The sequence below is a fragment of the Pinus tabuliformis genome, chromosome J (assembly GCF_031772625.1).
Source record: "Pinus tabuliformis cultivar Carrire ecotype Pingquan chromosome J, CPIR1, whole genome shotgun sequence".
Classification (NCBI taxonomy): domain Eukaryota; kingdom Viridiplantae; phylum Streptophyta; class Pinopsida; order Pinales; family Pinaceae; genus Pinus; species Pinus tabuliformis.
Genome location: NC_142295.1, coordinates 423,984,137 through 424,128,315, shown reverse-complemented (window position 1 = coordinate 424,128,315; position 144,179 = coordinate 423,984,137). Strand labels below are relative to the sequence as shown.

General features: G+C 39.2%; 1 protein-coding gene across 1 annotated transcript; it reads left to right on the top strand.

The window, feature by feature from the left end:
- Positions 1 to 30,514: 30,514 nt before the first annotated feature.
- Positions 30,515 to 139,105, top strand: LOC149227627 (putative LRR receptor-like serine/threonine-protein kinase At1g56130). Its single transcript, XM_089380556.1, has 9 exons — positions 30,515 to 30,800; positions 133,852 to 134,231; positions 134,929 to 135,127; positions 135,341 to 135,499; positions 135,621 to 135,739; positions 136,146 to 136,356; positions 136,447 to 136,684; positions 138,104 to 138,254; positions 138,348 to 139,105. The coding sequence occupies exons 1-9, from the start codon at positions 30,515 to 30,517 to the stop codon at positions 138,816 to 138,818; spliced, it is 2,214 nt and encodes a 737-aa protein (XP_089236682.1). The 3' UTR covers positions 138,819 to 139,105.
- The last annotated feature ends 5,074 nt before the right edge of the window (positions 139,106 to 144,179 follow it).

Below are 144,179 nucleotides of genomic sequence, written 5' to 3'. Positions count from 1 at the left end.
GTGGGTGGCCACACTGTCTACTAAAACTGAGACCCATTGCCCCTACACTTTGCCTCTAATCCTCATGGTCAAAAATTTGGGAACCCTGCACAAAGAAGTTAGGACTCCCCCAGCTGGTGCAAAAGGTGCTCCCCCATGTGGTGGTGGTAGTGGTGGTGGTCCCCTTTCTGTTGGATCCTCGTTGTCTCCCCCACCAAGCTCCAACTCCACCTCATCCTCCAGATCGATGTCCGAGAAGACCTAGATGTAATGGGCCTTGTCTGCTGTGCACTGATGGCCTGGTGCCCATGGCTCTCGACATGTAAAACACAACTTCCTCCTCTTGAGGTCTCTCCTAGTCTCATCATCCAACTGTCCCCGCCCTTGGGCTGCTCACTGTGCTGGTAGCACTCTAGTGTCACTTCCCTTCTGTGTAAGTGATTTCACATCAACATACAAGTCCTGGGCCATCTGCCTAGTGCATGGTACAACTGTGGGGTCGACTGGTCGTGGCGAACTAGGTGCATCTTCCTCGTCCAATAGGTGAATCTCGAGCAATCTCTGAACATCTTTGGGGATCCATGGAGAATTGTCTACTGTTGTGGATGCCCATGTCTCTCTACACACATCCTACATGTGCCAATGTAGCACTTTGGAGGGTTAGGACCCCGTATAGGGAGACCAAACCCTAAATGGAGACCATCTGCAATCTTGCATAAGATCCAATGCATTCCCTATCCTTCCAGTACAACAAGTCGTTTAAGGAAATTGAGTTAAAGAGCTTAAAACCATGGACAACAAGTGGGCACTTCATAATGGCATGCCCTTCCATAGTGGGCTTTGGCATGTGCTAATGTCTCCAAGCTCCAAATGGGGTTAACCAAGTACCCTATTAGGTGGTTTCTACCTTTAAAGGGGATAGTATGTCCAAGGTACATCCTTCAAAGGGTGGTGGCATGTGATAAAGAGATGAATGGAGTAGGGAATGAAAGGGGCAGCCCTGGGCCACATGTTGGGGTACAAGGGTAGCTAGTAAAAGGGAAGCCCACACTTGGGTATATAATGTATAGGAGGGAGCAATCGTGGTGCATGAGGTGCCCCAACCTTGATTTTTCCACCCTTCTTTATATGCCTTTTGCCTTTTATGATTTTTCTTTGATTAACTACTCGGGGCTCAAGGGATAAGAGCATGATGTGTAAGGTATAGCAGTGGATATCCCCTTTAAGGTAGGGCGGTTCATTGCCCACCAGGGGTTGGGACAATCATGGGTTCCTGAATGATAAAGGAGGCTCATCTAGGGCCTATAGGAACCAGGGTGATGGCCATGATAATGGGGTAGAGCTCATGTATTGGCTTTTGCCCACGTGCTAAATGTGTTTGTCCCAACCATCTTTTGCATTTTGTGGTACATTTTCCTGTTGGATGTGGCCAATTATGCTTTTACTTTTCTTTTCAGCTGCATCAACCTTTGGGGCATCATTCCAGGCCCGACCCAAGGTGTGGGCAAGGGGAGGGGGAAGGCTAACCCTATGTGGAGCCAGTGGAGGAATGTGGACCGTGGTGGGAGAAATGATGAATGGGGTTATAATGAGTGGACGGGGAGTGTATATGTGGATGAGGGAGCAAGACCATGCAACCAAAATTAGGGTTTCCCACGTAGTACCATCCCTAAAGCCTAAAGTTCAGTAAAAGAGATCCCACAGGACTAAAATCCAAGGTTAACATCAAAAGGAGGTCCAGGAGACAAGAGCACAAACCTGGCACACTCTTTTTGCCAAATTCCCCCCATAAAGCCATGCCGAGAAGTATCCATGATAAGCAAACTACAATACTCAATTACCAAATGACAAGGCATACCTTTAGGTTTGGGAGGCCCACCTTCAAACATACAATCATGACAGATGGGCAAGGGACAGGTGGCAAAGAAATGGCACAGGTAGTGGAGAAATGGCACAACAAGCTAGTTGGTGGTTGCAAGGGGTTGTTGGCTGCCAATTGAGGACCATCTTGGAGAAAAATTTTCTCCTATGGATATCACCCACAAAATGGTGGGTAACAGGCCCTATTAAAGGCTCTTGCTGCCACCTTAGGGTCTACTCTTTCCTGTGGCCACTTCAGACCATAAACCTTTGTGGTTACCTCATGTACTCAACCCTTAACTCTTGTGCATGGCCTTGAGGAAGCTCGACCCTCGCTCAAGTTACACCACATGCCTCACGACCTCTCTGTTCAGTAGTAACGAGGGTCTCAAACCTCCTTAATGCACAAAAATCAGCTCGACCCTTATACAGAGATATTCCGCAATTCATTTGCCCACTACCATATGAAAAATTAACTCACCAACCCTCCATAACTCGACCTGCATTAGAACACAAGGAAGAGTATACTTTCCACCATAGCTTTGCTCCTTAAGGATCTGTGGTCTTCTTAGGATATTGTCTTCACATAAGATGTGTTGCAATCGATGTTAAATGAGCTCAACTTCCTTCCTACTTAAAGTGTTCTTAGCGAAGTGACTTTACCACCAAAGGTCATGTCCTTAGCCCAAGCCGACCTGAGCCTACATGCTCAAACACCATCAACATAAGAAATGAGATTATTTTCATTGACATAATCCCTCTCCATTGTAGCCTTAGGTACACTTTAGCCCATCAAAGGTGCACCACATGCAACCAATAGAATAAACAATGATTTTCCCTTGGGTCTTTAGCCCACAACTCTGGGTCCAAAGCCCACCACTTGGATACACAACCCAAAAAACCACGTTTTTGTAGGTCAAATCCTCTCAAAACCAATACCCCACGGGTTGTGGGAGTACCTCCCAAGCCACACTTCTCAACACTCCCTCTTAGCGATGGAGGTACTTCCACTACTCAGAAGTAACTCATCAATAACACTAGCCAAATATTTGGTATCCACCACTACAGCATACCCTGTAGAATGAGCCACACTATCCTCAGTAGTGTCCTTACCACCAAAATCCTCTCGCTTCTTCCTCTCGCGATAGGATTTCAGCCCATTCCACGATTCCTTCTTTCTAGTAGTAGAAGTCTCCTTACTCCCCACTAATCATGCACTCTTCTTGGGTTGTTGATTCTCCCTTTGAACCTACAAACTCATGCTCGAACTTGACTCCCTCTGAGTCTTAGGAACCTGGTTCGTCATTGTTGTTAGTCCTTCAACAACAATCCAACCAACTCCCTCTTGAGTTGTTCATCGTGCACATTCTGATTCAGTTGTCCCTTTAAAGTAACTTTGATACCATGTTGATTTTTCCTACTACTTCAGAATTAGGTCTATGTCAAAAAGACGATCACAAACACACTGAAATACCACAACTCCAAGCACTTTGCATAGAAATGTACAACATTGAATCAACAAAGTACAAAAATATTTGCAAACCCAAAACTTGTTTATATTACAACTTTAATACAACAAGCATAGGGTTCCTGTACCAGGGATCATGGCCCTTACAATTAGCCTTGATATAAGGAAAACTAGGGCTTGAAGTCAGCAACATTTGACTATCAATTTGCCCAAGAACAATGACAAACTTAACTTGTTGAAGAAGCCCTTGACCACAACCCTTTTAGTCCACTTGTCTTGAACACCTAGCAGATCCTTTGCCACCTATCTCATAAAGAATATTGTTGCTCCAATACCTCTACCTTCAACTGCTCACAAGGTATTATGTTGCACTAAAAGCCTTGCACAATTAACTTCAACACATCTGCCTCCTCTCAATGGCTATGCTGCTCCAAGGTCACTGAACATTGGCTTAACAAGTTTTCCTTTTCACAGTGGTTTTCCACTCCAAATGCACTATACATAGGCTTCAAATACACCAGCAATCCCATAGTGGGTAGCTCCTCCTATACCACTATATATAGCCTCCAAAACACTGTTGTCCTCTCCTTCATTCAAGGACAGACCTACACAAAATGACCTCTACAATCATCTGCTTAGAAGACAATACCACATACCTCTACTCAGTCCTGAAATGTCTTAGCCCTGTGCAACTATATATCTGAGGTTTCTTGGCCCTGTTAAAGGATTCTACGGCCGCTTGAGAGTCTTCTCTTTCATGTGGCCACCTTAGACCATAAACCTTTGTGGTCACCTCACCTACTCATCCCTTAACTCCTGTGCATGGCCTTGAGGAATCTCTGCCCTCACTTCTGCTACACCACAAGCCTCAAGACCCCTTTGTTCAACAGTAACAAGGGTCTCATCCCTCCTTAATGGACAAAAATCAGCTCGACCTTTACACAAATATATTCCATAATTCATATGCCGAGAATTATAACAAAATTCAACTCGTTAGCCCTCCATAGCTTGGCCTGCACTAGAACACAAGAAAGAGTGTACTAATCCTTCTTCTCTCTACTCCAGCACTGATCTTGAGGATCTGCAGTCTTCTTAGGATATTGTCTTCACATAAGACGAGTTGCAATGGATGTCAAATGAGCTCAACTTCATCCCTACTTATAGTGTTCTTAGTGCAGTGACTTTACCACCAAGGTTCACGTCCTTAGCCCAAGCCGACCTAAGCCTACATGCTTAAATACCATCAACATAAGAAATAAAAAGAAATTCATTGACATAAGCTCTCTCGTTGTAGCCTTAGATGCCCTTTAGCCCATCAAAGGTGTACCACATGCAACCAATAGAATAAACAATGATTTTCCCTTGGGTATTTAGCCCACAACTTTTGGGTCCAAAGCCTACCACTTGGTTACACGGCCCACAAAACCACATTTTTGTGGGTCAACTCCTCATAAACCCATTACCCCAGGGGTCGTCCAAGCTACATTCTCAAAAGGGGTACCCTGCAAGAAAATCACTAGACCAAGTGACAACAATAAGGTAGTAGCCCACTGTCATCACAACTACTACCCCTTGCTCTTTATAGATTTTCACCAATGGGAAGAGTCCTGGTATAAGGTCACCTACAAGAGATAATCTAGGTTTATAGGTTTGAGGTGATAGAATAGCCCACTTAGGGATGGCTCAGATTAAGAACGAGGTTCAAACTATGAGATAAGGCAATTCACATCCCAAGCAAAGGATAAATTGAGGTAACACAAGGCCTACGGTTTGATTGATATGTTGTGAGATGGGATGACCAAGGTCAAAATGCCAAGAAAAGGTTTCCAATAATGAGTATTAGAAAGGTAAAGGCACATGATACCTTCAACAAGCCTTCAAGTTCAAGCTTTAGCCAAGCTAGGGTTTTATCCTAGGACAAATAACTAGGCAAGAGAAATGATGGATGAAGATGGAAGGAATGGCCACCAAGGGGAATGATTTTGAGGCAACCACTACAACCCACCTTTGATGTTTAGACCTTCCAAGAACCAAAATTCCTCTTCCTAGTCAATTCGCACTAAGCCCTAGTTGGGCTACTTGGCCTTAAGAGGGCCGAATTAGAGAAAGAGAGAGAGAATTCAAATTTATGGGTAAACGATGACTTGATCACCAACTAAACAAGGCCAGTGCCTAGTCCTTTGGTGGATGGAATCTAAGTATTCTTTTATATAAACTGTAACTTGCAAAGGGGTAAGGATGTTTGATGCCCTAGCACAAACCCTAACTATTGCCTTTTTGAGGGATCAAGGTCACTTGGAAGTGTTATAATCGAGATACACCAAGGGGATTGCCATTCACATATCATACATGAGTAATGCATAAAATAATGAGGTTTAGCTTCTATGCAATTGATTTTCAACAAATTAGGGTGTTACCCACCAAAATGGGTGGCCCTATGGGAGAAAATTTTTCTCCTTCTTCGCATCTAGTCGGCCAGCCATACAGCCCCTGATAGCCACCACTAGCTGACAATGTACCATTTTATCTCTGCCACCTGCATCAGTCGTATACTTTCTCATCCATTATGCATGAGCACATGGATGAAGGTGGGATTCCATTCAATAGGTACTTTATTCATTTTGCAATCGGGTGCTTATGCTTGTTTGTATTTGGGCATTTGATATGGATTATGGGGTGACCTAGAGGAAAGAGGGGTTTTGACCATGATCTTGTTCCCTCACCTTAAATGGAAGGTTAATCTTTGATCCTAGTCTAGTGGGACCTCCCCTAATGGCCTAATGGGTATAGGAGGGGAACTACTGGGGAAGCCTTGATTGAGATAGCGTTGTTCCATTATAATGTCTCCATTTTCAGTTTATTCTATAGTACAACCAAGATGGATTTTCAGGGTACGTGATGGCCACGTCACAGGAACAAGATTGCATCATCAAAGGTCCCGAAGGGGTTTGAAGGTGTCCGATGAAGTTTTCTTGGCATATTCCATCATCAAGGTCAGTTCCACACAACTTGATTTGGGTTTCGTTGCATTTTGATAATTCTCGTAAAATAGGGTTATTATTGAGTCTAGCTTAATTAATTATGTTTAAGGTGGTATTCCGAGAGGAATATTTGATGGAAAACCTTAGTGTAATAGCTCATTGGAACCGGAATGAGAAGATCTACAAGATGGGATGATGAGATGTGACTTCGGGCAACTAGAGAAATTATGGTGGGTGATTTACCATTTTTTTGGATTAAAAGTGACTTTAATTAGTCATTTAATTAAATAAAATAAGGGGAAAATGATTTATTGAAGGAAAAAAGCCAGAAGTGACTTAAGTAAAATAAATTAAAATTAAAAAGTCATTTCGATGAAGTCAAAGGGGAGCTTCTAAAATAATACTAAAATAATCAAAATAAAATACTTCTAGAAGATTGAAGATCTATATATCGAGCCTTTAAATGGAAGATGGTGAGATCATTTGGGACATCTTGGAGTTGTGATATTTTCTTGTTGGAGAGGTTTTGGGAACATGGTTCTCAACTTAAAAGAGTCCCATGACGAAAACCCTTGGGTTTCCCTATGCGAGTTGAACGAAAACCCAACCCACTATTGAGGCGATTTCATCCAGAAATCTCACAGAGCTTCAACAATGTTATTGGAGATCAGATCTGCCAGATTGGAGTGAGGATCATCCGATCGTCAAATTGAGCTATATTTGCAGCCCAGTTTAGGAGGTCAGATCCAATGTTGCAACAAATTATCTTGAGACCAGATCCAGTTTGCAGCAGTTTAGAGGGTTCTATCTCAGCTACACATCAGTTATTTTTATGGGCATGTAATTTTAGTATTTATACTAATATAATAAAGCTGAGATTTGCTTTATTATACTAATATCTGGCAACTCGAAAATTTGGACTGTGCAAATGTTCGAAAGTTGATGATTTGTCCCTTGACGTGTTGAATCAGCTCTCTATGTTCAGCTTCCACAAGCATAATAGGTGATGAAATGCGGCCCCAGCTTCATGATGCTTCTCTCACTGTGACGTTGCTATTTCGCGACCTTCAGAGGAAGATTTCATCACCTTCCCTCTCCACAGTTGCGGTCATGTTGCATGCAAAATGGTGACTTCTTTCGATTATAATTTCTCGGAGCCCCTGAATTCCTCCCCAGATGACAATTAAGAATCGGATCTCCAAAAAAAATATTTCGGTGGTCTCCTACAATTATAGGTTCGACCCTTGCCTTGAATGGAATTCGGCACAGTCTCACAATGATGATTCTTGGTCTCTGAAGAGAAATGCGGCCTGCAGATTTTATGCCGAGTACAAGGAAACAATTGGCTTTCCAATTCTTGTGCGCGGCCCTCCTAATTTGCACTCGGTTCCTGCAATAAAAGACAAGCTTCAAACCAGGAAATGAAATTCGGCTTGAGGAAAATTCTCATCCTCAGGCAAGCCAAAATTCGAAGCCTGGAGAACAATTTAATTCATTCCTTTCGTAGATTCGACCGCTTCTTTGAAAATCCACGACACTGAAATTTGGGCTTTAATAAATAATTTGGCCTCTATATAAATCAATGCAATTCGACTTTCAAAATATTGGTCTCCACCATTTTAATAATAAACATTGGCCCAAAATAATTTATTTGATATGTGCCCACTTTAACAATCTGATGGACATGCTCTTTAAATATGATGGCCAATTTGTCTAATCTTTATTATGTCTACAACAAATTGTCAGTGATTTTGTAGCACATTCACTGCAAGTGTGACAAATTCGAAATCAACATTGAGCTTGATAAACCACTCGCCATAAAATTGTTCTTCAATAATGATCTGTTTTTTTCGACAAATGAATTTGATCTTACTAGCTTCCCCACACTTGGTCAAGATCATGTTCTTATACCACTGTAATATCCTAAATAATTTTTTTACATATAATTGTTCCAAAAAAATTGTTGTTAATTTAAATAGATAATGTGCATCATTATGAACAAGAAAATCAACAACAAAATTGGAAATAGATTTTGCAACTTCAAAATAAGTGAAACAATATGCAAAGAATCTCAACCTTATTTTATTAATATGTAATATGTTGATACACGAAAATGGAATAGGTTGAGGTGATGGCCTCAAAGATCTGCAACAATGTCACGATTGACCTCCAAAATAGACTGAAAATCAACTTAGCGGCAACCTGTAAATTTTGGATGAATTCACCAAGGGGTGAGTTGGGTGTGTGAAAATTTCATTACTGAAATTCTATTTAAGCAACTGGAAATAATTATTCTAACTATAAATTAATTTAGCAGTTTATTCCTATGACAACAACGAATTAATCACACTGCAATCTTCACAAATAAATAATACTGCGGAATAAAAACTGGAAATTGAGAAAATACCGGCACACACACATAAAAATACAACACCATTGTTTTTGGACAATAGTCCTCGAAAAAACCGAATGTGGGAAAATCGGTGCAACAACTGAGGGTTTTTATTATTAAGCAACAGTGAAAAAAAATTCAAATATAATAAATGTCGCCAAACTGGTGAATCTATCAAAGAGAAATACTAGCAAATATTTACTGAGGGATTTTACCCTCTCTCTGAACAATCCCAACATTGTCTAACCTCTCAAAAGCTACATGTCCAAGTGGTCTACACAGGCCCTACGTCACCCTAGTGATGCCTGCCACACGCACTGCTTGAATCAACTGCCAATCTAGCCGTCCTGCCTGCTACTGACTGGGAAAATGCTTCTTCGACCCTCTAGAAAATCTTCTTGACCTCTGGAATTGAAAACATCTTCCCCCTCAGCCAAATCGAACTGCTCACTTGAGGCTGTGCGTTGCCTTCCCGCAACCTCCTGGAGAAAATTTTCAGCCTCCTCTTTCTAACTCTCCGAAACTGGAAAACTTCCTTCGGACTAACTGTCTATGTCCCTCTCTGTCTATGCTTCCCTTCTCTGGCTCAAACTCTTCCGACAAAATGTTGTTGCTCTCTGGAAAATCAAACTACGCAAGGAAATCAATCTCAAGTATGTTCTTCCATCTACCCATCGACTTCTTCTTATAACCTCCAGTTGGGACTCCAATGACCAAGTTTAAAACTTAATCAATGGCTGACATCATTTCCTAATCGATTCGTGTGATTTTCTAGGGAAATATCACCTTCCTCAATTAATTGTTGTTAATTACTCATTTTCCCTAAGTTAGACATAGGAAAAATTTAATCACTGATTAATTAACTTATTTAAGGCATTTATAGGTGGATTTTCCTGAGACCTTTTCTGGGTTATGGAGTTCTAGTGTTTCTTAGCCTCTCTGACAACTGTCGAGACTAGAACACCATTCGATGCTACAAAATGGACTGAAAATCAATAAGCTGCAACTTGTGAATTTCGGATGAATTTAACAAGGGGAGAGTTGGGTGCTCGCCCACTCTCACTGAATCACCTGAGGGTTTTCGTCCTAGGGCTACTAACGTAGAGAACTTGGTCCTCAAACTCTCGATAAAGACAAATGCTCAAGTCCAAGATGTCTCCAAATGATCTCCTCCTCGTCTTTTATAGATCTAATGAATAGATCTCCAAGCCTCTAGAAGCATCTTATTTTATAATTTTATTATTATTCTAGAAGATCCTCCATTGACTTTATCTTAAGTGACTTTTAGTTTCATTTTATTTCACTTAGGTTACTTTTGGCATTTTTCCTTCAATTAATTATTTTTCCTTAATTAAATGATTAATTAAAGCCATTTTTAATCAGGGAAAATGGTAAATATCCCACCATATTATCTCAAACCACTGGAAGACATTTCTCAGCATCCCATACTGTAGATCTTCTCATTATGATTCCAACAAGCTATTACATCGAGGCATTCCATCAAATAGTTCTCCCGGAATGCCACCTCACGCAAAATTAATTAAGTCAGGCTCAATAATAACCCCGTTTTTCGAAAGTTGTCAGAATGCAACGGAACGAAAGGCAAACTATGTAGATGATAGAATATTCCAAGTGATTTCCATCGGATCCCATAAAAACTCCTCAAAACTCCCCCGAAACCCTTGATGACATAAACCTACTCCCATGACCTAGCCATCGCATGCCCTGGAAATCCACCTTGGTTGTGTTGTAGAGGAAAATAAAAATGGGGACATAATTTATGGGAGATCTTGATCCCATTTGCAAGAAGATGCAATCCAAGCTATTTCCCATTTGGTGGAAGGAGTAGGTTGTCTCACCTACTGCCTGTGAACTAGTCGAAGGGTTGGTTGAGAAGAACATGAAACTATTCAGAAGGCAACTGACCAAGGAGGAGTTAAAGAGGATGTGAGTTAGAGATGACAAAGAAGCAAAGGTCTGAACTTGCAACAAAAATAAATTAAGGAGAAGAGGTCTTTGCTTCATTTGCAAGGAACCTTGGGAGCCCAAACACTCATGCTTGGGGGATATGACAGAAGAAATTTCTTCTAATCATTTTGATGAGGATTCTTCTTCTGTAGTTGAGTCCATCGATTTCCATGAGGATACCTTTGAAGAGCATGAGCAATCATATGGAGATGATGATAGCATCTCACCTGTGCATCCATGTTTAATGGTTGAAGGGGATGAACAACATATTGACCCCATATGTGAAGAAGACGAAGGAGAAGAAATTCAAGGAGACTTGCAAGACTAGCTACTAGTGATCTAGCATGAAGAGCACATAGAGGATCGTGAGTCAGATGAGGAGGATGATATGTACAGTGTGCATGATGAGCCATCTTTAGAGAGCCATTTGAAGGCTCCAGTTGGAGATGTGGTGGAGGTGGTTGAGCATCCATATTTGGGTCCACCCATTGATGAAGTGCAAATAGATGCAGAGGCAACCAACAAGGCTACAGTACTTTCGTGAAGTAGCCTCCAGGAGAAGATTGAGCATTTTAGGACTGATCTTATGGCATTGAAGCAAAAGATCCAGACAATATGAGGCACCATCTTGCAGCAAAACAATAAAATTGAGGAGCTTAGAATGGTGTTTGTTGAGTCAGCAACCAAGTTGTCTAGCGTTGAGGGATGACTGAGGTTCCGAGCGAGGTAGCAAGAGAAGTATACTTTGAAGATACAAATCAACCATCCCCAGGAGTACATAGATAGGGCCCACGACACTATTATCCCACCTCTGTCCATTGGAGAGAAAGGGGCAAAATATTCTAGATGGATTTTATTGGTTAATCGGGCGAAGCATCATGAGTTGATCATAGAGCAACATTGGCATAGTGGACTTGTTCCATGTGCAGGGGTTCATACATTTGATCCCTCCCACGAGATGGATTGGCGGGAGATTATGAGTTGGTATTATATTGATGTGACAATTCTTGGGAGGATATTCTTATCCAAGGGCATAGCACGGGAGGAGCCCTTAGGCTTGGGTGATGATGATTGGCCATGGTGGCATTGGGATCCAGGAAGATCTATCGATGGCAGGATGAGTCAAAGACTAGTTTGGGATACAGGTATTGAGGGATCCATTAATGTTTGGTTAGCATGGAGGCATGGTGTAACCCAGTGGTTCGTATGGGATCCTGGGATCAGTGTATAGATACTTCTACAGTGGACTTGAGGGAAAGAAATATTGGGGCAAGAGGATTTGTAATGTCCCCATTTTCAATTTCCTTTATAGTACAACCATGATGGATTTCCAGGGTACGTGATGACCAAGTCATAGGAGCAAGATTGCATCATCAAAGGTCCTGGAGGGGTTTGAAGGAGTTTCATGGGGTCCAACGGCATTCGCTTGACATATTCCATCATCAGGGTCAATTCTGCACAACTTGCTTTGGGTTATGTTGCATTATGATAATTCATGTAAAACGAGGTTATTATTGAACCTAAATTAATTAATTATGCTTAAGGTGTCATTCCAAGAGGAATATTTGATGGAACACCTTAGTGTAATAGCTCACTAGAACCGAAACGAAAATATATATAGGATGGGATGATGAGATGTGACTTCCAGCAACTAGAGAAAGTATGGTGGGCAATTTACCATTTTTCCGGATTAAAAGTGACTTTAATTAGTCACTTAAGTATATAAAGAAGGGGATAATGATTAATTGAAGGAAAAAGGTCAAAAGTGACTCAAAAGAAAAATCACTTATACGAAAACAAAGGGGAACTTCTAAAATAATACTAAAATAATCAAAACAAAATACTTCTAGAAGATGGAGATCTATCTATCAAGCCTTGAAAAGGAGGAGAATGAGATCATTTGGGACATCTTGGAGTTGTGAAATTTTCTTGTTGGACAAGTTTTGGGAACATGGTTCTCAACTTTAATGAGCCCCAAGACGAAAACCCTTGGGTTTTCCTATAGTGTGTTGGATGAAAACCCAACCCATTGTTGAGGAGATTTCATCTAGAAATCTCATGAAGCTTCAATGGTGTTATTGGAGATCAATTTTGTGAGATTGGAGTGAGGATCATATAGATCCTCAAGTTGAGCTATATTTGAAACCTAGTTTAGGAGGTCAAATCCAGTGTTGTCGCAGATTATCTTGACACCAACTCTAGTTTACAATAGTTTGGTGGGTTCTATCTGAGCTACACATCAATTATTTTTATGGGCATATAATTTCAGTATTTATACTAATATAATAAAGTTGATATTTGTTGCATTTATCTCATATTGTGATTGTCATAATTTTATTTTCAATTTTCCAGAGTAGCAACATTATTCATTTCTAGGTTTTTATGTTATCAATTTCTTTAGCATAAATTGATGAATTTTCATGCTAATTTTGAATAAAAATTCATGGCATATTTTTTAGAAGAAAATTTTCATAAATTTAACGAAAATATCCAAAAGGGATATTACATCCATCTATCCCTATTCCATACATACCACTTTCCATCTTACATTACAAGCGCATATTCCACCTCCATTCTTTCGGGTTCAACTGATCATTGGTTCTCTGGGATTTGGCACACATACGTCCACATACCTAGGTAGGGCTTGGAACTTTTCCCTAGGAGGATGATGCAACTAAAAGAAAAATAAAGAGTGTATCATGGTCACAAAACAAAATAAGAGGAATATTAAAATTCAGGAGTTGGTCGAGACATATGCTTTAGCACGTCGGCATGTTAAAATTGGCAACTAGGGCCAAACTCCATGTGGGTCAGCTTATTTATGGTAGCTGATATTTTTATTGGATCCCTCTCATCGAGAGGTGTAGGATTGATCTAAAGATCATCCGATTCCGATAAGTATTTATGGAGATATGAATTTATTTTGATTATGGAATTATTATCAAGCTGACCAGCAACTTGAGTAGGCTCAGAAGCCAAATAGACGTGTCTATTCATCATCTACGTTTTTAGTATAAATATGTGAGGACTTGAAGTCATTTTGGACATACATTCTTGATGTGATCTCCTCCTCTCCACGTCTTGGGTTTTTGGAAAAGGAGAGACACAAAAAGAATACGCTGGCCTAGCTGCTGATGATGCCCTAATCCAATGCAGTCATGAAGACATCTATACACAGTCAAAGTGATGCTCTAACTCATTGCTAAGGAGTGGCTTAATACGTTGTTCATGGAGACACACTTATATGTTGTTCATGGTTACGCTGTTCATGGAGTCACACTTGTATGTTGTTCATGGTTACGCTGTACAGTCAACGTGATGCCCTAATTATACACAAGGCAAAGATCCTTACACGCAATCAGACTCCATACTCCATACGGACGCAGCGTAATCTATGTATCGAGTCAATACATGAAGCCGAAATCAATGCACAGTCATGGTGATAAAGCGCAGAGGGTAGCTGCATTAAAGGTGAAGTAAAGTCGCAGTCAATATGCAGCCGCAGTGATAACAAGCACGCAGAGCCACAGGCAATAATACAACGCAGCAAGATATATATATTCGCAGGCAATGGCAATATATATATACACAGGCAGTGGAAATATATATATATGCTGGTAATGAAGATATATATATATATACGCTAAAATGCCCAGCAATATATGTATGCACAGGAGGGAGATCCATGCAGTTATGCACAGTTATGGAAACCCTATACACTAAGCAGGCAATGAAGACATCCACGCAGCCATATACGCAGATATATATACGCACAGTTATGGAAGCCTAATACGCTGGTCATTAAGACACTTATACGCAGAGCACAGGACAACGAAGCCGCAGTCATAATAATGGAGCCGCAAGTCAAGGTAATGGAACTGCAGTCAAGTTTGTTTCATAAAGAAAATGGATAGATCTAGGGTTTGGCTACGTCCTCGGATAGGTTAAGGAACCGCTGAACTAAATCGGCATAAACAACCAGCTATGACTCGATGATGAGATAAGGGTTCAATGAAGAGATCCGTAGCATATGGCAGTCTCAACATGTTTCAAAGAACAATGACAAGTATCATATATATGTATATGAGCATGATCAGTAATGGGACTGCATAATGATGTAAAGGGCAGCATGATCATAATGATGTAAAGGGCAGCATGATCAATGAGACTGCATGTTGATGGATGAGACAGCACGATGATGTATGATGCAGCATAATGGGCATGAGCAGCATGATGATGAATAGGGTTGCATAATGATGGAAGATGCAGAATAATGGGCAGCATGATGATGAAAGCAGATGAGATGGTGCTACACGGTAAGGTGTAGTAAATGGACGAAATGGATAGGTGAAGCCATCACCTTGGAGAATCAGTTGAAGCAGAATGTCTTCAACTGATCTCATGTATCATTGTTATAGGAGATGATCTATGCTCAGATCTAGATAAGTCAAAGTGTTGACTTCTGTTGTAAATGTATTTTCTCTCTCTCTGCTGAACTTTGAAGAACGTAAAAGAAGAATTGATCAAGGGTTTCCCCACATTGGGGTTTGTCCCTGGCTAGCGCCACATCTTGTGTCCTCTTGTCTTGGCTTGTCTTCTGCGATTTATATTTATGTTCTATTTGCAGTTTACTTTAATGTTGATGTGATTGCTAATCTGGAAAAGATATTGGAAAATTAAAATAAATTGCTCTAGCATAGAACATACCTAAAATTAACATGCTATCGGAGCTAAGGTGAAGACAATGCCCAAGCAAGAGTGAAAGAGCAATCACCAAAGACAGTTGGGACAAGGACAAAAGGATCAATGGGTTCCTCATCCTTTTTCAAATTCACCGAGGGTGAATTGGAAGCAGAGAATATTATCAAAATGGCGCAGCAGAAGTTTCTGATGGCCTTCGTAAAGATCACTTCATTGGGAAGTACGGATCTAAGGATGGAAGGAAAGGCAGATGCCTTGGTTGCAATAAGTTCGGCCATCATGCAAAGGAGTGTCTGAATGGCAAAGACACATCTCTTGATGAAGATAACAATCATTCCAGGGGCATCTTCAATGATCAAAGGAATGACTGACAATGCAGGTCATCAAGGAAATGGTCGACTCTTCAAAGAAATCAAGGAACCCCAGGATCTCTTTTATGTACCTGATCGCAAGAAGAACCTGGTGTCCATCTCAGAAATGGAAGTCAAAGGTTTCAGGGTGGCAATCATCGATGGAAAGGTACGTGTTTGAAAATAGATTTTTCAAAGATGTTTTAGAGTTCAGGGTTGTATCAAGTCCACTGGGGACCATGTCCATTGACTCAGCGCCGGAGGTCTGTGAGTCAGATAGTGATCGGGATGCCTGAATTCAAAAAGAGCATGAAGGTACATATCTGAGATGTACCGAAGGAAAATATTACAGGGGACCATTCCCCTCATGTTGCAGGTCCACAGGTTTGGAACAACCCGTGGAGTTTGAGATTCATGAACGGGAATCTCACGTATACAGGTGGAAGAAAGCCCTCTATGGCTTGAAGCAAAACACCCCGGGCGTAGTATGAGAGGATTGATAGCTGTTTGATGAAGCTGAGATTCACTAGGAGTGAAACCAATCCAAACCATTACCCGAAGGTTGTGGATGATAGACCTCTCATACCGGCACCTTATGCGGACAAACTATTTCTGACAGGTGCAGACCCTCTCATTTGCAGAAGTAAGAGGGAGTTGGATTCCGAACATATGTTTTGCAGTTAGCATGGTGAGCTCATATTTGGTTGAGCCTCACTGGATTGGTGCCAAGAATCTTCTGAGATATCTTCGGGGCACAATCTCTCATGGATTGAGATACACTACCGGAAATATGAAAACTGCATGATTATTCGAATGCTGACTAGGTAGGCAGTGTGGAGGATCACTAGAGCACTTTTCAATGCTGGTTCTCTTTGGATTCTGCTTCGATATCATGGATGAGCAGGAAGCAGAAGTCGGTTGTTATAAGTACCGCCGAGACCGAATACATAATTATGAGTATGACCTCGTATGAAGTTGCCTGGTTGTGGAAACTCCTCAGTGAGTACACATGATGAATACCACTGTGATTCTCTATGACGACCAGAGGTGGGATTTGATTATTGAGGAATCCCGTATTCGATGATTACTCCAGCAGATAGACATCAGATACTACCTTATCTGGGATATAGTAAGTCGATGAGCAAGGAGGCTCCATCGCACTGAGATGATGTATAGGTCGCTACACTTTGTCAGATCCCCGGGGAAAGATCAAATTTGTGATTTTCCTAAATGACTTGGAGTCGTCGAGAGACTCTTGTAAAAAGGGTCCTGCATGTTGCATACATTGAGCTCTGGAAGCTCTAGGGGCTTGCAATTCTTACTGGAGCAACATACAACCACAGGGTGACTCACCCTCCCCTGGTGGTGTGCACTGGGCCAAGATGATTTGCTCTCTTGTGGGATAGGATGATTCGCTCTCCTATGGACAGGATGATTCGCTCTCCTATGGACAAGATGATTCGCTCTCTTCTGGGACAGGATGATTCGCTCTCCTGTGGACAAGATGATTCGCTCTCTTGTGGGACAGGATGATTCGCTCTCTTGTGTAGCAGGATGATTAGTTCTCCTGTGAGGTCTGGATGATGTGTTCTCCATGACGATTGTGTAGCAGGATGATTAGTTCTCCTGTGAGAATAGGATTGATTAGTTCTCTTGTTGAGGCATCCTACCCATGCAATCCGGAACTCATGGGAAGTACCTCTCATCTGATCAATGAGCAGGGAAATGAGGATAGGAACCATAGTAGTACCGATAGACACATCGTTGTATCTACCGTACTCCCTATGCTAGGATGACCTTCATTGATCTGGGATCAATGATACTGGTCTGGGACCAGTTGTAGGAGTTGTACCCACTATGACGCTGACTTCGGGTCAGTTGAGACTGGTCTGGGACCAGTGGTACATACTTTGAGACCGACTTCGGGTCAGTGGAGGACTGGTCTGGGACCAATAGTAGGAGTGGTACCTACTATGACGCTGACTTCAGGTCGGTTGAGACTGGTCTAAGACTAGTGGTACATACTTTGAGACTGACTTCGGGTCATTGGAGGACTGGTCTGGGACCAGTAGTAGGAGTGGTACCTACTATGACGCTGACTTCGGGTCGGTTGAGACTGGTCTGGGACCAGTGGTATGCACTCTGAGACTGACTTCGGGTCAGTGGAGAATGGTATGAGACATTCTCAATCAATTCTTCTTCTTCATGGTTCAGCAGAGCTAAGTAGAGCAGCGCTGAGCAGAGCTAGCAGAGCTAAAGGATGAGCAGAGCTAAAGGCTGAGCAGAGCTAAAGGCTGAACAGAGCTAAAGGCTGAGCAGAGCTGAGCAGAGAAAAGCAAAGCTAGCAGAGCTAAGTAGAGCAAAGTTGAGCCAGCAAAGCTGAGCAGAGCAGAGCAAAGCCAGCAGAGCTGAGCAAAGCTGAGCAGAGCAGAGCAGAGCCAGCAAAGCAGAGCAGAGCCAGCAGAGCTGAGCAAAGCTGAGCAGATCAGAGCAGAGCCAGCAGAGCTGAGCAGAGCCAAGCAGAGCAGTGCAGGGCACTGATGGCAGAGACAGTACAGTCAGACATATGGATCAGCGGATGGAGTTCTCCCTAGTTGAGAGGGAGTGTTAAAATTGGAAACTAGGGCCAAACTCCATGTGGGTCAGCTTATTTATGGCAGCTGATATTTTTATTGGATCCCTCTCGTCGAGAGGTGTAGGATTGATCTAAAGATCATCCGATTCCGATAAGTATTTATGGAGATATGAATTTATTTTGATTATGGAATTATTATCAAGCCGACCAACAACTTGAGTAGGCTCAGAAGCCCAATAGACGTGTCTATTCATCATCTACGTTTTTAGTATAAATATGTGAGGACTTGAAGTCATTTTGGACATACATTCTTGATGTGATCTCCTCCTCTCCACGTCTTGGGTTTTTGGAGAAGGAGAGACACAAAAAGAATACGCTGGCCTAGCTGCAGATGATGCCCTAATCTAACGCAGTCATGAAGACATCTATACACAGTAAAAGTGATGCTCTAACTCGTTGCTCAGGAGAGGCCTAATACGTTGTTCATGGAGACACACTTATATGTTGTTCATGGTTACACTGTTCATGGAGTCACACTTGTATGCTGTTCATGGTTACGTTGTACAGTCAATGTGATGCCCTAATTATACACAGGGCAAAGATCCTTACACGCAGTCAGACTCCATACGGACGCAGCGTAATCTATGTATCGGGTCAATACATGAAGCCGCAATCAATGCACAGTCATGGTGATAAAGCCGCAGAGGGTAGCTGCATTAAAGGTGAAGTAAAGCCGCAGTCAATATGCAGCCGCAGTGATAACAAGCACGCAGAGCCGCAGGCAATAATACAATGCAGCAAGATATATATATTCGCAGGCAATGGCAATATATATATATGCAGGCAGTGAAAATATATATATATATATATGTTGGTAATGAAGATATATATATATATGCTGAAATGCCCAGCAATATATGTATGCACAGGAGGGAGATCCACACAGTGATGCACAGTTATGGAAACCCTATACGCTGAGCAAGCAATGAAGACATCCACGCAGCCATATACACAGATATATATACGCACAGTTATGGAAGCCTAATACGCTAGTCATTAAGACACTTATACGCAGAGCACAGGACAATGAAGCCGCAGTCATAATAATGGAGTCGCGGTAAGGATAATGAAGCTGCAAGTCAAGGTAATGGAACTACATTCAAGTTTGTTTCATAAAGAAAATGAATCCGCCTTTTATGTGGGATAGATCTAGGGTTTGGCTGCGTCCTCGGATAGGTTAAAGAACCGCTGAACTAAATCGACATAAACAACCAGTTATGACTCGATGATGAGATAAGGGTTCAATGAAGAGATCCGTAGCATATGGCAGTCTCAACATGTTTCAAAGAACAGTGACAAGTATCATATATATGTATATGAGCATGATCAGTAATGGGACTGCATAATGATGTAAAGGGCAGCATGATCATAATGATGTATAAGGCAGCATGATCAATGAGACTACATGCTAATGGATGAGACAGCACAATGATGTATGATGCAGCATAATGGGCATGAGCAGCATGATGATGAATAGGGCTGCATAATGATGGAAGATGCAGAATAATGGGCAGCATGATGATGAAAGCAGATGAGATGGTGCTACACGGTAAGGTGTAGTAAATGGATGAAATGGATAGGTGAAGCCATCACCTTGGAGAATCAGTTGAAGCAGAATGTCTTCCAACTGATCTCATGTATCATAGTTCTAGGAGATGATCTATGCTTAGATCTAGATAAGTCAAAGTGTTGACTTTTGTTGTAAATGTATTGTCTCTCTCTGCTGAACTTTGAAGAACATAAAAGAATAACTGATCAAGGGTTTCCCCACATTGGGGTTTGTCCCTGGCTATCGCCACATCTTGTGTCCTCTTGTCTTGGCTTGTCTTCTGCGATTTATATTTATGTTCTATCTGCAGTTTACTTTAATGCTGATGTGATTGCTAATCTGGAAAAGATATTGGAAAATTAAAATAAATTGCTCTAGCATAGAACATACCTAAAATTAACACGGCAAAAGCCTAGCATGAGCTCTACCTCACTCATTATGGCCATCACCCATAAATTGCTCTAGCATAGAACATACCTAAAATTAACACGGCAAAAGCCTAGCATGAGCTCTACCTCACTCATTATGGCCATCACCCAGTTCCTAAGCACATGCTGCTCCATTACATAATAAAAGGAACCTTTGCATGTCCCAACCCCGATGAGCAATGAAATGACTCATCCGTAAAGGGTAATACAAATGTTATACTTCATTCAATGCAAGCTATAACCCTTTGTGCTACAAATAGTAATACAAGGAAAAATCAAGCAAAACTAAAAGACACACAAAAGGGGTGGAAAAAAAAAGGTCGAGTTGGTAACTCATGCATCCACAATTGCTCCCTCCTCACATCTATACACTCTAGATGTGGATCCCCATCATGTTGGTCCCTTTGACCATGGCACTTGGCCATGAAGTCTTCTCCCTTCCATGCCATCATTATTCACTAAGACCTATCAATTGAAGGGTAATGAGGAAATGTTACTTCCCCTTGGGAGTTGGAAACACCTAATAGGGTTGTCCTTTAGCCACTCCTACCCAGGGAGGAAACACTTTTGCAATTTTCAAGGCCCCAACTTTGGAAGGGAAGCCTTATTTGAAGTATTAAATAGCCCTTTACATTCAAGTTGGGTTTCACTTAGATGCAAAAATTATTATTGTCCTTGATGTTTGGTTTCTTTTAGTAGACTTCATGTTGGGATTGTCAAGTGGTTCAACATCCCATGACATGGGCATCTTACCCATAGGTATCCAAGCCCCACAGAAGTATATTGGCACCAATAAGTGAAGTGTTAAGAGACTTGGGTCTTCGAGCAGTAGTAGCACACCATACCTACCCTTGGGCACCCCCTGCACCTAAGGCGTTTTGCCACTTTGCATTACATTTGATGATTCTTCACGATGATACATCTAGACTAGCATGCCGCAAGGCTGGCCTTAGCACCTTCTAAAGAGTGGCAGCTAATTTAGGGCCAAAATGAGGATGGTGTCGCTTTCAGAGACATGGGAGGGCTAGTCTCACTTGGAAATCCCTCAACCTATGAGTAGAGATGGACATTTTGAGCAATTGGAGACCCAAGAGACCACCTTCTGGTAGCCCAAGTGGATTTTGGGGACCACGGGGGGATATTGATGGAAAATTGAGGGCCAACCCTAAAATTATGATTTTTAGAGGCTTCTACACCACACTTGGCACTCAAAAGCCTCAACACTTACCACTTGGAACACATTGCATGGATGACATCAGTCTTATGAGGCCTCATGGCTCACACGTGTGGGATTTCATTTGATTTTATGTCTAAGCTAGTTGGATTGGTTTGTAACCCAAGGTTCTATTGTGATTTTACTTGTATTTTAGGGGCTTTTAGGTAGCTAGAGACTTTCCCTCCTCATATAAATCACAATAATAAGGATCTCGTAAAAACTCCTCAAAACTCCCCCGGAACCCCTGATGACATAAACCTTCTCCCATGACCTGGCCACCCCGCGCCCTGGAAATCCACCCTAGTTATTTTGTAGAGGAAAACAAAAATGGGGACATGATAAATCCTCTCTCCTTAAGATTGTTTGACCTCAAGCAATCTGTATCTTTCCATTACAGAGGCATCTGTAAACTGATACCAAGATCCCAAATGAACCATTGTACCACGCCATGCCTCCAAGCTAACCAAACATGAATGGTTCCCTCAATACCCAGATCCCAAACAAACTGCTAACTCAATCTGCCATCCGTTGATCAACCTGGATCCCAAAACCACCATAACCAATCATCCTCATCCATCCCCCATGGCTCGAGTTGTGCTCTGTCTTTGACAGTAGATGTTGCTCCACCAGTAGAATACCAACTCATCACCTCTCTCCAATCTAACCCTAGCATAGGCCGAGGTCAACCCCACTCTGCTAACGCTGGGTTAGTGTTACTGGAATACTAATGAACTGTCGGTACACATCCCACTGCCCACTGAAACGTGCAGTAACCCTCTCATCTAAGGGCTCCCACTGTACTATGCCCTTGACTAAGAATGATACTCCATCAATAGGATACCAACTCATGATCTCCTGCCAATCTAAGGCATGGACATTGGTTTAAGGAACATGTTTGCTATGCAGATATTGGTCAATGCTCAACTCATGCTGCTCTATCTGGTCAATCAAAAATATCCACTAAGAAAACCCTGCCTCTCTCCCTACAATGGGTACAAGTGGCCAAATTGTACTGCATGCCCTGTCTATGTACTCTTGGAGAGAGATGTTGCCTAAACATGTTGCATCTTTGCTGGCTGTCACTGCATCTATTTGCACCTCATCAAGGGGTAGACCCAATGATGGATGCACCACCATCACCCTCGTCTGACAGGGAACTCCATGCTCCTCCAGTCTACCAACCTCCTACAAAACTATCATGTCAGACTCTAGCACCTCATGACGACAAGTGTTTGCAAATACTACCATCTTATTGGTTGTCTGTACATCTGTTTGCTCCTCATCAATGGTTGTCCCCAAGGATGATTGCTCATTCTCCCCAATCATGGGCCCAATATGAGTCACTAGTTGACTCTCCAAAGATGACCCATCATGCACACTGTGCTCCCCTATGTGTTGCTCATGCTGAATGGGAACAATATGTTGCTCATCAATCTCCTCTACCAAACATGGTTGCAACTCTAAGTTGTTGTCGACAACTACCCATGACTGCTCACACTCCTCAGAGGTATCCTCATAAAAACCTATGGACTCAACCATAGAAGAAGAATCCTCATCTTGAAGGTCAAAAGGAATCTCCTCCTGATCTACCCCTGTCATCTCCTCGGTGTCACTCAAGTATGAGTGGTCAAGTTCCCAAGGTTCCTTGCAAATGAAGCAAATACCCTTCCTCCTCAGCGCATTCTTGCAGCATGGTTGGTCATCATCAATCCTCCGTAACTCCTCTTGGGTCAATCGCCTCCTGAACAAACCAATGTTATGCTTAACCAACCACTTGGTTAGTTTATAAGTAGCAGGTGAGACCAATTGTTCTCTCCTCCAAATGGCCAACAATCTATACTGCAACTCCCTGAAAATGGCCTCATGATTTTCCATACATGAAGATAAAATGGATTGCATGTTTCTTTGGACTGCGTCAGGATGATGTCTTTTAATGTTGAAAAAGCATTGGAATATCTACAAGATCAAATCGTCACACTCCAACTCAAACATGAGGTCATAAGATCTAACTAAAGCCATGACTTCTAGAATCTCAAGCTTCTTCCCGAAGGTAGGACCCTCACTTTTATCCAAATCCTGAAAGGTCTGAAGACTCTCATCATTATGTCATCACTGTAAGGAGGTATAGGTGCGATCAACATCATGATACTACCGAGACAAGAGGCAATTGGAAGATTGACTCCTATACAAAGGTGCTCCAAATACTTGGTTTGTACTAAGGCAAGCATGGTCGTCTTTAGAGCCCAAATCAAGCTCTTCCCATGTAATTGATAAACCTTAGAGAGGAGTGAAACAAGTTCTTCCAATTTGATAAGGGCTTTTACTAAAAACCCCATAAATCTCAAATTTGTCCCAAGTGAATAGATTTTATATCCTATCTCATGTTCTCCCTGTGGCGGCTCTTGCTGTAGCATAGAAAGCATCCCCTTGGAAAAAAATTTGTTCATTGCTACTGCTAGTTTATTAAGGGAGTTCATAAGGTTTCATCCATAATGATAAGTACAATTGTGATGTTTGTTTGTTGAATTTCTCAGTGAGGTATTTTGACAAACAGTTTCATAACAAACTGTTGCAAGTATAAATTTGATTTATTTGGCTCAGTGAAGTATATCAAGGGACATTACTCATCTGATCTTTTATATGGTCATAAAATTATATACAAATCTGCTCAACACTGATATGAAGTAAGTAACATAGAAAGAAATTGAATAGGCTCGTCGATTAGTTTGCCAGCATATATAAATATACAGTGGAACCCGGAATGCACCTCCAAAAGACAGACTTCAATGAGCAAGATTTTTGTATGCCTGAAGTAACTTATCACTTTCACCCTTCAACGTCCCCTTGTATAGAAGTCGTCTCAAAACTAGCAACCCAATCCTTCGTCCTTGCTGAACAAGGACTAAACAATTTCGGTTTCCGTTCCAGGTAAACTCCAACAGACGTAACAAGACAGAGGTATATCGCTTTGCACCAGATCTAATCGTAATCGTCACAAGATAAGAGTTGGACCTCCGACAAGATGCGATGCATTTTCAACCCAATCACACCTCCCAATTGCAGTGTATACACTACCCTGCCAATCCACGCTCGTGATTTGATAACTTTACCCGATGTGATTCTATCCAATGCAGTTGCTACAATGATTACCATTGATGTAGGAATTCCCCTTTTGGCCCACGGTCAAACCACATACACTGTGCTTCTCTATTGAAATTGATTTGCTCAGCCTCTGTCAATGAATTTTGCGAGCATACGGCTCCGAAACTGCAAAAATAACTCCCATGCACCAATTTATCTCTGCCACGAACGAGCCTTTGCTATATTTAGCATTATTCGTTTTTTCTTGGCGGCGACCCTCTGAGCAATTTTCTCGACTCCTCGATCTGGCAACTCGAAAATTTGGACTGTGCAAATGTTAAAGCTGATGATTTGTTCCTTGACGTGTTCACTGAGCTCTCTATGTTCAGCTTCCACAAGCATATTAGGTGATGAAATGTGGCCCCAGCTTCACGATGCTTCTCTCACTGTGACGTTGCTATTTCGCGACCTTCAGAGGAAGATTTCGTCACCTTCCCTCTCCACAGTTGCGGTCATGTTGCATGCAAAATGGCGACTTCTTTCGATTGTAATTTCTCGGAGCCCATGAATTCCTCCCCAGATGACAATTAAGAATCGGATCTCCAAACAAATTATTTCGGTGGTCTCCTACAATTATAGGTTCAACCCTTGCCTTGAATGGAATTCGGCACGGTCTCACAATGATGATTCTCGGTCTCTGAAGAGAAATGCGGCCTGCAGATTTTATGCCAGAGTACAAGGAAACAATTGACTTTCCAATTCTTGTGGGCGGCCCTCCTAATTTGCACTCGGTTCCTGCAATAAAAGACAAGCTTCAAACCGGGCAATGAAATTCGGCTCGGAGTAAATTCGAACCCTGGAGAACAATTCAATTCATTCCTTTTGTAGATTCGACCGCTTCTTTGAAAATCCACGGCATTGAAATTTGGGCTTTACTAAATAATTTGGCCTCTATATAAATCAATGCAATTCGATTTTCAAAATATTGGTTGCTTGAAATATTTTAACTCTCCACCTTTTTAATAATAAACATTGGCCCAAAATAATTTATTTGATATATGCCCACTTTAACAATCTGATGGACACGCTCTTTAAATATGATGGCCAATTTGTCTAATCTTTATTATGTCTACAACGATTTGTCATTGATTTTGTAGCACATTCAGTGTAAGTGTGACAAATTCACAATCACGATTTGTTAGTGATTTTGTAGCACATTTAGTGCAACTGTGACAAATTTGCAATCAACATTGAGCTTGATAAACCTTCGCCATAAAAGTGTTCTTCAACAATGATCTCGCTCTTTCGACAAATGAATTTGATCTTGCTAGCTTCCCTACACTTAGTCAAGATCATGCTCTGATCCAACTTCGACAACTAGCAAAACTAGCTAGATGTACAACCTCTGCATGAGCCTCTGCGCAGTGCTTATGAAGGATCTAACTTGCTAAACCCCGAAACTGTTGGAAAAGATGATGTCATGGATGAATTTGCCTTTGGAAGGAATTCACTTGGCCTCCTGGAGAATTTGCGGACTAATTACAACTGAATCACCCTTCCCTTCAGCAAAATCGATAATTGCAACTGAATCACCCTTCCCTTTAGAAAAATCGATAATTGCAACTGAATCACCCTTCCCTTCAGCAAAATCGATAATTGCAACTGAATCAACCTTCCCTTCAGCAGAATCGATCTCCCTCTGAAGCTATCTACACTGGGTTTGCACAACCTCTCTGGGAAATATGACCCTTCTATTGTTGACTCTCAAAAACTGGAAAACTTCCTCCATAATCACTATCTCTACACCTATATGCCTTTGCTTCCCTACTCTAGCTCAAACTCTTCCGGTAGAATGCTACTACTATCTAGAAAAATTGGACTACTTAAGGAAATCGATCTCAAGTGTGTTCCTCCATCTATCCATCGACTTCTTATAATCTCACTGTGGGACTCCAACAGCTAATATTACAACTTAATCGATGGTTGAGATTATTTTCTAGTCGACCCGTGTGAGTTTCTAAAGAAATCTCACCTTCCTCAATTAATTGTTGTTAATTAATCATTTTCCCTAAGTTAGACTTAGGAAAAAATTAATTACTGATTAATTAACTTGATTAAGGCATTTCTAGGTGGATTTTCCTGAAACCTTTTTTGGGTTATGGAGTCCTAGTGTTTCTTAGCCTTTATGACAACTTTCGAGGCTAGAACACTATATGATGCTACAAAAACTAACACATCCTCTTAGCAAGGAAGTTGTTCTAGTGTTGAACTGCTCCAACACCGTGTCTCTGCATCATCCTCCATACACTGTTGATGTCTGGCCACTGTGACTGTCTTCCATTGCCCAATAACCACTGCGCAAATCTGATGTTGCATCTATGTTGCAACTGACACTATTATGTTGCTTCCAACTCTGCATCTGCATTGCAAATCCCTCTCAACTACTACTACAGCTATTGCAACTGATAAGCATCTAAAATATTGTATCAACTGTGTCTTTGTGCTGCATTTGTCACCTGAGTATCTGACTGCTATTAGCCACTGCACTATCCACTAAGGAATCTACATTGTTGCTGACTCCGCTACTCTGTGCTCCTGAGCACCTCACTGCAACTAGTCTGCAACTATCACTCTGGAATCTGACTGCATCAACTGACATTGATCCATCCTACTACTGAATATTATGGGCCCTTGTAGCAAGGTAACGATCCATGAGGAAGTCACCTCAATGCACCCTTCCCAAATCTACGCAACTCTAGGACTATAACTCCATATCGACCCACTAGACAACTCGAGGTATAGCTGCAAACATGGCAAAGTCTTCCTCCAGCCTAGAGGAAAATTTGTCAATCTTTGTGAATGCTGCCTCCTGGTCCTGCTTCTCCTGCTTGTCCTTCTTCCTTTGAGGACACTGAGTACTATAGTGGCCAAACTCGCCACACCTGAAGCACTTGACCTTAGATAGTTCCTTCTTTTTCTTCTTCTCCCCCTGTCCTTAATTGTGACCTTTTGATGCAAGGGCCACATTCTCCTCCTCCTTCTCACCCTTTGAACCCTTACTGCTACTTTCATTGATGGAGGTCTTCACAAGAGGTCTCCTCATCTCCTCCTGCTGCAAGTCTGACCATACCCTGTCCCACCTTGGTAATGTGTCTCATCCGAAAATGCCTTGGAAAAGGACTTCCCAGTCCTCTGAGACACTGTATAGGGACAAACACACAAACTTTGTAGGTTGAGGCACTTCCCCAACGACTGCAATAAATTCTGGTGAGGAAGGGATTTATTCCTTCACCCTTCTGCATCTTGATGTTTCTCAAATTCTCCTTTAGGAACATCTTCCCTTACTTAGAAGGATTCTGAAACTACCCCGCGATAGCATCTCACATCTCCTTAGCAATGTTCTTGCCATATATATGTGAGACTATATGGTCCCAGATTCCATCCAGGATCATCTGTTTCTCCTTGGCCATTTCTTTATTTTATTCCTTCAGATGATCTGCATCAGTTGGTATTTCCATAAAATTATCTACATAGGTCTTTAGGCCAAATTCATCCAGCATGAAGGACATCCTGGCCCTCTAGATGACATAGTTGGAGTCTCCCTCCAACCTATCCTGATCTCTAAGCCCAGTTGTGGCCATTTTTGAAACTGGAATGAAAATCTCCCTCTTTCACCTGCTCGACCGTTGAATCTATTATTTTCTCTCCCATATGAAGTGAGAAATTTGCTTGTAGCTACTGTCGGCTGCATCTGGAAATTTGGATTTCTAAACTAGAAGTCCTCTAAGAGAAATTCCCTCTATGTGTGCACTTTCTCTTCCACCCAACACTGATTCTGCTCTAGCAACTGCTGGAAAAATCCTCTCTGCCCGGACCAGGAATTTTCTCTACAAAAATCTTTTGTCATCTCTACATGTGTCTACACTCACGACTTTTTTGTCTGTAATTGCGCACCTCATGACTGTACAGAGAATTCTCGACCAACTTGTGCGGTTGTTCTGGGTGATCTTGTGCGAATCTTGCGACTTGACTGAGCGAACCTGCGCGGCCCTCTGAAAAATATTTTTTTGCAGCTCCCTTTAAGCCTTGAATTTTCCCTTCACTTATAAGCTCTTTGTACGTCAATTTTACTCTGATACCATGTGAATATTTCACTATTGAAGTTTTATTGCAGCAACTGAAAATTAATTCTTCTAACTGATAAATTAATTATGCAATTTATTGCTACAACAACAACGAATTAATAACATTGAAATCTTCACAAATAAAAATACTGCTAAAGAAAAACTAGAAATTGAGAAAATATTGGCACAAAAAAAATATATAACACCATTATTTTTGGACAAATGTCCCCATAAAAACCCAACTTGGGAAAACTGGTGCAACAACTGACGATTTTTATTATTAAGCAACAATGAGAAATTTTGAGTACAATCTATGGATGCCCAACTGACAATCTAATCAGCAAAATAATTTTGCCAAAATATCTGTGAGGCAAATACCTCAACACCACGCTTGATCCAGCTCCGACAACTAGCAAATCTAGCTAGTCATACAGCCTCTACACAATGCTTGCACAGGCTCCAACTCGCTAAGAACCAAACATGCTGGAAAAGATGACATCCTGACTGACTCTACCTCTGGAAGGAATTCGCTTGGCCTCCTAGAGAATTTCTGGACCAATTGCAACTAAATCACCCTTCCCTTCAGCAAAATCGATCTCCCTCTGAAGTTATCTGCCCTGGGTTTGCGTAACCTCTCTGGGAGATACGACCCTTCTGCTACTGACTCTTCGGAATTGGAAAAATTCCTCCAAACTCACTGTCTCTGCACCTCTCTGTCTCTGCTTTCCTACTCTGACTCAACCTCTTTTCGTAGAATGTTGTTGCTCTGTGGAAAAATTAGATTGCCCAAGGAAATCGATCTCAAGTGTGTTCCTCCATCTACCCATCAACTTCTTCTTATAATCTCATTGTAGGACTCCAACGACCAAAATTAAAACTCAATCAATGGATAAGATTATTTTCTAGTCGATTCATGTGAGTTTCTATAGAAATCTCACCTTCCTCAATTAATTGATGTTAATTAATCATTTCCACTAAGTTAGAGTTAGGAAAAATTTAATTATTGATTAATTAACTTAATTAAGGCATTTCTAGGTGGATTTTCCTGAAAGATTTTCTGGGTTATGGAGTCCTAGTGTTTCTTAGCCTTTCTGACAACTATTGAGACTATAACACTATCCAATGCGACAAAAACTAACATTTATTAGAGTACAAATGAGAACAGGAAAATGATGCTAAAAGAGAAGTTGAATAGTATTAAAATGAATAATCTGAGATCGTGACATCTTATCTCACGAGAGTCCAGTAGGCTCGTGATGAGCTTGCAACTATTTGGGAAATTGTGCTATATTCAGAGCTGGTCATAGTTGGTCTAAAGGGGTGTTCGAAGCAATGGCCCACTTTTGTGGATGGGATACTTGCTCATCAATAGCTTCCTGATTAGAGCCGCTTATGGGATGACTTCACTAAAAGGAGATCTAGGAAAATTCCTTGATCGGAGGATAGTGAAAGGGCAGTGAAGAGAAATATGAAGTTGTTCTTGTTGCATAAGCAAAAAGGGGCATAGAAGAGGCCAAATAGAACTATGGTGGAGGAGCATCTTCACAAAACAAGAAGGAAAAGGACATGAGCAAAGTTAAATGCTTTGCTTGTCATAAGTTCAAGCATTTTTCTAGTCAGTATCCTAACAAAAAGAAGGGTAAGGGAAAGACTGCTACAACAGATACTGTGTAGATGGAGGAGACGCTAGAGAAGTTCGACAAAAAAAATTCCCTTGTATCTTTCCTTTCTGGAACCATCACGAGAGGTGTCTAGTTTGTGGATAGTGGAGCATCTCATCATATGACGGGATCTCAAGATTTCTTCACTAGCATGATCAAGGGGGCCAAAGATGCAAATGTTTATCTTGGTGACAAGGCCAAGTATGAAATCGAGAGCATTGGGAGTATCGAGTTCCATATGGACAGGCGGTATCATGCAGATGATCCAGGTACTATATGTACTAGGGTTGGGAAGAATCTCCTTTCAGTTTCAGCTATAGAAGACAAAGGACTGAAGGTCAACTTTACAAGAGGTGAACTGGTTGTTCGACCGAAGGGGACCGATTTTAGCAAGAAGCGAGTGATCGGTAAGAGGGAGAGGGATCTCTATCTATTGCAAGGGCAGCCGGTGAATGCTCTCATACATAAGAGTGATAGCTAGAGTGAGATTTGGCACAAGAGGATGGGGCACCTACACTACAGAGCTCTTTTGATTGTGTAGAGGATGGTTACCGACTTTCCAAAGATCCGAGTGGAGCAAGATGGAGTTTGTAGAGGGTGTTCGCTTGACAAGCAGGCAAAGGTTGTGTATCCTCATAGTGAGACCAGGTCAAAGGGTGTGTTGGACTTGGTGCATTTTTCTATTTGTGGTCCTATGTATGTGGTGTTGATCATAAGATCCTTACATTTTGCAATGTTCATAGATGATTATTCCAGGAAGATTTGGATCTACTCCCTAAAGACCAAGGATGAGGTCTTTAATCAGTTTTAGGAGTTCAAAGCTCTTGTGGAGAAACACAAAGGAAGAAAGGTTAAGGTGCTAAGATCAAATAATGGGGGCAAGTATACCTCTAACAAGTTCCTGGATTTTTGCAGGGAGAGAAGAATCAAGAAGGATCTCACTATACCTTACAACCCTCAACAGAATGGGATTGCCGAAAGGAAAAATAGGACCATCATGGAGGCAGCGGGGCAATGATCTGCGATCAGGAGTTTCCTATGTCTTGTGGGTGGGGGATTTTAATATAGTTGTGTATGGGAAAAACAAGAGTCCTCATAGGGTGTTGGAGGACCTGACTCCTAAGGAGCTAATTACAAGAGTGAAACCATATGTGAGTCATTTACGCATATTCAGTAGTCTATTTTATGTCCATGTGCCTACAAAGAAGAGGACTAAGTTGGAGCCCTTATCTGAGAGGGGCGTGTTTGTTGGCTATAGTGAGATTTCAAAGGTCCATCAAGTCTACATTCTAGGATAGAGGAAGGTGATCTTGAGTCGGGATGTCATATTTGATGAGGATATGACAGTTAGGATATATCAGGGAACGGAGTCAGTAATGGTAGAGGAGAGGGAGCAAGAATCTCCTGAGGCTAAGCATGGACCAACAACACTAGCAAGGACACAACCAGCAGATTCAAAGGATGAGCTAGATATTCCTTCAAGCTGTTGGGTGTGCGTTATATTCTTTCCACGACTAGCCCCATGCGTTGTATGTTGCGTCTGGCACAATGGAGGGGTGACAAGGGGGGTAGTAGCCCCCCCGTGGGGGGTTTGTAGGGAGGCAAGCCTGGCGGACCCAAGGATGGGGGGCAAATCCAAAGACCATGGGAAGACCTACCCATGGTTTTGTGCATGGGTTTTGCACATGGTTTTGGGCATGATGGTTTTCTACCCATTGTATTTTGTAGATCTGGTCAAGGGAAATACAGTTAAGTTCTAATCCAGGGTTAGTGGATTAGGGTTTATGAATGCTTCAACATGTATATATATGTGTTGTAACATTGAAAGGAATATAATGAAAATTCAATCTAGTAGACTTGGTTTTGGGATCTAGGGGAAAATCTCTGTGTATATTTGTTTTATGTTCTAGCCATTCTAGATTTTTATGTTTTAAGAATTTGTTTGCAAGCACATGAGCTCGACTAGGAGAAGGTCAAGATGGGTTGAGGAGCATGTGAAGGCCCCTAGTATCACTTTCAGGTAGAGCAGATCATCGACCAGATATTCCAGTTATTTAGCATTGTCATGCAACGTAGCGAGTTTGAGCCTTCCACTTTTGAGGAGGCTATAGGCGAACAGGTATTGATAGATTCCATGATAGAGGAGTGTAGCTCCATCATGAGCAATGATGTTTGGGATATAGTGTCGATACTAGAGGGGAAGTCTGTGATCACTTCTCGAAGGATCTATAAGATCAAACATGCAACCGATGGCAATATCGAGAAGTACAAAGCGAGGTTCATGGCGAGAGGGTTCTCTCAAGAGGGAGTGGACTATGAGGAGACATCTGCATCCATCTCTAGATATGCATCTATTTAAGTAGTTATGTCCATTTGCTTTAGAGATGGCATGGAGGATACATTAAATGGATGTTAAGACTACTTCCCTCAACGAAATAATTGAGGAGGGGGTGTATATTGAGTAGCCTTAGGGTTTTGAGGTATATGGTAGAGATTCCCATGTATGGAAATTAAAGAAGTTCCTTTATGGGTTGAAGTAGGCTTTGCATGCATGGTATGTTAGGATTGATGGATATCTTCTTGGTTTGGGCTTCACCGAGAGTGAGGCAGATCCTAACTTGTACTTTGTACTTGTCGAGGGTGAACCGCTCATCTTGGTATTATATGTGGATGATCTCTTCTTGACAGGATCAAAGAAGCTCTTAGGGATGTGTAAGGAGGGTCTTGTGAAATTTAACGAACTGCAGTAACTGGAAATTATTCTCCTAACTTATGCAGTTTATTTGTCTTTTGTTATTTATTAGCGGCAAATATCAAATAATTCACACTGCAATTCATCACAAATAAAAATACATTATGAAAAATAAAATACTATAACTGAGAAAATAATGGGCGCACACAATAATTTTGACATTATTATTTTTGGACATTTGTCCCTGGAAAAACCCTGAAGGGGAAACCAGTGCATCAAAGGAGGATTTTATTATTATCTTTAGCAAAATAGAGAATTACAATTGCTTTTCTTTCTCGCAAAGCTTCGACAATTTTATCTCATTGGAAAATAACTGGGAAAACCCTTTTCCCTCTAGCAAATCGATTTGGCCTCCTCTTGGCCACTCACACTCCTCTCTGGCACTTGCACTGTCTGCTAGGAATGCACACTGCAACCTCTAGGAAATTTGCACAGCCTTCAGAACTTCTCCCTGCAAGTCACTTTGCCTCCCTTTGCCTCCTGAAGCTACTCGCACCTCCTTTCGACAACTCTCCCAATGACTAGAAGTGATATACTGCTCCTCCAACTCACACTATGGAATTGGCTACTCGCACCTCCTTTCGACAACTCTCCCAATGACTAGAAGTGATATATTGCTCCTCCAACTCACACTATGGAATTGGCTACTCACACTACCTAAATCTACCTCCTCTATAGGAAATCTCAACCTCGTTTCCTGACTCTAGAACAGTGGAAGCCTCCTAAGAATTTCTTTGGAAATTCTCACTCCAAAATACCTCACCACTGGTGTCTCCTTAGCTTCAACTATGCCCTTGTTGAATCACTGCAATTGAGTAGTCGAACTGCTCAACACTCTTCGATGTATTCTCCAAACCCCATCGTCTCTGCTCTTATAATCTTTTGTTGGGCAACCAATGACCATGATCACATCTCAATCAATGGCTAAGATCATTTTCACTCCATCAAATAAAATTTTCGGAAGTCTCCAGAGAAAAATCGATCTCCCTCAATTAATTTGATTTAATTAACCATTTTTCCTACGTTAGACTTAGGAAATGTTTAATTATTGGTTAGTTAATCTAATTGATGTGTTTATAAGGCTTTTCTTGTGAAACCTTTTCTGGGTTTTGGAGATCTCATGTTCCTTAGCCTCTCAAACACCATAGAGACTAGAACACTTGTCCACTACTGCCAAAAAATAACACTCCCTCTTAGCAAGGAAGGTGTTCTCTATTACTCCCATCTTATCCCTGAAGAAGGGAAACTTTGCCTCACCTAAGGCCTTTGCAAGAATATATGCAACCTGCTGATTTGTGGGAACATGTTGTAGCTGAATTGATTTTCACTACTGGTGTCTAACATCTATGATACAATTGGTTTCCATAAATTAGCAAACCTCCAATAAATGTATTCCTTCACTTCTGCTAGTTGTTCTGACCTCCTGGAAGTTACTTGACGCCTCCCAATCAATTTGGCCTCCCTCTAAGACCCTAAATCGACCTCTGTAGTTGTGCATTGGTAATTTATTGCGTCCTCTCTAGCGAACTCGCACTACTGGAAATAATTATTACCTCCCCTGGAAAATCAAGCCACACACCGGGAACTGCTTCTCCTCTTTGAATCGATCTGACTAGCAAGGTATCTTGTTGCCCCGAAAACTACATTTGCCACAATCAACTCGCACTAATGGAGAGACTGCATCCTCCCTGGAGTAACCTGCATTCCTAATCTATAGATAAAATGATATCCCTTTACCACTGAGAAACTGGAAATCTTGATAAATAAAATCCTCTGGCAATCACTGTCCACAAAGCTATCATTGCTATTCTATGATTCCACATTGTTAATTCTCCTGCGCTGGAGTCTCTCTGGCTGGAACTGCACCTTACTCTTTACAACTGGCCAATTAACATTGCCTCCCTCCCGCCTCTGTATTGTTGCTATCACTGCAAACCTATGTTTTGATCTCACTGATACTATGATACTTGGGCTCTCGTAGCAAAGGTAATGGTCCAACTTAGGAATCACATATTCAACAACTGGATCTGATCTACTGATCTAGCCCTCCTTCGATGTAATCTAGATTTCCTTGTTGCTCCTTCCTCAGACCCTGCCCATTCTAGCACATTGGAGTGTCATGTTCCTCCTCTTGAGGATACTGTCGCTATAAGTATGAATTCATCCTGCAACATGGAAGACAAATCCTTGATCTTTGTTGAAGTTGTTGTTTGCTTCCCTTGCATCAAAGGGTCACAGTCAGGGATAGGGGGAGAAGAAGAAAAAGAAGGACCTATCTAAGGTCAAGTGCTTCAGGTGTGGTGAGTTTGGCCACTATACTACTCAGTGTCCTCAAAGTAAGAAGGACAAGCAGGAGAAGCAGGATCAGGTGGCAACATCCACAGACAGAGACAAATTATCCTCTAGGTTGGAGGTAGACTTTGCCATGTTTGCAACTATACCTCCATTTGTCAGGTGGGGCGATATGGAGTTATAGTCCTAGAGTTGTGTAGATTGCAGGGTCCATTTAGGTGTCTTCCTCATGGATCATTACCTTGTTATAGGGGCCCATCGTATTCAATAGAAGGATGGATCAATGTCAGTTGATGCAGTGAAATTCTACAGTGACAGTTGCAGACTAGTTGCAGTTAGGTGTTGAGGAGCGCATAGCAGTGTTCACAGCAACAGAGTGAGCAATAATGCAGATTCCTTAGTGGACAGTGCAGTGTCTAGTATCAATCAGATACTCAAGAGATAGATGTAGCACAAAGACACAATTGATTCAGTATTTTCGGATGCTTCTCAGTTGCAATAACAACAACAACAGTTGAGAGGGAGTTGTACTGCAAATGCAGAGTTGGAAGTCGCATAGCAGTGTCAACTGAAGCACATATGCAACATTAGAGTTGCGCAGTGGTTGCTGGGCAGTGGCAAGCAGTCATTGTGGCAAGACATCAACAATGTATCGAGGATGATACAAAGACAGGGTGTTGGAGCAATTCAACACTAGAACACCTTCCTTTCTAAGAGGGAGTGTTAGTTTTTGTAGCATCATATAGTGTTCTTGTCTCAAATTTGGTCAGAGAGGCTAAGAAACACAATATCTTCAAAACCCAAAAATTTTTCGAGAGAAAACACCCAAAGACAACTCAATTAAGTGAATTGATTGATAATTAAAAATTGCCTAACCCTGACTTAGAAAAATCGATTAATTAAAGGGAATTAATTGAGAAAAGTGAGAATGATCTAGAAACTCACACAGATTGAGTTTGAGGCGGTCTAAGCCATTGATGGCGATCTAATCATGATCGTTGGTTCACCAACGAGAGATTATAAGAGTAGGATGATGGGATGGAGATAGACACATCGAGTGAGTGGGTGACCTATGCAGATCAAATTTCCTAGAGAGCAGAGATTAAGTTGGGGAGAGAATTCGAGCCAAAGATTAGTAGCAGAGATTGAGGAGCAATAGCAGAGTGATCCGATGGATATTTATAGTGACAAAAGAGTCATCTGAGAGAGGTAAAGTTATTCCATAGGAGGCTGCACAGGGGTTTGCACATAGCCTCAAAGACGCAGTTCAATTAAGCAAAAGAGGAGGTCAATTTACGTGTTGGAAGTCGAGATAATTTTTTAGAGGGTCGGAGAATCACTTCCAGAGGTAGCAACAGGTAGGATGTTTGATTCGGAGGCAGATCTGGGGAGTGCGTGTGACGGACTGCGAAACATCATCACAGGGGTATTCCAGGAGCCAGCTTTTGAAGCCAGGTTGAGGCCGAATTTCTTGTGGAGAGAGAGAGAAAAATTCTTTCAAATATTTTGCTAGTGATTTCTCAAGAGAGGATTTCCAGATTGGCATCCAATTTTTGTACTCACAATTTTGCTGTTGAATAATAATAATAATACCCTCATTTGTTGCATTGGTTTTCCCACATCGAGCTTTTCTCGGGACATTTGTCTAGAAATAACAGTGTCAATTTTATTGTGTGTGCGCATTATTTTTGCAGTTTCCAGTTTATTTTCCACAACATTTTTATTGTGAATAAATTGTAGTGTGATTTATTTGTTATTTTGTCATAACAAAATAAATTAAATAATTAATCAGTTTGAAGAATAAATTCTAGTTACTTTATTTCAAGGAATTTTCACAAACCATTATCTTCTTCTTGGCCATCTATTTCTTGAAGGTAGAAAGTTGTTGTGGATTTTCCAGTTCGGTCATGACATTTGTCATGAACTCCTTCAAGTCAAGCTCATCCAATGGGGATGACATTCTGGCTTGTTAATTTTCCATTGTTCTATGCTTAATACAATCACTTAGCCCAATTCTTTCTTTAATTAGCAATCACTTTCAAATAAATTTAATCTTCCAATAACAAATAAAAATTGTAGATAGAATAGTAAATCCAATGTACAATAGAAGACAACCAAGAGAAAATAAAAAGAGACACAAGATTTGGTCAAAGACCAGGGAAAAACCCCACAAGGGGGAAAACCCTTTCAAATTCTTCTTTTATTAGATTGTCATCAAATGTTCAACAAAGAGATTACAATGTTCCAATTCAAAAATAAAGAGTCAAAGTCAATTCTTTGACTTATCCAACAATTCACTAACCAATATCCAAGAGATGAGCCCAAAAGTCAAATATGTTCAAAGTCAACACTAGTTAATAGCAACAAATGGTGCCCTAAACATTCAACTTTCAGTAGTCAAATCTGTTCCAAAAATTTCGGTCCTGGCAGTAGAAAACTTAGTCTTTCTCGCTGGTCAATGTCAAATCAAAATAGTCGCAAAAGTGCCTCCAAAACTGGTCAAAATCAAAGTCAACTCTACGGTTAAGTAACAACTTCAGATCTGCGGTCAACCAAGGTCAATGTGCTTAGAAAAGTTTGTCCTCCTTGCAAAATAATTCGGCCTTCAAAATGGATGCAAAATCCCAAGTCAAACCAATCCCAAACTCCCAAAAGTGAATGTTGGTCAAAGGCTGATCAAATTGGAATTCAACCCAATCAGAAAGACTCTCTCTCCTTTTCGCATGTGTGGAAAAGACCTGCAATTTTCAGAAGTAGATGAACCTCCAAGAGAAGAAGAAGATGTGTGATAAGATGCTCCAAAGTGATTTGACTTGAGGTGTATTTATATGCTTCTTAGGTGGTCGAATTAGCTTGCCTAGGCTGACTTGTACTTGTGTGTGCATCTGGTTTTTCCATTAAAAAACTATATTTTTCCTTAACTAAAATAAATTCCTCCAAAAGAAAAGAGGCTCCTCTCTAGATGAGGAAGATAGTCCAAAGGAGGGAATTTGTCGCTAAGCTGCCAAATTAACACTCCCTCTCTGCTAGGGAGAAAATTTTGACTGAGTCATGAATCTCATCTCAAAAGTCTCGTCATCGTGATCAATGAAAATACTCATATCTCTACTTATTTGCTCATCTGTGAACATTCTTGAATGTAAAGAAGAAGAATCATCGTCATTAGGGAGCTCCAACTACCACCCTATATTTAAGGACAATACAGGAGATCCAATTACCACAAGGTTAAGGATCACACTCTATCCTATTAGCCTGTGACAATAGGAGAGATCAACTTAAAGATCACACTTTGTCCTATTGTCTAATAACAATAGGTGAGATCGACTTAAGGATCACACTCTATCCTGTTGTCTATTGATCTTCCCAACAAGACCTTCAAGAGTCAAGTGGGATAACACCTGCATCCCATCATTTGAGTGAGATACGTATTACCATAAATGGTAAGGATCACACACAATCTCAAGTCACCTCAACCAATTTGCTAGATGGGGAGTAAGAATCCCAACAAGCCTAGATTGTGGGTAGGATGCCAACTGGGATATGCTCTTCCAAGTCCCAGACTTGTTGGTAGGGGGAGATACCCACACCCGATAATGACAATAGGTGAGATCGAATTACCATAGTGTTACCGGGAAAAGTGTCTATTTAGAACTGCTCTATCCCACTAAGGTGTGACAGCTGCCTTAGAAACAAACAGAGAAAACTACTTTTGTATCTCCCTTATGAACTATAAATAAAGAGGAATAGGAAGAACCAACCTGTGTCTTGCGCTAGTCCTTTGATCCGATCTCTCTCCTCTTTGACAGCTTCCAGCTACCTGCTCCCTTACTTGCCCAGCTTCACCAAGCACCTGTAAGATCACAGAAGAAGAAAACTATACAAAGACATGGATTTATATTCATAAATAACTTAGGATCAGATTTAAGTTAACCATACAAATGTAACAAGCATCAATCATACAAAAGCATGGAGGAGAAACTCAAATAGTTTTTATTGATATACAAGAAGATCCAGGAGGAGTTACAACCGATGATTCCTGACCCAGCATCAACCTCCCAGCAAAGAAGCCCCTCTTCACCTCCAACAAAGCATAAATCACCCAATTCTCTGATATGTGTCTCAAAACCAACAGCAATTCCTTACAATGTGCAAAATTCCAGCCTCCGGATCTCTGGGATGAGGGATCCATATATAGATGTATGCAAGGAGGATGAGTCAACTTATGATTTGATTAGTGGCTTCTCTCTGTCAGTTCTTGCTTCCACTTGGAGACTGAAGGCCTCTTACTCATCCTTGGTCGAATTCAGTGAGGCAAGTGTCATAGGAGAAGATTCTGGAAGCTTCCATTGTCTCTCCACCTCGCGGAATGACACTGCCATTTGTCATTTCCCGCTCAACGCACCCTGATAGTGCATTTAGGTGCGTTACAACGCACCTAGCCAGTGGATTTAGGTGCTATGCAACGCACTTGGCTAGTGGAGCAGCTGAAATGATCCTGTTTTGACTTATTCTGAGCAGTTTCTGGTGGAGAACTTCTGGGAGAAGCTGTAATTTGTTGACCTTGTTCCTTTAGGGGTTAGAACAACACTTTTAGGGACTTAGGAGCGCTTGGTTTATGGACATTTCATGCTTGGAGCTGCAAGGCACAAAAATGTCTATAACACATAGGGGAAAGGATCACACCTTATCCTATTTTTCAGAGTTTCCTCAGCCCCATGAGCTCTCTGGTGCAATTCCTCTCCCTATGAGCTCAAACAAGGGGGAAGAGCATAGCTCAATGTTCTCGATTAGCTGGGACCCTTACCTGGGAGGGTCACCTCCATCTATCCAATTTTCTCTCTGAAAACCGAGAACTTCCCTATCAGCAAAGCCTTGGTGAGTATGTATGCTATCTACTCGTTAGTCGAAATATGATGGAGTCTCATGACTCCTCTCTACACCATGTCTCGTATATAGTGATACTTGATCTCAATATTCTTGGACTTGTCATGGAACATGGGACTCTCTGCTGATCGGATCCCAGTCTTGTTGTCGCAATATATCATTATCGTATCCAGGACCTTCTCAAACAACTCTTCAAATAGCTTCCTCAACCATACTACCTCACAGGTAGCCATGCTAGTAGCAATATACTCTGCCTCAATCGTGCTCAAAGCTACAAACTTCTGCTTCCTGCTCATCCAAGATTTCATGGCAAAAGCTAAACTAAAACAACACCCTGATGTGCTCTTCCTGTCAATAATGTTTCCAACCCAATCAGCATCAGTGTACCCATGAAGTTTCACATCTCCGACAGTATATCTCAGACCAAGATTAATCATCCCATGCAAATATCTCAGCACATGCTTGGCAGCAACCCAATGTGCATGAAGAGGCTCAGTCATGAATTGACTCAAAGTGTTAACTATAAAACATATGTCCAGATGGGTTTTCACTAGGAACATCAATGCGCTAATCAACTATTGATACTCAGAGGGATTTTCCAAGTCAGGTCCAACAACATCTCCACATAACTTCTTGAAGTTTATCTTCATCGGTGTGGCCAAGGACTTGCATTCTACCATTCCAAATCTCTCCAATAGTTTCACAACATATTTTCAGGGATAAGAAAGGAAAATCTCAGGGGGATTTTGCCACACTTCTAAACCCAAGAAGTAGTGCATCAATCCAAGGTCCTTCATCTCAAATTCAGATGACACATATCCAATACAATGGAAAATCTAGATCAAGGCAAGTAGACCCCATGCTCTACCGAAAATTGATAGGGTCACTTATGTGAATAGTGAACACATGGCCATATATATGTTTTACAGTTAATTCTTTGAGCCAGTTCATGGTCGAGCCTACCAGGGTGCTTGGGGTCGCTGCCAAACACGTATTGAGGTATCTCAGGGGAACAATAGAGTATGGATTGTGGTATAGATAGGTCAATGGGGTGAGACTTGAGGGCTTCAATGATGCATATTGGGCAAGGAGTTCCACAAATAGGAAAAGCACATCAGGCTGCACATTTAGTGTTGGATCATCAGTTCTTTCCTAGTTTAGCTGGAAGTAGAGATCAATTGAATTGAGCTCAACACAGGGCGAGTATATGGCTACCATCCTGGAAACATGCAGAGCTATCTGGTTGAGAAAGCTACTCATGGGCTTGTTTGGACAAGAGCTAGAGCCCATCATGATCCATTATGACAATTAGAGTTGCATCAAGCTCTCTGAGAATCCATTATTTCACGATTTCTCAATGAACATCGGGATATGCTATCATCACATTAAGGATATTGTTTAGAAATGTACAGTTAGGCTCCAGTACATACCAACAGAGGAGCAGAAAACATATATTCTAATCAAGGTTTTCCGAAGGGGAAGATTTGTTTACCTTAGACATGGGTTGGGTGTAGTGAAGAACACCTTCCTCTCTAAGAGGGGGTGTTGATTGGAGTAGAGTAGTAAGGCTAGCAGAGGGACCCACAATATAGCCACTTAGAAGATTATTAATTTAATTAACTATTTCCTAATGTCGGACTTAGAAAAAATTAAAAAGGCCAAAGTCAACATGTAATTAGATCTCAACCCTTCATCATGAGTTAATATCATCCATTGAAGATGGTGGTGGGCCTATGTCAACTTATAAGGGGAAATAGGGTGCATAAGTGGTTAGTTTGATCCATTAGGAACAAGATCAACGACCAAGAGGGAGAGAGACAGAGGGACGAACAACCTTTATCTCAACCAACATTAGCGTGGTCATACAACATGCTGGAGTGCATAGATTAAGGTCATGTTGCACAACCATACAACATGTACAAGTTTGCAAAGATGCCTTACTGCATGTCTGTACGACAACATAAGTGTGCAGATCGTACAGGACGAGTCATTTGCAGAGGGATTCAATTTTGCTTTGGAATTGTTTAGAGGATTTTTGCTATAAAAAGGAAGTGTTACCTTGTTGTAACAATTTCTGAAGATTATTTTTGTTGAAGCGAATAGAGAAACACAAAAGTTTTTAGGTTTTCCCTAGAGTTGTGGTTTCCTGGGTATATGGGGTGTTTTATGGTTGCATGTGTTTGTATTTAGTGTTATTTACTTCCATTTTACATGCTATGGTTAGAAAACTCAATTGTATTTGTGATTTAAGATTCAAAATAGAAGTTTAGTTTTTTTATAGTTGCATGCCTAGAAAAACATAAATATGGCTTTTAAGGAAATCTAACATAGAGTATTGGAACCTTGGCATAGAACATCTACACATTCTAGGTTTTGTTGGTATTATATCCATTCTTATAGACCTCATATCAATCACCTTGAGTCATTGTCATTGAATATACTTTGGGTGAGTTTAGGGAAGCCTCCCTTGTGGTCAAATACCACTAAAGAGTAGGATAAATATTTTTGAGGTGAAAGTGGCAACCCTTTGTCTTGTTTCCATAAGGTATGGTTCTACCTAGAGGGGCTTTGCACTAGGCTTGCTAGATTTTAGCGTAACAGGACTCAAAAGATCCTAATAAAACTACAAATATGGATAACCGTATTGATTTAGTGGAAGATATGGATGGCCACTAAAATGCACTAGGATCAAATAGTACATTAGCTATGTTTTTTTCACTATTGGGAGTAGTTAAGGAAAACTTTAATATAAAGGGCATCTATTTAAATTACAAATAAAATAGATTACATTTATGGTATGTAATTACTCAATTTTAAAGCAACATTTATAGATGTAAGAAAAGTGATTTTAGACATTAGGAGGGATTCTTTTGATAATTTGAATAACAAATAGAAGTAGAATCTACTTTAAGAGCTATCTGCCAATGACTTTGCTTTCAATGTTATTTACAATTTCATCCAATATGGTAATATTTTGATCATAAAGCACTCAACACGAAAAGGAGGGGCTTTTCGTGAATTTATATGTGGTTCACTCATTCAAATCTCTATAAAAGTTTTAACCTAGATAATAGGTGTACTTGGATCACTATGACTCTTGTAGATTCTGCTTTAGGTATTTTCTCTATCAATGTGCCAAACACTTTGCTTGAAGGGGCCTAGATGTGGCAATGGATGAATGATAACTTCCAATTGGTTATTTGAAATTTAGGAGATTTTAATATACTAGAGTGATAATGTGATAACGATGGAGGCTCCCTTCATGTTCTTGTTGCTACCAATATTGATTGGTTTACCTGGCATAATAAGCCAAAGGGAGAATCAAAGTTCCTTGATATTTGGACATATTTTATGCTAATATCATTGACTTCTTATTATCTAGAAAATATGCCCATACCATGGATGTTCTTACTTCGTTGATGGGACCAAATCATCTACCTATATTTACCTCCATGTTGATAGGGAAGGGACAAGAAAAATATAAAAATAGATTTCAAGCTTAATGCCTCCCTTCTAGTGCCCCTTGCATGGATGAAAATCATGCATTAAGTTTGGAATTCCATCCCTATTCTTGTGTGTTAAATGAGTTGGATTCTATGGTGGATGAGTGCAATCTAAAGGACTTCCAAATTTTTGAGAGGATGGAGTAAGTTGATGGGAAGGAAGAGGAAAATTTGATAGGAATTTGTTGTCTTAATTTACATAAAAAAGAGATCTTCTTGATTAGGATAGAGTTATTCTTCATGCATATCTATCACAAAATATTGTAGAAATTCTGAAAATTCTCTACAAATCTACCTCTGAGATCTCTGTAGAAAATCTGACTGTAGATTAATCCGATAATGCAATATACCAAAGAAAAATACTATAATCTACTTCTACTATCAATTTTGCGGAAGCTTAAAGATTGAGCAAGATCAAGCTGAACACATATAACCAGAAGAAGAAGAATCAATGCTCAATACACATGAAAATACTTAGGGGAAAGCCTCGGTTAAAAACCCCATTATCTGTATTATCATACAAGGTGGAAATACATTAATATTACACAAAGCCTTAGCTCTCACAGCTAGCCAACTCTCAGTACAATCCTCCTAGATGCTCACAGGCAATCAAGGCTTCTCACAAACCTTCTCCTCTGCCCTCCAAGCCTCCTATTTCCTTGCGTAGTTTCTCCTGGGTGATCCTGCTATTACCAAGTGTAACACTGATCACTCACACTGATCTCACACCATGTAAAACTGCACAATCCTCAAGGAACCTTGTTCCTTCTACATGGATGAGTTTCCTTTATAGGAAAACTCATGCAACTGATAGTAACTTGTCCTTGACATTTAACTCAACTAGGTATTTCTCAGAACAGACATGCATGAGTTAATGATGAGAGAATCTTCAGTTATCTGGAGTACACTAGTTGGATGCATGCATGCATTAACTGACTGAACTCACAATTAGTTCCTCAAACAGTTTGAAACTAATTTAACTGGACTTAACTTAGTAAATTGAGCTAACTAATTTCAACTCAAATATAACTCAATCTTATCTCCTTAATTAAGGGATAATCTCCTTAATTTAAGGGATAACTGTTGCATGACTTCATAAAGACTTCTAGCTTGAATTTCTCCAACTAATTAACTCAAGATGAATTAATTAATTATTTTTCAAGCAGTTGGTGAGACTAAATTCGAATTTTAATTCAAGGACAAATGAAAATTGGAATATTCTGGATTATATTTTTATCATTTCTTGTTGCTATTTTCAACACTCCCTCTCAACAAGAAAGGAATTCAACTCGATCCCCATCCTCAACCTTTGGAATGTTCTGCATGCAACACTTCTCTCAATTGTTGTTGCTCCAACAACTACAGAAACAAAAAACATCCAACCTGAATCAGTATGATGCATCTGTCATCAAAGTCTCTGACTGCTATTGCCTCTGTTGACTGAAAAATCTGCCCTTTTGTTGACTCTGCCTTTCTGCACTGTTGTCAATCCTTCTCTGCGCTCTTCAGTATTTGACTGCTCTAGCCTCTGTCACTTTGATCTCTGACTGCATCAATCCCACTGATTCCTCCCTCTATTATGTACTTTGGGCTCTCGTAGCAAGGTACGATCCATGAGATAAAACCTCTCAATGGACCCTACCCAATTTCAGCCTTCTTGAGACTATCACTTCACATCGCCCCACCTCACACCTGGAGGTATGGATGCACGTGATCCCTCTGCCCACTTGGCTAGAAATTTCCCCCTATTGGAGGTCTCTACATGAGTGGATTCGTCCACTCGGTCTCCTCTCAGCATATCCAATTGTGGCTCCTCCACAATTGTCTAAGACTTCTTCTGGGACTGCATGTTGAGAGGTAATTTACTCTCCCTCTCAACCACCAAGTCTCCAACATTTGCATTGCTCCTCAAGGGTTTGCATGCATCTTGAACCTCAAGAACATACAGGTTCTTAACTCATGAACCGATCTGTTTCACCTGTCTCGTGGTGATGTGTCTAAGGAAAACCTTTCCCTTACTGAAGACAACATCATAGCCTTTGTCCTCCAACATCGCGATCGATACCAAATTCTTCTTCAGTCCAGGCACATACTTCACATCTGTCAAGGTGATAAGAGCTCCATGCTCCCTCTGAAAAGCAACTGTGCCCACTCCTGAAACACTATACCTTTCATCGTCACCCATCTCTATCGCATCTTGAGGTCTTTCTCCTCCAAGGTACTGAATAAACTTATATTGTCGGAATGAGGCTCCACTGTCAAGAAACCAACCACAACCCATCATCGATGACACCATGCATGCGATGAGGGTGAAGTCCATCTCAAACTGAGAGGCTAATGCCTCACCTTCAGATCCTTCCGAGGATCCCTTCTTGGACTTCTTCGATGGGCAATTAGTCACATAATGACCCATCTCGTGACAATTAAAGAATCTCACTTTAGACTTGTCAACCTTCTTCCCTCCATGAGAATAATTCGATTTGGAATGAGAATCCTTCTCCTTCCCTTTCCTTGCCTTGCTTTCTAAGGCCAGATTTTCTTCATCATCCTTGGATGAAGAACCATCTCGTGTGCTCCTCCTGATCTCCTCCTGCATGAGATCCAACCATAGTCGTTTCCAATCTGGAAATTTCTCCCTTCCATTCACAGAGTCCTGGTAGCTATTCTAGCTCTTTGGAAGGCCAACGAGAGCGAGGCTCACCATATCATCATCAGCAGTAGTTATTCCCACACTGCTAAGCTCATCTCTGCAAGTGGTGAGATTGTTCAGATATGTGGAAGTAGTATTGCAGTTCTCCATCTTGATTCTTCGAAGATTGTCCTTGAGCGCCAATTTCCTCTAGTCGCTACTGTTTTGGTAGAGGTCCTTCAATGTCTTCCACATTGAATATGGAGTATCCTTCCCATGGAGACTCGAGGAAATATGGTCTCGAACTCCCTCAAGGATGATCTGTCTCGCCCTCGCCACACACTTCTTCCATTTAGCCAACTCTTATGCATTAGTTGAACTTGGCTTTGGGATTTCTTGATCAATGAAATCTTTCAAGCCGTTGTCTTCTAATACAGTCTCCATGCGATCTTTCCATGCTATGTAATTCGAGCTGCCATCCAAGGCATACTCGAGTCTCAAGCCATAGAACATCATTGACCAACCTTGAAGTATGAGATGAATTCGATTTTGCACCTGCAACCCTGAACTTCAAACTTTGAATTTCTCTTCTCATTATACAATTCATAGCTCTGATAACCTTTGCTCTGATACCATGTAGAAATTCTGCAAATTCTCTACAAATCTACCTCTGAGATCTCTGTAGAAAATATGACTATAGATTAACTCAATAATGCAATATACCAAAGGAAAATAATATAATCTAATTCTACTATCAATTTTGCAGAAGCTTAAAGATTGAACAAGATCAAGCTGAACACATATAACCAGAAGAAGAAGAATCAATGCTCAATACACATGAAAATTCTCAGGGGAAAGCCTCAGCTAAAAACCCCACTATCTGTATTATCATACAAGGTGGAAATACATCAAGATTACACAAAGCCTTAGCTCTCACAGCTAGCCAACTCTCAGTACAATCCTCCTGGATGCTCACAGGAAATCAAGGCTTCTCACAAACCTTCTCCTCTGCCCTCCAAGCCTCCTATTTCCTTGTGCAGTTTCTCGTGGGTGATCCTGCTATTACCAAGTGTAACACTGATCTCACACCCTGTAAAACTGTGCAATCCTCAAGGAACCTTGTTCCTTCTACATGGATGAGTTTCCTTTATAGGAAAACTCATGCAACTGATAGTAACCTGTCCTTGACATTTAACTCAACTGGGTCTTTCTCAGAACAGACATGCATGAGTTAATGATGAGAGAATCTTCAATTATCTAGAGTACACTAGTTGGATGCATGCATGCATTAACTAACTGAACTTACAATTGGTTCCTTAAACAGTTTGGAACTAATTTAACTGGACTTAACTCAGTAAACTGAGCTAACTAATTACAACTCAAATATAACTCAATCTTATCTCCTTAATTAAGGGATAATCTCCTTAATTTAAGGGATAACTGTTGCATGACTTCACAAAGACTTCTAGCTTGAATTTCTCCAACTAATTAACTCAAGATGAATTAATTAATTATTTTTCAAGCAGTTGGTGAGACTAAATTCGAATTTTAATTCAAGGACAAATTAAAATTGGAATATTCTGGATTCTATTTTTATCATTTCTTGTTGCTATTTTCAACACTCCCTCTCAACAAGAAAGGAATTCAACTTGATCCCGATCCTAAACCTTTGGAATTTTCTGCATGCAACACTTCTCTCAAGTGTTGTTGCTCCAACAACTCTAGAAACAAAAAACATCCAACCTGAATCAGTATGATGCATCTTTCATCAAAGTCTCTGACTGCTATTGCCTTTGTTGACTGAAAACTCTGCTCTTTTGTTGACTCTGCCTTTCTACACTGTTGTCAATCCTTCTCTGCGCTCTTCAATATCTTACTGCTCTAGCCTCTGTCACTTTGATCTTTGAATGCATCAATCCCACTGTAGCAAGGTACGATCCATGAGATAAAACCTCTCAATGGACCCTACCCAATTTCAGCCTTCTTGAGACTATCACTTCACATTGCCCCACCTCACACTTGGAGGTATGGATGCACGTGATCCCTCTGCCCACTTGGCTCGAAATTCCCCCCTACTGGAGGTATTTGCATGAGTGGATTCCTCCACTCGGTCTCCTCTCAGCATATCTAATTGTGGCTCCTCCACAATTGTCTGAGACTTCTTCTAGGACTGCATGTTGAGAGGTAATTTACTCTCCCTCTCAACCACCAAGTCTCTAACATTTGCCTTGCTCCTCAAGGCTTTGCATGCATCTTGAACCTCAAGAGCATACAGGTTCTTAACTCATGAACCGATTTGTTTCACCTGTCTCGTGGTGATGTGTCTAAGGAAAACCTTTCCCTTACTGAAGACAACATCGTAGCCTTTGTCCTCCAACATCGCGATCGATACCAAATTCTTCTTCAGTCCAGGCACATACTTCACATCTGTCAAGGTGATAAGAGCTCCATGCTCCCTCTGAAAAGCAATCGTGCCCACTCCTGAAACATTATACCTTTCATCATCACCCATCTCTATGCGCATCTTGAGGTCTTTCTCCTCCAAGGTATTGAATAAACTTTTATTGTCGGTCATGTGGAATGAGGCTCCACTGTCAAGAAACCAACCACAACCCATCATTGATGACACCATGCATGCGATGAGGGTGAAGTCCATCTCAAACTGAGAGGCTAATGCCTCACCTTCAGATCCTTCCGAGGATCCCTTCTTGGACTTCTTCGATGGGCAATTAGTCACATAATGACCCATCTCGTGACAATTAAAGCATCTCACTTTAGACTTGTCAACCTTCTTTCCTCCATGAGAAGAATTCAATTTGGAATGAGAATCCTTCTCCTTCCCTTTCCTTGCCTTGCTTTCTAAGGCCAGATTTTCTTCATCATCCTTGGATGAAGAACCATCTCATGTGCTCCTCCTGATCTCCTCCTGCATGAGATCCGACCATAGTCTTTCCCAATCTGGAAATTTCTCCCTTCCATTCACAGAGTCCTGGTAGCTATTCTAGCTCTTTGGAAGGCCAACGAGAGCGAGGCTCACCATATCATCATCAACAATAGTTATTCCCACACTGCTAAGCTCATCTCTGCAAGTGGTGAGCTTGTTCAGATATGTGGAAATAGTATCGCAGTTCTCCATCTTGATTCTTTGAAGCTTGTCCTTGAGTGCCAATTTCCTCTAGTCGCTATTGTTCTAGTAGAGGTCCTTCAATGTCTTCCACATTGAATATGGAGTATCCTTCCCATGGAGATTCGAGACAATATGGTCTCGAACTCCCTCAAGGATGATCTGTCTCGCCCTCGCCACACACTTCTTCCATTTAGCCAACTCTTGTGCATTAGTTGAACCTGGCTTTGGGATTTCTTGATCAATGAAATCGTTCAAGCCATTGTCTTCTAATACAGTCTCCATGCGATCTTTCCATGTTATGTAATTCGAGTTGCCATCCAAGGCATACTCAAGTCTCAAGCCATAGAACGTCATTGACCAACCTTGAAGTATGAGATGAATTCGATTTTGCACCTGCAACCATGAACTTCAAACTTCGAAATTCTCTTCTCAGTATACTGTTCACAACTCTGATAACCTTTTCTCTGATACCATGTAGAAATTCTGCAAATTATCCTACAAATCTACCTCTGAGATCTCTGTAGAAAATATGACTGTAGATTAACCCGATAATGCAATATACCAAAGGAAAATACTTTAATCTACTTCTACTATCAATTTTGCAGAAGCTTAAAGATTGAACAAGATCAAGCTAAATACATATAACCAGAAGAAGAAGAATCAATGCTCAATACACATGAAAATACTCAGGGGAAAGCCTCAGCTAAAAACCCCACTATCTGTATTATCATACAAGGTGGAAATACATCAAGATTACACAAAGCCTTAGCTCTCACAACTAGCCAACTCTCAGTACAATCCTCCTGGATGCTCACAGGTAATCAAGGCTTCTCACAAACCTTCTCCTCTGCCCTCCAAGCCTCCTATTTCCTTGTGCAGTTTCTCTTGGGTGATCCTGCTATTACCAAGTGTAATACTGATCACTCACACTGATCTCACACCATGTAAAATTGTGCAATCCTCAAGGAACCTTGTTCCTTCTGCATGGATGAGTTTCCTTTATAGGAAAATTCATGCAACTGATAGTAACTTGTCCTTGACATTTAGCTCAACTAGGTCTTTCTCAGAACAGACATGCATGAGTTAATGATGAGAGAATCTTCAGTTATCTGGAGTACACTAGTTGGATGCATGCATGCATTAACTGACTGAACTCACAATTAGTTCCTCAAACAGTTTGGAACTAATTTAACTGGAATGAACTCAGTAAACTGAGCTAACTAATTTCAACTCAAATATAACTCAATCTTATCTCCTTAATTAAGGGATAATCTCCTTAATTTAAGGGATAACTGTTGCATGACTTCACAAAGACTTCTAGCTTGAATTTCTCCAACTAATTAACTCAAGATGAATTAATTAATTATTTTTCAAATAGCTGGTGAGACTAAATTTGAATTTTAATTCAAGGATAAATTAAAATTGGAATATTCTGGATTCTATTTTTATCATTTCTTGTTGCTATTTTCAACAAATATATGAAGAATATGGGAATAAAAAGTTAGACTAGTAGGATTAAAGAATATAACTATTTAGGTAGATATTGGAGATGATTCCTTCAAGTTTTTCAATTATATCAAATGAAAGCATTCTTAAAAGCACAAATCCTCACTATACCTAAATAAATATGATAGGTTATCAGAACACTATGATGAGGCAAAAAAAAATTTCTAGGATAATTTTCAAAATATCTTTACCTCCCCCAAATTTTAAAGGATCATGTCTAAGGAAAAGAAAAGTGTATCTTGCTTGTTCTTTCCACTCAATCATTTTTGGAAAGAAAGTATGATAGTACTGATATGTTAAAGAGGTGAAGGCCATAATTAGGGCCCTTAGATATGATAGAATCTAGGGCAAGATCAACTTCCAACTAACTTCTACAAAATGATGTAAGATGTCACTGTAGATTAACTTTTAATAATGTGGAGAAAAACCCTTCGAGTAGGGCCTTTTGGAGGGCACAAAAATGTAGACATTATCAGACTAATCCCCAAAGCATTAGTGTTTGGAGACCAATAACCCTTCTTATTGAACACATGGCAATGACCAATGAATGAATGGGCACAATAACACATATAAAACTACATGGGCTAAAAGGGTATCACCTAGGGGTCGAGGGATCATACACATAACAATAGAGTAGCTAGGGGGCATGGTCAACCATATCTAGTTCTCTTCAAGGTGGGGTCATGATTAATCTCCTCAAGGAAATGTTTCAATAGAAACATAAGGCCCATATTCTTCTTCAGATGTTGATGGATGTGTTTACTTTTGGAGCATGTGTTCTAAGGAACAATAAACATTGTTTTATTGTAGTGATATAGATGGATTGCTAAGGTGGCTCATTCATTGAGTTCCAAATTTGAAGGAATTGTAGATACTAGGAATAAGTAGCAGGAGTAATGGTTGTTGTTACCTAGTAGCAATGCACTCTTATCAAGTGAGTTGAAGTTGAACCATGTGATTAGTTTGGATGCCAATTCAAAGACCCAAATAGTGGTGTAAAGCTAAGAAAACCATATTTACAACTCCTCAACTACTTTGATGATGGCTTCATTAGATACGAAGCCAGATACCCATATTTATAGTTCCTCAACTACTTTGATGATGACTTCACTAGATACGAATCTAGAAGAATAGGTCAAATCATTTGAAGCAAGAGTAAATGCTATTATGATTGGTAGAAAATTATTGATTGTTAATGAGTAGGTTTTCTCTTCAAAACAATCTTCTTCTCAATATTGACAATTGAAAAGGTTGGCATCCCTACAACCCAAGCCAACTTTGATTCTATGGGTGAAGAGAATTTTAATTTTTTTGGTTAGAAATGAATAATATACAAAAGGAAGGTAGAAATTAGAGCGTTGTGAGGATATCTTATATTTTCTCCATCACATGTTAGATGAGGTGACATTCAATAAATTGTGTATGTTGAATTAGGAGGTGGAATGGGTCTCATTGAATTCCTACTAGAGCATGGGTTATAAATATGTATTTTCACTCAATCAATAGTATGGTAAACCCTTCAGTATGGTACATGGAATGTGTTTGTTCTTTGGCATATGTGCAATCATGGAGATTTGATTTCAATCCAAAGGATAGAGAGCAAGCACATTATCCTTTGTGGCTAAAATTTCCTACACTTCCTATTGAATTGAGGCCCTTTGTGGATCTTTTCACCAATCAATTTGGCAATGTTTTGATTCTAGATAAAAAATGTAAACCATTTCATGTCAATACAAGGGTTTCTGAAGAGGTGAATTTGAAAAAGTTGCCCCCATTTATTTCAGTAATGTCAATAGTTAGACTCCGACAATAAAAGGTTCTCTATTTGAACTTGTATGATGCTTGTTTTGATTTCCAGGCACAAGATCATCTCATCTAACACTATCATCATCAAAAGTTCCCTCTGGGAGATCCCCAATATTTTGGTGATATAAGTGCTTTAGTTTCAACAACCTTGATTGAAAAGGAAGGTTCATCAATGGTTTCTAGACAAGTGGTCAAGGAGGGTGCCCCTCAATTCCTTGCTAGAGAATTGGTTCCTCACAATGCGTCTACTTCTAGTGATGGGTGGCTGGGATTATGGTTCAAGAGGATCCCTAGGATGTTGGAGGTTAGTCTAGTAGCTAGTCTCAGGCAGCTCTAGGTGTCATATGGTCAACCCTCAAGTCTAGATCATGTAGAAAGCTTTAGTGGGTGGTAGTTATCCAGTTTAGGGCATGGAGGTTGATGATGGGTTGCAAGTGAAATCCAAATAGTGCAAGGAGGATTTGTATCTCACCTTTTGGGAAAGATTTGGTCATGTGTTGAGTCCAACTCTCTGAGTGAAGTCCTTCAAAGAGGCTATGACCATTTCGCTTGATAGGGGTATGTTATCATCGGGGACTATAGCTTTGAGAAATAGAATTAGTAGATTGTGTAATCCTTTTTTTTGTAAATGAATCTCTTGATTTTTCCTTGGAAAGTGAGAGGGATGATGATCCCAGGATGAAAGGAAGTTGTTTTAAGTTCTTTGAAAGGTTAAACCAGATATTTTTTTTTGTAGGAGGTCAAGTTAGTTGGATTTGAACTTTGTAAGCACCTGAGTTATGTCTGGAATGGCTCCTTTCAAGCTATGAATCATGATCAAGTAGAAGGCAGGGCGGTGCTATCCATCTCCTCATATTTGTAGAGTTTGATTACAACTTTATGGTGTGACCTAGCTAATAGGTGTGTGTGGATTACTTTTTTATTTCAAGAGATATTGTTAGGATTTTGTTTAGTTTATGCACCACACATAATTTTGAATTGCATTCATCTCCAAGAGTGGATGGAGTCCTTCTTGCTAGACGTAAAGTGGATTATTTTTAGGGAAGTTAACATGGTTGAATGGGAGGGACTAAGGCAAGGGCTTGCAAGTTTGTTTGGATGTTCATGATATACAAAAGTAGGCATGGTTTAAATGCAAAATGACTCTTTAATGTTTTAATCCCAATTGTGGAAAGAAAGGTTGGACTATGGAGGATGGTTCACCAAGTCTAATTTTAGACAAGATTGGATCAAATTTATGGTCCATGGGATGAAATTTCCTTTGCTAGGAGTAAGCTCACAATGGATATGTTGATTTCTTCTATGCAATCATATCACTAACTGATTCTGACCTCCATTTCAATAGGACATGTGATGGATACCAAAATTTTGTCCTTGATCAAGCTAAATGTTTCTCATTTGAAATATTCAAACTTCTATGCTCTTACGCATAATATATAGAACCTTGTGCCCCATTTTTGGGGTATATAGGTCAATTGGTTCCATTTGTTACAGTATGAAGTTTATAAGATGGTGAGGTGTTAGTTTTTGTAGCATCGGATATGTTCTAGTCATGAAATTTGGTGGAGAGGTTAGAATACATGAGATATCCAAGACCTAAAAATTGTTTTTGGAAATTCCACCTAGAAGTGACTTAATTAGATCATTAACCAATTTTTTAATGTTTCCTAAGTCTAAACTTAGGAAAACGGGTTAATTAATCAGTGTTAATTAAGTCAAGGTGAGAATCATCTAGAAACTCATACAGATCAATTCCAAGATGATCCTAGCCATTGATGAAGTTTTAATTTTGGTCGTTCGTGCTCCAATAGTGGATTATAAGAGGAAGTCGATGGGAACTTGGAGAACACACTTGAGAGCACAAAAGGCACTTGGAGAATTCGATTTTCCATAGTAGCAACAGTCAGTTGTTGAATAGTTCAAGCTTCAGTGAGGCAACAAAGATAGTGAGGGGTAGGGACAGTGATCTAGAGGAAGTTCTTAAGATCTAGAGAGGCAGCAACAAGAGGGCTGAGTTATTCCTAGTGAGGCAACGCAAAGGAATATACAGTTGCTTCAGAAAAGCAGTTCGATTTTCTAGAAAGAAATTCGTTCTCAGTTCTAGAGACCGGGTAGAGGGTCTAGAGTGTCGATGAGGCGATTTTCTTAGCATAGATAAGCATAACGACTTCATCAGAGACAGTTTTGAGGCTTGATGTCATAGGGTTTGTGCAGAGCAACGCATAGTCTGATGCAAAGGGTCTAGGAGGCTGAGTTTCTTGAAGGAAGTTGTGTCGGGATTGCTTGTGGAAGAAGGGTAATTCCCTTAAAATAATTTTGCCCATATTTACTTGTTGTTTCGATTGCCAGTTGGGAATCCATAGATTGTACTCAGATTTTCATTGTTGCATAATAATAAAACCCTCACTGCTGCACTGCTTCTCCCAAGTTGGGTTTTTCAGGGTACAATTCTCCAAAAATAATAGTCATTTTTATGTGTGTGTGCTAGTATTTTCTCAGTTTCCAATGCTGTTGTTTCCGCAGTATTTTATTTGTGAAGGTTGCATTGTGATTTATTTGATATTTGTCGTAGCAGATAAATTGTTAAAATAATTAACAATTAGAAAAATAAATTCCAGTTGCTACAATAGGATTCCAATTTTAGGAATTTTCAGATGGGGTTGCATGCTCACATGTCAGAGAGATATTTTAGAGGCCAAATGGAAGCTAGAGGAGATTCACACCCTTTTGGAGGAGGATTTGCATAACATTACTTTTAGGGGGATGCAACACAAATAGAGTTGGAGTTAATTTTAGTTAACAATGGTTTTTTCTATGCTTAGCACAATTACTTCAATGTTCCTTTAGCAGCCTAGTGACAATTTCCAATTTAATTTTCCAATAGCAATCACATTAACCGTACATCACATTGAAAGTAATTTTAGATAGAACTTGAACAATAAACGCAGAAGACAAGACAAGACAAGAGGACACCATATTTGGTGGATGCCAAGGAAAAACCCAAAGATGGGGAAAACCCTTTGATCAATTCCTCTTATTATTATATCAAATGTTAAGCAGAGAGAGAGAGAGAGAGATAGAGAGAGAGAGAGTACAATAAAGTCAAAATTGACTTACCAAATGAAGATTAAAGTAGCCTTGTCAAATCTGAAACTTTTTGCAGCAGTTCAACAACCCTAACTAGAAAGTCAACACTAGTCAAAGCAGCAACAAAATGTCCTCAAAGTAGCTTGGTCATACCCAATCAAAATCGGCCTAATAATGTGGTCAAAGTCAACCCAAAATAGACCTGAAAACAATGGTCAAACCTGGTCGAACTGTGTGGTCAACTCTGCGCTCATGCCTGCGGTCAACCCTGTGATATGTCTGTAGTCAAAGTCAACAAAATGCCCCGATTCCTGTGCTAATAGATGCAGCCTGCCAGAAAAGAAATTCAGGCACAAAAACCATAGACAAAGGAGGTCAAACCACCCCTCGTCAACAATGGTCAAACTTGCAATAGTCTCCAAAATTTCGTCCCTATAATTTGTCCTGCAATTTGACCTTCTGCTGCCAAACGTGTGAGGAAAAGAGATGCCCAATAAGTTGTACGAACCAATAAGATGATGAGAGAGAAGAATGTGTGAGTGAGTGAGGTGATAAATGCGGATGGAGGTCTCTTATATTTATACAAACCATTGAGGGTCAAGAGACATGTCCATTGGGCTTCATGAGCCTACATGATGATGCAGTCGACCTTGACAATTTACACAAAAAGAGGAATTCAATGCAATCATAATCTCCATCAAATGAACTATCCAAAGTGGAATTTGACACTTAATTTCCACTTTCAACACTCCCTCTCAACTAGAGAGAATTCCACATGTCAATCCATCCCTCATCATGTCGTCATGTACCATATATACATCTCGTCTTTGCTAAAAACTGTTATAGATAATGAAGAAGATGTAGGTTTTAACCCCGTACAGAAATTACCTGCATACGAATTATAAAACACAGAAAATAAATAATACGAGAGCAGAACACATAAAACACATATACACAGATTTTCCCCTGGATCCAAAAACTGGGACTACCAGCTTGATTTTTCATTATGTTCCTTTCAATGTTATAATACATATTTATACATGCCGAAGCATCCAATACCATGGACCGAAAAACCATCGCGTCCAATACCATGGACTGAAAACCATCGCGTCCAAAAAACATGTGCGAAAATTATGCACAAAACCATAGGTGGGTCCGCCCAACCTAACATAGGGTCCAAAACCAAAATTTTCCGGGGCGCTGCCTCGGACCCCATAAAGTGGGGTTATGGGTGCCCCTCAAACCCCCTGTTAACTACGTGGAAAGAATATAATACAACCCAACATTCTACCACTTGTTGTTTTCTTTCCATAGGGGGCCATAAGAGAGCTTAGTCATTTTTCCAGCCCTGAAATGCCCATTGTCTCTCTACACCAAGAGAACTTCTCAGAGCTTACAAATTTTGTCAATGCATCTGCAGTATTCTTCAAAATTTCCACCTTTACCAACAACACCTTTTTGTCTTCTATCATATCCCTCACAAAGTGATACTGAACATCAATGTTCTTTGTCTTTGAATGATATGCGGAGTTCTTTGCCAAGAAAATTGCACTTTGGCTGTCACAGTCTATCCTTATAGCTTCTTGTACTAACCCCATACTTGAACACAATCTCTGCAACCAAACTGCTTCCTTGCTTGCATGAGTGGATGCCATGTATTCTGCCTCTGTAGTTGACAGTGCCACTACAGATTGTTTCTTACTCATCCAACTGACTGCACCTCCAAATAGGTTAAACACATACCCACTTATAGATCTTCTTTGATCCAGATCTCCAGCCCAGTCTGCATCAACAAAGCCATGAATATCCAACAGTCTGTCCAATCCTGGTCTTCCTTGGTAGCACAAACCATAATCACTAGTGCCACACAAATACTTGAAAACCCGCTTCACTGTTGTCTAATGCTCCTTCCCTGGTTTTGACATAAACCTGCTCAATACTCCCACTGCATGTGCAATGTCTGGTCTAGTACAGACCATTGCATACATCAGGCTACCGACTGCACTTGCATATGGAACACGGGACATGTCCTCTTCCTCTTCTTGTGTCTTGGGACACTGTTCAGCAGATAACCTCACACCTACAGGAATAGGAACCTTCACCAGTTTACTATCTTGCTGTTGTGGCCACCAACAACCCCCCTCCTTATTTAGTATTAGCAATAACACTATATAAGTGGGGACCCTTAGTAAAAAAATTTAAAAATAATAATCAATTAGTACTTATATTTCACTCCTTAAGAAATATCGCATCACGCCAAGAATGATAGCGCATTTTCTTATGAGTCAAAATGATAAAATGCGAGATTGCGACGCAAACTCCATCTCATCGCATGCATTAATAAACACTCACGTTGGAAAACCTTAAAATCACCGATATGCAATATAGCATATCGCATGTCTCGAAATCGCATAAAATGCACATAACAATTAAACGATTAAAACAATCCACGATCTTGCGATATTTGCGACGTTGCGATCAAACAACCTTGCGATAGAACAACACGATGAAATTGCGGTAATGCGATACAGAGAAATGCGATGCTGCGATGCAAATCGCAGAAACATTCCATTGCAGATTTTCCTGGCTCAATATTCACGAAAAAGTTTTTCCATGAACCAAGAACTGGTTACGCACTTTAATGATAATTAATGAATCACACGCCAGTTGTTAATAAAGTATGGTTTTGTGTTTTTCAAAGAGCCAGTTCACGTCAGATGGCATGTTTTTGCATATCTGTGGCATTTAAAACTTTCTTGTCATTATTTATTATCATTACTCTCTCCTCACTTGTGAACTGCAGGAACGAAGAACAAAAGTTACACAAAGAAATGTGCAGGAAGCTATGGGGAAAATGGGTAGAGCTCCAATGATTCAAAGACAGAGAAAAGGTGCCCTTATAAACAGATACCGCATGCAACAGAGCCGCGGATTCACAAAATGCCGTTGAGCCATCCATTACAGATCTTACGTATATAGCCATGGTGAAATGGGTACTGAGCGATGCTAATATCAGAGAAACAGTTTAAGGCTTAGGGTCAAAAGCTCACGAGATCATTATTTTTACAAATTTTTGAGCTTTATACCCGATAAAGAGGAAGAGGCGCAAAAGGAGAAAGACGCATTAGAGAAGCCCGGATCAAAGAACGGAGGCAGTTTCCGATGCGCGATTAGCACCTAGCGCTAATCGCGCATCGCTGAGAAAATTGCTCGAGAAGGAAAGCCTGTTATGAAACCAGCTCAAGAAAAGATAGAAAAGATAGATCAACGCCTTAGAATTCAGCCTCTTCGAGGGGGCAACCTCCTTTACATTACATAAATGAACAATTCTTGGATGATTCAAATGACAAAACCTCCTTTCTATATATAGGAGTCTAAGGAGTCACAATATAATCCAGCCGACCTAACAATAATAATATAAAGCCACAAAAATAACAATAGAGGGATTCTATGGGGCACAAAAATAACAATAAGGGGGTAATAGGGGCACAACAATATAAATAAGGGGTATAACTACAATAGTAATGGGGTAATCACTAGTATTATAGGGACCCAACATGCCCCTCTCCTTCAAAAAAGTGTTGTCCTCAACGCTTGAGTAATTCTGGATACTTCTGCATAAAATTCTCATCCTCCCATGTGGAATCTTCAGCGGATAAGTTCTTCCACTTGATAAGATACTCTGAAATTGATCGATTTCGTAGCTGTCGAGTTCTTGTTTCTGTGACTGCTTCCGGTTCCAATATAATTTTTCCTTCCTCGTCAAGTTCTGGCAATATTGTTTGAATTGGGAGCTTGTCTCCTATAACCTTCTTTAAACATGAAACATGGAAAACTGGGTGCAATCGAGAAGCTGCAGGAAGCTCCAATTTGTATGCCATAGTACCAATCTTTTGCAACACCTTGTACGGACCATAATACTTTGGTGATAATTTATTATCCTTCTTAGCTTGCTTTAGGGACATTTGCTTATATGGTTGTAGCCGTAGGAATACCCAATCACCTACATCAAAACTTCTTTCACTGCGATGTTGATCTGCCTGTTGTTTCATTCTATTTTGTGCCAACACGAGGTTATCCTTTAAGAGTTGGAGGACTTGTTGTTGATGTTCGATGTGATGTTCCACTGCCTGAACCTTAGAATTTTCTCTTAAATATGATGTGATGGATGGTGGTTGATACCCATAAAGTGCCATAAATGGGGTCATTTTTGTTGCTGTATGGAAGGAAGTGTTATACCACCATTCAGCCAGAGGCAACCATTTGACCCATTGTGTCTGTTTATCAGATACAAAGCAACGAAGATATCCTTCCAAACATTTGTTTACTATCTCAGTTTGCCCATCAGATTGAGGATGATAAGATGAGCTATGAGCTAACTGAGTACCAAGACAAGAAAATAATTTTGTCCAAAAATTTCCAGTGAAAATGGGATCTCTGTCACTTACAATAATCTTTGGGTTTCCATGTAGCTTTTGAACTGTTTCCATAAATGCAGTAGAAACTGTACTGGCTTTAAATGGATGTGATAATGCACAAAAGTGTGCATACTTGGTAAGTCTGTCAACTACCACCATGATGACACTCTTTCCCTCAGACTTGGGTAAACCTGTGATAAAATCCATTGAAACCTCCTCCCAACGTTGGCTTGGAATGGATAAAGGTTGTAATAGACCCGGTGTCTTAATTGTTTCAACTTTATTTTGTTGGCAAACCAAACATTCCGCCACAAACTTTTGAATATCTGATTTAAGGCCATCCCAAAAAAATTCCTTCTTAACCCTGTGGTAAGTTTTTAAAAATCCTGAGTGCCCTCCTAAGGGAGAAGTGTGCAATTCCATAAGAATCTTTTGTTTTAGCTGGGAATTCTTACAGAGGTATAAGCGATCTTTGTACCATAACGAATCATTTTGCCAGCTAAATGTATCAGAAGTACTGGAATCTTGTTGTAACTTTCGAATAAGTGCCCACACTTCTTCGTCATTCTTCCATTCCTCCCTTGCTTCGTTTATCCAATCTGGTTGGATAATAGAAATGGCACACAACAATGCTTCCACATCCTCATCCTTTCTTGAGAGTGCATCTGCCACCACATTTTGCTTCCCTTTTTTGTAGATGATTTCAAAGTCATAACCCAACATCTTTGTGACCCACTTTTGTTGCTCTTCAGAGGATAATCTTTGTTCTAAAAAGTATTTAAGGCTATCATGATCCGTTTTTACCTTGAAGTGTCTTCCCATTAGGTAGGGTCGCCATTTCTTAAGTGCATGGAGTATTGCCAACATTTCCTTCTCATAAATAGCTTTGCTTAAAAACTTTCCCTTGATTGGACGACTTTCAAAAGCAATGGGTCTTTCATCTTGCATTAGAACAGCACCAATTCCATTTCCTGAAGCATCACATTCCACAATAAAGGTTTTTGTGAAGTCCGGTGTAGCTAAGACCGGTGCTTGGCACATTGCCTCTTTAAGATGTTCAAAGGCCTTTGTTGCTTCCAGAGTCCATGAAAATGAATCTTTCTTCAATAATGTTGTTAGAGGTGCTGCTATTCTCCCATAATTCTTAACAAACTTGCGATAATACCCTGTCAACCCAAGAAATCCTCGCAGATGCTTTATGGATGTGGGGATTTTCCATTCCTTAATGGCTTTAATTTTGCTAGGGTCTACCTTAACTCCTTCATGAGATACAATATGACCCAAATATTCCACCTCCTGGACTCCAAAGAAACATTTGGATCTTTTTGCATATAATTGTTTCTCCTCCAATAGTTGTAGCACCCTGTCAACATGTTCAACATGATCCTTCCAAGACTTGCTGTAGATTAGTATATCATCAAAAAATACTAACACAAATTTTCTAAGGAATGGTTTGAAAATTGAATTCATCAAACCTTGAAATGTTGAAGGTGCATTGGTAAGGCCAAAAGGCATGACCAAAAATTCATAATGACCCTCATGAGTTCTAAATGCCGTTTTCGGAATGTCTTCAATCTTCATTCTGATTTGATGATATCCCGAACGAAGATCCAACTTGGTGAAGTAAATTGATCCATGCAATTCATCCAGTAATTCATCAATGACAGGAATGGGGAACTTATCTTTAATAGTGAGCTTGTTGAGCTCCCTATAATCCGGACACATGCGCCATGATCCATCCTTCTTGTGCACCAATACTACTGGAGCTGAGAAAGAACTTTGACTCGGTTGAATTATACCAGCCTCTAGCATTTCTGCAACCATACGTTCAATTTCACTTTTTTGGACATAGGGATATCTGTACGGCCTGATGTTTGGAGGAACACTTCCTGGAATCAGATGAATAGCATGATCATGATCACGCATAGGTGGGAGACCTTTGGGAGTCTCAAATACCTTGGAATGATTGTCCAGGACTTTTTGGAGATCTGGAGAAATAGATGATTCCAATGTGGAAACATCTAGCGAACATAATTGTGCAATTACACCTCTTTGCTCCTTTTTTAGAAGCTTTGTCATGCCATTAGAGCTGATTATCTTTCCTGGTTTCCCTGCAATACCCCTTAATTCAACTTCCTTTCCTTCCGTAGAAAATTTGATGAAAAGTTCTTGAAAATTAAAAGCTATTGTACCCAAGGATTGTAGCCATTGGACTCCTAGTACAACATCAGCACCTCCCATTGGAATGGAAAGCATTGGGCTAGTCAATACATATTCTCCCATGGATAGCTTGATATTATGGCACTTTCCAGAGCAATTTATTGTTCCTCCATTTGCAATCATCACTTGACACTCTGGTGCTGGATATAGGAAGCAATTCAATTCTTTTGCTACCCTACAATGAATAAAATTGTGGGTGCTTCCTGAATCAATCAACACTATTACCTTTTTCTTCTTGATTTGTCCTTCTATCTTGATGGTTTGAGGAGTGGTAATTCCCGCCAATGCATTACAAGATATGGTCGGATTTATTTGTTCTTCATCTAGGCTTTGTTCCTGGAATATATCCTCTTCTTTTGACCTTTCTTGCTCCTTTTCTTCTTCCTCTTCACAATCTATGTAGAATAATTTCTTCTCAGCACACTTATGACCTTTTGTGTATTTGCTATCACAATTGTAACAAAGCCCTTTTGCTCTTTTTTCTTCCAATTGTTGTGGTGTCAACCTTGTAGGTTGTGGAAGACTAGGGGCAACAACACTTCCGTCTTTATAGTTGTGAGTGGTATGCTTCCTAGTTGCCATAATTTTGCTTTCCATTTTTCTTGCTAACCTGAATGCCTTCTCTAATGAATCAGGTTCCCAAAGGCGAACATCATGTTGGATATTATCCTTTAAAGACCCTATGAACACATCAATCCTATGCTCCTCTGGAATATCTTTTACCCTTATGTTCAATTTTTGGAACTCCTCAATGTGCTCCATTATTGAACCCTTTTGTTTGAGACTTATCAATTGGCTAAAAAAAGTGTTGCTTTTTGTATCCTCATAATGTGCTATCAATTCTTCCGTAAAAATTGCCCAAGTGATAAATTGTTTACGAGAACAAAGCCATTGATACCATACAAACTGATTTGGTTCCAAATATACAGTTGCCATACGTACCTTTTGTGTGTTTTGCACATTATTGAGATCGAAGAATTGCTCCATCTGTAATATCCATGTGGCGGGATCCTTGCCATCAAACTTCCTCATATCGATTTTTGGAATATGGTGATTCTTCGATCCAACATTAGCGTCTATGGAATCATGATTAACATTTCTTTTGTTCTCATCATGAGTTTCCTTTACTACCTTTTCACCATTAGTAAGTATTTCTTGTAGAAAATTTGTCAAATCTGTCTTCAAATCTGCCATGCCTGTCTTCAAATTTGTGTTCAAATCTATCTTCATATTGTCCATCTTAGCTTCCATGCCATTCATCTTAGCTTCCACGTCATTTATCTTAGCTTCCACGCCATTTATCTTAGCATCTGTTAACTTTTGTGAGCGTGACATTTGTTGCACTTGTTCTTGTAATTTTGATATATCATGTAGCATTTCTTCCTCTTCTTCATGAGTCATGCTAGAGCTTTCAGGTTCCTTACTAGGTGTTTGCATTTTCTTTCCTCGGGGCATCAGTTACCGATAATAATGCTCTACTATGCCCTTTGAATTCCTTCAAAATAAATTTTCAAACCAAGCTTAAGCAAAAATTTAAAAAAATCTACACACCTTTTTTCACTTTGTAGGAGCTCGATATTGCCTCTGATGTATCTCTGTACTTTCCAATCATCTAGTTCTGAATTTGTGACCTGTAGTAGCTCTCTGTGTCCTCTTTCCAATGCCACCAGTCTGATCCAAATTGGATTCTCCAAGAAAGAGTTATGAACAATCTCCCAAGATGACCTGATTATAGACCTTACCAGAAGAGCGAAGTTGTATGAAGTGCCACGTGTCAATTTTCGATATTTGATTCTGAAAGAGATATACAAGAAAATACAGTCCGTCTTCTTTCTGTACCGTCTTACGAAATTTCAATCTGATTTTCAGAGAGAAAGTTATGACGATTTTCCCCAGGTCACCTGTTTTGAATGTAATTCAGGAGTCTGCAAAAAGACCAACTTCCTCAGATCATATCTCCGAAAATATCGCGTGAAAAGCTCTGAAATTCGGACCCAAGGTTCAACGCGATTTCTTCTCAAATGGGTTTTTTTTTGCGACTTCTGAAATGTCACAGAAAAAAAGTTATAGCGAAAATGCCACGATGACCTGTTTGGAGCAGCGAAACCCTAGAATCCAAAGCTCTGATACCAAATGTTATGAAACCAGCTCAAGAAAAGATAGAAAAGATAGATCAACGCCTTAGAATTCAGCCTCTTCGAGGGGGCAACCTCCTTTACATTACATAAATGAACAATTCTTGGATGATTCAAATGACAAAACCTCCTTTCTATATATAGGAGTCTAAGGAGTCACAATATAATCCAGCCGACCTAACAATAATAATATAAAGCCACAAAAATAACAATAGAGGGATTCTATGGGGCACAGAAATAACAATATGGGGGTAATAGGGGCACAAAAATATAAATAAGGGGTATAACTACAATAGTAATGGGGTAATCACTAGTATTATAGGGACCCAACAAAGCCTCTAACTGCTCAGTCACCTGTAAGCCCGGAAATTGCAAGAAAGCAATGATAAAAACAAACTGGAAACAGAAAGCTAAAGAAAAGGCAGAAGCAATCCAAAGGGTTAACCAAGTTGAAATGGGATTATTACTGGGCATACGCGGTAAAGACACATAGTCAGTGGATGACTCTCGAGTATATCATCAATTTTGCTGAGAAGATGGTGCCAGCTCTTTCCAATTCTGTTTGCTTAGCTCAACCAAAAGCGGAAGACAGTCAGCCGACTCTACTCAAGCAAATACTGAATGCTTGCAACGTTAGGGAGAAAATGCAGAAATAGTTAGATACTAGATTTAATTTTTTTGATTTATTTTTGCTTAGAAAAAGGGCGGTCATTTAAACCGCATCCTGAATCTTTGTAATTAAGTTATTTAGTTAGTAGTATTTAAACCCTTCTCATGCATTTAGAGAAGGGTCCAGAAATTTATCAAAAACTTGTCCTCAGAACATGCATTTTTGCACCCTCAGAGGAGGTTTTGATGAATGAATGGAACAGGATTTGTTGATGTTTGCATTTGATATCTGCTACTGATGTTGCACTTCTGTACTCTTAGTGGATGTTAGAGCAAAGAGAGATAAACCATTGTCGCTTGAACCTCATGAGTAGGACTAGTTATAAATGGTACTTTTATATCTTAACCATTTCTTCTTATGTATTAAAGTGATATACAATTTTTAGTTATTTATGTATTAATGCGTGAATGCCTGAGTTATCATTTGGCACTTTTGTACGGTGATAGCTATTTATTTATGCTTAATGTATGAATAGCTCATTATGCGATATGTTTTTCACAACTGTTTCATCTAACTTTTTATGCGAAGTGGTTCATCCTTATTGATTTATTTTCTCATAATAGCTGAATGATCTTTATTACGAGTTGTTATTTGAAATCTTTTTAGATCGCATAATAGAAGAATTACATCCCGGGTTAGGATAGACTTAGTTGTTGCTGCTTATTAGATTACAATAGCATAGCATTAGATTAAAGTTAGAATTAGAATATCTTAACTAGGCACTGTTAGATCAGGAACATTAAATTCTACACACACACACCCATAGATTGGAAAACTGGTCCCATATCCCCAGTCGGACCCACTATACCAAATGGATAAGGAGCTGCCAACCAAGGTCCGAACCGGGCGGGTATCCCCCTTGTTGTAGACCCGATTTTCGGGGCTTCAACATATTTGGCGCTAGAAGGAGGGCCTGAACTATGAATGGCAAGTAAATATAAATCTGAATACCATTCTGAGAGTAAATCGCCCTCACCATCTCCCCTGACTTCTCCATTACACTTAAATCCAGAGTTATAAGTCGTTGGAGTATCAACCGCTGCTACAAACCCTGAAATTTTAGAACAATCTACCATTGAACCTCCTGAAGTCGAATCTCTGATTCACAAACTTCAGCGATTTTCTATTTCTCCTCAAGGATCTGATAAATCTCAAGGCAGCGTGACTTCGCAATATAACCCTGCTCATCCCCTGACTAGATTAAAGAGTGAAAAGTTTGGTGTTCAACCAACCGAATTACCTCTTCCCACAAGGAAAAGAGCAAGGAAATCACCTAAGGAGTCCGATAGTGAGACTCTTTCATCATCATCATCCATCTCAACTTCTTCACCGCGAAGACAACCATCCACTCCGCCACTTCAGATCATTGTCCATCCATCCACTGGAACCCCCACAACTCCTCCTCAATCATCTGCAATCGTAGTATCCTCATCTTCCCAACTGCAGGGATCATCTTCTGCACTTTCCTCTGTTAGTAGTTCAGCAATGACCCAATCTCCATGGAATAACCCTGGGGCAGTCCTGATGCCTGCACCCTTGAGTCAAATATCGGCCCATCCTGAGAAGTGGTTGCCTAAGTTTAATCCCGAGGCATGCATGCTAGCAGAAGAGCATATAAACAACTTTATGCTATCCATTAATCTCAATGGGGTTACTAATGAAGATGTTGTTGTTCGAATTTTTCCTTATAATCTGCAAGGAACAACCGGATCATGGTATTTCTCATTACCATCCGGATCTATCACTAGTTGGGACATCTTCCAAGAGAAATTCCTGACCAAGTTTGGCGATGGCAGGTCTACGACAACGCTAATCAATGACCTATCCAACCTTAGGGCCGAATCTAGAGAACCTATCAAAGATTTCAATTTATGTTTCAATAAAATCCTAAACAAAATTCCTACTGCTTCCCAGCCCAGCGAAGAAGTACGAAGTGAATGGTATATCACTGCTCTACCATCAAACATAGCAATCTTCATGGACAGGGCTAATAAAACAACCTTAGCCGAAAACATGAAAGAAGCAATAGCAGTAGAGAAATGTATAATAGCCCTGGAAAAGAAATCCACGATAGAGGAACGGAAATCCAAGAAAGTCACCTTCAAGGAAGACTCCAAGAAGAAACAAACAAAAGATCCATTCGATTTGGAAGGATTGCAGAAAGTTCTAAAGACCATGTCCAATGAAATGGTTGACATCAAAAAGCAAGTAGCAGAAACTTCTTCAAAAAAGCCCTACAGAGCTTTTAAAAGAGGCCCTTCAATGGATTCAAAACCACCCAATGCTATTTCAAATGCTGAATCCGAAGAAGAGGAAGAGGAAATTGCCACTGAAGGGAAAACCGATGAAGAAGAAGTTGTAGAATTACAAGGAATGTGGGATTTCATCCCCCCACAAGAAGAAGATCAAGAAGTATTCCCAGCTAGCACACGAAGTAAAAATCAGCTTGATCCTCCCCAAACTATCCCTAAGCCAAAGAGCGCAAGCTCTGCAATAAAGGATAAAGTCGCATCAAAGAAAACGACATCTAAAGCGACTCAAACCAGCCCAGTCCAAACAGATGCATCAACTCCATCTAAAACACTGATTGTGTCGGATGAAATGGAGTACAATATTATAGAAGACATGAAAAAGACTAGGGCCAACATCACTCTTTACGAATTGAGCAAGTTAAAGCATCAACAGAAGATAATGTTGAAAGAATTACATGCTGTGCCAGTTGCACCTTTGCCTGCCGCTGTACTTTCTCAAGCTTCTCATAACATGGGAAGACCTCCAACTAATGCGATCAATAAGATTGATCCAAATGACATCGCTCTAATTGGAGGAAGATCGAGATCTCATACTCCCCCGTTTCTCCTTACTTATGAAATTTTCAATAAAAATGTGCACAATTTCTTGGTGGATTCTGGTGCCTCATCAAATATTTTACCAAAGTCCATATGTGCCAAGTTAAACGTTCAACCATAGAAATCCACTGTGCGCATAGTTCGGCTAGATCGATCTCAAGTCGAAGTGATTGGCGAACTAAATCAAGTAACCATAAGGCTGTCATCCAACCCAAAGGTATGTCAAGTTATTGACATTTTAGTTGCTGATATCCCAGAATTTTATGGCTTAATTCTTAGCAGGGATTGGTCAGAAAAACTTCATGGATACTTCGCAACTGACTGGTCACACATGTGGCTGCCCTACAATGGTAAACCAAATCAAATAAAAGTTGAACGAGAACTACATCAGAAATACATAGTAACGGAGCTAGAGGGGGAAAATGAACTAGTAGCATATAACAGTAGCATTATTGGCAATTACTCGGTAGATTCTTTCCTTGGCAATTTCAATGCTCATACATCACCCTATTTAGAAAACTATGTTTTGTCCCAAGTCGAAATTTTTTCTCGAACTGATAGTTCAAAATGTATCAATTTTTTAGATAGTCCTGTAAATAAATCTTTGTTTTGGAAATTATTTTTTGATGGTTCTAAATCTAACGAAGGAGCAGGAGCAGGATGCGTGCTAATTAGTCCAGAAGGAGATAAAATTATGCTAACATGCAGACTCGAATTTGATTGCACTAACAATACAACAGAATATGAGGCTTTGGTCCAAGGGTTGTACAAAACAATCGGGTTAGACGTCAAGTACCTTCAAGTTTTCAGAGACTCTGAGATTGTGGTCGGACAGGTACGTAATACTATACATTGCTTATCAGGTCATTTAAAACATTGTCAATCCTTAGTTCAAGATCTGACTGAGCATTTTATAGCATTTAACATCTCTTCAATTCCCAGACTCCAAAATGCAAGTGCAGACCTTTTGGCTAACGTAGCTTCTAAGCTTATTCCTTCAGAAGATTTTAGTCCAGATAGATTCTCAATAGAATTAATATTTAGACCATCTATTCCTGATAACATCACAAATTGGAGAGTATTCAACGACGATCCTGATATCGTAAATTTCCTCACATCTGAAGGATCCTACTCCAATCAAATAATTGACGAAGACCAACATGATAACCAATTGCAACAAGATAGCACTAATAATGTTATACCTAAGTCGGTATTCAAGTTAGAAGACTTATACGATTTGAAAGATCGGTTTAAAAGGTCTACCAATTCAAAACTCCAAAGTTCAACTCTGAACTACGAATTAGTAAACCTAGGAACCGATGCCAAACCACAAAACATTAATCTAGGTCTCGGCCTAGCCCCTGAAGAAAAATTAGCATATATTCGTCTTTTGAGACAATATAAAAATGTTTTTGCCTGGAATTATGGTGAACTCAAAACATACGACACTTCCATCATCCAACATACTATTCCCATGATCGATAATGAAAAAACTGTCCAACAAAAGCTGAGAAAGATCCATCCCAATTTAGAAAATCAGAAAAAACTGAACTCAATCTGTTATTGAGAGCTAGAATAATCTTTCCCGTCAGACATTCTAAATGGGTCTCCAATATGGTACCTGTTAGAAAGAAAAACAGAGATATTAGGATTTGCATTGACTTTCGAAACCTTAACAAGGCCTGCCAAAAAGATAATTTTCCTTTACCACCTATGGAACAGATATTGTAGGTAGTGGCGGGCTCAGAATTAATGTCTTTCTTGGATGGATTTTCAGGATACAATCAAGTGTTGGTACATCCTGATGATCAATTAAAAACCACATTCAGAACTAAATGGGGCACATACGCATATCGAAAGATTCCATTTGGTTTGATTAATGCTGGTGCCACATTCCAGAGAGCTATGGACATCGCATTCAAAGGTTTAGTCAATAAATCTGTAGTAATTTATTTGGATGATATAACCGTGTATTCCAAGAAACGAAGCGACCATCTTAGAGATTTAAAAGAAATATTCCAATGGTGTTTAAGGTATGGAATTTCACTTAATCCGAAGAAATCTTTTTTCGCATTAAGTGAAGGGAAACTTCTAGGATTCATAGTGTCAAAATCTGGAATTCACATCGATTCCGACAGAATCAAAGAAATTTCTGAAATATCCTTACCTCACAACATAAAAGCCATGCGATCTTTCCTTGGTCAGATCAACTTTGTAAAGAGATTCGTTCCAGATTTTTCACGAATCGTGTCTCCTTTGAAAGCCATGATTAAAAAGAACTCAAATTTTAAATGGGGCCAAGATGAACACGAAGCAGTCAACCTGATCAAACAAGCTATTATTAATGCTCCATCTTTAGCAACTCCGAATTTTTCAGAGCCTTTTATTTTATATACATTTGCCTCAGATAGGTCATATGCTGCGATACTCACTCAAGAAAATCAAGAAAAAGCAGAAGCCCCAATTGCTTTTTTTAGTTCAAATTTACAGGGCACTGAATTAAATTATTCAGATGTGGAGAAACAGGATTAGGCTGTTTTCAAAGCGGTCAAATACTTCAGACCTTTTTTGCTCAAAACCCATACTAAAATTATAGTACCATTTCCAGCGGTAAGGAATCTTTTAGTACAGAAGGATGTGGGTGAGAAAAGGTCCAATTGGGTTACTGCCTTACAGGAATATGACATTGAGATTAAACCAGCAAACATTGTAAGAGGCCAAGGCTTTTGCAAAATGCTGGCTGGAGTGTCGCAAGTTTATGAAATTCCATCTGCAGAGGTACAAATGTGCGAGGTAAGCCTAAACGATGCAGAGTCATTATCGCTGATATCATTTATTATCTTAAGAACGGGTATGCTCCTTCACACCTCGATCATACTAAGAAAAGAGCTCTAAGGTTGAAATCCAAACAATATCAGCTCATGAATGATATTCTTTTTAGAATAAATTATGATTCTGTTCTTCTTAGGTGTCTTGAGAAATCTGAAGCTGAAAAAGTTTTGCAGGAACTCCACGATGGGCCAGCAGGCAGACACTATGCTGGAGATGCTACTGCACATAAAATCTTGCGCGTAGGGTATTACTGGCCCACGTTGTTTAAAGACTCGCACAGTTACGTGAGGAAATGTCAAGTCTGCCAAACTACTGCTGGGAGACAAAAGAAGCCATCCTTGCGACTACAACCGGTTAACATTGAGCAACCTTTTAGTCAGTGGGGATTGGACATAATAGGTGAGATCGTTCATCACTCTTCTAAGCAGCATAGATATATCCTTACAACAACAGATTATTTTACTAAGTGGGTAGAAGCAGTTCCACTCAAGACGGCTAATGCTGAAAATATCATTGAGTTCATAGATCAATTTATAATCACCAGGTTTGGATTGCCTTCCGCTTTAATGTTTGATAATGCATCATACTTTTCTGGAAATGCAATGACTGAATTTGCACTTAAAAGAGGATTCAAACTTAAATATTCGGCCAATTATTACCCACAAGACAATGGGTTAGCTGAGTCCACAAATAAAAACCTAATCAGGATTATCAAAAGAACAGTTGACCAAAATCATAAAAATTGGCATAAGGCTTTGATATATGCATTATGGGCAGACCGAATAACGCAAAAAGCTTCTACGACACTTCTCCCTTTAATTTAGTTTATGGGAAAGAAGTGGTTCTTCCGACTCATTTGGCAATTCCCTCTTTGTCTCTAGTTCAATACATTGATGAAGTACCCACTTCCTCCTTATAGCTAAGACAAATGGAAATAATAAAATTAGAAGAACAACGAGAACAGGCTAAGAAAACTCATGCTCATCATCAAGCACTATTAAAATCCTCTTTTGATTCAAACATAATGACCAGAAAAGATTTTCAGATGGGAGACTTAGTTTTAAAATGGGACAAGGCTCATGAAGAGAAAGGCAAACATACAAAATTTCAAAAAATGTGGCTTGGCCCTTTTCAAATTGTAGAAGTCATAGGTCCATCAACGTTTGTGTTACAGGATTTAGTAGGTAAGAGAGACTCTTTGCCTGTTAACGGACAAATTCTCAAGAAATATTTTTCATAGAAGATTATTCTTCTATTTTTGTAGAGTAGTTGTTTTTCTTTTCATAATAAAACCAGTTGTGAGTGGTTACATTAGGCATTTATGAACAAGACACCAATTCTCTTTTAGATTTTGATTTTTCGCTCTTATAAATAGCAAATATTTTGGAAAATTGATCTTTATTATTGATAGATACAGTTAAAGACTCTAGCCTAGATATGATACTAGTTTCAACTTCATAAAGTTTGATGAAAACAACCTTTAGTGAAGAAATTGTTTTATGTCAGTACAATGAAAGGTATCAATAACAAAATAAAGATTATCTATAGAATAGTTGTTTCCAAAAAACTCTACTATTGTCGTCCAGAGCTATCTTAAGGAAACAATGACTTCCTCCCTGCTAAGGAGATCACAACTTTCAGAGGAACAACCCAAGGATACACTTCATCTTGAAGAATAAGAGGTCTCATCACGAGCCAGCTTATCATAATCACAGATATTATAAACTTGCTGACTTTGCCAAATACTGTACACCACAGCAGGGCAATGACTCAAGATTGTTGCAATCAAAAGACAAGGGGTCTCATCACGAGCCAGCTTGTTCAACAAAGTTATAAATCAAGTGAATGACTGTGTCATAAATTGGCTACCAAACCAAGACATTGTTCTTTAAGAGTAAAAAGAAAATCAAAGCAATAAGTGTGGATGTGGATTATTCTTTGAACAGTTGTAGGTTGCTTTAAGTAGGATACATGATCATTGCTGGGTAACAGGTAACCCTGTCGAGGCTATAAACGCCTGCTGGCAGTAGAGGCTCTACCTACGACAAATGAGCATATTTAAAACTGGTTTACAGAGAAGACTTTGTTTTATCTTTACAAGACCAAATAATGACTGATGTAAATACAAGGGCTAGCTTAAGGAAGAAAATAATCAAAGTTGAAAATAGTTGAAATAAAATGTCATTGACAGGTTAGAGCATAATGTACTTTATCTTTCCATAATAAAGTTTAACTTTCTGAAAAATTTTCTGTTTTGGAAGTTTAGAAAATTCAATAGAAAAAAAACAGAGATAACTGGTTCTTCCAAGTGAATCGCCAATTGTTGTGGCCACCAACAACCCCCCTCCTTATTTAGTATTAGCAATAACACTATATAAGTGGGGACCCTTAGTCAAAAAATTAAAAAAAAAGTCAATTAGTGCTTATATGTCACTCCTTAAGAAATATCGCATCACGCCAAGAATGATAGGGCATTTTCTTATGAGTCAAAATGATAAAATGTGAGATTGCGACACGAACTCCATCGCATCGCATGCATTAATAAACACTCACATTGGAAAACCTTAAAATCGCCGATATGCGATATCGCATATCGCATGTCGCAAAATCGCATAAAATGCACATAACAATTAAACGATTAAGCGATCCGCGATCTTGCGATATTGCGATCTGCGATCTTTGCGATGTTGCGATCAAACAACCTTGCGATAGAACAGCATGATGAAATTGCGGTAATGTGATACAGCGAAATGCAATACTGTGATGCAAATCGCAGAAACATTCCATCGTAGATTTTCCTGGCTCAATATTCAAGAAAAAGTTTTTCCATGAACCAAGAATTGGTTACGCACTTTAATGATAATTAATGAATCACACACCAGTTGTTAATAAAGTATGGTTTTGTGTTTTTCAAAGAGCCAGTTCACGTCAGATGGCATGTTTTTGCATATCCATGGCATTTAAAACTTTCCTGTCATTATTTATTATCATTACTCTCTCCTCACTTGTGAACTGCAGGAACGAAGAACAAAAGTTACACAAAGCAATGTGCAGGAAGCTATGGGGAAAAAGGGTAGAGCTCCAATCATTCAAAGACAGAGAAAAGGCGCCCTTATAAATAGATACCGCATGCAATAGAGCCGTAGATTCACAAAATGCTGCTGAGCCATCCATTACAGATCTTCCGTATATAGCCATGGTGAAATGGGTACTGAGCGATGTTGATATCAGAGACAGACAGTTTAAGGCTCAGGGTCAAAAGCTCACGAGATCATTATTTTTAAAAATTTTTGAGCTTTATACCTGATAAAGAGGAAGAGGCGCAAAAGGCGAAAGATGCATCAGAGAAGCCCGGATCAAAGAATGGAGGCAGTTTCCGATGCGTTAATCGCGCATCGCTGAGAAAATTGCTCGAGAAGGAAAGCCTCTAACTGCTCAGTCACCTGTAAGCCCGGAAATTGCAAAAAGGCAATGATAAAAACAAACTGGAAACAGAAAGCTAAAGAAAAGGCAGAAGCAATCCAAAGGGTTAACCAAGTTGAAATGGGATTATTACTGGGCATATGCGGTAAAGCCACATAGTCAGTGGATGACTCTCGAGTATATCATCGATTTTGCTGAGAAGATGGTGCCAACTCTTGCCAATTCTGTTTGCTTAGCTCAACCAAAAGCAGAAGACAGTCAGCCGACTCTACTCAAGTAAATTCTGAATGCTTGCAACGTTAAGGAGCAAATGCATAAATAGTTAGATATTAGATTTAATTTTTTTGATTTATTTTTGCTTAGAAAAAGGGCGGTCATTTAAACCGCATCCTGAATCTTTGTAATTAAGTTATTTAGTTAGTAGTATTTAAACCCTTCTCATGCATTTAGAGAAGGGTCCAGAAATTTATCAAAAACTTGTCCTCAGAACATGCACTTTTGCACCCTCAGAGGAGGTTTTGATGAATGAATGGAACAAGATTTGTTGATGTTTGCATTTGATATCTGCTATTGATGTTGCACTTCTGTACTCTTAGTGGATGTTAGAGAAAAGAGAGATAAATCATTGTCGCTTGAAGCTCATGAGTAGGACTAGTAATAAATGGTACTTTTATCTCTTAACCATTTCTGCTTATGTGTTAAAGTGATATACAGTTTTTAGTTGTTTATGTATTAATGCGTGAATGTCTGAGTTATCATTTGGCACTTTTGTACGGTGATAGCTATTTATTTATGCTTAATGTATGAATAGCTCATTATGCGTATGTTTTTCACAACCGTTTCGTCTAACTTTTTATGCGAAGTGGTTCATCCTTATTGATTTCTTTTCTCATAATAGCTAAATGATCTTTATTACCAGTTGTTATTTGAAATATTTTTAGATCGCATAATAGAAGAATTACATCCCGGGTTAGTATAGACTTAGATGTTGCTGCTTATTAGATTACAATAGCATAGCACTAGATTAAAGTTAGAATTAGAATATCTTAATTAGGAACTGTTAGATCAGGAACATCAAATTCTACACACACACACTCATAGATTGGGAAACTGGTCCCACATCCCCAGTCGGACCCGCTATACCAAACGGATAAGGAGCTGCCAACCAAGGTCCAGACCAGGCGGGTATCCCCCTTGTTGTAGGCCCGATTTTCGGGGCTTCAACATCTGCATATTAAACCTCTGCAATATTGTCTCGACATACTTCCTCTGGTTTAACCAAAGCTTCCTCTTTGCCCGATCTCTTTTAATTTCCATGCCCAAAATATAGTTTGCAGCACCAAGATCTTTCATGTCGAATTTGGAGGACAATTGAGTCTTCAAATCCTGGATAACTTCTTTGTCATTTCCAACCAACAACATATCATCCACATATAAGACCAGATAAATAACATGGTCACCAATTAATTTAAAATACACATAGTGATCTGCTTTGCTTCTGGTGAAGCCAAGTCCCCGTATAAATGTATCAAATTTCTGATACCACATCCTTGGTGACTGTTTTAACCCATACTAAGACTTCTTTAACTTGCATACTAGTTCTTTCTTACCCTTCACCGCAAAGCCTTCAGGTTGCTTCATGTAGATCTCCTCTTCCAAATCCCCGTGAAGAAATGTTGTCTTGACATCCATCTGTTCTACCTCAAAATCAAAAGCAGCAGCAATAAATAAAAGTAATCTAATAGAAGTTACCTTGGCAACAGGAGAAAAAATGTCACCAAAATCAATTCCCGGCACCTGGGAATAACCTTTTGCTACCAACCGAGCTTTGTATTTCTCCAATTTTCCTTCTGCATTTGTCTTCTTTTTGAACACCCATTTGCTGCCAATGGGTTTCCTTCCAGCCGGCAACTCCACCAGATCCCAAGCCTCATTTTTGTGCAAAGATGCCATTTCATCAACCATGGCCTCTTTCCAGAGTTTTCCATCCTCTGAATCCACTGCTTCCTTCACAGTTCTGGGATCATCATCAGTAATAGACAAAGCAAAATGTGAACAAAAAGCATATGGACTATACCTTTCAGGCTACCTTCTTTCTCGAACTGATCTTCTCACAGTCAGAGTTTATGGCTCTTCATCTTCTGATTCCTCCTCTGCTGTAGAGTCTAATTCTTCCTCCTTTAGCTCAAACTCTATCTTCTCAGGTTCCTTTGGTTGGACTTCATGTTTAATAACATCTTTCACCTCTTTGAACACCACATCTCGGATGTACATAACCTTCCTTGTTACTGGGTTCCAAAGCTTATAAACCTTTAAACCATCCTTATACCTAATAAAGATGCAATTTTCAGATTTACTATCCAAATTTGTTCTTTTCTCCTTTGGAACATGTACATATGCATCACATCCAAATACGCTCAGATGTGAAAGAGAGGGTTTCTTACCAGTCCATACCTCTTGTGGAGTCTTATCCTCCAACGCTGATGAAGGTGACCTGTTGACCAGGTAACATGTAGTATCCACCGCCTCTGCCCAGAATTCCTGTCCTAACCTGGCACCACTAAGCATGCTTCTTGCCCTTTCCATCAACGTCTTGTTCATTCTTTCGGCAACTGCATTTTGCTGACGTGTATATGGAGTAGTTTTTTTCCATGCTATACCACACTTCTTGCAGAATTCTTCAAATTCCTTACTGCAAAACTCTGCACCATTATCTGTCCTCAACACCTTTATCTTCTTCTCTGTCTGGTTTTCCACTAGAGCCTTAAATTCTTTAAACCTATCAAAGACTTCAGATTTCTTCTTGAGGAAATATATCCATGTATTCCTTGAGAAGTCATCTATAAATGATACATAGTACATAGACTTACCCAGTGATGGAACCTTCATAGGTCCAAACACATCACTGTGCACAAGCTCTAATATATGTTTCGCCCTCTTACCACCAGAGGGGAAACTCACCCGATTCTGCTTCCCGTATACACAATTTTCATAGAAATCAAAATCCAGAGAGCTATTACTCATACCTTCTACCATACCTTTACCATGAAGTATTCAAAGGCCCTTCTCTCCAATATGTCCAAGCCTTTGATGCCACAACATGGTCTTTTCTCCAGAGACCACTAGATTTTCTGCTCCACTTTCAGGAACCATGAAACTGTTGCACCCATCAACAACAGTGCTACCTTGCAGCTTGTATAGAGTTCCAATCCGAACTCCCTGCATCAATACCAGTGCTCCCCGAACCATCTTGCAGGTATCCTTCTTGAACACTATTTTTACACCTGCATCATCCAGCTTACTAACAGAAATTAGATTTCTGGCTAATGCAGGAATATGCAGAACACTCGGAAGTGTTCTAACCCTTCCACCTTGCAGCTTCAACTTTACTTTTCCACGACCAATGATTCTAGCCTTCCTGTCATCCCCCAAGAAGACATCACCACCATCATATTTCTCATACTCACAGAACCACTCTCTATGGGGAGTGAAGTGAAAGGATGCACCTGAGTCAATCAACCATGCCTCATGATCTACATGTGTATTTGAAGAAGCCAAGTACACATCCCCACCTTCATCTGAGGTGGTTTTTACCTTTGTAGAAGGAGCCTCATCAGATCCATTTCCTTTGTCAGGAGCTTTATATTTACAATCCCTTTTGAAGTGGCCTTCCTTTCCGCATTTCTAGCACACCACCTTTACAGGTTTTCCTGGAGATTTAGATCTCCCACTCGATGACTTATTTTTGTTTTTGTTCTGGGACCGTCCTCGTACAGACAAGGCATCACCATTTTGGCTCTCCATATTTTTCCGTCTCATCTCCTCCGTCAACAAGGCTGAGACTATTTCATCAAACTGCAAGGTAGTTGCATTGCTACCTATTGCAATAACCAGACTATCCCACGAATCTGGTAGAGAACACAACAAACTAATGCACTTATCTTCATCTGAAATTTTAATATCAACAGATGCTAACTGACTTACCATTGTATTAAATGCGTTCAGATGCTCTGTCGCCGAGTCTCCATCTTTCATCCTCAGGTTATACATCTTTTTCCGTAGGAACATTTTATTCACCAGAGACTTAGATTGGTACAAAGTCCCTAACTTATCCCACAAAGCCTTTGTTGTAGCTTCCCCTGATACATTCAACAATACTGAACCTGAGACACACAATTGTATTGTGCTTTTTGCCTTTCGATCCAACTTCTTCCATTCTTCATCGGACACTCTTGTTGGTTTAGTACCCGGATCTACCGCGATCCACTGATCTTTATCCACCAACAGATCCTCCATCTTGAGTTTCCACAACTCAAAACTCTGACCATTAAATTTCTCGATCTTTATCTTTCCACTACTCGCCATCTTCTTTCACCAATAGAATCAATCTCACAGATCTCCCACTGAACAGGGTCTACCATAGGCCCGAGCGAAACCCCTCAGCAACAAAGGTGTCCCTTTGAAGCCAAATATGCTCTGATACCAAATGTAGTTTTTAACCCTGTACAGAAATTACCTGCATACGAATTCTAAAACATAGAAAATAAATAATGCGAGAGCAGAACACATAAAACACATATACACAAATATTTTCCCTTGGATCCCAAAACCAGGACTACTAGCTTGATTTTTCATTATGTTCCTTTCAATGTTATAATACATATTTATACATGCTGAAGCATCCAATACCATGGATTGAAAAACCATCATGTCCAATACCATGGACCGAAAACCATCGCGTCCAAAAAACATGTGCAAAAATCATGCACAAAACCATAGGTGGGTCCGCCCAACCTAACATAGGGTCCAAAACCAAAATTTTCCGGGGCACTGACCCGGACCCCATAAAGTGGGGTTACGGGTGCCCCTCAAACCCCCTATTACCTACGTGGAAAGAATATAACACAATCCAACAGAAGAATTGATCGAGAATGAGTCACAAGACCTTACCACTCTCCACTGACAAAAGTCAGTCCAAGGGTAGAACCCCAATCAAACTTGATCCCAGATTAATTTGTTGAACACCATGCATCCTAGACATAGGGATTAGGACAGCACACGACACATTCATCTGTAGTGTTATGGCCCCTATCCTCTTTTCCCAACTCCTTGGCTAGATGAGAGGTACTTCCCATGAGTCCCGGACTACATGGGTATAAAGATGTATGTTGGGGCATTTGTAGGAGAAGGTGAACTTCTCATCCTACTCATATGCCATAGGAGAAGTTGAACCACTCATCCTATGCATATACACATGTCATCAATCGTAGGGAAAGGTGAACAACTCACCCTACACATATGTCAACCATCATGGAGTATCACAGGGGAAGGTGAACCAGTCACCCTATGGTCGCTCATAGCTCCAAGAAGTACCCCAAGCCCTCAGGAGCTCAAGAGCTCAGTGTCCAACTCAAGTGGGACCCTCATGAGAGGGTCCTTCCACGACTCTGAGTATCTCTCGGAAGGCTAAGAATTTGACCTTCCCTAAGGGCTTCGTGAGGATGTCTCCAACCATCTCATCAGTCCTGATGTGTTGGAGTCTTATTGCTCCCAGTTGTACCATATACCGGATAAAGTGGTACCTAATATCAATGTGCTTGGAGCGGTTGTGGAACACAGGATTCTATGAAAGGAGAATCCCACTTTGGTTGTCACAATAGATCATAATGGTATCTAACATGTGCTCAAATAGATCACTAAAGAGCTTCCTCAACCAAACAGATTCACAACAGGCCATACTAGCAACAATATATTCGGTCTCGATGGTGCTTAAAGAAACCAATTTTTGCTTCTTCTTCATCCAAGAAATCAAAGCAGATCCTAATGAGAAGCAACATTCTGATGTGCTCTTTCTATCCACCACACCGCCAACCTAGTCAACATCAGTATATCCATGTAGCCTCAAATTCCCGGTAGTGTATCTCAACCCATAGTTGATTGTGCCACAAAGATATCTTAAGAGATTCTTAGCAGCAATCTAATGTATGTGATGAGGCTCGACCATAAATTGACTCAACATATTCATATTGAAACATATGTCCAGTTGGGAGTTTACCAAGAACATCAGGGCCTCCACAAGTTGTTGATACTTGGAAGGGTTTTCCAAAATGGGCCCAACAACACTTCCACATAACTTCTTGAAGTTGAGTTCCATTGGAGTAGACACAAACTTGCAATCCACCATCCCACATCTCTCTAACAGCTTCACAATGTATTTTCCTTGAGAAAGGAAAATCTCACTTGGATTTTTCCATACCTACAGGGCTAGGAAGTAGTGCATCAATCCTAGGTCCTTCATCTTGAACTTGGAAGTCAACTCCCTCTTGCATTGATAAATTAGAGGTTCGACACCTATGAAAAAGAGATCATCAACATAAATGACAAAAATGAGAGGCATGTCCTTTTCAACCTTGAAGTATAAGTTGGGATCAACATAGCTCCTTGTGAATCCCAACTTCATAAGATAGCTATCAATCATCTGATACCAAGCCATAGGGGCTTTCTTCAACCTGCACACGTTTTTCCTTCAATCTTGTACTTCGAACCCTTGAGGTTGTTCCAAGTAGACTTCCTCGTTAAGCAAGTGATGCAAGAAATAAGTCTTAACGTCTGTTTGATGTAGGCTCCATCCTTGGGTAGCAATGAGAGAAATAATATATCAGATAGTGGTATATTGGGCAACCGGTGCAAATATCTCGTCATAGTCCACTCCTTCCTTTTAAGAAAAGCCACAAGCTATGATCTTGGCCTTATATTTTTTAGCACTCCCATAAAATCCATGTTTAATTTTGTAAATCCATTTAGAATTGACCACAGACTTGTCCTTAGGTCAAGGCACCACCTCCCAGACATCATTCTTTATGATCGATTCATATTCCTCATTCATCGCATCCTTCCATACTTGATGTTTTACAACTTCTTCGAACGTGCATGGTTCAACTTGAATGATAATATTCATAGCAGTTAGGTACCCTTGATACTTGTTTGGTTTCTTACTTTTGCGAAATGTCCCTCTTGGAGTAATATGTATTACAACATTTTCAAGAGTATATTTGAGCCATAGAAGTCTTTTCCTTGAGGTAGAGGGATCAACAAGAGGTGGATTGATAGGTTCCATTGAACCATCAATATTGGGCATAGGCTCATTAGTGGGAGTTCATCTTGTTTTTCGACAGCTCCATCATCGTCATTTCTTGGCATAGGGAGATCTCTCGCTTTCCCAAGGGCAGTGTCTTCATCAAAGGTGACATCATGACTTATTTCCACATCTCTTTGACCAGGTACATAGATCCTATATGCCTTTGAATTTTTATTGTAGCCAATGAATATACCCTTCTTCCCAGATGCTTCCAAATTGTTTCTTTTCTCTTGAGGCACATGAAAGTACATGGGACAACCAAATATCTAAAATGTGAAATATCAGGTTTCTTACTAGTGAAAACTTCCTCGGGTATCTTGAAATTCAATGCTTGATGTGAGATCCTATATTGAACATATACAAAAGTGTTGGTAGCTTCTCCCCATAAAAACTTTGGGAGGCCTTGATCATGGAGCATCGCATGGGTGGCTTCCATGATTGTTCGATTCTTCCTTTTAGTAGTACCATTTTGCTCAGGAGTGTATGGAACAATTGTCTCCCTCTTAATGCCACCCTCTTTGCAAAAGTCATTGAATTCATTTGATTCATACTAAGTTCCTGTTGAAAATAGCAACAAGAAATGATAAAAATAGAATCCAGAATATTCCAATTTTAATTTTTCTTTGAATTAAAATTGTGAATTAAATTCGAATTTAGTCTCACCAACTGCTTGGAAATAATTAATTAATTCATTATGGATTAATTAGTTGGAGAAATTCAAGTTAGAAGTATTTCCAAAGTCATGCAACAGTTATCCCTTAAATTAAGGAGATTATTCCTTAATTAAGGAGATAAGATTGAGTTATATTTGAGTTGTAATTAGTTAGCTCAGTTTACTGAGTTAAGTGCAGTTAAATTAGTTCCAAACTGTTTGAGGAACTAATTGTGAGTTATCAGTCAGTTGATGCATGCATGCACTCAACCAGTGTACTCCAGATAACTGAAGATTCTCTCATCAGAAACTCATGCATGTCTATTCAGAGAAAGGCCCAGTTGAGCTAAATGTCAAGGACAGGTTACTATCAATTGTATGTGTTTTCCTATAAAGGAAAATCATCCATGCAGAAGGAATAAGGTTCCTTGAGGATTGCACAATTCTGACAAGGTGTAGGATCACCCAGGAGAAACTGCGCAAGGAAATAGGAGCTTGGAGGGCAGAGGAGAAGGCTTGTGAGAAGCTTTGTTTGCCTGTGAGCATCCAGGAGGATTGTATTGAGAGCTAGCTAGCTGTGAGAGCTAAGGCTTTGTATAATTCTGATGTATTTCCACCTTGTATGATAATACAAATAGTGGGGTTTTTAGCTGAGGCTTTTCCCTGAGTATTTTCTATGTTTCATGTGCATTGATTCTTCTTCTTATGGTTATATGTGTTCAGCTCTGATTCAGGTCGATCTATTAGATTCTGCAAGTTTGATAGTATAAGTAGATTATAGTATTTTGCTTTGGTATATTGCATTATCGAGTTAATCTACAGTCAGATTTTCTACATAGATCTCAGAGGTAGATTTGTAGAGAATTTGTAGGAAATTCTACATGGTATTGGAGCTAAGTTTATCGGAGCTGTGAACAGTATACGGAGAAGAGAATTCGAAGTTTGAAGTTCGGGGTTGCAGGTGCAAATCGAATTCTTATCATACTTCAAGGTTAGCTAATGGCGTTCTATGGCTTGAGACTCGAGTATGCCTTGGAAGGAAGCTCGAATTACATAGCATGGAAAGATAGCATGGAGGCTATATTAGAAGACAACGGCTTGAAGGATTTCATTGATCAAGAAATACCAAAGCCAAGTTCAACTAATGCACAAGAGTTGGCTGAGTGGAAGAAGTGCATGGCGAGGGCAAGTCATCCTTGAGGGAGTTCGAGACCATATTGTCTCGAGTCTCCATGGGAAGGATACTCCTTATTCAATGTGGAAGACATTGAAGGACCTCTACTGGAACAGTAACGACCAGAGGAAATTGGCGCTCAAGGATAAGCTTCAAAGAATCAAGATGGAGAATGGCGATACTATTTCCACATATCTAAACAAGCTCACCACTTGTAGAGATGAGCTTGGAAGTGTGGGAATAACTATTGCCCATGATGATATGGTGAGCCTCACTCTCCTTGGCCTTCCAAAGAGCTGGAATAGCTACTAGGACTTTGTGAATGAAAGGGAAAAACTGTTGGATTGGGAACGACTATGGTCAGATCTCATGCAGGAGGAGATCAGAAGGAGCACACGAGATGGTTCTTCATCCAAGAATGATGATGAAGAAAATCTGGCCTTAGCAAGTAAGCCAAGGAAAGGGAAGGGGAAGGCGTCCCATTCCGAATCGAATTCTTCTCATGGAGGGAAGAAGGTTGACAAGTCTAAAGTGAGATGCTTTAATTGTCATGAGATGGGACATTATGTGACTTATTGCCCATCGAAGAAGTCCAAGAAGGGATCCTCGAAGGATCAAAAGGTGAGGCATTAGCCTCTTAGTTCAAAATGGACTTTACTCTCATCGCATGCATGGTGTCATCAATGATGGGTTGTGGTTGGTATCTTGACAGTGGAGCCTCATTCCACATGACCGACGATAAAAGTTTATTCAGTACCTTGGAGGAGAAAGACCTCAAGATGAGCATAGATATGGGCGACGACGAAAGGTTTAGTGTTTTAGGAGTGGGCACGGTTACTTTTCAGAGGGAGCATGGAGCTCTTATCACCTTGACAGATGTGAAGTATGTGCCTGGACTGAAGAAGAACTTGGTATCGGTCGCTATGTTGGAGGACAAAGGATACGATGTTGTCTTCAGTAAGGGAAAGGTCTTCCTTAGATACATCACCACGAGACAAGTGAAACAGATCGGTTCATGAGTCAAGAACCTGTATGCTCTCAAGGTTCAAGATGCATGCAAAGCCTTGAGGAGCAAGGCAAATGTTAGAGACTTGGTAGTTGAGAGGGAGAGTACATTACATCTCAACATGCAGTCCCAGAAGAAGTCTCAGACAATTGTGGAGGAGCCACAATTAGAATCAACAGAGGGATCACATGTAGCCATACCTCCAGGTGTGAGGTGGGGCGATGTGAAGTGATAGTCTCAAGAAGGATGAAATTGGGCAGGGTCGATTGAGAGGTTTTATCTCATGGATCGTACCTTGCTATGGGAGGCCAAAGTACATAGTAGCGGGAGGAATCAGTGGGATTGATGCAGTCAGAGATCAAAGTGACAGAGGCAATAGCAGTCAGAGACTTTGATGACAGATGCATCATATTGATTCAGGTTGGATTTTTTTTGTTTTTTTTTGGAGTTGCTGGAGCTACAACACTCGAGAGAAGTGTTGCATGCAGAAAATTCCAAAGGTTTAGGATCAGGAACGAGTTGAATTCCTTTCTTGTTAAGAGGGAGTGTTGAAAATAGCAACAAGAAATGATAAAAATAGAATCCAGAATTTTCCAATTTTAATTTGTCCTTGAATTAAAATTGTGAATTAAAATTTTAATTTAGTCTCACCAGCTGCTTGGAAATAATTAATTAATTCATTATGGATTAATTAGTTGGAGAAATTCAAGTTAGAAGTCGTTCTGAAGTCATGCAACAGTTATCCCTTAAATTAAGGAGATTATCCCTTAATTAAGGAGATAAGATTGAGTTATATTTGAGTTGCAATTAGTTAGCTCACTTTACTGAATTAAGTCCAGTTAAATTAGTTCCAAACTATTTGAGGAACCAATTGTGAGTTGTCAATCAGTTGATGCATGCATGCACTCAACCAGTGTACTCCAGATAATTGAACATTCCCTCATTAGAAACTCATGCATGTCTATTCAGAGAAAGGCCCAGTTGAGTTAAATGTCAAGGACAGGTTACTATTAGTTGCATGTGTTTTCCTATAAAGGAAACTCATCCATGCAGAAGGAATAAGGTTCCTTGAGGATTGCATAGTTCTGACAGGGTGTAGGATCAGTGTGAGTGATCAGTCTTCCACTTGGTAACAGGAGGATCACCCAGGAGAAACTGTGGAAGGAAATAAGAGCTTGGAGGGCAGAGGAGAAGGCTTGTGAGATGCTTTGTTTTCCTGTGAGCATCCAGGAGGATTGTACTGAGAGTTGGTTAGCTGTGAGAGCTAAGGCTTTGTATAATTCTGATGTATTTCCACCTTGTATGATAATACAGATAGTGGGATTTTTAGTTGAGGCTTTCCCCTGAGTATTTTCTATGTTTCATGGGTGTTGATTCTTCTTCTTATGGTTATATGTGTTCAACTCTAATTCAACTCGATATTTAAGCTTCCACAAGTTTGATAGTAGAAGTAGATTATAGTATTTTGCTTTAGTATATTGCATTATCAAGTTAATCTAAAGTAAGATTTTCTACATAGATCATAGAGGTAGATTTGTAGAGAATTTGCAGGAAATTCTATGGTTCCATTGTCGGTCCTTAATATCTTGATCTTCTTCCCTGTTTGATTTTCCACCAATGATTTGAAAGAATGGAACCATTTAAATGCTTCATTCTTCTTCTTCAAGAAATAGATCCATGTTTTGCTAGAGTAGTCATCCACAAAGATTGCATAATATAATGTCCTCCCAATGATGATACAGGAAACATACCAGATAGGTCAAAATGGACAAATTGGAGAATATCAATTGTCTTGCTTTCACTAGATGGGAATGGTCCCTTTGTAAGTTTCCCAACTACACAACCCTCACAAACACCTTCATGGTGCATATTGAACTCAGGCATACCTGTGACCATCTTCTTTACCCCAAGTAAGCTTTGTAATGTAAGTGAGTGAACCTTTGGTTCCATAGCACAGATTGAAGAGAAGTATCACTTGGCAAAGATCCCAAGGGAATTCCTCCAACTTGATAGAGACCATTAATCATAAATCCAAGAGTGAATGCATATTTAGGGTTTCTTTGCCAAATATGTACCTTTCCATCAATGAATTCTACTTTGAAGCCTTTATCTTCCATCGCAGAAATAAACATCAGGTTCTTCTTTAAATCAAGCACATACAATACTTCTATAGATGAATGGTTTGACCTTGATTCAAGTGAAGAGTGACAATACCTATCCCTTTCACGGGGTAGGTGGCATTATCTCCAAATATGATCTTCAAATTAGTCTTCTTTTCGACCAAATTTGAGAGGGCCTCCTTGTACCCAGTGAAGTGCCTTGAGGCTCCACTATCAATCAATCAATGATCCAAAGTATCTAGAGGAGACGCAGTAGATAGAGCATAAATAAGATAGAATTCATCTTGTTTTTCTACAACATTGCTTTCATCATACCTGGTATTTCTCATCCTTTTGGGAAGTCAACCATTTCCATTTCGAGTAGTGGGAGCACTCCTCTTTCCTTTGTTGTTGAACCTATTGTTCCTTTGATTTCCGTTGCCTTTGAAATTGTTGTTGTTGTTATTGTCATCATCCCTTGGATAATTCTTCTTGTGAGGACACTCTCTAGCATAGTGGATGAACTTGTTGCAATTGTAGCACCTTCCTTTTCTTCCTTCTTTGAATTATTTCTTGGATCCTTGACCCTACCTCCTCAGACCAACATTATTCTTCATTTTTGCATGAGTGGAGAAAGTAGTAGGTTCACTACGCTACATAGTGTCCTCTCAAGAAGAAGGACAAGGATGAGAAACATGATCTGCAGGTTGCAACCGCAAGGATCGAGGAGGAGGAGTTTTCCATGATTGCTCAGATACCTCTAGGGGAGAGGTGGGGTGATCTAGTATTGTAGTTTGAAAGAACTGCAGATGGGAAGGATCCATTGAGGAATCCACCTCCTAGATCAATACCTTGCTACGGGAGCCCATATCAAAAGTAGCAGGATGGACCAATGTCAGTTGGTGCAGAGGAATGCCAGAGTGATAGTTGCAGTGGCCAGGAGCGCTAGAGACTGAGCAACACAAAGAATATTTGGCAGTAGTGCAGTTGGCATAGTGCAGAGTCAACAACTACACAGAGACTTCAAAGGGTCAACGTAGAGACTAGCAGCATTCAAAACTCCAACAATAGATGCATCACGTTGAACACCTTTGGTTCAATATTTTGGATGTTTTTATGTTGCAACAACATCAGAGTTGCAGTGCAGATGCAGTTGGTAGCAGCATGTAGAGTCAACAGTAGCACAGATGCAACATTTGCATAATGGTTGGTGGGAAGTGATGTCAAACATCAACAACGCAAAGGGAAATGTTACAGAGTCAGGGTGATGCTTGAGAAGGTTGCATTATTAGAGCACATTCCTCGCTACGAGGGAGTGTTGATTTTTGGTAGCATCGGATGTGCTCTAAGCCTCAAATTTTGCAGGGAGGCTAGGACACATGTATTCCAGAATACCCATAAATCATTTTGGGAAATTCCACCCATAGGCAGTTTTATTAAAATAATTAATTATTTTTAATGGATGCCTAAGTCTAAACTTAGAAAATTAAAATAATTAAAGGGTACTAATAAAACTGGGTGTGAATCTTCTAGAATAAGACGAAAATTGAGTCAATATGATCTGATCCATTGATTAGAATTTAATCAGTGTCGTTGATTACTCAACGAGAAGATTATAAGAATGACTTGAATGTGCATTTGGAAGCCACTTCAAGTGAGAGATCAGAGATCAATTTTCTTAAGAGAGCAACACAACAATTGTCGCAGAGGTCATCGAGGAGATTTCTTGCAGTGAGGGGTAGGGATAGTTTTTTGGTTGGAGAGTTTTTTGATCCGGGGATACATTACAGAGGAGTCAGAGAGAGATCTAGACGAGGAAACATAGAGCCATGTTGCATAGTGTAGAGCCATGTTGGGGCCGCACAGAGCCTGAGAGGAGATTCGAAATTTACTGGAAAGTCGAGTTCTAGAGCCAGAAGTTAGGGTGTGAGACCGAAAGGGCAGAGAGTCAAAGTTCTAGAGGCAAATCGACTAGTAAGAAGGGTGACACAAAGCCTAGTAGTTGTGATGCAGAACTGCATAGGCTGACGCAGAGCCTAGCAATTGTGATGTAGAACCGCATAGGTGGTGTGGGGCTTTCCATTTAGAGCCTGGATCAACATTGAATCTCCAATGATAGTGTGAGGAATTTCTCACTAATTTCTCTGCCATCAAGATTATATATATCGGATAGCCAGTAAGGCATCCAAATATTGTATTCATAAACTACTGCATAATAATACAAACCCTCAGCTGCTACACCGGTTTTCCTGCATTGGGTTTTTCCAGGGACATTTATCCAAAAACAACAGTGTCACTTGTGTGTGTGTTATTTCTTCTTGCTCAGTTCTTATTTCTGCATATAATTTAATTAGTGAAGGCTACAATCATATTTACTTTGATATTTACATTGTAACACAGTAAATAACTTGCATGAATTAATAAGTAGGAGCAGCAATATCAGTTTGATGCAGTAGGGATTTGGGTCTTCAAATTTTCACGAATTCATCCTTCAACCTAGAATATAAATCCTTGATCTCTGTTGAAGCTACTGTCTGCTTCTCCTTCTTTTCCTTCTTCCTATTAGGACATTAACTTACATAGTGACCAAATTAAACACAACCAAAACACTTGACCTTTGACAGGTCCTTATTCATTTCTCCTTTTGAGTCTTGTTCCTTGGGACCCTTCATTTTTCCTTTTCCTTAAAGAGTGACATTTTCTTGCTCCTCCTTCACCTTCTATCCCTTGTCACTATTGTTGGTAGTGCCTTCGACCAAGCTGAGCTCCTCATCTCCTCCTGAGTGAAATCACTCCATAGGTGAACCCAATCTGGATATTTGTCACGCCCAAAAACCACCTAGACAAACATATGCCATTCATTGGTAAACCCATTGAGTGTTATACACACTAGCTTGTCATCAACCGACTTCTCACCAAATTGCTGCAAGTTCATATTTGACAGATTGAATCTTGGTGAGATAGGTGGCTACATCTTCACCCTTTCTCATATGGACGGTCCTCATCTTTTCTTTGAGGATCATTTTTGTGTTCTCTGACGGATTTTGGTACAGTTTGACTATGGCATCCCACATCTCCTTTGTTGTTCCCTTTTTTGCAATGCGTGGAATGATATGATCCCTTAATCCATCGAGGATCATCCTCTTCACTTTGGCATTGTCCCTCCTGTACTCTTGAAACTGGATGGGATAGGTTGGTACAACAATAATTGTTGTAGCAAACTCCTTCAAACCACACTTGTCCAATAGAAACAACATCTTTTGTCCAATAGAAACCACATCTTGGCCTTCCAGATACCAAAGTTGGAGGCTCCATCCAACATGTCCTGATCTCTCAATCTTGTTGTGACCATCTCTGGAAAATATGCGAACTCAAATAACGAGAGAAATTAATAAACTGGGTTATAAAACCCCATGTTGTTTCTCTTCATGTGCCTTGCGTTGATTTCCTCCTGTAAAACCATTTTGCGGAAAACCCTTTGTGCTAGATCTGATTTGCACTGATTTAATCTACAAAATCCTATGACAAACCCTCTGCGCTAGATCTTCTCTTCAGTGCATTGATCTTTGTGATCTTCACCAATCTGTCTCTGATACCATATGAAATTTCCATTAATGCAGTAACTGGATATTTATCTCTTAATTTATGCAGTTTATTTGTCTTCTATAAATTACTTTACATAAAATAACTATAAATTCACTACTGTGATTCTTCATAAATAAAAAATGTCATGGAAAATGAAATGAAAGAACTGAGAAATAATCCATACATAGACAATAATTTTGACAGTTATTTTTGGACAATTGTCCCTGGATAAAACCTCGAAGGGAAAACCAATGCAGCAATTGAGGGTTTTATTATTATTAATCTTCAACAATTTGAGAGTACAATAATATGCTTTCTTAACACTGGCAAAGATTTGACAAATAATAATGACAACTTGCAAAATAGTATGGAGACTCAAATTCTCCTCTTCAAACCAACTTGGCCTCTCCCAAGCCACTCACACTTCTCCTTGGAACTTGTACATCTTGTTAGAAATGCACACTGCAGCTCTGGGTAAATTCACACATCCTCAGGGAATGCCTCCTTTCAAGTATTTCTGCCTCCAACAACTCCTCTGACCTACTCTCTCTATATTTAATTAATAGATCCAACATTGACCAACTGAAACGAGCTCCTCTCTACCACTCACACTGCCAAACTAGCTACTCACACTAGCTGAATACGACCTCCTCTTCTGTATATAAATAGACCTCCTTTCTGCCTCTGGAAATTGGAAATCATTGAGGAAATATCCTCCAGAGATTATCCTCTCAAATCTCTTTTGAAACGCCACTATTGGTTTCTCCCTTTGCTTCAATTGTTCTCTTGTTGAATCACTGCAACTGGGTAGGTCAAACTGCTTGACTCTCTTGTATCTTGTGTGTTTTCTCAAAACTCCATTGACTGTATCTTATGATCTTCTATTGGACTCTCAACGACCGTGATTACATCTCAATTGATGGCTAATATCAACTTGGCTCCATTAATTCACTTTTCCGAAAGTCTCTAGAGAAAAATTGATTTCCGTTAATTAATATGTTTTAATTAACTAGTTTTCCTAAGTTAGACTTAGGAAATATTTAATTATTGGTTAATTAATCTATTTGAGGTGTTTCTATGGCGTTTATTGCGAAATATTTTCTGTGTTTTGGAGATCTCGTGTTCCTTAGCCTCTTAGACACCATATTATAGAACACCTTCTGCTGCTACCAAAAACTAACACACTTAACATGTGAAATTGTGGATGTAAATTGCCAATACAGACCTGCAAAACCGTTGTACAAGCACTTTTTTCTAAAAAAAACCTTTCTTACACAATATAAGAAACTCCAACCTTCCTCGGGACAATTAGATAAACCTTTAGAATGAAACCCGAGTCTCAAAACTAGCTAAATATATGTATTTAGGCTCAATAAAGTAAAATATCTTTTAGTTTTTTTAGTTTCCAATTTTTGTTTTTTGAATATTTAAAAGTAGAATTTTGAAAAAAATATTTTGGATATGTTTAAAATAATGGAGGTGAAGTGAGGCTTAACTTTCCCTTTTGATTCCTCCTTCTGATGTTGGATTGTGCTCACAACCCTCTCTAAATCAGTCTTATGTTTTTTATATAGGAAGTGAATTTGGAGTCTTGGACTAGTTGGCCCCACTCTTGTCAAAGATTTTTACTAGTGCCAAAATCTAACTAGGATCCATTTCTTTGTGAAATATCTTCAACCAAATGGATCAACTATGAGATTAAGAGATATTTTGTCCTTGAATGAAGAGCCCCCTATGAGGGTTTGTCCAACATTGAGACTTTTAAAAAATCTAACCCCACTGTGGATGAATTAAGGCTTGGCGACGTGGTCTTCTTCCTCCACGTGACTTAGTATGTGTAAACTTGAAAATTTTTAAACAATTTGCAAGTTAAATTTATATTTTGTTTGGGTAGAGAATTAGCTTACTAAACACATAATCAAGTAAATTTTAACCACAATTTATAGCCAAAAAAGACAAAATAAGCATATCTGAAACACATAACACAAAGCATGATAAAGGAGTTCACCCCTCTCCTTGGCTACATCTCCTGGTCCATCTTCCAATGTCGGGCCTCTTTCATTAAAAATGTTCAAAAGTGTGTTTACATGCTTTACAAAACTCAAATATAAGAGCTGATGTCTCCAATGGATCCAAGACTATCAAAACCCCCCATTTTGGTTCTTTCTTCACCTCATTTGGCCAAAAATTGAGTAAGTTATCACTATTTCAAGTTTTTACTCCATTCTATAGGTAATCATCCTCCAATTCGGCCTAAACCTAGCTTGAGCGCCCCGGGCTCGGAATCGACGCACAATTCTGGCCTACACTCCTGCCCGACTAGTGAAATTATAGGATGTTTAGTCCGCCCATTAAGCCCCCAGTTCTGAAAATAATGGTCATGTGGCATGCATGTGACTTGGTTTAGGGCTGAGATTCTAGGGCCTATGTCCAACAACTTTAAGCCCTCCGCTTGGTGCGCTCCTGGTTGCATGGTCATCCATATTTTCTTGGGGCTGGCTCCTCTCCAGGCCTCTACGCTCTTGGTCGCATGGCTCCTTATGACCTTGGGCTAGCCCCCTTACTTTTCACCTGGTTTCCACCGATGGTCATATCATGGGTCATACGACCTGGGTCTGGCCCCCCATTTCCTCCACCGCTGGTCGTTGGTGCTTCCTCTGACGTGTGTTGTGGGTTGGGCCATGGCCGTGGGTTGCGATAAGGCCTATCCCTTGGCACCCCACCTGCAGTCCCATGGCGCTTGGGTGGTGAGGGGCTAGGGCTTAGCCTGACCCCCTCCCCCATATGCACATTTTATAAAGTTTAAATATAACGTTGACACAATGATTTACAAGAACCATCGGTGGCGCAGTGGTGGAGCACTACGCTGCCACCATGGAGGTCTCAAGTTCGATCCTTACGAAGGTAGTTTGGACCTAAACCAAAATTTTTCCAAGTAAGAGGAGGCCACGTGGCAGCCACTGATTGGCCCACGTGGCTCTCCCTTATTGGTCCAACATTACACAGTTAGCATAACAATAAAATATTTGAACCAATCACAACGTGACAAATGGAGAAAACCCATTGGCCAATAAAATTTGAATTTTTGGACCAATCAGGGGAGGCCACGTGGCAGCCTGCCACTAGCCCAAAATGTCCAGTCACCTGTCCTTTTTGCCAAAATTTGCATGTTTGCCAATTTGATCAAAACGCGATATTGGGAGCATACAATATCGGTTTTGAGTGAAACAAATTGCATTGGTTTCAGATCATTGAGATATCTCCAGTCGTCTAGGTTTCAAGCTCTGTCGCACACTTTTAATTTTGTGCTCTATTTTGATCCATTGGATCACTTCTCCCCATTGGAAGCTTTTGGACCTCCAAAAGCTCTTTATCGGTCAACAATTAGATGAGGGTATAAGTTCCTCACCCTTATAATCTCAATCCACTGAACTTTATTGACTTTGTCGCTTTGAGATTTTCATGAAAGTACACCACTTTCCCTAATTTTGGAGTCCTGGACTTTCTGTCAATGATGACATATTTATGCAATTTTTCAAGATATGCAGAATAAAAAACTGCATTTGAAGAAATCTGAACATTCCCTCATTCTTCAATCAATGGAAACTTAAATAATTTAAAGTTCATTTCATCTTGAACACTGTTGTCATGACGATGCTTAGCATGTCTAGCCTTGCACTTGGCTTGACTCTTTATCAAATGTGATTACCATCACCATGCACCATCCTTCTTCAAAGCCAAAACATTATGAAACCCACAAGAAGATGTTTTGGGACCAATTTCCTCTTTGTCAAATAGCCTTTGCATTTTCTTTTTGACCTCTGCATGCTTTAACACTGGCATCTTGTTCACACCAATGTTCAACAATGATGCATCCTGCTGCAAATTCACTTCATTTTGTTTACCTCTTTTAGGAGGAAACATGTTAGACTCCTAAAACATCTTATCACATGAATTAGAAACCTCAATGAAATCAGATTTCAAACTTGATTCATATCCTTGAAAGGCTTTAGATTCCTCAACATCTTCATGTTTGATCATTAACAATGCAAAGTTCTGACTAGCATTAACAATCCTCTTCATTTGTCCCGCATTTACAAGAGATGTATTCAACTTCTTGCTGTGTGCTCTAAAAATATACTCAATCCCATTCTTGAACAAATGATATTTGTTCTCATGGCAATGAAAAATATCTCTCCTATCATATAGATATGGGATTCCCAAAACAATACCACATATATCAATTGGAATTACATCAAGCTCTACCTCATCTAAAAAGTTTGCAGTGATTGCAAATTTCAATTTACATCTTTTTGTCACATGCAATTTTGCATTGTCACATATCCAACCTAAAGGATAAGGTTTAGGATGAGGAATGGTTTCTAAATTCAACTTCTTGACAATGTCTTCTGAGATAAGATTTGCTTGTGAACCACTATCAAACAATGTATCTATCTTGGTATGTTTTGAAATAACTCTAATATGGAAAAGCTCTATTCTTGTTTTTTCATCTTGAGTTTCATTGAGACAATTTGAAGAACTAGTACTTGCAATGTCCTTACCTTTCAAACCCATGGTTGTGATATTTGTTTCATCTCCAGAATTAGAACCTAAATCTTGTTGTGTAGTTGCAACTGTCTTCTCTTTCTCCTTGTTTTTAAACTTTTTGGGTCTCATTTCTGGATGAAGTTTCCAGCAATGATCTTCATCATGGCCCTCTTTGGAACATTGTTTACATGTAATTTTTTCTTTCTCCATCTTGATGGCATCATTCTTCTTTTCTTTTCCTTTAAACTTACCCTTTCCTTTTTCTCTAGACTCAAAGGAACTCTCACTAGTTTCTTCAGAAACATTTTTCCCTCTTTCCTCTAAATGGGTTGCATGTACACACACTTCATCTAGATTCATAGGGTTAAACATAAGAATGGTATGTCTCAAGTAAATATTCAATCCTCCAATGTATTTGAGAAAAGTATATTGAGAAGACAAATCTATACCCAAAATCAAAACCTTTTTCTAAATTCTTGAGTATAAGATTGCACATTTTGCCCTTTAGCTTGCCTAAACTTTTTCCAATCCATGATAGCTTACTGCATGTATGCTAATGGATAAATTTGCCTTCTTATTGCAAGAAAAAAATTATTCCAAGAGGATAAAACCTTACCATGTTTCTTCATGTCCTCTTGAGTTTTTTCTTCCCACCAAATTAGTGTTGCACCTTCCAATCTAAGAGAAGCAAGTTGAATCTTGGTTTCATCATCTTTGATTCTTTGTATCTTGCAATACACTTCAATCTAACGAATCCAATTGTCTAATCTCTCTGCATTTACCTCTCCATTTTACATAGGCAATTCAAACTTAATGTCAAGCTTAAGTAAAGGAGTTTTACCATGACCCCTTGGGGAATTTGGGGGTGTTTGTGAAAGGGTAGAAGAAGTTGAAGATGAGGATGAAGATGAGTATGAGAATGATGATGGAGGTGAAGGTGGCAGTTTTTCACCATTCCCTCCATTCCCTTTTGGAGGCTTGTCTCCTTTTCCTCCATCTCCTTTTGGAGGCTTTGAGATTTCTCCATACAATCTAGAATTCCTCTCCTCATACAAAACCTTAACCATCTCAGACATCTCAAAGAATGTTTTTCTGAAAGTTTTCTCACCTTCATACATCTCTTCAAGACCTTCTTCATGTTCCATGACTATTGAAGCTTGAGGTGTGTTTTTTCTCCTTGAAACAATTTGAGATCTTGGCTCCATGAGTTCTCCTTCTCCTCTTTTGAGCTTCAACCTTGTAAGCACCAGAAAAAACACTTGCAAACAAATCAAATATTCACAACAACTTATTGGTTTGATACCAAAATGATCTGTATGTGTAAACTTCAAGATTTTTAAATGATTTTCATGTTAAATTTATATGTGTTTTGGGTATAGGATCAACTTACTAAACACATAATGAAGTAAATTTTAACCATAATTTATAGCCAAACAGAGACAAAATAAGCATATCTGAAACACATAAAACAAAGCATGATAAAGGAGTTCACCCCTCTCCTAGGCTACATCTCCTGGTCCAACTTCCAATGTAGGGCCTCTTTCATTAAAAATGCTCAAAAGTGTGTTTACATGCTTTACAAAACTCAAATAGCAGAATTGATGTCTTCAATGGATCTATCACTGTCAAAAACCCCATTTTGGTTCTTTCTGCACCTTATTTGGCCAAAAAATGAGTAAGTTATCATCGTTTCAAGTTTTTACTCCATTCTACGGCTAATCATCCTCCAATTCGGCTTAAACATGGCTTGAGCGCACCGAACCTGGAACCGGCATGCAATTCTGGCCTACACTCTTGCTTGACTGGCGAAATTGTAGGATGGTTAGTCTGCCCATTAAGCCCCCAATTCCGAAAATCATGGCCACATGGCACGCATGTGACCTGGTTTAGGGTCGAGATTCTAGGGCCTATGTCCAACGGCTTTAAGCCCTCCACTTAGTGTGCTCCTGGTCGCATGGTCACCCATATGTCCTTGGGGTTGACCCCTCTCCAAGCCTTCACACTCTCAGTCACATGGATACCTATGAATTATGGCTGGCCCCTCTCCAAGCTTCCATGCTCTTGGTCACATGGCTCCTTATGATAGGGGAATGGTCCCCTTAATTTCCATTTGGTTTCCGCTAGTGGTCATATCATGGGTCATACAACCCGGAGCTGGCCCCCCATTTCCTCCGCCGCTGGTCATTGGTGCTAGCTCCGATGTGTGTTGTGGCTTGGGTTGGGCTAAGGCCTAGCCCTTGGCCCCTTGCCTGCGGTCTCGTGGCACTGGGGTGGCAAGGGGCTAGGGATTAACCGGCCCCCTCCCCCATATGTACATTTTATAAAGTTTAAATATAATGTTCGCACAATGATTTACAAGAACCACCAGTGCCGCAATGGTGGAGCATTGTGTTGCCACCATGGAGGTCTCAAGTTCGATCCTTGCGGAGGTCAGTTTGGACCCAAATGTTTTTTTTTCCAAGCTAAGAGGAGGCCACGTGACAACCACCGATTGGCCCACATGGCTTTCCCTTATGGTCCAACATTACACAGTCAGCATAATAATAAAATATTTGAACCAATCACAATGCAACAAATGGCAAAAACCCATTGGCCAATAAAATTCAAATTTTTGGACCAATTAGGGGAGGCCACATGGTAGCCTGCCATTGGCCCAAAATGTCCAATCATCTGTCCTTTTTGCCAAAATTTGCATGTATGCCAATTCGATCAGAACGCGATATCCGGAGCATAATATATCGGTTTTGAGTGAAACGAATTGCGTTGGGTTCAGATCGTCGAGATCGATCTAGTCATTTAGGATTCGAGCTCTGTCACATACTTTGAATTTTGAGCACTATTTTGATCAACTAGATCATCAATTTACAAGACAAATTGAAGTTTTTACTATGGCATAATGACCTCACATTTTCCCAACACACAAATGAGGCGAGGGAATAACTTTATACAATTTTATTTGTAACAGATAGTTTGAAATCCTCTTCCAAAATAATAATTTGAATTATCATCCATAACTCAGAGACTAATTGATTACAATAATTAATTTTAGATTGCTTGAAATCCTCATAAGAGAGGTGATAAAATTCTCCAAAGGGGATGACACCCTAAATATAATTTCAATAAAGGCTCAAATAATGCTTATTATCCTTGAAAATATGTCTTGAATGAAGCCCATGCCCATACCACAAGTCAAGCCACTTCCATGAAACATGAGAATGACTTTCCAAGCTTAAAGATGGGTCATAAAATCTCCAATAAATTAGTGACATCAAACATAGAAGCAACATGATTTTCCTTAAAGATGCAAGATTCCACTTGGAATTAGCTTGAAGTAACTTGAAATAATTTTTATGTTCCTTTGGAGCCCCAACTACTTGTTTACATTTCTCAATGTATCTCTTGAAATGTCCCATGACTTGCGTTTTAAGGTTGATTGATTTGGTTCTTTGACTTGATTAGAAATGCCATTTTATTTTTTGTTTTCTTATTTGATTTTTGATTGAATAATTTAACCTTTTCCTTCAGAAGCGCACATATGTGGTTGTCCTCTTGAAAAGACAATCCCAAATGTATATATCCAATGCCTTGCTTGATTTGACAATTATGGGCTATGGGTTGTCTTGCAAAAGGCTGTAGATGCCTTTTGATAACTTGTTTGCTTCATTTGACCAAAGTTTGGCCCATTTTTCATTAGGGGAATATTGAGGTAAAAAATGGGCATTAAAACAAAAAAAATGTACTAAGAAAATCAACTTTAAAAGAACAAATAGGATTCAAGATGATGATGTTATCACTGGGGGCAAATATTTTTGGAGAGAAAGGAAGAAAACTACGGTTTCAATTGTATTTTTGTTGTATTTCCTTATAGGTTTACTCAAATGTCAAGTGTAGGAACAATTTCACATTCAACAAGTACCCACCCTGCATACTTTTGAGTAGACCCACATCGAAAAAAATGAAAATATATGGAAAAAGATGTTTTTACATGTTTTTTTTTCCATGTATTTTCCATTTTTTCGATGTGGGTATACTAAAAAATATGCATAGTGGGTACTTGTATGCTTCCAATGGGTACGTAGACTTACATTAGAGAAATTTTGAGGTCTAAAATGGGACTCCTAAGGAATATTATAAAATAATATTGGAAATAATAAAATAAGACTAGATTACCTCTTCAAGTTTTGGAGGGAAAAAACAAAAAAAACAAAATTTTCAACTCGTATTTTTAACTTATCTCCCTATGATTTTAGTTAAATTTTGAGTGGGAGCACTCATTGGATGCAGAATTTAATTTTTCATCTAAGGAGAACCCATGTTGCATACTTTCGATGGACCCTACTACACGAAAAATATGAAATACATGAAAAAATATGATTGCAATCACATTATTTCATGTATTTCACATTTTCTGTGTAGTAGGGTCCATCAAAAGTATGCAACATGGGTATTATTTGGATGTAAAATTAAATTTTGCATCTGACGACTGCTTCCGCTCGAAATTTGAGTAAAATCGTAGAGAGATAAGTTGAAAATACGAGTTGAAAATAAGGTTTTTATTTTTATTTATTTATTTAATTTTATCTTTTTACTCCAAAAATGGTGAATCATCCCCCATTCTTGATATCATCATATTGAATCCTATTGGTTTTTATAAAGTTGTTTTTTGTTGTATATTTTTTTTGAGACCCATTTTTTACCTCACAATTTCTCTAATGTAAGGAGATAAGCCAAAAATACAATTAAAAAAATTAGTTTTTTTTTGTTTTTTGTTTTTTTGTTTTGTTTTGTTTTTTTTTTTTAAATTCATAACTTTTTTTTTAATATTTTCCTTATGAGGCCCATTTTCTACCTCAAGATTCCCCTAATTTTGCTTAAAAAAATCTACACATGCCAAAAAAGGAGGACAATCCTTTTTAACTGATACTATCTCCTTGTTGCTTTGACATTTTTCAAAAAATTTAGGAGGCATGGAAAGTATCAATTATTTTGAGCAATTTCATTTGACTCCTTCGGACCATGTGCATTGGGATCTGCAAAATACCTTAGGAACTGTGAAATGTTGGAAATTGTGATACTTCCATGTTTAAGAATTGTGACATGATGAATATACTATGGCCAAAGAATGCATACAGAATCAATAAAATAACCATGTGGAAAGATAGGTGCACACGAGACACGGGCTAGACTGGCCCTACAATTTGTGGTCACCCCTACAAAATCAATGGTTCCTCTAAACCATGAGTCCTAGGAGATCCACCCTAAATCTTCTAATCTTATACAAGACGAGATGAACTAAGAGCAGGTATTGGTGGGACTAACCATGGACAACCGTAATAAGCCTAGGATAGCATAATACATAGCCTCCACATGGCCTAAAAGGCAGTTGGCTTGAATTCTTTGGGATTACAATGGTGTTGCTAGAAATGAAAGTGTGCATATTTATCCCAAATGAAATGCTAAGTAATAGGTCTTGATGAGCCAAATCACTATATTTTAGCCACTTGGATTTTTTTTCATCTTAGTGTTATTTTGATATGCCTTGGTATTCCACTTGGTGTTGGAATATCTCTTGTTGCAATGTGATATTGACACCCTTAGTGATTGCATCATAACCTTTTCTTCTAGAAATATAAGGATTTTCCATTTCTAGGTAAGTTGCTAACTATGGTGAAAATAATGCTTTAGAATTCCCACATTTATTATGTATCTATTGGCTTCCCAATTGCATTGATTAGATTAAATCTTGTGCTTGTATTTGTGGGCCAAGTATGGTGGGGTGTAGGGTCTCCCCATGGTTCCTTGGGATGTCTGCGTTATGCCCAAGGAGGAGGGAGGCCTTCGTTTGATAGATGTTGCAAAGTAGTGAAGTATTTTAGTAGATAAATGGGTGTCTAGTTGTTGGAGGGTGCCTCTCCATAGTAATTTTTTTTGTAGCATAGATTACTTTCATCTCAACATGTTGGTAAAATTAGGTTTCCATTTGACTTATGTGATATCGTATCATTTTTTCCCATGGGAAAAAAAATTGTAATTTTATTCATGAAAAAAAAATTGAACGGATGTGATATCATAACTACTCTACATAATTTCCAGGTTGCAAGATTTTTTTAATTTCAGGAGTATTTAGGCAGCTTGGAGGAAGGTTGAAGGCTTGGTTTGTTGGTAGATGTCAAGTAATCGAGTTGGGTGGGATTTGGCCAGAAGGTTGATTTGGAGTTGGAAGCTAGTAGAGACTTGAGTTTATGATCTTCCCCATTTTTAGATAAAGAGACTCAATATGAAGAATATTTTTTCTAAATGTATTTATGGGATGCTCATTCTTTCTCTTGGAAGGATTGAGTCATAGTGGCTCAATATGAAAATTCCTTGATTGAAATTACTAAATATTATTCTCCTAATTGTTAACAATTTAATTTTTTATGACAATTAACGAATAATTCACAATTGCAATCTTCACCATAAAATATGTTGTGGAAAATAAAATCAAGAACTAAGAAATAGATGCACACACATAAAAATCAACACAATTATCTTGGATTGAAAAGTCCCCGGAAAAACCCCAAAGGGAAAACCGGTGAAAGATATGAGGGTTTATTTTATTTTGCAAAAAATTTTGAGTACAATAATTTGGATGCCCAACTGGAAATCCTTTGACAAATAATCTAGCCAAAATAATTCACAGAAAAATTCTCTCTCTACAAAATAATTTGCCCTCCCTCTAGCCTGCTCGAATTGCCTTCTGGTTGTTCGCACTACTATCCTGATGCAAGTCGTACGACCCTTAATCTACCTCCAACTGGGTTGTCTAGCCTCCCTCTCCCTTTGGAAAAATTTCTCTTTGCCTTATAGACTCAAATCCGACCTCCGACAACTGAAACAAACCCTTCCCAACGACTTGCTCTGCTGGACTAGCTAACTTGCACTGCTTGGACGACTTTCTCTGCAAAAGATTTCAACCTCCCTTTTCTTGCCTCTTCGGCACCAGAAAACTGTTGGGAAATTATTCAGAATTTTCTCCTCCTGCTCCCTCAATCATTGATGCTCTCCTTTTGGCTTGAACTCTTCCCTCATTGAATCTCTACGCACTGGGTAGCTTGATCTACCTAGCTTCTCTCTCACAACTGTGTCTATCTCCATCCCATCGAGTTGCTCTTGTAATCTCTCATTGGAGCTTCAACGACCATGATTAGATATTCATCAATGAATAAGATCATCTTAGACTCGATCCATGTGAGTCTCTAGAGCATTCTTGATCATCCTTAATTAATTCCATTTAATCAATCAATTTTCCTAAGTTAGACTTAGGGAATTTTTAATTATTGATCAATTAATTTAATTAAGGCGTTTTGCAATCTTATCTCGTGAAACATTTTATGGGTTTTTGGGATCTCGTGTTCCTTAGTCTCTTAGACACAAATCGAGACTAGAAAACCTATTTGATGCTACCAAAACCTAACACTCCTTCTTAGCCAGGAAGATATTCTCTCATAAACATCTCCCCTTTGTGGCTGGACCACACTGCTGGTGTTTGACATCTGCAACAACCTGTCATTGTCCACCAAGCTATTGCGCATACTTTGATTCATCTGCTAAGCTTGTAGCTGAACTACTCTGCATTTGCGTTGCTGCTGACACTACACTATGCCTCCCTACACTTCTACCAACACTGTCTATGTTGGCATTATGATACAAGTGTTGTCCTTGATGGCAACTCACTCAGAGACAGGTACAAGTGATGGCAACTTGATCAGAGGACAGATCTCAGTACAGCAGGACAAGAAAGAGATATACGCAGGTTCATTAAGGAGAATCAACGTGTACACGCAGGTTGGCTTCAGTAAAAGCGCGTACATGTGGAAAACTTATCTTTGGTCTGTGGCGGTTAGTCCTTCGAAGTTGTGCCTATGGTTTTGGACCATGGTGTCTCGACGGACGTGTTGATCCCTAGTTTTGAAGTTGATGGTATTGTGTTACTATGGTTTTGGACCGTGGTATTGTGAAGGGCCTAAGGCTATATAAGGAGAAGATCATTAGGCAAAGAGATGTAAGCAAGGTGTGAGTGTGTGTGTGTGATGAAGATCTGAGGAAGAGTGAGATCCAAATGCAGGTTATGGGTTGGTGATCTGAACCAAGGTTTCACTCATGTGGAGGATGATGAATGATGGAACGAGATCTCAAGGCTTGGAAGGATTATCTTCCTATGGTATGACTGTGGATAGACTAGATCTATTGACGCATGTTTATTGTTATGATCTGGGTATGTTTTGATGTCTGATATAGCTGCGGAGTTATAAGTTAGAATTTGCAGATCTGTACGCGGGTTGGTTTTGGTAAAAGAGCGTATACACGCAGGTTGGGCTCGTCGAAGTAGCGTATACAATGTGAAGTATGATATTTGTAGATGGAGTTGGATCTGGTTGTTGTTATGATGTTGACAGGGTTTCAGTGATTCAGTATTGGGTGTTTCAGTGATTGATGATGCAGGTTGTACTACAATGGTGATTGTCTTATGGATCCAGTATGAAAATGTATTAAACGTGGTCCCGGGAAGATCATAGGCTGGCACCTACGTACTGGTAAACATATCAGCCAGTACAAGAGCCAGGGGGTTGTAGCTCCCTTCTAGTAGCAGCTGGAAAACGAGTAAAGGTTGGAGCATTCTGTAGGTAGGCACCTACGTACTAGTAAATGGATCGGCTAGTACAAGAGCTATGAGGGTTGTAGCCCTCTGCAGGTTGTAGCCTGCGTGCTGGTAAAGGACTGCACCAGTACATTGTAAAAGAAGTTTCTTATTAAAGAAGAAAGAGACGAATTGCAGCAGGTGGTTTTCACCCACATTGGGTTTCCACCTTATATCATGGTGTTCATGTGTGTGGCTTTTATGTGATGATCTGTTCTGTTATACTGCACCTGTTTACTGTTAATGTGGTTAATAATGTTCTGATGCATTTACTGAAGATAAGCTAACTAAATCATAAGATCTCTGGATATACGCTAGTTGCTTTAGACACAGTAGCGTGTACACGCGGGTTCACTTAACTGAAGTAGCGTATATGTTTCTGAGTATGAAATTGGAAAGGTTTTACTGATCTGATAATACTGATTCACCCCCCCCCCTCTCAGTATTATTTCCAACAATTGGTATCAGAGCAGGTCCTTCAGAGAAGCTTGATCGCTTGAAGGAGATTCGTAGAACAATGGGGAAGAAAGCACGTCAGAAGAAGAAGACAGCTCAAAGGAACAATGACAACCTGCCATTGAGTGGAAGCAAGAATTCAGATCCTGAATCACCCCAGAATGAAGATGGACAAGCAAATGAAGCATCAGATCAAACCATAGATCAGCAAGATCTACCTAGCAAAAAGGAGAATGCCCTCAAAGAAGAAATCATCAGATTAGAAGATCAGTTGGAATGTGCCTCCAGAATTCGACAAATGCTGCTAGCGCTGAATAAAGAGCAAGAAAACAAGATCCTCAAACTAAGGCATCAGCTGGATGAAGGAAGGAAAGCTGAAGAGACCTTGAAGAAGCAATGTCTGGAAAAAGAAGAACAACATCAAGTTGAGGTAAATATCTTGAAAAGTAAATTAGAAGAAAAAGATAAACTATTACGATTTCAAGATAGTACTAAGATCTTGGATGATATTCTTAGTAGTCAAAGGTCCCCTGCTATCAAAACTGGTCTTGGTTTTCATGAGTCTATTGAAGATGAATTTGGTTCACAAAGTAAGACAAGAATCTCTAATGCAAAATCTGAAAGGCTCAACAAGGAGATGAAAGGACAACCCCATCAACAATCAAGGAAAGAGACTCCTCAAAGAAAATCTTTTACTCCTCCCATGAATAATGTTGAATGTTATGTATGTCATAATCTTGGACATGTTGTAGCCATATGTAGAAGAAGAAGGTTTCAAGACCATCATGCAGAAAGATCATCACATTCAAGGTACTTTAATGGATATTGCTTTTCTTGCAATATGTTTGGCCACAAAGCTGCTGATTGCTATAGGAGGAATATGAAACATGTAAGATGCTATGCATGTAACAAGTTTGGACATAGAGCAAAAGATTGCAGGAACAAAGCTCATGATAAGAAGAAATCATCAACATGCTTGAAGATATGGAAGAAGAAGGAAGTTCAGTCAGAAAGATGTGGCACAACATAGGGTACTCAGCACAGCACAGACATAACAGACTCAGGGGGAGCTGAAGGTGTAAAACTTCAGTGGTCTAATTCTCATACGCAAGTTTAATGAAGGGAAGACGCGTATATACGCGAGTTTCACAATGCAAAGTCGCGTATATGTCAGTTTGTGAAAAAGCAGTGGGGACAGACTCAGAAAAGGGGTCTGATATGATCCAGTCCTGTATATGCTCTATTGGTTAACAGTTACAGTCTGCTGAGGATGTCTGGAAATGTCTTGATACTTATGGCACAGGCTCAGGGGGAGCATATACTTCAAATAATGCATTGTTGGCATTATGGTTAGAAGTTGTTGATAAAGTCTATGAAGCTAAATGATACATCTTGCTGTTTGATCAAAGGAATGGTATTGCAGGCTGATGCTTATGGTACAGATCATGATGCTGCTGGTGGCTTTCATAAGTCTTGGTCTAGATATTTCATCACTATGTCATGTATCTCTTTTGTGATATCTCTTTTATGATGTCAAGGTCATGTAACGGCCTATGTTGGTTTCCCCACTATGCCTGGGATGAATGATGTAATGTTCATGTATTATCATGAGTAAACTCTTAATGTATCTCCGCATGGTTAGGTGGATGAGTCAATATTGGTATATCCCCACTAGGTTGGGTGATGAATGTATGTATTGAGTCTTTTGGTGATAGGAAGGTCTTCTATGATGTATAAGTCTTTGTTCTTCTTGAAGAAAATCTTTTGCAGATCTTGCCTACAGTCAAGGGGAGCATGAACAACACAATTCAGCAAGAGCAGGATGGATAGATTGGTACACTTTGGCATACACAAAGGGGGAGCACATTTGGAGATTTCAGCAGGTACTCAGGGGGAGTATGGACAGCAGAAGGTATACCAAAGAAGAGAATATCTTGGTCCACCCTTTGCCCTTGATGTCAAAGGGGGAGAGTGACTTGGTGTGGTGGTTGCCATCAAGTCCAAAGGGGGAGATTGTTGGCATTATGATACAAGTGTTGTCCTTGATGGCAACTCACTCAGAGACAGGTACAAGTGATGGCAACTTGATCAGAGGACAGATCTCAGTACAGCAGGACAAGAAAGAGATATACGCAGGTTCATTAAGGAGAATCAGCGTGTACACGCAGGTTGGCTTCAGTAAAAGCGCGTACATGTGGAAAACTTATCTTTGGTCCGTGGCGGTTAGTCCTTGGAAGTTGTGCCTATGGTTTTGGACCATGGTGTCTCGATGGACGTGTTGATCCCTAGTTTTGAAGTTGATGGTATTGTGTTACTATGGTTTTGGACCGTGGTATTGTGAAGGGCCTAAGGCTATATAAGGAGAAGATCATTAGGCAAAGAGAGGTAAGCAAGGTGTGAGTGTGTGTGTGTGATGAAGATCTGAGGAAGAGTGAGATCCAAATGCAGGTTATGGGTTGGTGATCTAAACCAAGGTTTCACTCATGTGGAGGATGATGAATGATGGAACGAGATCTCAAGGCTTGGAAGGATTATATTCCTATGGTATGACTGTGGATAGACTAGATCTATTGACGCATGTTTATTGTTATGATCTGGGTATGTTTTGATGTCTGATATAGCTGCGGAGTTATAAGTTAGAATTTGCAGATCTATACGCGGGTTGGTTTTGGTAAAAGAGCGTATACACGCAGGTTGGGCTCGTCGAAGTAGCGTATACAATGTGAAGTATGATATTTGTAGATGGAGTTGGATCTGGTTGTTGTTATGATGTTGACAGGGTTTCAGTGATTCAGTATTGGGTGTTTCAGTGATTGATGATGCAGGTTGTACTACAATGGTGATTGTCTTATGGATCCAGTATGAAAATGTATGAAACGTGGTCCCGGGAAGATCGTAGGCTGGCACCTACGTACTGGTAAACATATCAGCCAGTACAAGAGCCAGGGGGTTGTAGCTCCCTTCCAGTAGCAGCTGGAAAACGAGTAAAGGTTGGAGCATTCTGTAGGTAGGCACCTACGTACTAGTAAATGGATCGGCTAGTACAAGAGCTATGAGGGTTGTAGCCCTCTGCAGGTTGTAGCCTGCGTGCTGGTAAAGGACTGCACCAGTACATTGTAAAAGAAGTTTCTTATTAAAGAAGAAAGAGACGAATTGCAACAGGTGGTTTTCACCCACATTGGGTTTCCACCTTATATCGTGGTGTTCATGTGTGTGGCTTTTATGTGATGATCTGTTCTGTTATACTGCACCTGTTTACTGTTAATGTGGTTAATAATGTTCTGATGCATTTACTGAAGATAAGCTAACTAAATCATAAGATCTCTGGATATACGCTAGTTGCTTTAGACACAGTAGCGTGTAGACGCGGGTTCACTTAACTGAAGTAGCGTATATGTTTCTGAGTATGAAATTGGAAAGGTTTTACTGATTCACCCCCCCCCCCCCCCCTCTCAGTATTATTTCCAACAGTCTATGCTACATATAATATCATGTTGTTGATGTTGCTGCAACTACTGCAATTGAGAACTGATATACTATCCTTGCAACTGGCTTCTGCAATTGTCCCTTGAGTCTCTTACTACAACTAGCTCTGCTCTATTTATTGAGTATTTGGCTACGCCTAACTATCTTTGTGCCCCTCTAGTATCTGACTGCAACTAGCTCTACATTGTCTCTCAAGAAATGACTACCTGTTGCTAACACCCCAATCCTCTTGCTACTAAATACTCTGGGCCCTGTAGCAAAGGTAATGATCCATAAGGAAACACATGTCCAACATTGTGCCTCCTCGTACCCTACCCGAATCTGCAACTCTAAATCCTTACGCTCCTTCCCCATCTAAAGGTATAGTTGCTATCAATGCGAACTGTGTACTGATCACCTCAAATCTCAAAGCATTAAGCTTCCAGAGGGCTTCTCCCTCTGAGTCTCAATTTCCCTTTGAATAAGAACATGGAAACCTCTCTTTCCTTCTTTTCTACCAGCATGTTGGGTTGTGTTATATTCTTTCCACGTAGTTAACAGGGGGTTTGAGGGGCACTCGTAACCCCACTTTATGGGGGACCCTATGTTAAGTTGGGTGGACCCACCTATGGTTTCGTGCATGATTTTCGCACATGTTTTTTGGACACGATGGTTTTGAGTCCATGGTATTGGACATGATGGTTTTCGGTCCATGGTATTGGATGCTTTGGCATGTATAAATATGTATTATAACATTGAAAGAAACATAATGAAAAATCAAGTTGGTAGTCCTGGTTTTGGGATCCAGGGGAAAATCTCTGTGTATATGTGTTTTATGTGTTCTGCTCTCGCATTATTTATTTTTTGTGTTTTATAATTCGTATGCAGGTAATTTCTGTACGGGGCTAAAACCTACATTTGGTATCAGAGCAGATTTGGCTTTAAGGGGACGCCTTTGTTGTTGAGGGGTTTCGCTCGGGCCTGTGGTAAACCCTGTTCAGTGGGAGATCTGCGAGATCAATTCTAGTGGTGAAAGAAGATGGTGAGCAGCGGAAAGATAGAGATTGAGAAATTTAAGGTCAGAGTTTTCAGTTGTGGAAACTCAAGATGGAGGATCTGTTGGTGGATAAAGATCAGTGGATCGCGGTAGATCCGGGTACTAAACCAACAGGAGTGTCTGATGAAGAATGGAAGAAGTTGGATCGGAAGGCAAAGAGCACAATATGATTGTGTGTCTCAGATTCAATATTGCTGAATGTATCAGGGGAAGCTACAGTAAAGGCTTTGTGGGACAAGTTAGGGACTTTGTACCAATCTAAGTCTTTGGTGAATAAACTGTTCCTGCGGAAAAAGCTGTATAACCTGAGGATGAAAGATGGAGATTCAGTGATAGAGCATCTGAACGCATTTAATACTGTGGTAAGTCAGTTAGCATCTGTTGATATTAAAATTTCAGGTGAAGATAAGTGCATCCGTTTGTTGTGTTCTCTACCAGATTCATGGGATAGTCTGGTTATTGCAATAGGTAGCAATGCAACTGCCTTGTAGTTTTATGAGATAGTCTCAGCCTTGCTGACAGAGGAGATGAGACGAAAAATATGGAGAGCCAAAATGGTGATGCCTTGTCTGTATGAGGACGGTCCCAGAACAGAAACAAAAATAAGTCATCGAGTGGGAGATCTAAATCTAGAGGGAGATCTAAATCTCCAAGAAAACTTGTAAAGGTGGTGTGCTAGAAATGTGGAAAGGAAGGCCACTTCAAAAGGGACTATAAATCTAAAGCTCCTAACAAAGGAAAGGGATCTGATGAGGCTCCTTTTGCAGAGGCAAAAACCACCTCAGATGAAGGTGGGGATGTGTACTTGGCTTCTTCAAGTACACATGTAGATCATGAGGCATGGTTGATTGACTCAGGTGCATCCTTTCACTTCACTCCCCATAGAGAGTGGTTCTGTGAGTATGAGAAATATGATGGTGGTGATGTCTTCTTGGGGGATGACAGGAAGGATAGAATCATTGGTCATGGAAAAGTAAAGTTGAAGCTGCAAGGTGGAAGGGTTAGAACACTTTCGGGTGTTCTACATATTCCTGCATTAGCCAGAAATCTGATTTCTGTTAGTAAGCTGGATGATGCAGGTGTAAAAACAGTGTTCGAGAAGGATACCTGCAAGATGGTTCAGGGAGCACTGGTATTGATGCGGGGAGTTTGGATTGGAACTCTGTACAAGCTGCAAGGTAGCACTGTTGTTGATGGGTGCAATAGTTCCATGGTTCCTGAAAGTGGAGCAGAAAATCTAGTGGTCTCTGGAGAAAAGACCATGTTGTGGCATTAAAGGCTTGGACATATTGGAGAGAAGGGCCTTCGAATACTTCATGGTAAAGGTATGGTAGAAGGTATGAGTAATAGCTTTCTGGATTTTGATTTCTGTGAAAATTGTGTATACAGGAAGCAGAATCGGGTGAGGTTCACCTCTGGTGGTAAGAGGGCGAAACATATATTAGAGCTTGTGCACAGTGATGTGTTTGGACCTGTGAAGGTTCCATCACTGGGTAAGTCTATGTACTATGTATCATTTATAGATGACTTCTCAAGGAATACATGGATATATTTCCTTAAGAAGAAATCTGAAGTCTTTGATAGGTTTAAAGAATTTAAGGCTCTAGTGGAAAACCAGACAGAGAAGAAGATACAGGTGCTGAGGACAGATAATGGTGGAGAGTTTTGCAGTAAGGAATTTGAAGAATTATGCAAGAAGTGTGGCATAACACGGCAGAAGACTACTCCATATACACCTTAGCAAAATGGAGTTGCAGAAAGAATGAACAAGATGTTGATGGAAAGGGCAAGAAGCATGCTCAGTGGTGTCGGGTTAGGACATGAATTCTGGGCAGAGGCGGTGGATACTGCATGTTACCTAGTCAACAGGTCACCTTCATCAGCGTTGGAGGATAAGACTCCACAAGAAATATGGACTGGTAAGAAACCCTCTCTTTCACATTTGATGGTATTTGGATGTGATGCATATGTAGATGTTCCAAAGGAGAAAAGAACAAAGTTGGATAGTAAATCTGAAAAGTGCATCTTTATTGGGTATAAGGATGGTTTAAAGGGTTATAAGCTTTAGAATCCAGTAACAAGGAACGTTATGTACAACCGAGATGTGGTGTTTAGAGGATATTATTAAACATGAAGCCTGTTAGCACCTAAATCTGCCTTAGGCTGAAGGAAGGCAAAAATTAGGGTAACCACAAACCACGCTTAGTCTGGTAGCTAGCCCTACTAGAACAGGAGAGGGATCTCTCCGAGTCACGCTCAGTGAATAGATAATCGAAAACGGTCTGAGATGAATTACAATGAAATATTTACCTTAGGCTAGTAAGTGAATAGGGATTCTGGAAACAATTTTCATGAATGACCGAGCTTCTGGGATGTTATGGGACTAGCGCTCAGCAAAGAACAAAGAATTTAATACAAAGGCACCTATTATTCCGTGAGGCAAGGTAGGCGGAAAATGTAACAAGATAGTTTGAGGTACCGCGGCATGAAAAGATTGCTGAAGAAAGTGAAAAAGGCATAGTGACATGAATCCTTTTCAACAGAAGAATAACACTGAACATGAAATTTTCCCACAGGTAGAGCAATAAAATTGAATTCTACCTAATCTCACTCAGAAAATTTCACTGGAAATGAACACAAATCGAATTAGGAAACATAACGAAATACATATGAAAACATAAGAGACACATTTGTTACACTCACAACCACAAGAATCTCATGAAACAGAGCCGCTTCCTTTCATTAATTCTCTGTCAAAAATACACAGTGAAGAAACAAAGTTTCTTGCACACATTCTCCCAGAAGTTACAAAACAACCAACCCTTTGCAAATAGATTGCATACAATATATAGAATGTGTGAGGAAGAGATAGAATGCCCAAGGGTTGGGGAGTTACTCGAATCATTACAAAATGGAGATGGAGAGCCAACCATCAGCTACAGGTGCAGCGCTCACAAACATGACATTTGGCCTGGGTGACCCTTTGCCTTCCTTTGCCACTTGGATAGATGCCAATCTGGAGAAAAAACACTTTAAATGCTACCTTTGGTGCCAAAAAACTGAAGTGTAGATGACCAGGCCCACTTGGAGAAGTCGTGAACCGAAATTTCGCGAAACGGGAGCAAATTGGCAGTTTTTCCTCTGTGCGCCGCGCCAATTTCTCTGTGCGTCACGCCACTTTGGGGCCTGTTTTGGGGCACTTGCAGGTGTCCAAAATGTGCCCAAGTGGGCTTGTTGGAAAGCCTGTCCTGTCTACTTTCTAACCCAACTAGAATTTTTGAATTTGGTGCTCATTTGCCCCTCCAAATCTCCATTCTCCCAAGACTGCTTTCTGTGTGTCAAAAAAGTGGCAGAGAGGCCATTTTTTGGGTGTTTTTGACCTCTAGGAGGCTCAGATCTTGCCCAAATTTCTTGCCCGGACACCAGTAGTCGTGATTTTCCATGCTGAATCCAAAAATGCAAGCCATTCCTCATTTGGAGCTCTAGAATTTTAGGGTCGCGCCAGTGGCGCGACGCACAGGGAGAAAATCCCTGTTTTTTGCCCAAAAAATTTCCATGTGACCAAAAATTCCCCAAATTTCTTGAAATTTGGGCTGGAGGTTCTCTATGGGGTGCCATGCTGAGCCAAGGAAGCCTCAACCAAGATTCTAAGCCTATCTTGCTCTTTTGCCTCTTTTTCCCTCCTTGTTGCTTTCCTCAATTTTGCTTTTAAACTCTTTATTCGGGCCTTGGCGCTCATGTTTCGTGCCCTGTAATGAAATGCCATGTGTCTCAACAGAGCAAGGTCTTTGTCGGCCTTGTCTAGCAGCCTCTCCAAATGCATGTTGACCCTCTCAAGGTTGGCCTCCCTATCCTCATTGATTTCTTGCTCCAAAGATGTGAGCTCAACCCTTCTTCTTTGAGCAGCTTGGCGATGCTCTCGAATGTTTTGTAGCTCCATGATCGCCTGCTGGTCCTCAAGCTGCTTGTTTCTCTGCTCCAGGTACTTCATGTTCCACTTGGCCCTCTCCAAGTCAAGGGACAAGGCCTCAATCTCTGATTGCTGTTCCTGGATGACCTCTCTAAGCTCTGCATTTGTTGGCTCTGTATCGGTCTCATCATCGTGAAGGAGAACAAACTTGGTCTCTCATTCACCTGATGGCTCTCCTGAAGGCCCCTCATCATGCGCTGGCTCCTTACCTCTGTTTTAGGAGAAAACACAATCCTTCTGCCTCTTTGATATGTATTGGTCACCTCAGTCCTAGGTGCCTTGGAACCTCATCATTCTTTCTTGATGACCCAACCTCCATTGACTGTGCTGACATAGTTTGGTGCTGGCTTGGTGAAGTAGTTATATGCATGTTCAAAGCTGCCTCAATGAAAGTGTCCCATGTCATGTTATTTTTTGTCAACTGATGGAGAACCATAACCTTTATCAAGCTATGATTAAAGAGACTGGGATAATGCACTTTTCCTTTCAATTTCACCTTTTTAGACATCTTGGTTAAGCTCCTATACAAGTAACTACTCAAATTGAGCGACTTGGTTGCTGTAAAGTGCATGAGCAGCCTTATGTGATATTGATGCAACCTGGAAAATTTTCCCTCACATGTGAAGAATTTCATGACAACCTTCATTAATGGTGCATATATCTCCAAAAAATATCTGAATGGGAAAACATGTGAGTGAGTTTCTTTATATTATGATTTCAGTTAGGGTTTGTACTCTTATAGGTCTAGGTTCATGTCTTTGAACCAATTTTCACCATGGTTTGGTATGCCTGTAGCTTGAGAGATGGAATCTATTGAAAACATGAAATCATTCCCTGCAATGGTGATTTTGTCTTCCATCAAGGTGAGGGAAATATACATCTGAGATGCTCATGGTGAAAAACTTGTTCTTGGCCTTTTTCTTGCCACATGTTCTTCATGGTGCTCAATGTTATCATGGTCCACCAATTCCTTTCCCTTCATCTCTTATTTCTTGACTTTGAATTGTTCTTTCTCCATAGGTAGATGTTGTGCTTTAAGCTGACTGTTTTCTTGATCAAGGCATGAAATGATAAATTTGGCCCTTATCAAATTGTCCTTGACCTACATGATCTGAGAATACTTCTCTTTGATGACTTGTTGTATGGATTTATGCTCATCTTGTGCCTCCAAGTCAACTAGGTCAAAATCATGCTCAATGAGCTCCTCATCATGCAAAGAAGCCTCATGATGTGATGGTGATCCCTGTTCTTGTTTGCTTTCGCCAACAACTTCTCTAAGTGGATGTGGATCCTCTCGAGCCAATTCTCTCAATCAACCTCTATCTCCCGCTGAATAGGTGTCTTCTTGTGGTTGTCTTTATGAAATTTGTTGCATTCAATCATAGGCATATAACCACCATATCACTCATAAAATTTGATAAACAAGTGATGTTATAGAGGCTACCTTGCAATTTGATGGGCTTCAAAAGAAATTTGAGGCAAAATGGCACAATTTCAGGCCTTTTTTCCCTGTGCGCCGCGCTCTCTATGTGCGCCACGCCAGTGTAAATTTACACTGGAAATTTCCTCCCAGTGCGCTGCGCTCCCTCTATGCACCGTGCTCTTTTCCAGGCGACTTTTGGAGGCCTTCCCGGTGTCCAAATTGGGTGCAAGATAGCTCGTTAGAAAGGTATTTGAGTGGAATTTCCAACTCAACTAGAATTTTTCAATTTGGAGTTCATTTGCCCTATCAAAAGTCAAATCTACCAAGACTGGTCAAAATGTGCCCAGTGAGGTTGCCTCAAGGCAGAGTGCTGTTACAGTAAACTTTTGAATGCCTTCCTCAACTCCAAATTGAGCTCATGATAGCTCATTGGAAAGAAATTTGTGTCTAGTTATCATTTGACTCATCAAGAAAGTCATTTGGCCAAATTAGCTAGGAGAAAACTTGATTTTCCCAAGGTCACTTCGGAGGTGCATCAATTCTCCCGAGGCAATTGCATTTTTGACATTTCTCTAAAACCATGACACCTGTGTAAAAAGTGAAGGAGGTTTTTATTCCTTGGCCTATTGTGGACAAAAAACTCTCTCATTTTTCCTAAATTCATCTTTGATTTCTCAAAAACATCATTTGAGTGAAACCTACCCCGATGTGTGGAACAAGGGATTTGTCGAAATGAAGCGAAATGAAGGGGATAGGGAGCTTCTAAATTCTTGAGGAAATTTTGGGAAGTAGGGAGGGATGTTAGGAAGTAGGGGAAAGTGGAATCTCTAAAATTGAGTGAGGGGAAGGGGTCCAAAAAGGCAAAACACAGGCCCAACCTAGAAAACTGCCAAGTTGTAGCAAGAAACTAGGGTTTGTGCGAAAATGAGGAATTTGGGGGATCTCAGTGATGGGAAGTGTTTGATAAGGTACTTTAAGGATAGGGGAAGGTGTATGAACATCAGGATACAAGTTTTTCCTATGATTTGACCGTCCAAGAGAAATTGCCTTCAAAACCCTAGGAGAGGGAAATGACCTTACCTAGGCGCAACTGAAGCATGAACAAGGTGTAAAATGACCCATTGGAACCTGACATGACGATGAAAACCCTCTGAATGATGGTAGACTCAGCTGAATAGTGACATAGACCAACATTTGGATGACTTTGGAAGGAGTGAAAGCAAACCCTAGACCTAATGCCTAGTGATCAAATTTTACTTGAAGACTCACTGAAATGACAAAATTTGACCTTGACACCTTAAAACCACTTTGTAAGAGCATGTTTGATCACTGGAGGAAGGCTGCAAAGACTGACACTAACATTGGCTCCAATAGGGATGGCAGCTCCTTGGAGGTGCCAAGAACTGCAGATCTTTGGGTGAGCAGACAGTGCCTTCGTCCATTGGGCTATGGAGTCCATTATTCCGACAAACCAACATGAATCAATTTATTGACTGAAACTTGACTCAAACTGACTCAATGCGAACTGAAATGACTGAAAAACTTGACTCTATGCAAAAGGAAATGACTCATGACTGACTTAACTAAAACAAGAACTGACAAAACTTATTCAATGGCAGTAGTCCATCAAGATTCGAGGGTTTCAAATCATGGTGATAGCCACCTGCGTACTAATGCAATATGTACAATCATGTGTAATGTGTATTCCAATGTAACCAATCAAGTAGATGCCTCCTTGATTGATTCTCCGGATCAGATCTTCTGGTCAACAACAGATACTGGTAACTGGGCCACCAAAAACACAATTGACCATGATCTTCTTCATCACTGAATACTGCAATAATCACCTTCACTGCTGACTGCAACAAATCTGCCATTGGATCCTGAAAAACATGAAGATTCTCCTCCTGCTGAAGAAACAAGGTGTCTATTTCTTGTGATGCTGATCTCTTTTCACAATATACTTCAGAAAAATTATGCTCCTGGTCCTCAAAAAATTCCGAACAAGCAGATGAGTGGATTTCCTCTTCAAAGAACATTTCAAAACATGAAACATAGGAAGAAGAATCTGAAATGGCGTCCTGAATGGTTGGCTCTCCGGTAGTTTGAACATCTTGTAGGTTATCTTCATATGATATGATAGCCAGATTCTCGTTACATTCATTAATCATAAGAAAAGAAACTTCAAATGCTTCGTGAAACTCAAGCATGACCTTTCTGTCCTCTATCATAAATTCATCCAGAGAAACTTTTTCACCTACTTGAACAAAGATATCCTCTTGCTGTTCATGAATTGACTGAATTACCTCGTTAGGAAGGTTGTGTTCTGATGAGATGAGGGCAGTTAGGTCTATAACTCTGTCTTCTTCATTTGAGGCGGCCTCAACAATGCAATTCTCTTCTATGAGATCCGGAACAACATGTTTTTCCTCATCACAATCTGTTTCTTGATCTGGTTTATCATCATCATTTTCTGAGATTGGAACATCATTTTCCTGCATATCCTCATTTATTTCAACTAGATCTGAAATAAAACTTATTCTTTCCTCATTTTTGGCCATATGGAACTCTTCAACCTACTGATCTATTTCATGTAATTCATGTTGACTGTCAAGATGCAAAATTCCTTCATTTTCCACCGTACAAAGATCTTGATTCTGATGCAAATTTTCCTGAGCATCTTGATGGGACTCCTCTAGTTTCTCTTCATGTTGCTGAAATGGATTCTCGTACAAGGCTTCCATGATCTCATCATCCATAAAATTATCATCCTCATAGTATTTTTCAAGGCTCTCAATGAAAGTAGAAGCATGTTTGCAACAGTCATGAACTAGATTTAATGATGGATAAGAGTCTTTATATCTTTCAATGAACAGGGCATGAAAATCCTTTAGACAGTAAATACAAGCAGGTGGCAAACTTTCATACCAAGATCGGGCTTCATCTTCCAGGGTAGCCATAAACATTTTCATCAAACAGTCTTCAGGAAAACTGATCTTTAATCTATGCACATGAATCCTTTTCAACAGAAGAATAACACTGAACATGAAATTTTCCCACAGGCAGAGCAATAAAATTGAATTCTACCTAATCTCACTTAGAAAATTTCACTGGAAATGAACATGAATCGAATTAGGAAACATAACAAAATACATATGAAAACATAAGAGACACATTTGTTACACTCACAACCACAAAAATCTCATGAAACAGAGCCGCTGCCTTTCATTAATTCTTTGTCAAAAATACACAGTGAAGAAACAAAGTTTCTTGCCCACAGTCTCCCAGAAGTTACAAGCCAACCAACCCTTTGCAAATAGCTTGCATACAATATATAGAATGTGTGAGGAAGAGATAGAACGCCCAAGGGTTGGGGAGTTACTCGAATCGTTACAAAATGGAGATGGAGAGCCAACCATCAGCTACAGGTGCAGCGCTCACAAACATGACATTTGGCCTGGGTGACCCTTTGCCTTCCTTTGCCACTTGGATAGATGCCAATCTGGAGAAAAAACACTTTAAATTCCACCTTTGGTGCCATGAAACCGAAGTGTGGATGACCGGGCCCACTTGGAGAAGTCGCGAACCGAAATTTCGCGAAACGGGAGCAAATTGGCAGTTTTTCCTCTGTGCGCCTCGCCAATTTCTCTGCGCGTCACGCCACTTTGGGGCCTGTTTTGGGGCACTTTTAGGTGTCCAAAATGTGCCCAAGTGGGCTTGTTGGAAAACCTGTCCTGTATACTTTCTAACACAACTATAATTTTTGAATTTGGTGCTCATTTTCCCCTCCAAATCTCCATTCTCCCAAGACTGCCTTCTCTGTGTCAAAAAAGTGGCAGAGAGGCCATTTTTTGAGTGTTTTTGACCTATAGGAGGCTCAAATCTTGCCCAAATTTCTTGCCCGGACACCAGTAGTCGTGATCTTCCATGCTGACTCCAAAACTGCAAGCCATTCCTCATTTGGAGCTCTAGAATTTTAGTGTCGCGCCAGTGGCGCGGTGCACAGGGAGAAAATCCCTGTTTTTTGCCCAAAAAATTTCCATGTGACAAAAGTTTCCCCAAATTTCTTGAAATTTGGGCTAGAGGTTCTCTATGGGGTGCCATGCTCAGCCAAGGAAGCCTCAGCCAAGATTCTAAGCCTATCTTTCTCTTTTGCCTCTTTTTCCTTCCTAGTTGCTTTCCTCAATTTTGCTTTTAAACTCTTTATTCGGGCCTTGGTGCTCATGTTTTCGTGCCCTGTAATGAAATGCCATGTGTCTCAACAGAGCAAGGTCTTTGTCAGCCTTGTCTAGCAACCTCTCCAAATGCATGTTGACCCTCTCAAGGTTGGCCTCCCTATCCTCATTGATTTCTTGCTCCAAAGATGTGAGCTCAACCCTTCTTCTTTGAGCAGCTTGGCGATGCTCTCGAATGTTTTGCAGCTCCATGATCACCTGCTGGTCCTCAAGCTGCTTGTTTCTCTGCTCCAGGTACTTCATGTTCCACTTGGCCCTCTCCAAGTCAAGGGACAAGGCCTCAATCTCTGATTTCTATTCCTGGATGACCTCTCTAAGCTCGGCATTTGTTGGCTCTGTATCGGTCTCATCATCGTGAAGGAGAATGAACTCGGTCTCTCGTTCACTTGATGGCTCTCCTGAAGGCCCCTCATCATGCACTGGCTCCTTACCTCTGTTGTAGGAGAAAACACAATCCTTCTGCCTCTTTGATATGTATTGGTCACCTTAGTCCTAGGTGCCTTGGAACCTCATCATTCTTTCTTGATGACCCAACCTCCATTGACTGTGCTGACATAGTTTGGTGCTGGCTTGGTGAAGTAGTTATATGCATGTTCAAAGCTGCCTCAATGAAAGTGTCCCATGTCATGTTATTTTTTGTCAACTGATGGAGAACCATAACCTTTATCAAGTTATGATTAAAGAGACTGGGATAATGCACTTTTCCTTTCAATTTCACCTTTTTAGACATCTTGGTTAGGCTCCTATACAAGTAACTACTCAAATTGAGCGACTTGGTTGCTGTAAAGTGGATGAGCAGCCTTATGTGATATTGATGCAACCTGGAAAATTTTCCCTCACATGTGAAGAATTTCATGACAACCTTCATTAATGGTGCATATATCTCCAAAAAATATCTGAATGGGAAAACATGTGAGTGAGTTTCTTTATATTATGATTTCAGTTAGGGTTTGTACTCTTATAGGTCTAGGTTCATGTCTTTGAACCAATTTTCACCATGGTTTGGTATGCCTGTAGCTTGAGAGATGGAATCTATTGAAAACATGAAATCATTCCCTGCAATGGTGATTTTGTCTTCCATCAAGGTGAGGGAAATATACATCTGAGATGCTCATGGTGAAAAACTTGTTCTTGGCCTTTTTCTTGCCACATGTTCTTCATGGTGCTCAATGTTATCATGGTCCACCAATTCCTTTCCCTTCATCTCTTATTTCTTGACTTTGAATTGTTCTTTCTCCATAGGTAGATGTTGTGCTTTAAGCTGACTGTTTTCTTGATCAAGGCATGAAATGACAAATTTGGCCCTTATCAAATTGTCCTTGACCTACATGATCTGAGAATACTTCTCTTTGATGACTTGTTGTATGGATTTATGCTCATCTTGTGCCTCCAAGTCAACTAGGTCAAAATCATGCTCAATGAGCTCCTCATCATGCAAAGAAGCCTCATGATGTGATGGTGATCCCTGTTCTTGTTTGCTTTCGCCAACAACTTCTCTAAGTGGATGTGGATCCTCTCGAGCCAATTCTCTCAATCAACCTCTATCTCCCGCTGAATAGGTGTCTTCTTGTGGTTGTCTTTATGAAATTTGTTGCATTCAATCATAGGCATATAACCACCATATCACTCATAAAATTTGATAAACAAGTGATGTTATAGAGGCTACCTTGCAATTTGATGGGCTTCACAAGAAATTTGAGGAAAAATGGCACAATTTCAGGCCTTTTTTTCCCTGTGCGCCGTGCCAGTGTAAATTTACAGTGGAAATTTCCTCCCAGTGCGCTGCGCTCGCTCTGTGCGCCACGCTCTTTTCCAGGTGACTTTTGGAGGCCTTCCCGGTGTCCAAATTGGGTGCAAGATAGCTCGTTGGAAATGTCTTTGAGTCTAATTTCCAACCCAACTAGAATGTTTCAATTTGGAGTTCATTTGCCATGTCAAAAGTCAAATCTCCCAAGACTGGTCAAAATGTGCCCAGTGAGGCTGCCTCAAGGCAGAGTGTTGTTACAGTCAACTTTTGAATCCCTTCCTAAACTCCAAATTGAGCTCATGATAGCTCATTGGAAAGCGCTTTATGTCTAGTTATCATTTGACTCATCAAGAAAGTCATTTGGCCAACTTAGCTAGGAGAAAACTTGATTTTCCCAAGGTCACTTCAGAGGTGCATCAATTCTCCCGAGGAAATTGTATTTTTGACATTTCTCTAAAACCATGACACTTGTGTAAAAAGTGAAGGTGGTTTTTATTCATTGGCCTGTTGTGGAAAAAAATCTCTCTCAGGTTTCCTAAATTTATCTTTGATTTCTCAGAAACATCATTTGAGTGAAACCTACCCCGATGTGTGGAACAAGGGATTTGTCGAAATGAAGCGAAATGAAGGGGATAGGGAGCTTCTAAATTCTTGAGGAAATTTTGGGAAGTAGGGAGGGATGTTAGGAAGTAGGGGAAAGTGGAATCTCTAAAATTGAATGAGGGGACGGGGTCCAAAAAGGAAAAACACAGGCCCAACCTAGAAAACTGCCAGGCAAAACACATGCCCAACCTAGAAAACTGCCAGGTTGTAGCAAGAAACTAGGGTTTGTGCCAAAATGACAAATTTGGGGGATCTCAGTGATGGGAAGTGTTTGATAAGGTGCTTTGAGGATAGGGGAAGGTGTTTGAACATCAGGATACAAGTTTTGCCTATGATTTGACCGTCCAAGAGAAATTGCCTTCAAAACCCTAGGAGAGGGAAATGACCTTACCTAGGTGCAACTGAAGCATGAACAAGGTGTAAAATGACCCATTGGAACCTGACATGACGATGACAACCCTCTGAATGATGGTAGACTCAGCTGAATAGTGACATAGACCGACATTTGGACGACTTTGGAAGGAGTGAAAGCAAACCCTAGACCTAATGCCTAGTGATCAAATTTTACTTGAAGACTCACTGAAATGACAAAATTTGACCTTGACACCTTAAAACCACTTTGTAAGAGCATGTTTGATCACTGGAGGAAGGCTGCAAAGACTGACACTAACAAAGTCCAACCAAAGGAACCTGAGAAGATAAAGTTTGATCTAAAGGAGGAAGAATCAGACTCTACAACAGAGGAGGAATCAGAAGATGAAGAGCCACAAACTCCAGCTGTGAGAAGATCAGTTCGAGAAAGAAGGCAACCAGAAAGGTATAGTCCATATGCTTTCTGTTCAAATTTTTCTTTGTCTGTTACTAATGATGATCCCAGAACTGTGAAGGAAGCTGTGGATTCAGAGGATGGAAAACTCTGGAAAGACGCCATGGTTGATGACATGGAATCTTTGCACAAAAATGAGGCTTGGGATTTGGTGGAGTTTCTGACTGGAAGGAAACCCATTGGCAGCAAATGGGTGTTCAAAAAGAAGACAAATGCAGAAGGAAAAGTGGAGAAATACAAAGCTCGGTTGGTAGAAAAAGGTTATTCCCAGGTGCCGGGAATTGATTTTGGTGATATTTTTTCTCCAGTTGCCAAGGTAACTTCTATTAGATTACTTTTATCTATTGCTGCTGCTTTTGATTTTGAGGTAGAACAGATGGATGTGAAGACAACATTTCTTCACGGGGATCTGGAAGAGGAGATCTACATGAAGCAACCTGAAGGCTTTGCGGTGAAGGGTAAGAAAGAACTGGTATGTAAGTTAAAGAAGTCTCTATATGGGTTAAAATAGTCACCAAGGATGTGGTATCATAAATTTGATACATTTATACGGGGACTTGGCTTCACCAGAAGCAAAGCAGATCACTGTGTGTATTTTAAATTAATTGGTGACCGTGTTATTTATCTGGTCTTGTATGTGGATGATATGTTGTTGGTTGGAAATGACAAAGAAGTTATCCAGGATTTGAAGACCCAATTGTCCTCCAAATTCGACATGAAAGATCTTGGTGATACAAACTATATTTTTGGCATGGAAATTAAAAGAGATCAGGAAAAGAGGAAGCTCTGGTTAAACCAGAGGAAGTATGTCGAGACAATATTGCAGGGGTTTAATATGCAGGATAGTAAACTAATGAAGGTTCCTATTCCTGTAGGTGTGAGGTTATCTGTCGAACAATTTCCCAAGACACAAGAAGAGGAAGAGGACATGTCCTGTGTTCCATATGCAAGTGCAGTCGGTAGCCTGATGTATGCAATGGTCTGTACTAGACCAGACATTGCACATGCAGTGGGAGTATTGAGCAGGTTTATGTCAAAACCAAGGAAGAAGCACTAGACAACAATGAAGCGATTTTTCAGGTATTTGCGTGGCACTAGTGATTATGGTTTGTGCTACCAAGGAAGACCAGGATTGGACAGAGTGTTGGATGTTCATGGCTTTGTTGATGCAGACTGGGTTGGAGATCTGGATCAGAGAATATCTACAAGTGGGTATGTGTTTAACCTATTTGGAGGTGCAGTCAGTTGGATGAGTAAGAAATAATCTGTAGTGGCACTGTTAACTACAGAGGCAGAATACATGGCAGCCACTCATGCAAGCAAGGAAGCAATTTGGTTGTAGAGATTCTGTTCAAGTATGGGGTTAGTACAGGAAGCTATAAGGATAGACTGTGACAGCCAAAGTGCAATTTTCTTGGCAAAGAACCCCACATATCATTCAAAGACAAAGCACATTGATGTTCAGTATCACTTTGTGAGGGATATGATAGAAGACAAAAAGGTGTTGCTGGTAAAGGTGGACACTTTGAAGAACACTGCAGATGCATTGAAAAAATATGTGAGCTTTGAGAAGTTCTCTTGGTGTAGAGAGACAATGGGCATTTCAGGGCTGGAAAAATGACTAAGCTCTCTTGTGGCCCCCCGTGGAAAGAAAACAACAAGTGGGAGAATGTTGGGTTGTGTTATATTCTTTCCATGTAGTTAACAGGGGGTTTGAGGGGCACCCGTAACCCCACTTTATGGGGTCCAGGGAAGTGCCCCGAAAAATTTTGGTTTTGGACCCTATGTTAGGTTGGGCGGACCCACCTATGGTTTTGTGCATGATTTTCGCACATGTTTTTTGGACGCGATGGTTTTCGGTCCATGGTATTGGACATGATGGTTTTCGGTCCATGGTATTGGACGCGATGGTTTTCGGTCCATGGTATTGGATGCTTCGGCATGTATAAATATGTATTATAACATTGAAAGGAACATAATGAAAAATCAAGCTGGTAGTCTTGGTTTTGGGATCCAGGGGAAAATCTCTGTGTATATGTGTTTTATGTGTTCTGCTCTCACATTATTTATTTTCTATGTTTTAGAATTTGTATGCAGGTAATTTCTGTATGGGGTTAAAACCTACACAACAAATCTTCTCTTTTTCAACTCACTCTCTTTCCTACATGCCGATTGGACTGCATAGTTTTGTTGTGCGAAAATAAATTTTGTCTCTTGAAACTCTTCCGGATAGAAACTTTGCCTCATACTTCTCACTGAAGTTACTCGCTCTTCCTTCACCTCCTGACACTAGCACACAATCTGTAGCCTCTACAACATGGAATGAATAACTATCTCTAGCTCAAATTATGCCTTGCTCTTTGCAGCTAAATAATTCGCACTGCCTCCCTCGGCCTCATTGGTTGGAGTTAGCTCGACCTCCTTTTCTCCTTCAGAAAACTTGAAATCTCGCTAGCTGGAAATGCGCCTTACTTTCTATAACTGGCCAATTCTCACTGCCTGTGTCACTACAACTAGATTTGCATTTATCTCTCGAGTACTGACTGCAACTAGCTCTGCAACTATCATCTGACTACATCTTGTTGACACTGAACGCATGAACCTCCCGTATCACGACTGTTCCTCTTATTACTATGATACCATGGTCCCCTTGTAGTAAAGGTGATGGTCTTGTTGTAATAACTTGAAATTGATCTAATTGATCTCCTTGTTGTTTCTACATTGGACCGTACCTTCTCTAGCATCCTAAAGTGTCATACTCCTCCTCCTAGATCTGGTGCCCCACCATCTCCTTTCGAGCCTTGTCCCATACTGGGATACTACTTCGCTTTGCAATTCACACTTCCTCCAGCACTTATCTCCAGTAAATGGAAGTCGATATGTTTCCAATATATGCATTTTGGCTAACTTGCATGACCTCCTCTGGCAATCTTGTATGACCATCTCTGGAAAGTTGTAAAATTATGAAAAACTCAAATAACTAGAGATCTCTCACACCAACTGACCAATCGATCTAGAAAGCCTTGGTTTCCTCTATAGACACAAGCTCGACCTCCTCTGCAAACTTGCACCTCTCTTCCAACAAGTGGATCCTGCAATCCTACTACTCACTAAGAAACCCTACCAGAAAATAGATTGGATGAATATACTTCCTCCTTCGACCTTTGAAGCTATTCACACCTCCTCTAGAAAATAGATCTGACAACTAGAGATGAAATTACTGCGTCATATTTAATAACTGGGAAATATTGCTATTCGATCTACTTGCTTTAACCAACTTCTATAGAAAAATCGACCTTCCTTTCACTCCGAGAATACTGGAGAATTAAACGTTGGAAATATCCTTCTCCTTTTTGCAAACTAACTCAACCTTCCTCAAGAAAGCACAGATTTGCAATTTCTTGCCTCTAGAAGTCCATTTCTGGCACTCGCACTGCTGACTACCTCAACTAGGCAACTCACTCTACCTTCTGGAAGTCCTTCTCCTGAAATCATCACACATACCGCTGCTCCTGAAGCTCGCATTGGTTGAATAACGAAACTGTTACGACCTTCTGTAGCTGGAAATTACGAATCTCCTCCTAAAAATTGGAAACTGGAAACCCTCTGAGAAAATTTAGAAAACTTGTCTATGTGCTTTTCTCTTCCTGCCCTATACAAATATGCAATTAAAACCCTTGTTGCAAAACTTCTACGCTCAGATCTGCTCACCGGAACCCTCTATTTGGAAAATCCACTGCCTGTTGGAATTCTGCTGTGGGAAAAACAAAGTTTTCTTGCATTCTGCCTTAGAAATCGATTTTTGCTCAACAATTCGCATTGCCTTGCTAGCCTGTGTAGGTCTGAATAAACTATGCTCAAATCTCCCTTTGAAAATGCATAATTCTTCTCCTCTCACTTTTGATGCTTTAATTTGATCTTTAATGCTATAATACCATGTCAAAATTCCTTGATTGCAATTATTGGATATTATTCTCCTAACTGTTAGCAGTTTAATTGTTTACGACAATTAATGAATAATTCAAATTTGCAATCTTCACCATAAAATACGCTGCGGAAAATAAAATCAGGGATTGAGAAATAGATGCACACACATAAAAATCGACACAATTATTTTGGACTAAAAAGTCCCTGGAAAAGCCCTGAAGGGAAAACCGGTGCAACAAATGAGGGTTTATTTTATTATGTAGCAAATTATGAGTGCAATAATTTTGATGCCTAACTAGAAATCCTCCGGCAAATAATCTGGCCACAATAATTAGGAGAAAAACTATCTATTTGCAAAATAATTTGGCCTCCCTTTGTCCTACTCACACTTCTTTTTGGATGCTCACACTGTTGCCTTGATGCAAGTTGTACGGCCCTGAATCTACCTCCAACTGGGTTGTCTAACCTCCCTCTACCTCTAGAATTTTTTTTCTTTGCCTTCTAGACTCAAATCTAACGTCTAGCAACTAAAATGAACCCTTCTCGACAACTCGCTCTGCTAGACTGGCTAACTCGCTGCTTGGATGACTTTATCTGCAAAATATTTTAGCCTCCATTTTCCTGCCTCTCTGGCACTAGAAAACCAGTGAAAAATTCTCCAAAATTTCCTCCTACTACTCCCACAATCATTGATGCTCTCCTTCTGGCTTGAACTCTTTCATCGCTAAAACTTTGCACACTAGGTAGCTCAATTTACCTAACTTTCTATCTCACAACTGTGTCTATCTCCATCCCATTGACTTTCTTTTATAATCTCTTGCTAGAGCTTCAATGACCATGATTAGATCTTCATCAACAACTAATATCATCTTATTCTTGATACATATGTCTCTATATCATTCTCTATCATCCTTAATTAATTCCCATTATTAATCAATTTTACTAAGTTAGGCAATTTTAAATTATTGTTCAATTAATTTAATTAAGGCGTTTCACAAGGTTATCTCGTGAAACTTTTCTAGGTTTAGGAAATCTCGTGTTCCTTAGTCTCTTAGACACAAATCAAGACTATAACATCGCCTGATGCTACCAAAATATAACACTCCCTCGTAGCGAGGAAGGTGTTCTCTCATAAACATCTCCCCTCTGTGGTTGGACCATGCTGTTAGTGTCTGACATCTGCAACAACCTATCACTATCCACCAAGCTACTATGCATGTTGTGATTCCTATGCTAACCCTGTAGTTGAACCACTCTGCATATGCGATGTTGTTAACACTACACTATGCCTCCTTGCACTGCTTCCAACACTGCATGTGTTGAATCTAATATCATGTTGTTGCGGCAACTGATGCAACTAATAATTGGTCTACTATCCTTGCAACTAGCTTCTACAACTGTCCCTTGAGTCTTTGACTGCAACTAGCTCTACTTTGTCTACAGAGTATCTAATTGCACCAACTATCTCTAAACCCCTCTAGTATTTGATTGCAGCTAGCTCTACACTATCTCTCAAGATTTGACTGCCCCTTGCTGACACCTCAATCCTTCTGCTACTAAATACTCTGGGCCCCTGTAGCACAGGTAATGATCCATAAAGAAACATCTATCCAATGTTGTGCCTTATTGAACCCTGCCCGTATCTGCAACTCTGAAGCCTTACACTCCTCCTCCTTCTGGAGGTATAACCGCTATCAATGCAAACTGTGTACTGATCACCTCAGATATTGAAGAACTAAGCTTCCATAGGGTTGCTCCCTCTAAAGCTAGATTCCCTATGAGTCTCGATTTCCCTCTGAATAAGAACAATGGAATCTCGCTTTTCTTCTTTTCTTCCAGCAAAGCCTCTCTTTTGAAACTCACACTCCTACCTGCATGTCGACTGGACAGCATAGTTTTGCTGCGAGAAAATCAATCTTGTCTCTGGAAAACCTTTCCAGTAGAAATTCTACCTCCTGCTACTCACTGAAGCTACTCTCTCTTCCTACACCCCCCGACACTAACACACGATCTATAGCCTCTGCAACATGAACTGGCTGACTGTCTCTGACTAGAATTGTGCCTTGCTCTCTACAACTGGACAATTCACACTGCCTCCCTCAACTTCATCTGCTAGAATTACCTCAGCCTCCTTTCTATTGAAGAATGTAACTACGTTCGGTCTTCATAAATTTATTTGAGTCATTATGTAGGAGTCCAATGGCTACAATCCTTGGGTACAATAGCTTTTAATTTTCAAGAAATTTTCATGAAATTTTCTGTGGAAGGAAAGGAAGTTGAATTAAGGGGTATTGCAAGGAAACTCGGAAAGATAATCAGCTCTAATGGTATGACAAAGCTTCTAAAAAAGGAACAAAGAGGTGTAATTGCACAATTATGTTCGCTAGATGTTTCCACATCCGAATCATCTATTTCTCCAGATCTCCAAAAAGTCTTGGACAATCATTCCAAGGTATTTGAGACTCCCAAAGGTCTCCCACCTATTCGTGATCATGATCATGCTATTCATCTGATTCCAGGAAGTGTTCCTCCAAACATCAGGCTGTACAGATATCCCTATGCCCAAAAGAGTGAAATTGAACTTATGGTTGCAGAAATGCTAGAGGCTGGTATAATTCAACCGAGTCAAAGTTCTTTCTCTGCTCCAGTAGTATTGGTGCACAAGAAGGATGGATCATGGCGCATGTGTTCGGATTATAGGGAGCTCAACAAGCTCACTATTATATATAAGTTTCCCATTCCTGTCATTGATGAATTACTGGATGAATTGCATGGATCAATTTACTTCACCAAGTTGGATCTTTGTTCAGGATATCATCAAATCATAATGAAGACTGAAGACATTCTGAAAACAACATTTAGAACTCATGAGGGTCATTATGAATTTTTTGTCATGCCTTTTGGCCTTACCAATGCACCTTCAACATTTCAAGGTTTGATGAATTCAATTTTCAAACCATTCCTTAGAAAATTTTTGTTAGTATTTTTTGATGATATACTAATCTACAGCAAGTCTTCGAAGGATCATGTTGAACATGTTGACAGGGTGCTACAACTATTGGAGGAGAAACAATTATATGCAAAAAGATCCAAATGTTTCTTTGGAGTACAAGAGGTGGAATATCTGGGTCATATTGTATCTCATGAAGGAGTTAAGGTAGACCCTAGCAAAATTAAAGCCATTAAGGAATGGAAAATCCCCACATCCATAAAGCAACTGCGAGGATTTCTTAGGTTGACAGGGTATTAACGCAAGTTTGTTAAGAATTATGGGAGAATAGCAGCACCTCTAATGACATTATTGAAGAAAGATGCATTTTCATGGACTCCAGAAGCAACAAAGGCCTTCGAACATCTTAAAGAGGCAATGTGCCAAGCACCGGTCTTAGCTACATTGGACTTCACAAAAACCTTTATCGTGGAATGTGATGCTTCAGGAAATGGAATTGGTGCTGTTTTAATGCAAGATGAAAGACCCATTGCTTTTGAAAGTCGTCCAATCAAGGGAAAGTTTTTACACAAAGCTATTTATGAGAAGGAAATGTTGGCGATACTCCATGCACTTAAGAAATGGAGACCCTACCTAATGGGAAGACACTTCAAGGTAAAAACGGATCATGATAGCCTTAAATACTTTTTAGAACAAAGATTATCCTCTGAAGAGAAACAAAAGTGGGTCATAAAGATGTTGGGTTATGACTTTGAAATCATCTACAAAAAAGGGAAGCAAAATGTGGTGGCAGATGCACTCTCAAGAAAGTATAAGGATGTGGAAGCATTGTTGTGCGCCATTTCTATTATCCAACCAGATTGGATAAACGAAGCAAGGGAGGAATGGAAGAATGACAAAGAAGTGTGGGCACTTATTCGAAAGTTACAACAAGATTCCAGTACGTCTGATACATTTAGCTGGCAAAATGATTCGTTATGGTACAAAGATCGCTTATAACTCTGTAAGAATGCCCAGCTAAAACAAAAGATTCTTATGGAATTGCACACTTCTCCCTTAGGAGGGCACTCAGGGATTTTAAAACCTTACCACAGGGTTAAGAAGGATTTTTTTTGGGATGGCATTAAATCAGATATTCAAATGTTTGTGGCGGAATGTTTGGTTTGCCAACAAAATAAAGTTGAAACAATTAAGACATCGGGTCTATTACAACCTTTATCCATTCCAAGCCAACGTTGGGAGGAGGTTTCAATGGATTTTATCACAGGTTTACCCAAGTCTGAGGGAAAGAGTGTCATCATGGTGGTAGTTGACAGACTTACCAAGTATGCACACTTTTGTGCATTATCACATCCATTTAAAGCCAGTATAGTTTCTACTGCATTTATGGAAACAATTCAAAAGCTACATGGAAACCAAAAGATTATTGTAAGTGACAGAGATCCCATTTTCACTGGAAATTTTTGGACATAATTATTTTCTTGTCTTGGTACTCAGTTAGCTCATAGCTCATCTTATCATCCTCAATCTGATGGGCAAACTGAGATAGTAAACAAATGTTTGGAAGGATATCTTCGTTGCTTTGTATCTGATAAACATACATAATGGGTCAAATGGTTGCCTCTGGCTGAATGGTGGTATAACACTTCCTTCCATACAAAAACAAAAATGACCCCATTTATGGCACTTTATGGGTATCAACCACCATCCATCACATCATATTTAAGAGAAAATTCTAAGGTTCAAGCAGTGGAACATCACATCGAACATCAACAACAAATCCTCCAACTCTTAAAGGATAGCCTCGTGTTGGCACATAATAGAATGAAACAATAGGCAGATCAACATCGCAGCGAAAGAAGTTTTGATGTAGGTGATTGGGTATTCCTACGGCTACAACCATATAAGCAAATGTCCCTCAAGCAAGCTAAGAAGGATAATAAATTATCACCAAAGTATTATGGTCCGTACAAGGTGTTGCAAAAGATTGGTACTATGGCATACAAATTGGAGCTTCCTGCAGCTTCTCGATTGCACCCAGTTTTCCATGTTTCATGTTTAAAGAAGGTTATAGGCGAAAAGCTCCCAGTTCAAACAATATTGCTAGAACTTGACGAGGAAGGAAAAATTATATTGGAACCGGAAGCAGTCACAGAAACAAGAACTCGACAGCTACGAAATCGATCAATTTCGGAGTATCTTATCAAATGGAAGAACTTATCCGCTGAGGATTGCACATGGGAGGATGAGAATTTTATACAGAAGCATCTAGAACTACTCAAGCGTTGAGGACAACAGTTTTTTGAAGGAGAGGGGCATGTTGGGTCCCTATAATACTAGTGATTACCCCATTACTATTGTAGTTGTACCCCTTAATTGTTGTGCCACTATTGTCCCCATATTGTTATTACTGTGCCCCATAGAATCCATCTATTGTTATTTTTGTGGCTTTATACTATTATTGTTAGGTCGGCTGGGTTATATTGTGACTCCTTAGACTCCTGTATATAGAAAGGAGGTTTTGTCATTTGAATCATCGAAGAATTGTTCATTTATGTAATGTAAAGGAGGTTACCCCCTCGAAGAGGCTGAATTCTAAGGCGTTGATCTATCTTTTCTATCTTTTTCTTGAGCTGGTTTCATAACACTTAATTAATTCCCATTAATTAATCAATTTTAGTAAGTTAGGCAATTTTTAAGTATTGATCAATTAATTTAATTAAGGCGTTTCTTAGGCCTATCTTGTGAAACCTTTTTTGGGTTTTGGAGGTATCGTGTTCCTTAGTCTTTTAGACACAAATTGAGACTAGAACACCTGTTCGATGATACCAATATCTAAAACTCAATAGTTTGCATTGTCTTCTATGGATTTACTCACATTTTACAGATCATTGGGCTTAAGTTGTAGCAATATATATTCATGATTAACATTGATATGCCATGATCCTTCTGATGTGATTGGGAGTGGTGTTTTGGATGACCTTTGGCTTAGTATGATTCACATAAACTTTGCTCCATTTTGCATCAAAGGCACATGTTGGCCCAATTTTGATTACATAGTGGGTTTCATCAGAAATTAAGATTCATTGGATTTGGAAATTGCATAATGTTTGGTCAATACAGGTTTTCCATAAGCTACATGTGTTTCCTTAGTTGGTGTTCTATTAGGGACTCCCCTCTAAGGCTCGGTTCACCATTTGTGGCCTTTCAATGGACTTTTCCTCTCTTGTTTACAAGAAAACTGTGAAACATATTTCATGGGAGTGCTCTTTTCCAATGACTTGTATGCATTAGGTTCAATTTCAACTAGCAAGTATTATTGAGGGGCATTTTCATCAAAGGGCATTGTTGTTGGGGGATTCCATATTTGTGATTCAAGATTTTTTCGCTAGTATATGACATTGTTTGAGAATTTCAACATTATTTGTTCTTTGAATCTCCATTGCAAATATGTGTTTGAGAATGAGGTTAGTGGTTTGGTTTCTTTTTTGTTAGTTATGAAGATAGGAGGTACATAAGCAGTGGTTTGCAAACGGGACGTTATTGATTAAGGATTGTAAACAATTAGATTTTGCTGCTAAATTTGATTTTATAGTTGTTTTAGTTGCATTAAGGAGGATGATGCAAATTTCACTGTATATACCATTCCATCCTTTTTTATCTTGTTGTTGACGCAAATATTTTTCTATAAGTATAAGAAGCATATTTTACAAAAATAAATAAATAAATAAAAATCCTTCTTATGATGAGATACAATGCTCTTGCTAAGGTATTGACCAAAAGAATTGAACATGTCATTTTACAAGTTATATATATATATATATATATATATATATAGTAGATAGGCTTTTGTCAAATTTAGATTTATTCTTAATAGCATTGTGCAAGTATGGGAAGCTATTGAATGTGCAAAAGGGACTCAACAAAAAGCCCTATTTTAGAAATGACTTTGACAACAAATACAATAGAATAGTGGGCATTTATCATAGATATGTTCAAGTGGATTGGTTTTGTCCCAACGTTCAAAGAAGTAATTATCATTCTATTTTTTGATGCCTCTATTAAGATGTTGGTTAATGAATAGTTAAGAATCCTTGGGGAGTGGTTTCCACTAGTCGCTCTTCTTTATGTTATTACTACAGATTCACAAGGCTATTTATTGTAGGCTATTTGAATTCAAGGCAATTTTCATTGTAGAAAATGAATGTGCATTTTGCTAATGAATTTCTACTCTTTGTAAAGAGTAACGTAGACATTGATAACTATTTTAGTGAATTGTTTAGAGACCCTTTACTTAACTTCAAATTAAAGATCATGAAACAAAATTATAATTCATTGGAGTTGACACATTTCTTGACTACTAAAACCACCTTGGAATCATCCCAAAAGGGGGTTATTGGGGAATTTATTTTGGTATAAATGCCAAAACATAAGGGGATGTGGGATGGGGTGTTATCTATATTGGAGACCAACACTGGTAAGTAATATAATAGAGCCATATGTTTGGAGGAAGGATTATATAGTTCTTTTATAATATTCTTCTTACAATTCATGTGAATTACTCTTGTTAGTTTCTTAATACTTCTAATTTTGCTAAATTTAATTTCATCTTATGCAATTACTTTTCAGGAAAACCTATAGGGAAATAAGGAATACCTTTTGTTTTATTGGATATCTATAGTCTAGAAAATTAAAAGTGATAAGAAGGTTTGTGATTAATAGAAGTTCACAATCAAGGTCTAGTTCTAACAATTCAATAGGTTCTAAGAGCATTTCAAGGTGATGGCCATTTGAAAATTATTCTTAGGCACTCGGTAAGTTCGAATTCCCACTTTTTGGATATAGAGAAAGATTTATCATGATAAACATTATTTACATTTCTTTAAACTTTATCATTCAAAGTTATCCAAAGCTAAGGACGATTCAGATAACATGGTAGATGATCGCACTCCATCCTTCTTTGAATATCTAGTAATTTTACAATGAGAAGAACTTGGGCTCTTGTAGCATCTAGTGCTTCAAATTGTCAACAAGTTCTCTTGGCTTTCTCTTTAGGGTTGAAGGGAAGTTCCTAAATAAGAAAGGTGTGTTCACATGTTCATATCTTTAAGACCTTGAGAGAGGGGATTTGACTTCTTAGAGGGAAACATAAACTCTTATCTTGGACATTTTGGTTTTGACCCATGGGATGGATTCAAAGTGGATCTAAATTATAATGATTCTAGTTGGAAAGGGAGAGTGTGATATATACCTATATACATACAATTTTATTAGAAAAAACCCTTACTTAATAAAAAAGTAAATCAGAAATGGAAATTGAATGGTGGAAAAGATAAGTAGCTTAAAAAAAATGATGTTATATATAAATCACCTTATGATGTTTTATATAAATCACCTTATACCTTTAAATTTGGAGTACTCCAATGGCTCATTCTTGAGCATATTTTACCAAAAACACCACTAAGCCAAGATCAGACTCACAATGACAATATCAATTATTTTCTAAGTACATTTCTTTTTCCTACCTCATCATATTGGAATGAACCACAAATGCATATATTTTAATTTTAAATGCATTAAGTCATCATATCCAGCTCTCAATTCTCTATTTCTGCATACTTATTCATGTTGGCTGTGAGACCAACTCTTTAAATCTAAATTACGGTATATGTATTTATCTTGGCTCGGAGAGCACTTTTTTGTCATATTACTGCGCATCTCAGAGTTGTTCCAAAAAACAACCAATAAAACTCACATTTGGAGTTTCAATTTTTTTTTTTCCAGATTCTGGCTTTGCTATAAATTGTGGAGGCGGACAAATGACTTATGCTACAGGAGATGTGTTTGAGCAGGAGAACGAAACTCTCAATGCTGCCTCATTTTATGTCAGCACTGCACGAAAGTGGGGAGTCAGCGAAACTGGACTTTTTTCGGATTCTGCCAGTGCTGCAAACTATATAGCAACCAATCAGTCTCAAATTACAACGATATCAGATTCAGAACTGTACCAGACAGCACGCTTATCTCCCAGCTCACTTCGATACTATGGTTTAGGGCTTGAGAATGGACCATATACAGTAAACCTGCAGTTTGCAGAGATACAAATTGCAAATACAAATAGCTGGCAGAGTCTTGGAAGACGCATTTTTGATGTTTATGTTCAAGTATGATTGATTTTAGAATATGACTGCAACTTCTCTCTCCACATCAAAGTCTTTTCCCAAATGAAACTAGGGAATATTTTTATTGAGTCGAGAGGCTCCAGTGTGTAAGAGTTTTCAATTTAAAAAATCTAAAAATAAAAAGATTAAGTAATATATAAAACATTTAAAAATTTGCACAGATTCCTTTAGGCTCATGTTATATCAGTATTTAAGATGGATCTATGCTAGTTTACTTTCAACAAATGTCCAAGTTTTATTTTTTTTATAACCAGCGTAGATCCATCTTAATTACAGATTTAACATAAGCTGAAAGGGATCCAATTTCTTCACTTGCAATTTTTTTTTATAACCAAACATTATTTAAGTGTTTTGAATTTTTAGATTTTTTTTTATGACCAAACATTATTTAAATGTTTTATATTTTTATATTTTTTATTTTTTGCTGGATATGAGCAAAATGTGGATTTTGTGGATTTTGATGAAAGACGGACAAGGTTACACATCATACTGCATTGTAGAATAAGTCTCTCAACTCAATTACTTGCTTTCTGACCTTTAATATATATGTATTATGTATACCATTCCTAAAGCTACAAGCATATTTGCAATTTTTAATTTTTATTTGTTCTTGTTCCTGGCTAAATGATGTCTATAACATAACTAAATGTTGAAAATATTCTGTTCTTTGATGTTGTAGGGGCAGAAAGTATTAACAGATTTTAACATCAAAAAGGAGGCAGGAGGCTCCAATATAGCTGTTGTTAAATCTTTCAACAAGATCAATGTAACAGAAAACTTCCTTGAAATTCATTTTTTCTGGGCTGGAAAGGGAACCTGCTGTATTCCAATCCAAGGAGCCTATGGACCACTAGTATCAGCTATAAGAGTTACTCCTGGTAATAATGATAAAAGATACTGTGTTTTATTAAATCAAAAAGTTCTGAACAGAACAGTTTTCTACCATGGATGAGCATAGTGCCCAGGCTGAAGATGGTTGCACTAAAGTGATTTTTATATTAACTGTCATAAATTATTTTTCTATTATGAAACTGTAAATGCATCGTCAGCTTCAGCTTGCTTTGTCACTTATGATTTTTTAAATTGTGTAGAGTTCATTCCCACAAAGAAAAGTAAGACAAGTAAGACAGAAATAGTGATTGGAATCACTATTGGGATTGCTTCCATCTTGATATGCATGATTTTGGTTTTTCTCCTTTGGAGGAGAAGACTTCCAAAGCTCGCAGCAACAGATGTTGAGGAAGACGAAGGTATTGATTAAAAAATTGAGTACTCTTGCAGGGGATGCTTCTCCTAAAAGGAAAGGTTTAATTGAGTTCCAAGAAGCAAGGACATGTGTTTCTATACTAATGACGACTTTTTTTTGGTCAGTAATAAATGATATCCGTTCAAAACTGAAAATTTTCAGCTATGCGGATTTGAAAACTGCAACAGGAGATTTTAATAAAGATAATAAGTTAGGCGAGGGAGGATATGGTGCAGTTTATAAGGTGTGTAAATATATATATATATATATATATTTTTTGCTTTTTTAGGAAGGTTTTTATTATAAATTATTATTATTATTATTTAATTTTAAGGTCATGGTTAAGTCAGACATCAAATTGGTGTATGAGATTTTTTTGTTTATGGGAAAAGGGACTCATCTCTGTGCAACAGTGATTTGACTGATAAGTCTGTGATTTGACTGATAAGTCTATGAAGGCATACATACCCTACCCAATTTTGTAACTTTTTAGAAAAAAACACATACCCTTAACCATTAAACCCACTCAAACTATATTGTTTGTGTTCCATATTAAATGAATTGTCCTAACCGTAATTGTTTCTTCCTATATTGTTTATGTTTTATTTTAGATTTGTCTGACTATTATTCTAAACCGTGTATTAAAATAGGGCTCTCTTTCGGATGGTGAAATTGTAGCAGTGAAGCAACTTTCTTCCGAATCTAGACAAGGGAAACGAGAGTTCATAAATGAAGTCGCTGTAATATCTGCAGTGCAACATAGGAACCTTGTAAAGTTGCTTGGATGTTGTCTGGAAGCAGATGATCCTCTCTTGGTCTATGAGTACTTGGAGAACAAGAGTCTTGATAAAGCTTTATTAGGTAACTGTGTTAGTTCTTCTGAATTGAAAATTTTATTTTCCACTCATTCACCACATGGCAACAAATAAGCTGGTGTCATGTATGTTGCAGGTAACAAGGAATCTCAGATACAACTGGATTGGTCTACTCGATACAATATCTGTTTTGGCATTGCACATGGACTCACCTACCTTCATGATGAAGCCAGTTCTCGGATTATTCATCGAGATATCAAAGCCAGTAACATTCTGTTGGATGACTCTCTGAATCCTAAGATAGCAGATTTTGGTTTGGCTAAGTTGTATGACGATCATAAAACTCACATCAGCACTAGAGTTGCAGGCACCATGTAAGTTGATGCAGAAGGTTAGATTTTAGTTTTGAGAAATGGCACCATGTAAGTTGATGTTGAAGGTTAGACTTTAGTTTTGAGAAATGATGTACCTGAAAAAATAAAAGGAAAATTAATATGTTATATAATGAGATGAAAAGAAAACTCACATCACATCAACACCAGAGTTACCGGCAGAATGTAATAATAAGATGAAGGTCTTGAAAGTTACACTTGTAGTAATAATAAGATGAAGGTACATAAAGTTAGATTTTAATTTCCATAAATGTTAAGCATGGGTGGAAAAAGATAAAAACAAATAAATAATAAAAATGGAAGAAGGAGAATATATATATATATAATATAACATATATATATATATATAATATAACTTTAATTTACGGTTATAGTTGTATAGCTGAGTTTTATTAATAGATAAAATAATTATTTTTTAGTGGATATGGTGATATAGTTTTGTTTTTTTAATGGATATGGTGATATAATTTTGAGTAGGATCATGATTTTTTGTAGATTTAAATATAATTTTTGGCTTTTTTGTAGATTGAAATATAATTTTCGGCAAGATTGTGATTTCTTGTTATTTAAAATGTATTTTTGAATGCATAAATAGATTCAACGTCCTAAAAAATTAGGGCACTTGAACTTTCCAAATTAAACAACTTAAACTTATAATTTTTAAAAATCTTTATTAGATTTTGACAAAATTAACCCAAAAAAAAAAAAAAGACATTATGCTATTAATTATTCTATGTTATATATGTATATTTATTGTGTTAAGAGACACTCTCAGCTCAGCCAAAGATGCAAATAAAATAAAAATAAAATAATAATATAAATAACCCTATGTTAAATACAAATTCTACGTTATTATTTTTATTTTTATTAATTTTTGTTACGTAGTTAAGATAAACTTGACTTGGTCAAGTCACTGGTGGTTTTTTGAGTTGCAAGTTTATGACAACCCATGGTATTCATGTGGAATATAGCCTATTTAAAGGGGGAAATTCAACCATCATAGATCTATACTTAACTCCACATCTACTAAGGGCAGAGAGTCATCTCAAGAGATTTGATACCTGTTGATGCTTGGTAGACCCAGAGTTAAGATGAACCTATGCTGGTATGTACTATAATTTTTTGTTTTTTAATTTTTATTGTTAGAATATTTTGAATAAGTAGGAGTTGAGCTAAGCGGTAGAGTCATATATTGTGAAAAAACTCTACTGGGTAGTCCTATAACTTAGTTAAAAAATTTTATTATAATTTTTTTTTATTATGATGTTCTTTTTAACCATTTATTTTAATGAAATTAAATATTATTAAAATCTACCATCCAAATAAAGGTGTGTAATTTGACCTATGACACCATGAAAATATAATACCACTCATTCCATGTTTATATATTTATGTTTGAAGTGGATACTTGGCTCCGGAGTATGCTATGCGGGGTCATCTTACAGAAAAGGCAGATGTGTTCAGTTTTGGGGTACTTGCTCTGGAACTTGTGAGTGGGAGGAGCAACACAGACACAAGCTTGCCAGAAAATATGGTTTATCTTCTTGAATGGGTGTGTACAATCTCACCTTCTAATCTGTAATCCTTGTAATTTAACTTCAGCCATTACTAATTGCCTGCTTCTCAATGTTGTATGACATTGCAGACCTGGCATCTTTATGAGAAAGAAAGGCCGCTGGAATTGATGGATCCTGAGATAGAATCAACATGCTCAAAAGAAGAAGTCCTGAGAGTGATTGAAGTAGCCCTTCTTTGCACTCAAGCTGCGCCTACAATGCGTCCATCGATGTCTCGAGTGGTAGCAATGCTGACTGGTGATGTAGAGATCAATCCTCCTGCTTCTCGCCCCGGTTACATTAAAGACTTGCAATATAGCAATGCCATTGCAGGGGGCACCCGCACTGGCAGTACACCTGTCGTAGCAACAACACCAACAGACAACCGCGCAGAGAGTTTATCAGTTGTAAGCCCTGACAGTCTTCAGCAGAGGGAAAATATAACTTCACCAACAGACAACCGCGCAGAGAGTTTATCAGTTGTAAGCCCTGACAGTCTTCAGCAGAGGGAAAATATAACTTCATCAGATATTGACTCTGTTATAACAGAAGGCCGATGAGAACTGACTTTTATGAAATGACAGACTGGATCTTTGCTGGGAACTCTTTTTCATATCTTTAAAGCTCATGTTATTAGTTTTTATAATAAAAAAATCCCTCTCCCTTAATAATTTAAGGGAAGAGGTACACACTACAATATTTTTCTAGATGAACAACATGTTTTTTATGTTATGTTAATGGAACTTGAACCGGATAAAAAAGTTATCATAAAACTTTTTCAGTTAAAGTTATTGTAAAACCCTTCCAATCATCTAGGGAAGAGGTATACAGTATAATATTTTAGATGATCAACATAATTTTTTTGTGTTATGTCAATGAAATTTGAACCTGATAAAAAAGTTATCATAATTTTTTTTTTTAATTAAAGTTATTATAAAACCTTTTCAATTATTTGAAATACAGAATGTTTTAAATTTCCATTTGCTACATAATTGTTAGGGTATTGTCTATTATATGAATTTTTAAGCTTAGAGGATCATTCTACACTTAGTATGATGTGTAAGGATGTCCGCGCCATCAAAGTTGAAATTTAGCTCATATAAACTAAAATAAAAATTTGAAAAAATTACACTTTGAAAAAATTGGATCTCTCTGACTACTTATGTTAGATCCGTATTTAAGATAAATCTATATTGATGTTATATGATGTGAAACCTCAAATGCATATGTTATAGTGAGAGGCTTGGCTTTTCCGAGAATATGTATATCTTTAACAAAGCTTGTTCTAAATATTCTGTTCAAAAATATAATCATATTTGTATTCATTTATAAATTTAAAAAACTATGTATTTAGAAAATGACAAATCAATTGCCCAAACTTAGCAACTCTTTGCCAATCAGCTTTCCAGAGCAACCCACAAGAATGGATGGCAAAAGTGAAATGTGAAAACCAACCGCTAACGATGGTGGAGAATGGATGAACATTGAATGTTAAGAGATGCTGGCTGCTGAGTTGACATTAAAAAAAAAAACTGTACACCAAAAATAGAAGCAAGATTCTAGCCCAATCAATGAAATTTCATGGTTATGGCTTAAAAAATGTGTTTTAACCCTCTGCTCTTATATGACTTCTTTGCATATTTAAGTTGTGGGAAATCTAGCAATTATTTGCATATTTAAGTTGTGGGAAATCTAGCAATTATAATGTGTGTCGAGGAATTTTTTTATTTTTGTCAAATCTGTGTTATGAAGATTTAAATATTTTTTTTATATTATAATTATATTTGTGATATAATAATTATAATTTAATTTATTTATTTTTATTAATTTATGGATATAATAACGAAACATTGTTTTGGTTGGGGATTATTTTACAAATAGTAAAATTTGAAAGAATACTTTTTATTGGAGTAGCATGAGCCGGATTATCCACGGTATTGTGTTCATTCTATAGACATTTCAAACCCCAAAGGGGGTCCATCATCAGCACTAAATTTGATAGAATATGAATGATACCTGAGCAAATGGAGGAATGATTTTCTTGTTTCTACATTGTTTCAGAAATTGCAGGTGTGCAGTTCTCCTCTCAATTTTTATCCTTAAGATTTCGAGAAGACAAATCTCCTTCCATGTATCCCCTCCGTACAGGGAAGTTATGTTAGGTTTTAAGCTCCAAAAAAACTACCAGGAAGCTTAAAATCTAACAATACTTTTTATATTAGGAAAATTTAAACAATTTTTCTTTTTTCTTTTTGAGATATAATATTTATAAGTTAGTTAATTTATTTTTATTTTTACTTTGCATATAATAGTTATATATAATTTGTGGATATAATGGCAAAATATTGTTTTGGTGGGGGATTATTTTACAAATGGGAAATTCTGAAAGAATATTTTTTTATATTTGTGAATGGAAGTTTTGATAAGTTGGTTGATAAAGAGTAATATTTTTGTTTTGTTTTTTTATTAGGAATGGTAAATGTTTAACTATATATTTAATAAATTTATCATATTTTTAATATAAATATATTTAATTTTATTAATGATGACGAAAATGATTAAGGTCTCTTTAAGAGAGATTACTCGGATATTATTATAATATTTTCATGTGCTCCAAAAGTATTAGGAGAAGCATTTCAATCTCACCATAGTATTGATGACTTAAAAGGTTCGTATTGCTATAAATATTTCGAAATTGTGATCTAATTTGGGTATACACAAGGTACTCCAAAAGAAATTTCTTTTCATTTTCAATACTCTTAGTGTCACATAGATGACATATTCTTTCATCCCATGGTGTCTTGAATTTGTTCTTATTTTATTTATGTTGATTTTCTTCTTTACTCTATTCACTATATAGAGATACTTTTGACCTTCTAGATTAGGGTTAACCACATCTTTATAATATCATAATTTTCTTTTATCCTCAAGTTCTTTATTGCACAATAGATTCTCCTTATTATTTTTTTTTGGTAAGCTTCGGAGAACCTTTCTATTCCTTTTCAAAAAGCAGATAGAGTTTACATACACATGCAACAAAGTTAGATGGCCTCAACCTGCCCACTGGAAAACTGAGTCTGTTGGCCATCTAACCGCATTATAAGCCATCCAAAATTTAAAAGTTATCAAACTGTCTAGTAGTGCCAAGTAAGTCTGAATATCCTTGTTTCGCCTAATTTCTATATGAATAAAACATAAACATAAAGACTGTAAACCCATCATATAAGCCGCACAAAATTATAAAAAAGAAAAGACAATATCATACTAGCCAAACTATTCCCCGTCAAATGAATTGATAGGCGCTGGATCCCAACAAATCTGTCTAAGGGAGACACGAGATATACTTCTCAATCCGTTTGAGGTAAGCATTTTGGAGTTGGATCTGATGCTGGATCAGTTGGATATCTCTATGGATTTCCTGCAATTCAAACTCTTGTTTGGGTGGCCCAGCAAAGTTGGATTCTATTGCTTTTGCTATTTTGTTCTTTATAAGCCAGAAAAGATAAACAATATACTGATATTGAGTGTTTCGACCACGAGAATGGCTAGGATCGGGGACTATATGTTTCCATTCCTCCAGGTTAATATCATTATTCTCGGTGTGATGCTGAAGCTCTGTTTCCCAACTTGAAATCAATTAACGAATAGGAGGAGACGAAGTATCAAAGTATGTTTGAGCAACTTCTCGGAACTTCCCCACCAAGCCACGACGACCTCTTCCTCTAGTTGATTGAGGCTAAGGATGGCCATCTCCGTGCCCTCGTCTAGTATTGCGATTCAAGGCTTGGGCTCCTTGACCATTATTCCTTTTCTTGGAGGAGGGATGAACCATAAGAATGGCTTGCAGGCTACCCAACAAAACACAATTTTGAAACCATGAGCACCCAAAACCGGCCTTCCAAACACTCGACCAGGTCGACACATAGACCACAGAGAGGCTGGAAGGCGCAAGAGCGTTGCGAAGCCCAATATAATTAAACCCTAAAAAAATGTGCAAACATAATACAGAGTAACTGTGAGCAATTGAGAGAGAAAACCCATGATCCTCCACAACAATGAGCCAATTGTAACCCACAGGGCCAGACTTGAGGGTCTTCCAAGCCTGGAAACTCTTAGGACACATATCTCTTTGACGGGCACAACAATTCTTTACACAATAAACCCAGATCACCCAGAGTTGTTGGGTTGGCTTTAAAGAAGCGAATTTCTCAAAAATCCATGAACCCAAAACACTTAACAAGACTCCCACAACAGTAACTGAGTACATAGCCATCAAAGAAAGCATAATTCCGAAGAATACAGAAAAATTGGCAGGGGGAGCAGGGAAAATGACACATACCCAGTCTTGCCTCTAAAACAACCCATGAACCCTTAATACATGCCACATTGATCAATTTAGAAACAACCATTATGATATGCATGCAATGACAAAGAACCATGCCAGAAGGGAGGAAATTAGAAGTGACTAGGAGACCATACCCGCACCAAAAGATTACTAACTGAGAGGCGAGGAAGCCTAGAAGCCGATCGTCTACTTCCACACCTGAAACCTGGAGGAGCCTCTTGCTCAGAGCTAGAGTCCGCAGATGAAAACTGAAGCCAGACTTCAATTCCAAGTTTAGGGTTTGAAACCCACAGCTATCACATCTCTTAACCTCACACCTCACCACCTTTTGCATGCAGGGTGATGAATGAGGGCCGTCACCCAACCTCGTTACCTTTATCATCATTAATATTCTATCAATGGCTCGGTTCCCACCAAGGCTATTACACTTACTTGCACCCCGATCGGGGAAGATTCTCCTTAAATTTAGATGTAGTATTTTTTTTTTTAATGTTATTGGTATTATGCAAAATGACTTCTTCCTTTAGTCTCCAATAATTTATCCAAGACTTGACATCTTTATACCATCCTCTCTATCATACCAAATGTCAGCTATTCTATTTTTTTGAACATAACACCTCAATAGGACATTTGTTATTGGGAATAGAGAAAGCTGTCATAAAATTATGACAAAAGTCTTCAATATTGGTCTTCTATGATAGAATATTTAGTTTACTATTTAAGTTCTTTAAGAAAAAGATCAACTTTAATTTACCAAAAAAACAAATGTTTTTAATTATCAAAATTATTTTCAATAACATTTTCATACCAAATAAAATTTAAAATTAAAATAAAATTTATAATTATTTAAAATATCAAAATTTACTAATATACGATATTTCCTAAAATCTACCATATTATTATCCAACTCATAGATCTACCACATTTGTTATTAGAAATAAAGAAGGTTATCATAGATAGAAATATTCAATATTATTTTTCTATGATAAAATATTTAATTTACTCTTTAAATTCTTTAAGAAAAAATTAACTATATTTTACCAAAATACAAGTGTTTTTAATTATCAAAATCATTTCCAATAACATTTCTATAAACCGTAATATTTAAAATTAAATTAAAATTTATAATTATTTAAAATATTAAAATTTACTATATCCTAAAATCTAACACATTATTATCTAACTCATAAATACAATTCATCCTAATAATTATAAATAAAATTTATAATTATTTAAAATATCTAAATTTATTATATCCTAAAATCTACAACATTATTTTTAAATGGGGGGCTAGTCCCTGTAGAAGCTATATTAGGCCCAATGTACATCATATATTACATATATACACAAACTGTCATCCATCACATCATTCGTACATGTACCAGAATACATTCACTACCGCACAGCAACACAATAGCGAGATTTGATCACTGCGGGGTGCGTGAAAACCGTCTTCCCCAGCCAAGTAAGCCATACACCCGGGTGTAAAAATCTACAACATTATTATCTAACTCATAAATACAATTCATCCTATAAAATATCTATTTACCTTTATCATTATAATTCCTAACTTTTA

Coding starts and splice junctions, on each gene's coding strand:
- LOC149227627 (XM_089380556.1), top strand. CDS start 30,515: ATGACGGGATCTCAAGATTTCTTCACTAGCATGATCAAGGGGGCCAAA. Junction 134,232..134,928: donor TTTTTGATGTTTATGTTCAA/GTATGATTGATT, acceptor TTGATGTTGTAG/GGGCAGAAAGTATTAACAGA. Junction 138,255..138,347: donor TGGTTTATCTTCTTGAATGG/GTGTGTACAATC, acceptor ATGACATTGCAG/ACCTGGCATCTTTATGAGAA.